This window comes from Thalassophryne amazonica, chromosome 9 (assembly GCF_902500255.1).
Source record: "Thalassophryne amazonica chromosome 9, fThaAma1.1, whole genome shotgun sequence".
In the NCBI taxonomy this organism is placed as follows: domain Eukaryota; kingdom Metazoa; phylum Chordata; class Actinopteri; order Batrachoidiformes; family Batrachoididae; genus Thalassophryne; species Thalassophryne amazonica.
In genome coordinates this window covers 111,605,754-111,749,932 of record NC_047111.1, presented here as the reverse complement: position 1 = coordinate 111,749,932, position 144,179 = coordinate 111,605,754, and the positions used below count along the sequence as shown (strand labels likewise).

Below are 144,179 nucleotides of genomic sequence, written 5' to 3'. Positions count from 1 at the left end.
TTGCACAAACCATAGAATCCTACTGATATGTACATTAAAGTAGTTTTTAGCATTGATTGTTAAGCTTTTAAGCCACTTCTCAAGATAAAAATGCCAAAGTTTGATTTGTTTTGGCTCTTCTAATGTGAGGATTTAACTCGTTTCTGTTTTATTTGTGACAAACCTCCTTTAAAGTGTCTTAAAATAACACTTTATAGGTGATTAATTGATTAATTATGAAATAATGATTTAAACCCACCAATAATTAAATAGCTTAGACCAGCAAGAGCATGAACATGAATAAACAATATAATTCTAGTATTATCTTCAAAGTATACATGTACTATAGGACATATTCCAAAACGTATTTGTAAACCATATGATCCTACATGTTTATCCTAAATCAAAACAACAACAACAACAATAACAAAACAGTTCATGAGTTAATAATATTGAAACAAAAAGAAAATACAAAAACTCAGCAACTCCTTTAAGATGTAAGATGATCCTACACTGACATCTAGTGGTCAAGCATATAGCGGGCCAAACATGAATTAAGACAAAATACATACATGTAGTCGAAGAAACCGAATAAATTTTAAAGTGATTTAATTGGGGGAGTGGTTAGAAGTTTAACGTTGGTTTACAGGAATGTCCCCCCCCCCCACACACACAATAAGCCAACCCATCAGGTTTTGTCTGGGGACATCTGTCACCCCATCATCACCCCCGTTTATGCGTCAGTGACCAGAGGTCAGCTAACTAACAGACTGACCTCAGTGGGACTGACATGGCTCAGGCCCAGCAGGATTCGAACCCAAGTCTGTCATGTCATAGCACGAGTTTTAGCCCACTGAGCCCAAGTTTTATCCACAGTCTGTCGCAGGATATTTATCCTTTCAGAAGCTGAAAGTCCACTGCTTCTTTTCCATTTATGTCTTGTGAGATTTTATGGACGTTCGTCTTTGCTTTTGATGATGAAAACGTCTCCTAAAAGCATGTTTTTTTGACTTCAAGTATAACGTAAAGAGGAAATGTTAACTTTCCTACAGGAACACCTTTCTTTTTCATACTGTATAATTTAAAATCTGGCAGTTCTTATCTGTGTGTTATAAACTATCAAACTGAAGTATGATGTCATACGGCACACGCGTGAGCCCTCTTTTCGTACTTTTTGTTTTTACCACTTTGCATGATATGGAAGATTTTCTTCTGAAACGCACCTGAACAAATGATTTTTTATTTGAAAAAATAAATAAATAAATACACGGACCACCCACCTCATACATTTATTTATCTTTCGGTGGACCAAACATGAATTAAGACTAAAATCAAAACAATAACTGTTTAAATACATGTATCAAAGTTTAAATAAATGGATAAACTACTACTACTACTACTAATAATAATAATAAATAACACTGCCATGGCCATGTACCATTTTTAATAAGCATATGAGGAAAATATTTTCAGCTCTGCTCCTATACATAGTCCTGAATGACTTCAAGTATAAGGTAAAGAGAAAACGTAAAATTTCTTACGAGTTATGTAAGCATAGTGTTTTTCATATCTATATGTATCATATAAAAGCTGGTAGTGACTGTACAGAATCAGACTTTTTTCTTGGCAGGCAGATTGTTTCTGAGAACAGGTATCCACTCTGTGGCCTGCTGACTTCTTTTTAACCTTCAGAACATATCCTGCGTCCTGAGAATGCAGAACATGTGACATGTGCCGGTGCAACAGTACACCCCCACCCCCCCCACCCCCCGGATATCTCCATCCATCCATCCAGTCATTTTCTTCTGCTTTATCCGGAGTCGGGTCACAGGGTGGAAAACACCAGTAGTATTTGAATGTTTTGGAAATATTCCAGTCTGAGTTGAAGACTGATTTGGGCTATCAGTAAAAAAAAAAAGCGTCATTTTTTTTTTTTTTTTGTCCATTTTAAAGCATTGGAGATCATTGTAGATGAACAGCCTATAATTTTTTGCACCTGCGTATGTTTTCCCCTCTCCAATCAACTTTTTAATTAAACTACGCTGTTCTTCTGAACAATGTCTTGAACGTCCTGTTGTGAAAGTGTAGGAACACGGACCCACAACAGGGGCGCAAATGAAAAAAAATTCAGAAATCACAATGTCTGATTTTTAAAAATAATTTATTTGTATGTTACTGCTGCAAATAGGTATTTGAACCCCTACCAACCAGCAAGAATTCTGGCTCACACAGACCTGTTAATTTTTCTTTAAGAAGCCCTCTTATTCTGCACTCTTTACCTGTATTAATTGCACCTGTTTGAACTTACCTGTATAAAAGACACTTGTACACACACTCAATCAATTACACTCCAACCTGTCCACCATAGCCAAGACCAAAGAGCTGTTTAAGGACACCAGGGACAAAACTGTAGACCTGCACAAGGCTGGGATGGACTACAGGACAACAGGCAAGCAGATTGGTAGAAGACAACTGTTATGATTATTTATTAGAAAGTGGAAAAAACACAAGATGACTGTCAATCTCCCTCAGTCTGGGATTCCATGCAAGATCTCACTTTGTGGGGTAAGGATGATTCTGAGAAAGCTCAGAACTACACAGGAGGACCTGGTCAATGACCTGAAGAGAGCTGGGACCACAGTCACAAAGATTACATTAGTAACACATGATGCTGTCATGGTTTAAAATCCTGCAGGGCAGCAAGGGCCCCCTGCTCAAGCCAGCACATGTCCAGGCCCATTTGAAGTTCACCAGTGACCATCTGTATGATCCAGAGGAGGCATGGGAGAAGGTCATGTGGTCAGATGAGACCAGAATAGAGCTTTCTGGTATCAACTCCACTTACCATGTTTAGAGGATGAGAACAACCCCAAGAAAACCATCCCAACCGTGAAGAATGGGGTGGAAACATCATACTCTGGGGTGCTCTTCTGCAAAAGGGACAGGACGACTGTATTGAAGGGAGGATGGATGGGGTCATGTATTGCAAGATTTTGGCAAACAACCTCCTTCCCTCAGTAAGACCATTGAAGATGGGTCATGGCTGGATCTTCCAGCATGACAATGACCCCAAACACACAGCCAGGGCAACTAAGGAGGGGCGCCGTAAGAAGCATTTCAAGGTCCTGGAGTGACCTGGCCAGTCTCCAGACCTGAACTCAATAGAAAATCTTTGGAGGGAGCTGAAACTCCAAACCTGAAAGATCTGGAGAAGATCTGTATGGTGGAGTGGACCAAAATCCCTGCTGCAGTGTGTGAAAACCTGGAGAAAAACTACAGGGAACGTTTGACCTCTGTAATTACAAACAAAGGCTACTGTACCAAATATTAACAATGATTTTCACAGGTGTTCAAATACTTATTTGCAGCAGTAACATACAAATAAATTATTAAAAAGTCATACATTGTGATTTCTGGATTTTTTTTTTTTTTTAGATTATGTCTCTCACAGTGGACATGCACCTAAGATGAAAATTTCAGACCCCTCCATGATTTCTAAGTGGGAGAACTTGCAAAATTGCAGGGTGTTCAAATACTTATTTTCCTCACTGTATATCATATACAACCCCTGGCAAAAATTATGGAATCACCGGCCTCGGAGGATGTTCATTCAGTTGTTTAATTTTGTAGAAAAAAAGCAGATCACAGACATGACACAAAACTAAAGTCATTTCAAATGGCAACTTTCTGGCTTTAAGAAACACTATAAGAAATCAAGAAAAAAAGATTGTGGCAGTCAGTAACGGTTACTTTTTTAGACCAAGCAGAGAAAAAAAATATGGAATCACTCAATTCTGAGGAAAAAATTATGGAATCACCCTGTAAATTTTCATCCCTGGATGATCCATGATCATCAAACTGACTCCTCCTCAGCTTCCTCAGACTTGTCAGCTGGACTCTGCTCTGAACTGCTCTTGACTGCCTCTACTGGTGGTTGGCTCTCACTGCGGTATTGTATCACTTCCTGTTCCGGAGCACAGCGGTGTTTTTCTGTATCTGTTAGCTGTTTAATCTGCGCAGTTAGATTGATCTAGTTATCTAGATTACGATTTGTTTCCCAGTGTAATCTTTCGGTGCCTTAACTAAAGCACTCCTTCTGCTGAATCACCTCTAAATTATTTACACATTATTCACTTTGCGTGTTTTTAGGAATCCGCTAGCTTAGCGTAGCTACTAGCTCTTAGCCGATTTAGCATGGCGGCTTCTCCTGTCTCTCCCGCACTTTTCTGCTCTGGGTGTGAAATGTTTAGTTATTCCTCGGCCTCCTTTAGCAGTAACGGTACTTGTAATAAGTGTAGCTTATTCGTAGCTTTGGAGGCCAGGCTGGGCGAATTGGAGACTCGGCTCCGCACCGTGGAAAATTCTACAGCTAGCCAGGCCCCTGTAGTCGGTGTGGACCAAGGTAGCTTAGCCGCCGTTAGTTTCCCTCTGGCAGATCCCGAGCAGCCGGGAAAGCAGGCCGACTGGGTGACTGTGAGGAGGAAGCGTAGCCCTAAACAGAAGCCCCGTGTACACCGCCAACCCGTTCACATTTCTAACCGTTTTTCCCCACTCGACGACACACCCGCCGAGGATCAAACTCTGGTTATTGGCGACTCTGTTTTGAGAAATGTGAAGTTAGCGACACCAGCAACCATAGTCAGTTGTCTTCCGGGGACCAGAGCAGGCGACATTGAAGGAAATTTGAAACTGCTGGCTAAGGCTAAGCGTAAATTTGGTTAGATTGTAATTCACGTCGGCAGTAATGACACCCGGTTACGCCAATCGGAGGTCACTAAAATTAACATTAAATCGGTGTGTAACTTTGCAAAAACAATGTCGGACTCTGTAGTTTTCTCTGGGCCCCTCCCCAATCAGACCGGGAGTGACATGTTTAGCCGCATGTTCTCCTTGAATTATATTTGTCTAATAGATTACAATTTGTTCATGTAAATGGGGAATCTTCTTCACAGACTAAAGTTAATTATGGAGTTCCACAAGGTTCTGTGCTAGGACCAATTTTATTCACTTTATACATGCTTCCCTTAGGTAGTATTATTAGACGGTATTGCTTAAATTTTCATTGTTACGCAGATGATACCCAGCTTTATCTATCCATGAAGCCAGAGGACACACACCAATTAGCTAAACTGCAGGATTGTCTTACAGACATAAAGACATGGATGACCTCTAATTTCCTGCTTTTAAACTCAGATAAAACTGAAGTTATTGTACTTGGCCCCACAAATCTTAGAAACATGGTGTCTAACCAGATCCTTACTCTGGATGGCATTACCCTGACCTCTAGTAATACTGTGAGAAATCTTGGAGTCATTTTTGATCAGGATATGTCATTCAAAGCGCATATTAAACAAATATGTAGGACTGCTTTTTGCATTTGCGCAATATCTCTAAAATTAGGTCTTGTCTCAGAGTGATGCTGAAAAACTAATTCATGCATTTATTTCCTCTAGGCTGGACTATTGTAATTCATTATTATCAGGTTGTCCTAAAAGTTCCCTGAAAAGCCTTCAGTTAATTCAAAATGCTGCAGCTAGAGTACTAACGGGGACTAGAAGGAGAGAGCATATCTCACCCATATTGGCCTCTCTTCATTGGCTTCCTGTTAATTCTAGAATAGAATTTACAATTCTTCTTCTTACTTATAAGGTTTTGAATAATCAGGTCCCATCTTATCTTAGGGACCTCGTAGTACCATATCACCCCAATAGAGCGCTTTGCTCTCAGACTGCAGGCTTACTTGTAGTTCCTAGGGTTTGTAAGAGTAGAATGGGAGGCAGAGCCTTCAGCTTTCAGGCTCCTCTCCTGTGGAACCAGCTCCCAATTCAGATCAGGGAGACAGACACCCTCTCTACTTTTAAGATTAGGCTTAAAACTTTCCTTTTTGCTAAAGCTTATAGTTAGGGCTGGATCAGGTGACCCTGAACCATCCCTTAGTTATGCTGCTATAGACATAGACTGCTGGGGGGTTCCCATGATGCACTGTTTCTTTCTCTTTTTGCTCTGTATGCACCACTCTACATTTAATCATTAGTGATCGATCTCTGCTCCCCTCCACAGCATGTCTTTTTCCTGGTTCTCTCCCTCAGCCCCAACCAGTCCCAGCAGAAGACTGCCCCTCCCTGAGCCTGGTTCTGCTGGAGGTTTCTTCCTGTTAAAAGGGAGTTTTTCCTTCCCACTGTAGCCAAGTGCTTGCTCACAGGGGGTCGTTTTGACCGTTGGGGTTTTACATAATTATTGTATGGCCTTGCCTTACAATATAAAGCGCCTTGGGGCAACTGTTTGTTGTGATTTGGCGCTATATAAAAAAATTGATTGATTGATTGATTGATCCCCCAAATTAACACCTGCATCAAATCAGATCTGCTCATTGACATTGACCCTATGCCATGACATTGACCCTATGTGTCTTTTTGCAAGGAATGTTTTTGCAGTTTTTGCTCTATGGCAAAATGCATTATCATCTTGAAAAATGATTTCATCATCCCCAAACATCCTTTCAACTGTCCAAAATATCAACATAAACCTGTGCATTTATTGATGATGTAATGACAGCCATCTCCCCAGTGCCTTTACCTGACATGCAGCCCCATATCATCAATGACTGTGGAAATTTACATGTTCTCTTCAGGCAGTCATCTTTATAAATCTCATTGGAAAGGCACCAAACAAAAGTTCCAGCATCATCACCTTGCCCAATGCAGATTCGAGATTCATCACTGAATATGACTTTCATCCAGTCATCCACAGTCCACGATTGCTTTTCCTTAGCCCATTGTAACCTTGTTTTTTTCTGTTTAGGTGTTAATGATGCCTTTCGTTTAGCTTTTCTGTATGTAAATCCCATTTCCTTTAGGCGGTTTCTTACAGTTCGGTCACAGACGTTGACTCCAGTTTCCTCCCATTCGTTCCTCATTTGTTTTGTTGTACATTTTTTGATTTTTGAGACATATTGCTTTAAGTTTTCTGTCTTGACGCTTTGATGTCTTCCTTGGTCTACCAGTATGTTTGCCTTTAATAACCTTCCCTTGTTGTTTGTATTTGGTCCAGAGTTTAGACACAGCTGACTGTGAACAACCAACATCTTTTGCAACATTGCGTGTTGATTTACTCTCTTTCAAGAGTTTGATAATCCTCTCCTTTGTTTCAATTGACATCTCTCGTGTTGGAGCCATGATTCATGTCAGTCCACTTGGTGCAACAGCTCTCCAAGGTGTGTTCACTCCTTTTAGATGCAGACTAACGAGCAGATCTGATATGATGCAGGTGTTAGTTTCGGGGATGAAAATTTACAGGGTGATTCCATCATTTTTTCCTCAGAATTGAGTGATTCCATATTTTTTTCCTCTGCTTGGTCTAAAAAAGTAACCGTTACTGACTGCCACAATCTTTTTTTCTTGATTTCTTATAGTGTTTCTTAAAGCCAGAAAGTTGCCATTTGAAATGACTTTAGTTTTGTGTCATGTCTGTGATCTGCTTTTTTTCTACAAAATTAAACAACTGAATGAACATCCTCCGAGGCCGGTGATTCCATAATTTTTGCCAGGGGTTGTAGAAGACAAACACAGTGATATTTGAGAAGTGAAATGAAGTTTATAGGATTTACAGAAAGTGTGCAATAATTCTTTAAACAAAATTAGGCAGGTGCATAATTTTGGGCACTCCAACAGAAAAAAATATACCAGTATTTAGTAGATCCCCCTTTTGCAGAAATACCAGCCTCTAAATGCTTCCTATAGCTTCCAGTGAGGATTCTGGTTGAAGGTATTTTGGACCATTCTTCTTTACAAAACATCTCCAGTTTGTTGGTTTTCGAGCATGCATCCATCTTAAAATCACACCACAGATTTTCAATAATATTCAGGTCTGGGGGCTAAGATGGCCATTCCAGAACGTTGTACTTGTTCCTCTGCATGAATGCCTTAGTAGATTTTGAGCAGTGTTTAGGGTTATTGTCTTGTTGAAAGATCCAGCCCCGGCACAACTTCAACTTTGTCACTGATTCATGAACATTGTTCTCAAGAATCTGCTGATATTGACTGGAATCCATGTGACCCTCAACTTTAACAAGATTCCCAGTACCCGCACTGGCCACACAGCCACACAGCATGATAGAACCAACTCCAAATATTACTGTAGGTAGCAAGTGTTTTTCTTGGAATGCTGTGTTCTTTTTCAGCCATGCATACCGCCCCTTGTTATGTCCAAATAACTCAATTTTAGTTTCATCAGTCCACAGCACCTTATTCCAAAATGAAGCTGGCTTGTCCAAATGTGCTTTAGCATACCTCAAGCGACTCTGTTTGTGACATGTATGCAGAAAAGGCTTCCTCTGCATTATAGCATGATACAGCATCTCCTTGTGCAAAGTGTGCTGTATAGTTGAACGATGCACAGAGACACTATCTGCAGGAAGATCATGTTGTAGGTCTTTGGAGCAGGTCTGTGGGTTGACTATGACTGTTCTCACCATCCTTCGCTTCAGCTTATCTGAATCTGAATTTCACACATTTTAATTTGTTTATGCCATTTTAAATACAAGAAATACAAAAAAAAACAAAAAATACAAAAAATAAAAAAAATTAAAAATAAAGAATAAAAATTTCTAAAATTATCTTCCTCAAACTCAAACTGAAAGCAAATGTGTAAAACTTGATAAAACCTGTAAATAATGATCAGTTTTATTGCCAGTTTTCTTTAGACAAGTCATGGGATAGAAACATGAACATTTCCAAGTCACTGAATATGTCTTGGACTTTATTTACATCAATTATGAAGAAATAAAAAAGTTTCTTTCACCAAAACATCAAATCTAGTCTTTCATCTCAATTGCACTTTCTGTCAAATTGTAGCTGAACTTTCAGGTCTTTTTAAGAAAATCCTCCTCTACACCACTTCATCAGGAAGCTGGATTTTAGATTTTTAATTAATTTATGTCAAGTTGTAGAGATTTGCTTTCAGTTTGAGTTAAAGAAGATAATTAAACTAATAAACCAACAGAGCATGAACCAGCTGCTGTCTGTTAGCTTAAACATGTGTATATAAAGCAAACCAGAATTGGAGAAATGCTGCTTTTAACAACCTGGACCTCATTTCTGGCATAAAATACGGTCGTTTACTCACCGACATAAGTTTGGTGTCATTACAAGTGTTGTGAAAGTGTAGGAACACGGACCCACAACAGGGGGCGCAAATGAACGGACAATGGAGGAAGTCAAATAACAACACTTTACTGTTGTGAATAAGCACAACAAACACAACGGATCACAACAATAGACAAAGAAGTCAATTCACAAGAATGTGTCACGTGGGCAGGCTCGAAGATAAGAGACGTCTGTCCAAAGCAGAACCGGAACCACACGATTTCCTCCGCCACCGAACCCCAGGAATACTGGAGCCGCCAAGTCCCGAACTCCCAGGTGGCCACTGCCTCCGCGTGTCGGATCTGGTACTGCTGGCGAGGAACAAAAACAGTTAAATGTGGGTGCGTTTTCACCCAGCAATCCGTATGGCGAGAAAACCACCTCCACCTCTCGTTGGAAGAATGTCTGCTATTTAACGCACAAAAGTAATAAAGGGTTACTGTCAAAAAGACAACACAGTCAGCTGAGTACGGTACCTTCTAGGTAGAGCGATATCTCGGCAAAGAGGTGGAGATGTCGTCCTGCTGATATACCACTGCTGATCAGATGATTGGTGACAGCTGTTGTAGGTGATAAGTGACAGCTGTCACCCGGCTGCTCCTGTGAGGCGGCTGCGCCCTCTGGTGCCTGGAGCCCGCACTCCAGACAGGGCGCCCTCTGGTGGTGGTGGGCCAGCAGTACCTCCTCTTCAGCAGCCCACACAACAAGAAGTCCATAGTTCAAACAATGTGTTCAGTTCAAATCTTGAGCAAACATTTTTCTTCCTCTACTAATGTGGATTAGAACTTTTTGTGGTACACAGCACAAACTACTGGACAGGAGGAACCTAGCAGTCAATGTGACTCACTGATTTGAAAATGCAGGTTTTTCAACCAGACGTGTGGTGCCGTGACATGTCAGTCATCTGTGTCCAATCAGATTTCAGGGGAGTCCAGTGAAACCCCGGCCTCCACTCTAGCTCCACCCATGCCAGGAAATGTTCAACATTGGACATTTGCTGTTTCACTGTGACTGAGAATTCGGCACTTCCTGTTTGAGTGTGAGCTTGCCACTGAGTTCCCACGAGTTTCCATGTGATCTTGTCTGTCAGTCCAGGGATTGTTTTACATTTGAACATTTCCTGTTTTGCTGTGGACTTGAATTTTGGCACTTCCTGTGTTGTGTGGGCCGCTGAAGAGGAGGTACTGCTGGCCCACCACCACCAGAGGGCGCTGCCGCCTCACGTGAGCAGCCAGGGTGACAGCTGTCACCCATCACTGGACACAGCTGTTCCACTCAGCACGGAGGTATATCAGCAGGACAGCGTCTCCACCTCGGTGCCGAGATATCGCCTTGAGATAGAGGTAACCTTCTCTGCAGCATATTCTGTGTTATCTGATAATACTTGTTAAACCTTTCAGGACAGCTGACTACCGAAAGCCGATTGCTTGGATAAGTACTCACCTTCCTGCTTTATTGTGACGAGAGGTGGAGGCGGCTTCTCCCCTCTCCGTGTTACTGGGTGCAGCCGCATCCACACCTGTGTGTTTGTTGCTCTCTCTTGCCAGCAGTACCGGATCCGACGAGCGGAGGCAGTGGCCACCTGGGAATTCGGGACTTGGCGGTTCCAGTACTTCCAGGGTTCGGTGGCAGAGGAGATCTGGGTGGTTCCGGTTCGACTTGGACGGACGTCTCCTACCTTCGAGCCTGCCCACACGACACCAGCAGAATTCGGCTTAACCCCAAATTGTTGATTGTTGTATCGGTTGTGCTCGTTTCACTACAGTAAAACTTGTTATTTACCTTCTCCATTGTCCGTTCATTTGCGCCCCCTGTTGTGGGTCCGTGTTCCTACACTTTCACAACAGGATATCTCGGCCTGCGTCATGGATCCCGAGGGGCGTCAACCGGCTGTTGAACGGCCAATGGAAGAACAGGGCGCGTCGGCGTCTTCGGGAGGGGTAATCGGTGAGTTGCAGCGGATCCTCACCGCTTTCACCACTCGGATGGATTTAATGACCGAGCAGAACGTTCTCCTAAACCGCAGGGTGGAGGCTCTCGCCGCACAAGTGGAAGCGCGCCCCCCGGGCGCCGCTGCGGCTCTCCCTCCCGAGGACCCTGCGCGTAATAGTGACGTTTCACTGGTCGTTCAACGGCCCCTCCCTCCGTCCCCAGAAGCATACATAAGCCCTCCGGGAACCGTACGGAGGCTGTGTGGAGACGTGCGCGGATTTCCTTATGCAGTGTTCGCTCGTCTTCGCACAGCGTCCCGTGATGTACGCGACTGACGCTAGCAAAGTAGCTTATGTAATAAACCTGCTTCGCGGGGAGGCACGCGCTTGGGCTACAGCGCTCTGGGAGCAGAACTCACGGCTCCTTCATACATACGATGGGTTTGTGCGGGAGCTCAGAATGGTGTTCGATCATCCCAATAGAGGAGAGACCGCTTCAACCGTGCTACTGTCTATGAGACAGGGGCGTCGGAGCGCAGCTGCCTATGCAGTCGCCTTCTGCATCGCGGCTGCGAGGTCCGGCTGGAATAGCACTGCCCTCCGCGCCGCCTTTGTAAACGGACTGTCACTGGTCCTAAAAGAGCACCTGGTGGCGAAGGACGAACCGCGGGATTTAGATGGGCTCATCGATCTAGTCATACGACTCGACAACCGGTTAGAAGAACGCCGTCGGGAACGAGGCGAAGGGCGTGGCCAGGCACGCGTCGTCCCTCTCCCTTCCGGTTCCGACCGAGCTCCGCCCTCCCCACGCTCCCCTGTTCCTGCGCTCCGTGCGGCTACGGCTCCCCCTGCTGACGAAGCTATGGACACGAGCAGGGCAACATTTAGGGCACCTGGAGCACAAAGGAGGCGGGCCCACGGAGCTTGTTTTGTTTGTGGCTCGATTGAGCATCTTGCAAACGACTGCCCCGAGCGGTTAAACTCCAACGCCCGCCCCTAGAGACTGGGCCTGGGGTGGGCCGAAACATTCACGTGGGACACACCCACATTGCCACACGACTCCCAGTCACGATCCTGTATGAGGATCAATCAATGGAGACCTACATCCGGGACTCATTAGCTGCCGGGTTGATCCGGAATTCCACCTCTCCGATGGGTGCTGGTTTCTTTTTTGTGGGTAAAAAAGATGGCGGGCTTCGTCCATGCATTGATTACAGGGGGTTGAACGAAATCACGGTTCGCAACCGATACCTGTTGCCCTTATTGGATTCAGTGTTCACCCCCTTGCATGGAGCCAGGATCTTCACCAAGCTTGATCTTAGGAATGCGTACCATCTGGTTCGGATCCGGAAGGGAGACGAGTGGAAGACGGCATTTAACACCCCGTTAGGTCACTTTGAGTACCTGGTCATGCCGTTCGGTCTCACTAATGCTCCCGCGACTTTCCAAGCGTTGGTAAACGATGTCTTGCGGGACTTCCTGCACCGGTTCGTCTTCGTGTATCTAGACGATATACTCATCTTTTCCCCGGATCCTGAGACTCATGTCCGGCATGTCCGTCAGGTCCTACAGCGGTTGTTGGAGAACCGCCTGTTTGTGAAGGGCGAGAAGTGTGAGTTCCACCGCACGTCTTTGTCCTTCTTGGGGTTCATCATCTCCCCGAACTCCGTCGCTCCTGATCCGGCCAAGGTGGCGGCGGTGAGAGACTGGTCCCAACCCACAAGCCGTAGGAAGCTGCAACAGTTCCTTGGCTTTGCTAATTTCTACAGGAGGTTCATTAAGGGCTACAGTCAGGTAGTTAGCCCCCTGACAGCCCTGACCTCACCAAAAGTCCCCTTCACCTGGTCGGATCGGTGCGATGCCGCGTTCAAGGAGTTGAAACGGCGCTTCTCGTCTGCACCCGTTCTGGTGCAGCCCGATCCTAGCCGCCAGTTAGTGGTTGAAGTGGATGCCTCGGACTCAGGGATAGGAGCGGTGCTCTCCCAGAGCGGGAAGACTGATAAGGTCCTTCACCCGTGTGCCTATTTTTCCCGCAGGTTCCTGTTTAGGACGTCCTGTACCATGAGTGAGCTTCAGGGAGTGGCAAGATGGCGACCTGAACGGTTGCACCTGTCGTTAGCTCTTGGTTAATTCTCTCCAAAACAGACTTTAATGCCTCATTATCATGAACTTTGAATATAAACCGTCTTCGGAAAGATTTTCCAATCACCTACCAAAATGTCAAGCCAGAAACAAAATGCTTCCGTGACGTCACTTTGGGTTTGGGGCGTCTTTCTGTGAAATAATTCTACTGTTATACACTGACATTAATAGTTTTGTTTTACTCCCTTTTGGTACCTGTAAATGTTTCCACATGAAAAGGGGCATCCGGCAGGGTTGCCCAGCATCACCTTTATTGCTTATTATGGTTGCTGAAATCTTAAGCATTATGGTAAAAAACTGTGAAGAGTTAAAAAAAAGGATGTAATGGGGAAGACACTAGCTATAAGTCAGCTTGCAGATGATACTACTCTTTTCCTTAAAAATGAAGCACAAATACCAATAGCTCTTCAGATACTAGCACGCTTTTCAAAAGCATCTGGTCTTTATTTAAACATAGATAAATGTGAATTAATGCCCATCCCTGACCTCTAGTAATACTGTGAGAAATCTTGGAGTCATTTTTGATCAGGATATGTCATTCAATGCGCATATTAAACAAATATGTAGGACTGCTTTTTTGCATTTGCGCAATATCTCTAAAATTAGAAAGGTCTTGTCTCAGAGTGATGCTGAAAAACTAATTCATGCATTTATTTCCTCTAGGCTGGACTATTGTAATTCATTATTATCAGGTTGTCCTAAAAGTTCCCTGAAAAGCCTTCAGTTAATTCAAAATGCTGCAGCTAGAGTACTAACGGGGACTAGAAGGAGAGAGCATATCTCACCCATATTGGTCTCTCTTCATTGGCTTCCTGTTAATTCTAGAATAGAATTTAAAATTCTTCTTCTTACTTATAAGGTTTTGAATAATCAGGTCCCATCTTATCACAGGGGGTCGTTTTGACCGTTGGGGTTTTTACGTAATTATTGTATGGCCTTGCCTTACAATATAAAGCGCCTTGGGGCAACTGTTTGTTGTTATTTGGCGCTATATAAATAAAAATTGATTGAAATTGATTGATTGATCCATGATTGCCCACAGACAATGCTATATAGCATACCAGTTAAAAATCAAATTAAATATTTAGGAATTAATATTTCCAAAAATCAAGAACAAAGAGTAAAAAATTTTGATAACACCATTAAAAAGAGTAAAGCTATTTTAAACACATGGCTACAGAGAGATCTCTCCATCTTCGGTAGACTGTTGCTCTCTAAAATGGAAAGCCTCTCTAGAATTATTTACCCTGCATACTCTCTAAATATTCCACAGTCTGTGATTAAACAAATCAATCAAAACTTTAAATTTCATCTGGAAAAATCAACATCATTATATACAGAAGAACGATATTGTGAAATCTCCCGAGGAAGGTGGGCTTAATGCGATTGATTTTGACCCTATGAATGGGGCCCTAAAATTAAGCTGGCTACAAAATTTCTTGACTCATATAGATTCTTTATGGTTTAATCTCCCATCCAAAATATTCTCAGATGTAATCAGCATCCAATTTCTTTTACAGTGCGATTTCGAATCATCCAAATTACCCATAAAACTGTCCAAATTTCATGAACAAGTTTTACAGTACTGGAAATTAATATATAAGCATAACTTCACCCTTCATGACACACCAATATGGAACAACAGATATATCCTTATTAAAAAAGAAATCATTCTATTTTAATGTTTGGTATGAAAAAGGGAATCTGGTCGATACTGCATTTAATGGCTGTGAGAGGGATCTTTCCCAACTTTGCAGAGTTTACCTATAAATGCAACATTGTTTGCACAGTTCAACAATTTAATTATGTTATTAATGCAACCTCACAAGCTCTTATCTGCACTTTGAGAGGTTCCCTTTTATATACACACATTGTCCCTTATTTGCACTCTCTTTTGGTCCAAATCTGCCCCCTCGTGGACACAAAAAATGTAATAAATTTCTTAGAACTTCCCTGACCAATGAATTTTTTCCCCCTATCTCTTAGAAGAAATAATTTATTAGAAGGATTCAGTAGTCAAGATGTTAGAAGCATTAGATGCAATTATGTTAAATTTCCGATTCCACCCAAGATCAAATAAGTTCACGTTTAGATTATTAACAACATTTATCCCTGTAAAGATTTTTTACTGTATTTTTACAAAAACTTTCTGGGACAGTTTTTGTTCATGGGCTAAACATTATAACTTGGGTATCCTGTCTTTGAATTATACAGACGTAAAAATTGCTGTTATATTACAAAACAAGAAAAAAAGAGTTTACAATTAATAACCTGCTTATCATGGCAAATTTCTTTTTACATAAATGTAAATTTGGAAATAACAAACCTGCCTTTAGTGTTTTTTGAAAGAAATGTCTTCCCTTAAAGACTCTTTAAAAATCTGTAAAAATATGAACCATTATGGCTTTATGACAACATGGTAGATTTGTCTTTTACCCCGGTGGCACCCTAATGTTGTTGGCTGTTTGTTTTTGCATTGTTTCTTTTTGTTTTTACAAATGGCTGCTCAGATTATTGTGAAACTGTTATAAGCCTGTAAGCTTTGTTTGTTGTTATTTAAAAAACAAAACAAAAACATGAGTGAGCTTCGATGCTTCATTTATATTATTATTTTTATAGCAGATCTGTTCATAAAAGTGTAAAACTGCAACACAGTCCTCGGCTTCTGTAATTTCTCTTGTTTCCAGTTCTTTGAACTCCCCCCCGTAACTTTCCTTTTGTAATTTCTCTACTTCTGTTTCCAATTTATTATTATTTCCACCAAGGACATAATAAAATCCTCGGCGTTTATTTGCACTTGAATGAGAAACATGATACTTGGTGCAAAGAACAGGAGCACACTGCTGAGTAAATGTGCCAAAATGATATGTTTTACCATAAGGTTAAATGGGTTGCGAACTTGCTATAAACTTGGATTGCAGAAGAAGAACAGCGCCACAAGGTAGATAGCGGCCAATACTGGTATGACGCCAACATCACTAACGGCCCTCTGATGATAAAAGTTACTAAATTCTACTCCTCATTTGATTCGTGTGTCAAACCGGACTGCTCTGTGCTATGAAAGAAAGAATTCAACTCGAAAAAAGAGTATGTGAATTAAATGATGCTGCAAATCACAAACGACCATATAGCAATGGTGTAAGCCCTGTTGTCTCATGGCTAATTTGCTACTCTGCTAACTTCATATAATACTACTAATAATAATAATAGCTTCATATCTCCTTATACAGATAATGATAGTGAGAATAATAGCTTTATGTTGTATGCTATGATTAGGGATGGGTATTGATAAGATTTTATCGACATCGATGCCATTATTGATTCCGCTTACACTGGTCAACAAAAAAAAAAACTTTTTGTCTGCTACCTGAAGAGAAATAACTGATTTTGACTAATTTGAATATGCTAATTTCAAATATGCAAACAGAATTTCTCTAGCACGTCAAGATTTTGAGTTATGTGACTATACCAATAAATACCAGTCGCCAAATTGTTCTCAATGATTTTATTAGAAATGAACACACAACTGGTGAAAAAAATTACAGATACCAAAATATCAATCATTATGAGGAAACTCAAATTAATACACTCCACAATTAGTCTTAACAGTTCAAAAGTGAGCCAAACACTTACTCTTGTGCTTGTGGGTCACAGACATTTCACGCTGTAGAAACCAGCAGTAGTCACCCATCATGTTTGCATTATAATGCCCCTGGTACCTGGTCTCCATTTCAGAGATTTCTTGGTGGAATCCTTCACCATGCTCATCACTCACATCACCCTAATTGGGTGGAAAGAACTCAAGATGAGAGTGCAGGAAGTGAATCTTAAGTGACATTCTGCAGCCCATGCGTTTGTATGATTTGAGCAAGTTGTCAACTAGTTCTTCATGGTTTCAATGGCATTTGTGGCTTTGTGGCTGCCCAAGAAATTCTGTACCACTTGCACAAATGATTCCCATGCTCTTAGTTCAAGGGGTCTGAGTTTAGATGGAAAGTCTTTGTCTCTAATAAGCTCATGTATTTGAGGTCCATCAAAAATCCCAGTTTTAAGCTTGGCATCACTTTGGACTGCCCCACATTTTTGCTTCAGGTATTTAAAGCCATCTGAGCTATGATCCATTGCCTTCACAATATAACTATATATATATATATATAAATAAAATTGATTTGATTTGATTTAGACTGATCAAAGCAATCATTATAAAAAAATTACAAATTTCTGGCAATGTTGGCCCTCAATATTGGCAGTTTATTGATTGAATTGTTTTACCATATTTGGATTCAGCAACCCAAAATCACCCAAATTAGTGCTAAATTCTGTTTTATTCTAAAATTAGAAAATTTTAACACAATCTACATTTGCATGAGAAGCGCCATAATAGCAATAGATTAGCTAAATATTGGCATGTGCATAACTCAAGAACCTGATGTGCTAGACAAATTCTGATTACAGATTTGGAATCAGCATACCTGAAATACCTTATATCAGCTAATATTCACCAGGTAGCAAAACCATTGTTGACCAGTGTTATCGATACCTCTTGTGAATTTTCTGTGTACTAAATTACAGGTTTTCTATGTCAACATTTTAAATTGGTCACTGGATCCTTGATCTCTGGACATAAATAAAAATAAATAAAATCTGTAGTTTTTCTCAAAACCATTTCATTTCAGACATTTTGGAATGAATGTCTCTCCGTACCGCTGAGCTGAACTCAGCCAGTTGCTGCACGTCAGTGCAGGACGTCTCATTTTGGGAGGATCAATTGAAGTTTGTTTGTATTACAATGTTTGGAAAGAGGTGTCACTTGATTTAAATGGCATTTTGATTTGAAGTTATTAATTCTGACTGGATTCTATTGTTCTAACTTGACTTGTCAGAGAGTCGCGCAGCGTTTGGAGCTGTGTGAACAGAACGGAGGACGATTCTCATTTCTTTCTCACAACAAGACAGGAGTTCAAGTTAGTGACTTTAAATCACACAAAAGTGACTCACGATTGACATATTCAGGGATGAAAGTTGTGAAAAACAAAAAAAGCTGAAACCCAAAATTACCCCCCAACACCACCTGCATGAAAACGTTTGAATTCTAGAAGCTCTGAAATGCAATCTGGGACTATTCCAGACAATAAACTGCAGTGAGTGCTGCATCTAATTTGGTGAGGAAAAAAAAAACAACTTTCTTTATTCAAATTCTTTCCAGTAGTATTCTGCTCTTACTAGGATGCAGCAGTTTTCTAGCTTGGCAGATAGTTCTGGAGAAAATCACTGAAGAAATTAACAAATTGAAAATATGGTTTGATCAAAACAAATTGTCATTAAACTTAAATAAAACAGGGATGAAGTGGAGGTGTAAGAGTCACTAGGTGATCACAGGAAACACTTATTTATTTCTATATTTTTCAATCTGCTCTGTGTCAGCCTGATCCCGTCAGATCTCAGAAGCTAAGCAGTGCGGGACCTGGTTAGTACTTGGATGGCAGACCTCTTTGGAACACCAGCGGCTGTGTGTGTTTCTCCATGTAACACTGGAGTTGTGTCAGGAAGGGCATCTGGCGTAAAACCTGTGCTAAATATCAATGCAGATCTGGTTGTATCTGCTGTGGTGACCCCGAACACAAAAAACGGGAGCAGCCGAATGGGCAACCAAACCGTTAGTTGGTTTTATCTTTTCTGTTGTGTTTTGTTTTATCAGGTTCTCTTTCTCTAAAATTGCATTGTAGCATTATTAGTTATTATTACTACTTGTTGCTATTATTATTATTATTATTATATAAATAAAATAAACTTAAAAAATTACAATTTTTAATGCATTTGACTCTTTTATGACAACAAACGCTGAGCCATTAATTATTATACAGAAAACAAATGCACACAAACGTGCTGAGATGCAAACACCTTAATGCTAACTTTAACAATGAAAATGCCATAGACATGCTAATGCATTAGCATCTGTCCTGTTTTTAAGTTATAAAATACATCTATCAACTGTTTCAGAAGACATAACAGGTCAGTTTAACATAAAAAAGGTAAATATTACTCACAGACATATGCTCTTTAGGGATTTAGTGGGAAAATTAAGATAATGCGAAATAAAACAAAGAACCAACAAAGCAGCAGATCGAAACATTGCGTCATTGGTTCAAGGTTCAAAGCAAAGCCGCGCTGCAGAAATGGTTGATTACAGACCCGCTGCAGGGTAAAGAAATGATCATTTTCCCAACAAACACCCCCCAAAACAATGGCCACTCTGAAGGACCGATAAGGGAATCGTTAAGCAAAAAGGCTATTGATGTTGATGGATCGAATCATTTCCTAACGATACTGGAAAAGAACCGGTTCTCAATACCCATCTCTAATTGGCACAGGAACGTGGTTCTGGCCCCTGTTCTGTGGGACACCTGTCTTGTCTGTGCCACACAGCTGACACACCAGCTCCACCTGTGTCATGGGCTGCACTTGCTTGATACTGTTGATCTCATGATGCAAGATGAATGTATTTGTGGTTGCAATGTCAAGGAAGTGCAGCAACGCTGTCCTGTATCAGCAGTTCCTGATGGGTGGAGTAGTACTGGATGAGCTGGTTAGATAGTTTGACTCCACCCATGTTTTTATCATAAGCCAACACTGGGGTAGGACAGGGAATATCTTTCACCATCTAGTGTCCATCCTTCCCATCCTTCACCCTTCTCCACACTGTCTCACCCGAAAATGCATGATGAATGGTGGAGCACACAGACACCTCCTGTGTGTCCATCCACTTTATTAACACCAAAGGCCCCTCTCTTATCCATCTTATAGATCCTCTTTCAGATTTTTTGTGAGAACATTTGCCCTCCCCCTGGGTCATCCTCGTCTGTTCTCCCTGTATGTGCCACATGCCCCAAACTTCATGTTAGTCAGGTCCATGAACAGTTTGGGACTTGTGTAAAAATTGTCCATGTAAATGTGGTACCCAGTACGAAGCAAGGATGGAAGGATCAGGTTCATAACCACATTGTAACCAGCCCGTGCTCACTTGTGGTCACAGTCTTGCAAGTGTAAATGATGAACTTGAGTGTGTAGCCATCACGTGAAACGGAGATCTGGATCTGGAAACAGAAGCGGGTGCTCCGACCCTCTGTTCAGATCTCCGTGCGCACGTTGGTGGATCCACCTGCTTTGGTTGCTCCTCCAGAACAAAAGAGGGATCATCTCTTTCATGACCAGAATCCTCACTATTTGTTTCAGACTCTGACAACACGCTGCATGCTCCGTCTTCCTCCAGTTCAAAAACTTAAGCGCTTGCTCCACATTCATAAAATGCCTCGTTTTTTACAAAAAAAAACCCCCAAAAAAACAAAACAAAAAAAACCACAACAACAAAACACTAACAACACATGCTTTCCACCTGTTATGTGCTGGGGTGTTTGGCTGGCTTGGTTTTTGTTTTCTGTTTCTCCCACCAGGTGGTACGCATTCAGGACTGAGTGGCTGAGCATTAGGACCTCACCCTGAACACCTGAGGCTTGTTTTCATGTGCAGGTCATCAGGGCTCACAGCTGTGGTGTATTCTGTCTTGATCAGAGATTGCTGCACTTAAACCTTGAATGCACAGTGTGTGATTGCCAGAGACTCGACCTTGTGAGCAGACGTGTGAGATCGGCGTCGGGAGAACAATCTCACCATTACGGATGCAGAGACCGCTCCAGGTTTGACGCCACAGTCTGTGAAGGAGGATTGGGTGAGGTCTCACGCTCTTCAGCACACTTCCTGAGGTAATTTGGTTTTGGTGACTTTTATGAAGTAATGACAGTGGATTTGGTGTCCCTCACACCTTGTGTTAGTGAGCTGTCACGTTATGCTAATTGTCTAATCAGCTTCTGCTGCAGTGGAGATTTGAACTGAGTTGTTCCGTGCCTGCAGGGTCAGAAGCTGATATATATTTAAGCCAGGAAGTGTTTGCTGATTGCGTGCACCTTTGAGTTGTGTCTCTCTGTGTGGAGTTGGACTCACCTCATGTTTTCTTTCTTCACAGACTCGGTTTGTCGCGGCCACCTGGGGGGTGTCGGCGGGGTCCCTGGGTCCGAACTGCTGTGGCTCCGGACCGTTTGCGCTGCTGAGAGCGCGCCGTGTTTTCACCTCACCAGACCGCGGACATTTTTGGTTGTTTATCACTAAACTCACTATGATTATTAAATTCTGTTATCTTTTGAACCGTGCTCTGCTTATTTTATGCTGGGTCCTGTCAAACGCTGGGTTGGTGCTCCGACCGCGTCCGACACATAACACCACCAGTAATAAAGAGAAAGTGACCACACAATCAGACCCACGTGGGGTGGGTGGGCTGTGATCAAACACACGTGGGATGAGTGACTTCTGATTGGTGAAAAATTCACGAGCCAGCCAACCAATGAGGAAGAAGTAGTCATATTTCTTCCCATCGCTGTCGCTGCTGCAGTAGAGAAGGAAATGATCCTTTTGGCTGCGTGTCTGTACATAAACATGGAGCGAAAAATGACAATAATATTCATGAAAACGCATGACGTAAAAAATACTCATAAGTCAAGTTATAAAGGTCTATTAACAACATTTCAAAAGTGCTATAAAGGTTGAAGTCTCCACATTCAAAACACATTTAAAGTGACCTTCAAAGTGCAGCAGATTGAGTGTTATGTCTGCTTAATTAGGGCCTATGACTTTTTATGTGAGAGCGTGTCATTCGACTCCAGAGGGTTAATGCCCTTGACTGATTTTGCAAGTTGGGCAGATCCTTCACAGTAATTCAGATTCATTGTATGCACTTGTCGCTCACTGTTTTTTGTGAATTGTATTAACCTGCATACTTTGTTTCATCAGGGACACGAACGGTCCTCCACCTTCTACGGTGTGATTGTGTGTACAGGTGGTTCTGACCACACATACTCCTGGCCACACGGACTCAGGAGAATTATTCAAGCAGGTATTGCTCGACCTGACTACAGCTATCATGCCTGGATTCATTGACTGATGCAATCTGTTATGCTGAAGAAGGTTTGCACAAAAACCTCTTTTGTACAGATGGCAATAAAAATAGACTTTATGATACAAGTCTTCATAAAACTACTGCAATAGGTTTAATGGCGTTGGACTACGGTTAGTGATAAGTGGCGTGCTGGTGAACCCCATCATAGTAAAGAACTACGAATTCTAGATAAGGGGACAGATCTTTGTTGTAAGTGGATATATGTAAAACAAAAAAGGGATGAAGGATAAAGGACAATAGTGGAGAAACACACATAATAAATCTTGAACTAAGATACAATAAAAATATTTTACCTTAAACAGTTTAAAATGAATCCAACACACTGAAGAGAGTTATTGAGGGCTGCCCCACTAACAAACTCTTTCAGAGATCGTTTCAGTGGGTACATTGGTACATTGCAACTGTGGAAAAACTTTATACCATTTACTTGCATCTCCTAAGATGATGGCAATACAATCAATATGGCTTTGGGCTTTATGGTTGTTAAATAGACGATTCCACCCACCATTATTGACATAGTCTGTCTCTAATGACTAGGCACTTTCCTTCAAAAAGAATGGCATTACCTGGTTACAGGTAATGCCATTGTTCACATTTGGTGACGGACCTCTCTTTCAAACTATAGGCCGGTTTCACAATGTCGATAGGGGCAGGGACTTGGAACAGTGTTTACATAAGATGTTATATAATTTCATGGCTGCACACCAAAATACTTTGTGGATGAGGCTTTGGTTTGATTCAAGTTTTCGCTTCAAGAAAGAGTGACAGGGCTTCTAATGGGGAATACGCCCAGGTTTTCAAGCAGTGATCTACCAGAACTTGATGGTGACACTGCACTTATCACTGATACAAAATTTCTTGTAGTTGCAGTTGGTGATAGATTAAGCTTTACAGCACTATGTTAAGACTATATCAGCTATGACGATGTAATATTGACTCCAGGACGTCCAACACCAATGACAATCCTGTGTAGAACCCTTAATTTCCTCTCTTATTGTTCACTAATCTCTTTATATTAACTTGGTCAGTTAATTTGTCAGGAGCCACACAAACTGTGGTCCCTGAAACCTGGAAGGTTCCATCAGTTATGCCAGATTTTAAATCTGGGCCAAAATCTGATACATCTAGCAATTATGTAGCATCTTGATAGCGATCATTCTGTCATAGATCCTATGCACTTTGATTTTTATACTCATCACTCCACTGAGATGGCTTCGTCTGTCCTTATGGATTACATTAAAGGCATGTTAGATAAGAATGCCTGTGTTGGGGCAGTTTTTACAGACCTCAAGAGGACATACGACATTGTAGCTCACCAAGTCCTATTATTTAGGCTGACTCAATGGTTAAGGTCATACTTGATTCTACCTTGGCCTTTAAGAACGTGGTCAAAGATGTGGTGAACGCTTTTATATTTTATATGTATAACTTTAAACATATCAGGCACAGCCTAATGACAAAAAATGTTCCTTACTATGCGTTGTTTACCAACCAAAATTGCCACTGACAAGTTTTACTTTGTTTCTATATATATATATATATATATATATATATATATATATATATATATATATATATATACACTCAACAAAAATATAAACGCAACACTTTTGGTTTTGCTCCCATTTTGTATGAGATGAACTCAAGGATCTAAAACTTTTTCCACATACACATTATCACCATTTCCCTCAAATATTGTTCACAAACCAGTCTAAATCTGTGATAGTGAGCACTTCTCCTTTGCTGAGATAATCCATCCCACCTCACAGGTGTGCCTTAGACTGCCCACAATAAAAGGCCACTCTGAAAGGTGCAGTTTTATCACACAGCACAATGCCACAGATGTCGCAAGATTTGAGGGAGCGTGCAATTGGCATGCTGACAGCAGGAATGTCAACCAGAGCTGTTGCTCGTGTATTGAATGTTCATTTCTCTACCATAAGCCGTCTCCAAAGGCGTTTCAGAGAATTTGGCAGTACATCCAACCAGCCTCACAACCGCAGACCACGTGTAACCACACCAGCCCAGGACCTCCACATCCAGCATGTTCACCTCCAAGATCGTCTGAGACCAGCCACTCGGACAGCTGCTGGAACAATCGGTTTGAATAACCAAAGAATTTCTGCACAAACTGTCAGAAACCGTCTCAGGGAAGCTCATCTGCATGCTCGTCGTCCTCATCAGGGTCTCGACCTGACTCCAGTTCGTCGTCGTAACCGACTTGAGTGGGCAAATGCTCACATTCGCTGGCATTTGGCACGTTGGAGAGAGGTTCTCTTCACGGATGAATCCCGGTTCACACTGTCCAGGGCAGATGGCAGACAGCGTGTGTGGCGTCGTGTGGGTGAGCGGTTTTCTGATGTCAATGTTGTGGATCGAGTGGCCCATGGTGGCGGTGGGGTTATGGTATGGGCAGGCGTCTGTTATGGACGAAGAACACAGGTGCATTTTATTGATGGCATTTTGAATACACAGAGATACCGTGACGAGATCCTGAGGCCCATTGTTGTGCCATACATCCAAGAACATCACCTCATGTGGCAGCAGGATAATGCACGGCCCCATGTTGCAAGGATCTGTACACAATTCTTGGAAGCTGAAAATGTCCCAGTTCTTGCATGGCCGGCATACTCACCGGACATGTCACCCATTGAGCATGTTTGGGATGCTCTGGACCGGCGTATACGACAGCATGTACCAGTTCCTGCCAATATCCAGCAACTTCGCACAGCCATTGAAGAGGAGTGGACCAACATTCCACAGGCCACAATTGACAACCTGATCAACTCTATGCGAAGGAGATGTGTTGCACTGCATGAGGCAAATGGTGGTCACACCAGATACTGACTGGTATCCCCCCCCAATAAAACAAAACTGCACCTTTCAGAGTGGCCTTTTATTGTGGGCAGTCTAAGTCACACCTGTGCACTAATCATGGTGTCTAATCAACATCTTGATATGGCACACCTGTGAGGTGGGATGGATTATCTCAGCAAAGGAGAAGTGCTCACTATCACAGATTTAGACTGGTTTGTGAACAATATTTGAGGGAAATGGTGATATTGTGTATGTGGAAAAAGTTTTAGATCTTTGAGTTCATCTCATACAAAATGGGAGCAAAACCAAAAGTGTTGCATTTATATTTTGTTGAGTGTGTATATTCTTATTTTTTTTTATAGTTATTAATAGCTTCTTCTAGGACATTCTGCATTGAGGTTTGGTGCAACGCATGTGACACAAACACTATTTCTGCCCTCTTATTGCAGAAGAAAGCCATAGGACTTGTCGGTAATGAGGTTTACCATAAACCATCCAACCTGCTATTTCTTCAATATTCTTAAATCCTTGCATTTTATTGCCATACCATTACCTTAATTGGACAGACACAGGTATCTACATGCTTCTGTTTCAAGATGTTTAACATCTGTTTTTAGAATGGAGGTCTCCGGTTTGGACTTGAGGGGAAGTTCATTGATTAGTGCACCAAAGACTGACCTACGATGCACCAAAGACTGACCTACGATGCACCAAAGACTGACCTACAATGTAATATCACTGTATCACTGTACAGGGGGTGCATATTTATAGTGACCCAAAAATGTTGTATTATGTTGTGTTCTGACTTCGACAGACCTACAACAAGTTGATGGCTTTGGACTGTGGGAGATTTTCAGTTTACTGTACCGGTTTTATTGTTTTCAAATTGTATGTATTGCTTCTCTTGGATGGATCGACTGAAGTTGTGCAACAGACGTTTCAGGTTCCTGGTGTTTCCATCCGACGTCCCTTTGACTATCTGCTCTCATGGTATTCCTGATGATGGATAAGGTTTCTTCGGGTGGGGCAAACAGGGGCTCATGTGTTGGAATCACATGGCAACAGGATTGAGTCAGCCATTTGTTGGGAGAGCACGGTACCCGAAACAAATAGGACAAGACAAAAACATAGTGATTGCAGTGAATGTAAGTGATTTTATTTGTATCTGTTTCCAGGTGTGCTGCTTGGATGATCTGACCGGATTATAACTGTACTACATAGACTAGATTAGAGACTACATTGACTACAAGGATTGCTTTTGGACTTTGTCATATCCAGAGGGTTTGATGTCACATGTTTGTTTGAAGAGTGCAGTGCATTAATTGTCTGCTTTTCTAACTATTTTGGCCAGGACTGGTAGCTTCAATTCTGATTTCTGCCTGTAGCAGTGCCTGTGCTGGTCTATTGTGTAAGTCATTTGTCTCTTGAATGCATCACTATTGTCAGTATCAAGGGGACAAGGGGCCTTTTGGGTGGACCTGATGTTTCTGTTCTGTACTAATCTGTTTTCTCATCCAAGTGATCTACAACATCTCCCGGATGTAAAAAGAAGTATGGACGCTGTGCACATCGGTGCTTGGCAGTGGACAAATTGTCCTGTGATGAACTGGCGCAGACGGATCTGAATGCAGATGGCCTGCCGGCCCTCTTGGATGAAGACCACTCCACCTTTCACTGAGTATAGGGTCAACGGTCAAATCTACATTTCATGGTCTCACCATGTTGCTAAGGATAATACATGTTCACGTGTTTGCAGGGACAGCTGAGGCTGGTATGGTTTATATTTAGGGTGGTATTTTGTGTTCCTTTTCACTGTTATTACACATGCTGTTAGTATTATCATATTCCATACTTTGCAATAAGCGGAGTAAAGTCCCACAAAATGTCTTCACATGCTACATTGCTTACCTAAGGGGAGCTTGGTTTAAATGGTTTTTCAAGTTCGGATGGTCTAGTTAAGTCCTGCTGGGGGGTGCAGCCGCCACTAACACCACGAGGAGCGAGGTACTCCTCTTAGGCCCACGCAGGCTCATGCTCTCTCATGTTTTTGTTGTTTTTAGCAGTTAGTTTTGATTTTTGGGTGTTTGTGTTGTGTTTGTTTTGTTTTCGCGCTTCATATTTTGTCTTAGGTGACGTGACTTAAGGTCACGTCAACAGGGGGAGTTGTTGGAGCAGTATGTCTCATTGCTAATTTGCTGCTTTGATAACTTCATATAATACTAATAACAATATATAATAATACTACTAATAACTTCATATCTCCTTATACAGATAATAATAATAATAATAGCTTTATGTTGTACGCCACGACACATACTGTCCTGTTTATCACGCTACACGGACAGTTTTACTTTTACACATACCGTTTAATACAACGCGTGCACTCACCGCAGATAAAGGTCTAAATCAACATCGTTCAACCATAAACACATAATTCACTTATCCACATTGAGGGGAAACGGCCCGCCCATCTGGGGGCGGGGCTGGAGTGCAGAGTAAAGCTGGGTGATACCGGGAATTTTGGTATTGATCCGTTACCAAGTAAATACAGGCCCAGTATCGCCGATATCAATACCGATACCGACACTTTTTCATATTTAAGCTTCATAGATCCAAAGGATCCAAAAGACCTAGGATAGAATTTCGCCAAACATTGTACGTGACAACAAAATACTTTATTATCACAATCAACATTTTTGTTTAAAAAAATATCACTCAACAAAATCTCCTGAGGTAGAGGGCTGACAAACCACAATACAAGGGTGCGCTGCTCCGGGTTGTGTGACACAGCACAGCGCTGCTCTTACAGACAGAGAGTAGACTTTGATGAATCTGCGTGCGGGAGATAAAAAAAGCTTGAGTATCGATCTTTTTACGCGAGGATTGTTCAATATCAATACCAGCGTTGGTATCGATATTATCTATATTAGGATCGATCCGCCCACCTGTAGTGCAGAGTGTGTGTGTGCTCAGTTTGCAGGCTGAGGTAGAGATAAGCTGTTGAGTGAAGGCATCTATATAATACAACATCTGAAGCTGAATTCCCTTTTCTGTCATTTTTGGAGTCGCTCTGGTCTACCTGGGAAAAATTGGAAAACTTAACGCTACACTTCACAGAGCTGGAGCATCCGCAGGCGAACTGTTGATCTACACACACACACACACACACACACACACACACACACACACACACACACACACACACACACACACACACACACACACACACACACACACACACACACACACATGCGAGATCAATGTTTAAAACACCAATGGAGTAACAAATAACAAGCTAAAAAAAAAGAGTTGTTCTTTAGAGACATGAAAATGTGTTTTTGTTTTAAAGTGTCACATCATTAATCTGTTGGGTTTTTTTGGGGGGGGGGGGGGGGTGCTCCAAGCTATAATATTAAAATTTTGCTTTTATTAATTTTTAATCATTAATTGTGCTTTAGCCTGCAGATGATGAAGTGGCTCTTAAGCTGTGTGTCACGTGAGGCCCCACGACTTCATGACACAGAGCGGAGCTAAGAGGTGGATTTCACGTGTGGACTTTGCTCTCTGTGCCTGTGTCGTAGTTAAAGGTGGAGCCCTGTTACTCACCTGCAGGAAGCCAGCGTTCCCACACTCACCACTTTGTTTCACTGAACATAGGATTCATTTAAAAGCTATTTGATCTGATACTTCAGACAAATGATCTTCTGTGTTTTGAAGTAGGATGGAAAACCTGTGAGAACACGTTTATGGATGATCTACTGTAAAACAGGTCAGTAATAGGAGCGAAAACAGTTTTTTGGCTGTGGCTGGTGTTTGAGACAAGATCTTGGTTTTAGAACGACAGTGCGTGTAGGATTTATGGGCATTTATTAGTATCAATTAAATATAGCATTCAAACCCAGCTGTTCATTAGTGTACAGGTATGGACAACAATACATCGATGTGTTTTCATGAACTGACAACAACATAATATTTGCAACCTCACCACTAGGTGGCAGTAAATCCTACACACTGGAGCTTTAAGTACATCTGTTGGACAGTCAGGAGAGACATTTATTTTGTTTAGTTTTTATTGCTAACAAGGGCGCAATTTATAACTACAAATTGGGGGGACAAAGTGTGAGGCCCGCAGGGCTGAAGCCCATAGGCCGGGGGTCTGGGGGTGGCTTTAGGCCCCCAGAAGCCAACAGTTTCTAGATGAGTTCAGATGCATTCTGAGCATCCAGAACAGTAATTTTAATGTTTTGAGAAGACCATAAAGTGGACACCATTTGACTTATGCAATTTGAAACTGTGGATATAAGAACTTTATTCTGAGAATAGCCAGCATTGATTTTATTAACATCCTGGTGTAAATAAGGTATCACCACATGTGTAGAACTCAAAAAGAATGATAGGTTGAGTTTTCATTAAAAAAACAACTGCAATGTGGTAAAATGTATTCATAAGTATGAAAGAACAGGCTCTTAATAATAATTATTAACTATCGCATACTGTATTTTTTTTTTTTCAAGATTGTTTTTGCACAAGTTTGAAAAAACAACAGATCATAAGTTTAGAATAAATTACTTATCATGAATTTAATTTTCGAAGTGGCACTAATGACAACACTCATACTGAACATAATTTCACTTGCATAGACTGATTTTGGAGATAAAGCAATAATTGCAGATGGGCTTTCTGAGGTCCCAGATAGACTTTCTGATTTCCTTTTCTAACTTTCAGAATTTAGTAAATTAGCATATGGTCCATTGATACTTACGTGTAGGAACTAGTCCCTAGAGGCATCTATTTTTGGTTTCAAATCTGGGCAAATGCAGTCCCAGAAAATTCCGAATGTGAGAAACAAGAAACAGGTGTTGGAAACAAGTCAATGCTGCTAAAAATACAAACTTGCAAAAACAAAGATACTAATCTGACATGGTTTTGCACATAAGACTGACATAGCATGTTTCAAGTACACACATATATGTCAGAAGGTGGGGGACATACCATATTCTGTCTCCCCTGGTTGAAAAGGTGGGGGGGGACATGTCCCCCCTATCCCCCACCAAATTGCGCCTATGATTGCTTAACATTCTTTATCATAATTATGTGACATTTAAAAGACTTTTTTTTGCTGTTTTTATTCATTCATTCATTTTCTAAACCCAGACTCAGTCAAATTAAAATTTCCATAGTCTTTATTTTATGCCTAATACTATTGTAAAGTAGCTACATCTCAAGTGCTTCTCTTTGTAACTCTTCCAGGAAAATGACTTCAGTGTGACCATCCTCTGGGAAATGGCTGATCTTTTCTTCTTCTGTCTGTTACTGTGCACGACTGGAGGTCAGCATTCTTTAATTATATGTATGTGTATAGAATGTCTTTGGTGTATCTACAGCAGAGTTGAACAGAGTAAATTCTTTCATTTGAAGGGTCATAAATTAATCTGGACAGAGGGCCGAGGCACAGAAATAGTAAAAATTCATATCCTCATACGCAAGAAATAATTCAGTTTTCAAGGTCATAGGTCAAAGGTCAAAGTCAGGAAAAATCTTGGAATACTGGAAAAATCCCTCTCTTTAACATTCAAAGAATTTTCAAAAATTCATAACTCTGCCAAAAAAGATCACAATTCTTTCATATTTCAAATCAAATCAAATCAATTTTATTTATATAGCGCCAAATCACAACAAACAGTTGCCCCAAGGCGCTTTATATTGTAAGGCAAGGCCATGCAATAATTATGGAAAAACCCCAACGGTCAAAACGACCCCCTGTGAGCAAGCACTTGGCGACAGTGGGAAGGAAAAACTCCCTTTTAACAGGAAGAAACCTCCAGCAGAACCAGGCTCAGGGAGGGGCAGTCTTCTGCTGGGACTGGTTGGGGCTGAGGGAGAGAACCAGGAAAAAGACATGCTGTGGAGGGGAGCAGAGATCAATCACTAATGATTAAATGCAGAGTGATGCAATCTTCTTCACAGACTAAGGTTAATTATGGAGTTCCACAAGGTTCTGTGCTAGGACCAATTTTATTCACATTATACATGCTTCCCTTAGGCAGTATTATTAGACGGCATTGCTTAAATTTTCATTGTTACGCAGATGATACCCAGGTTTATCTATCCATGAAGCCAGAGGACACACACCAATTAGCTAAACTGCAGGATTGTCTTACAGACATAAAGACATGGATGACCTCTAATTTCCTGCTTTTAAACTCAGATAAAACTGAAGTTATTGTACTTGGCCCCACAAATCTTAGAAACATGGTGTCTAACCAGATCCTTACTCTGGATGGCATTACCCTGACCTCTAGTAATACTGTGAGAAATCTTGGAGTCATTTTTGATCAGGATATGTCATTCAAAGCGCATATTAAACAAATATGTAGGACTGCTTTTTGCATTTGCGCAATATCTCTAAAATTAGGTCTTGTCTCAGAGTGATGCTGAAAAACTAATTCATGCATTTATTTCCTCTAGGCTGGACTATTATAATTCATTATTATCAGGTTGTCCTAAAAGTTCCCTGAAAAGCCTTCAGTTAATTCAAAATGCTGCAGCTAGAGTACTAACGGGGACTAGAAGGAGAGAGCATATCTCACCCATATTGGCCTCTCTTCATTGGCTTCCTGTTAATTCTAGAATAGAATTTACAATTCTTCTTCTTACTTATAAGGTTTTGAATAATCAGGTCCCATCTTATCTTAGGGACCTCGTAGTACCATATCACCCCAATAGAGCGCTTTGCTCTCAGACTGCAGGCTTACTTGTAGTTCCTAGGGTTTGTAAGAGTAGAATGGGAGGCAGAGCCTTCAGCTTTCAGGCTCCTCTCCTGTGGAACCAGCTCCCAATTCGGATCAGGGAGACAGACACCCTCTCTACTTTTAAGATTAGGCTTAAAACTTTCCTTTTTGCTAAAGCTTATAGTTAGGGCTGGATCAGGTGACCCTGAACCATCCCTTAGTTATGCTGCTATAGACTTAGACTGCTGGGAGGTTCCCATGATGCACTGAGTGTTTCTTTCTCTTTTTGCTCTGTATGCACCACTCTGCATTTAATCATTAGTGATTGATCTCTGCTCCCCTCCACAGCATGTCTTTTTCCTGGTTCTCTCCCTCAGCCCCAACCAGTCCCAGCAGAAGACTGCCCCTCCCTGAGCCAGGTTCTGCTGGAGGTTTCTTCCTGTTAAAAGGGAGTTTTTCCTTCCCACTGTCGCCAAGTGCTTGCTCACAGGGGGTCATTTTGACCGTTGGGGTTTTTACGTAATTATTGTATGGCCTTGCCTTACAATATAAAGTGCCTTGGGGCAACTGTTTGTTGTGATTTGGCGTATATAAATAAAATTGATTGATTGATTGATTGATGAGTAGTAAGATGTCCTAGCTTTACGGAGGGCTTTTTTATAGAGCAACAGACTCTTTTCCCAGGCTAAGTGAAGATCTTCTAAATTAGTGAGATGCCATTTCCTCTCCAACTTACGGGTTATCTGCTTTAAGCTGTGAGTTTGTGAGTTATACCACGGAGTCAGGCACTTCTGATTTAAAGCTCTCTTTTTCAGAGGAGCTACAGCATCCAAAGTTGTCTTCAATGAGGATGTAAAACTATTGACGAGATACTCTATCTCACTTACAGAGTTTAGGTAGCTACTCTGCACTGTGTTGGTATATGACATTAGAGAACATAAAGAAGGAATCATATCCTTAAACCTAGTTACAGCGCTTTCTGACAGACTTCTAGTGTAATGAAACTTATTCCCCACTGCTGGGTAGTCCATCAGAGTAAATGTAAATGTTATTAAGAAATGATCAGACAGAAGGGAGTTTTCAGGGAATACTGTTAAGTCTTCATTTTCCATACCATAAGTCAGAACAAGATCTAAGATATGATTAAAGTGTTGGGTGGAGTCATTTACATTTTGAGCAAAGCCAATCGAGTCTAACAATAGATTAAATGCAGTGTTGAGGCTGTCATTCTCAGCATCTGTGTGGATGTTAAAATCGCCCACTATAATTATCTTATCTGAGCTAAGCACTAAGTCAGACAAAAGGTCTGAAAATTCACAGAGAAACTCACAGTAACGACCAGGTGGACGATAGATAATAACAAATAAAACTGGTTTTTGGGACTTCCAATTTGGATGGACAAGACTAAGAGTCAAGCTTTCAAATGAATTAAAGCTCTGTCTGGGTTTTTGATTAATTAACAAGCTGGAGTGGAACATTGCTGCTAATCCTCCGCCTCGGCCCGTGCTACGAGCGTTCTGACAGTTAGTGTGACTCGGGGGTGTTGACTCATTTAAACTAACATATTCATCCTGCTGTAACCAGGTTTCTGTACAGAATAAATCAATATGTTATTATATCATTTACTAACAGGGACTTAGAAGAGAGAGACCTAATGTTTAATAGACCACATTTAACTGTTTTAGTCTGTGGTGCAGTTGAAGGTGCTATATTATTTTTTCTTTTGGAATTTTTATGCTTAAATAGATTTTTGCTGGTTATTGGTGGTCTGGGAGCAGGCACCGTCTCTACGGGGATGGGGTAATGAGGGGATGGCAGGGGGAGAGAAGCTGCAGAGAGGTGTGTAAGACTACAACATATTTGAGACCATTATATAGGATGGTATCTTTTATTGACTGACAAAGTCTGATCCAGATCTGATCCAGATTACAGATTTTGTGACCACTTAAATTTAACATTGAAAACCCCCTTAAATGTATATTTTACATTATATCTTAAACAAACATGCCCCAATAACACCATTCTTTAAGCTGCTTAATAGCATTTTCTAAATTTACAGTGAACTTGTCAGTTTACATGTTGAGGCCAAAACAAAGGTAGTGTGGACCAAATGTGGCCTGTGGGCCTCAAACTGAACAGCACTGATCTAAATGGTTAAATACTAAAAATCGCTGAGACATTTTATTAAAATCTGTTTTTGCTGTTGGGTTAGCGGCCGATAGGTGTGGTGTCCATCATAGTCGTTGCCGTCCGTTTATTGCGATATCTCAAAAACTGTCTGATAACTTTTTTCTAATTTGTCAAGGGCGTAATATGGGTCATTGACATTGTTCCGGTCTAGAAACCATATTTGTAGATTCGTTTGCTTGGGAATGGCGGCCATTTTTGTTCCGAAAATAGCGATTTTGAGCACTTAAAGGCAAATTTCTCAACAACTGTCTTTTTCTAATTTGTCATTGTGTAATATTGTTACTGTGTAAAAACTGTATTCGTAGATTCACTCGTCTGGAAAAGGAGGCCATTTTATGCCAAAAACAGCCATTTTGCCTTGGGCTTTAATTGAGCCGGTAACCAACAGGGCCCTTGGTGCTCTACTTCCTAAAGACATCTGATGGCCTATAATATCTTGCTCAAATGTTAGAATATGAACACCATTTTTTTTAAAAGTGACAAGCACTTTGTGAACTCTGCCTCAACTTTGATACTTGATGTGAAGGATCAGCACGGATTAACATTCTGTTTGAGTTTCAGCCTGTTCAGGAACTTTAAAAAGCAACATTTGTGTTTCCTGAGCAAATACAATCATGTCAGGGTCATTTTGAAGAAAACACCTTTGCATCAACCTGAAAGAAAACACTTGAGGCTCATTCAGGTTCAGGCCTGTGTTTGTTTTTATGACATTTCTCATTCTGATGTAATTTTTAATGAACCTGTAGTACTGTTGCAGTATTTATACTTTCCGCCACAGAATGAATATTTGGTAAAGCTTTATTACTAATTGTACCTTTACATTTTAATAAGAAGGTCCCCAGTTTGAGACCACATGGGCCCCAATTTCCTTATACGAGGGCTGTCCATAAAGTATAGGTCCTTTTTATTTTTTTCAAAAACTATATGGATTTCATTCATATGTTTTTACGTCAGACATGCTTGAACCCTCGTGCGCATGCGTGAGTTTTTCCACGCCTGTCGGTGACGTCATTCGCCTGTGAGCACTCCTTGTGGGAGGAGTCGTCCTGCCCCTCGTCGGAATTCCTTTGTCTGAGAAGTTGCTGAGAGACTGGCGCTTTGTTTGATCAAATTTTTTTCTAAACCTGTGAGACACATCGAAGTGGACATGGTTCGAAAAATTAAGCTGGTTTTCAGTGAAAATTTTAACGGCTGATGAGAGATTTTGAGGTGACACTGTCACTTTAAGGACTTCCCACGGTGCGAGACGTCGCGCTGCGCTCTCAGGCGGCGTCATCAGCCTGTTTCAAGCTGAAAACCTCCACATTTCAGGCTCTATTGATCCAGGACGTCGAGAACAGAGAAGTTTCAGAAGAAGTCGGTTTCAGCATTTTATCCGGATATTCCACTGTTAAAGGAGATTTTTTTAATGAAAGACGTGCGGACGGGTCCGCGTGTCGGGACGCAGCCGGCGCGGTGCGGCGGCACAGGAAAAACACCTCCGTGTTGATAACATTTGTAAAATCCAGGCGGCTTTTGATGGCTTTCAGTGGAGTGAGTATATGAGAAATTGTTTAACAGCTGGACATGTTCCAACTTGTCCTTAAGGCTTCCAACAGAGGTGTTTTTCCTGTGGCGGAGCATCGCGGCGGCTGCGAGCCGACGCTGCAATCCGCCCGCACGTCTTTCATTAAAAAAAATCTCCTTTAACAGTGGAATATCCGGATAAAATGCTGAAACCGACTTCTTCTGAAACTTCTCTGTTCTCCCACGACGTCCTGGATCAATAGAGCCTGAAATGTGGAGGTTTTCAGCTTGAAACAGGCTGACGACGGCACCTGGGAGCGCTGCACGACGTCTCGCACCGTGGGAAGTCCTTAAAGCGACAGTATCACTTCAAAATCTCTCATCAGCCGTTAAAATTTTCACTGAAAACCAGCTTAATTTTTCGAACCGTGTCCACTTCGATGTGTCTCACAGGTTTAGAAAAAATTTTGATCAAACAAAGCGCCAGTCTCTCAGCAACTTCTCAGACAAAGGAATTCCGACGAGGGGCTGGATGACTCCTCCCACAAGGAGTACTCACAGGCGAATGACGTCACCGACAGGCGTGGAAAAACTCACACATGCGCACGAGGGTTCAAGCATGTCTGACGTAAAAACATATGAATGAAATCCATATAGTTTTTGAAAAAAATAAAAAGGACCTATACTTTATGGACAGACCTCGTATACCCGGAGTTGCAACAGAAAGAACATCCAGTGTAAAAGTGGTGCAAACTTAACATGGATATCCAAAATCAGAATCAGAATCGCCTTTATTGTCATTGTAATTTGCATTACAACAAGATTTGAGTGCAACTCCAAAAAGGTGCTTTCTGTGGTGCAAGTAATTTTTAGCCAATATAAAAGATAGTGGGCACAGATAACCAAAAAATTAACTTCAATAACAGATAATAAGATAACTGAAAAGTTATCTTTGACAAAGATAAGCCGATAAACCACCCAAAAATGTATCGGAAGTTACAGATAATCGATAACCGATAAATTCCAGTGTTGTCTATGGGACATTTGCAGTTACTAAAGAGCTGGAATTGATTTTTCATACGATCGCTTTTTAAAGTATTAAAAGCAGTAACAAACCAAAAGAATAAGCAAAAATGTTTGACCATGCTGCCCCCTGCAGAAAGCAACACAAACAAATCCTGAGAGCACCCACAAAATTAACTCTTTACTAATTATAATCATTTTCTTTCAACTGAGGTTTTGTAACAAACACAGACCGCAAAGCATTCTGGGTAAAAGTGCTAAACAGTGATTGGTTCAGTAATCCATTATGTAAACCAACACGTTAATGTGACGTGTGTTGTGTGTTGGTTTAAAGATAAATGTGCTTTTGTAAAATATTCAATTTTTATTTGTAAAAACAGGCATTTTTACGGAGCCCTGGAAGTGTCATCGCAATTGCATGTTTTAAAAATTTTATGATGTTGTAAAACGTGCACTCAATATTAGTAAGTAAGTAAGTACATTTATTTATATAGTGCCTTTCACAGACATAAGGCCATGTACACACGTTGTCGGGTATTTGTAAAACCGAATATCTTACCCTTTCAGTTTGGGGAAAAAACTTCATCCACACTACATCGTTTAAAAAAAAAATCCATCCACATCGAATCATATAAATGTGTTGCAATTAGTCTGCCAAACCTTTGGGTGGCGGTACTGATTAAAATTCTATCCAATCAGGAGCCTTATTCTCTTGTCGTCACTTCCGCAAAAACTAAAAATATGGCGCCAACCTCGTTCGTGTGGACCGATAAGGAGTCGGAATTACTTCTAACCGTAGTTTTAGAATACAAAGTTAACAAATATATGCACACAAAAAGCGCCTGGACAATGGACAATACCAACACTTTGAGAGCAGCCATGTACCCAGACATTTAATACTGCCATGAACACTCCTGGCCAGTAGATGGCAGTAGCGGCCTTGAAAAAATGTCAAACAAAATTCCAGATAATCCGTGTCTGCTACATTTAAGATGCGTGGAATTTAACAAACGCAAATACACTAACATCTATAAACCCAGAGAATATATTCACGAGAGTTTTAGGCACTAGAGTTTAATGCTGTTATCTGTGGACCCTGAACAGAGTGTCTGAAATGCATTTGTCCTGTTGTGAACGTCTGAGATTACCTTATGCTACCCATAATGCATTGCTGCCTGGCACAGCATGTACTCGCAAAACCTTAAAAATTAGCACATTACTTTAAAACAAAAAAATATATCTGATATTTTTACTTTATAAACTTCAGACATGACAATAATTTTAAATAACTTGTCTAAAATGAGTAGTTAAAATTTGAACCATAAGTTAAACATGTATGCCTCTGGATGACTTGGTAACATTGCGGTTTTATTAGTATGGTGTTAAAGGAAATGATTTTTTTTAGTTATCAGTTCACCTTTGTTTATAGACGATAGAGTGGTTTCTGTTTGCAGAGGTTAGAACAACAAGCCTATTAGGAAACTTTTAACAGGTAAATCTCAACAGCTTTAACAGTTTGAAAAATGTTTGTTATTGTTCAGCTTAGTTTAGTACGTTATCGGTCTAAAAGTTATCGGACGGTAATTCATCAGAAGATAATTACTCTGATGATGGTTTTTAAATTTATCTAAAAAGATAATCCGATAATGAAAACATTATCTTTAATAATTATCGGATTATCGGAAGTGTGTACAACTAATATAAACATAAGGTAAAATAAAATGTGGACCAAGTAAAATGTAAAACGAGAATTATATACAACTGTGGAATCATATTGCACAGGAAAATTACACATGATTTACAGATATTGCACAAGAAACTTGAAAGGTGCTGATTAGAGTGATTTGTTATTGTTCAGTGCAGTGATCGCTCTGGGGAGAAAGCTGTCCCCAAAATGGATTAAAAATTAAAAATCTTCCCTATGGTGCCAAATTGTCGCCGACCGAATGGTCCCTACTAAAAATCGCCTTCAGTGTGCATGCATCATTTGGGACCACACCATCACGTCTGAGTCTGACTCTCTTCACCCAAAGCAACCAAAGGGAACAATATGGTTATTAACCATCAGACGACAAGCTCAAACCTCTTAAAATCACTCTAAAGTCAGTTTGAAGCAGAAAACGAGGCAGTAATCGCCTGATATCGGCGACATCAGCACTGCCTCCCTTTCTTGAGGTGCCTGACAGTTTGCCAGAATCACTTTGAGACTGACAAAAAGTAATTTTCTATGGCCTCTCCAAACTCTTCGCCTCAGCCACCATTGAGACTGTAGTCCTTCTGGCCGGCCAGAACTGATCCGCTGATTCCGGCAACCTCTGTGCTAACCAAACACAAAAGGCCTCCTTTACCCTGACGGCTGCCCTTACCACTGGCATCCACCAGTGGGCTCTTTGGTTGCCGCCACAACAAGCACCAACAACCTTCTGACCACAGCTCAAATCAGCTGCCCCAGCAATGGAGGCCTTGAACATGTCCCTGACCTCCCTTGGGATCTGGGAGAAGTTTCTTTGGAGGTGTGAGTTGAAGGACAGGCTCTTCCACCAAACGTTCCTAGAAATCCCTCACAATACATTGAGGTCTTCCAGACTGTCTTGGTGGCTTACCCACCATCTGAGCCTGCTCATCACCAGGTGGTGATCAGTTGACAGCTCCGCCCCTCTCTTCACCCAAGTGTCCAAGACGCACGGTCGCAGGTCTGATGACACGATTACAAAAATCGATCATCCACTTTTAATCTTCACACATTCTGATACCACGTGTACTTATGAACACCCTTGTGCTCAAACAAAGTGTTATGGACAATCCATAACCAGCACCGAAGTCCAACAACAAAACACCACTTGGATTCAGATCAGGGGGCCATTCCTCCCAAGTTTTCCATTTTTCTCCATTGTTGCCCACGTGAGCATTGAAGTCCCCCAGTAGAACTAAGGAATCTCCAGCAGGAACCTTTTCCAGGATCCCAATCAGAGTCTCCAAGATGTCCGAATACTCTGGACTGCTGTTTGGTCCATATGCACAAATAACAGTCAGATTCCTCTCTGCAACATGAGGTCCCACAGAGGAAGCACCCGTGTTCACCAAAGAAAACCCCCAAAAAACGGCACTCAGCCGGGGACTTGTAGCCCCACACCCACCCAGCACCTCTCACCCTGAACAACTCCAGAAAAAGAGAAAGTCCAGCCCCTCTCTGAGAGTATGGTTCCAGAGCCCACACAAGCTCAGGCTCCTACCCCGACCCCCAGAGGGGTACTGTTCCATGTTCTCAGAGTCAAGTTCCAGAACCGTGTCAGTCCGTGTGGGCATTTGCCCCTGTCCACTGGCATAAGAACAGCACACCAAACCCTCTACCAACTGCCTGTAGGTGGTGAGTCTACATGGAGAAGAAGTGTTGTGTATTTGGGCTGAGCAGGACCGAGTCACACGTTGGTACACCCAGCCACCAGGTTGTTGCCTTTGTCTGTGTCATCTCCTGGGACCAAAATGCCAACTACTTTGTGCAAATATTTGCACAAAAACAATAAAGTTTATCAGTTTGAACATTAAATATCTTGTCTTTGTGGTGTATTCAGTTGAATATAGATTGAAGATGATTTGCAAATCATTGTATTCTGTTTTTATTTACATTTTACACAACGTCCCAACTTCATTGGAATTGGGGTTGTACAAATTGTACGTAAGAGGATAGGATATTAATAATTAATTAAACAACTGCAAATTATAAAGAACCAAGGCTCATACGGCTGAGGGCATTTAAACATTGCATTATATTTAATTAAATACAAATCTTTGAAGTGAAAATGATTAAAGGTGAGGGCTGCATTTGTTTGGCTTTTATTTTGATAATCCTCTGTATTCCTAGATGTGTTGGGGCAGTTCCAGCTGGAGCCACTGAATACTGCGGCACTACAAGGTTCTGATGTCATCTTCAAAGCCACTGTCAGCGGACTATGGAAGGTCATGACCTGGAATGTCGGAGAACTTCTGATCCTGACGATCATGTGGAATGGTTCAGACATCCCGTTCTCAGAGCACTTTTCTGCCAAATTGTGTTCTGGAAATGACAGTGGCTGTGTGGAGTTCACCATTCATAATGTGACCCGCAATGATTCTGGTTTGGTCACCTGCACTGTGCAGGGCAATTACGGCTCGCGGTCGGCACAGCTCCTCGTACAAGGTAGGCTTGTCTTCCCTCAGCACTCACTGCTGTGTGGCTGACGTTTGACCTGAAGATGATGCTGTGTGCATTCTGTAGCTGCTCTTACTTTTTCTGACTCTTTTACTCAGAATCACACATGTAGTGACTGTGCTGTGCTGTGGAGGGCAGCAGAGAGCTCTCCTCTGTGCAGGACTAAAAACACCTACAGCAGTATAGCCAGAATGACGTGATGTGTGTCTGTTTGAATTCTTCTTGAATCCCTTTCGAAATAAATAATAAATAATATAAATTGCAGGTGATCCTGTCTGACCCCCTTTGAAAACCATTTGTAAAATCCAGGCGGCTTTTGATGGCTTTCAGTGGAGTGAGTATATGAGAAATTGTTTAACAGCTGGACATGTTCCAACTTGTCCTTAAGGCTTCCAACGGAGGTGTTTTTCCTGTGGCGGAGCGTCACAGCGGCTGCGAGCCGATTCTGCAATCCAGCCGCATGTCTTTCATTAAAAAAATCTCCTTTAACAGTGGAATATCTGGATAAAATGCTGAAACCGACTTCTTCTGAAACTTCTCTGTTCTCTCACGACGTCCTGGATCAATAGAGCCTGAAATGTGGAGGTTTTCAGCTTGAAACAGGCTGACGACGGCGCCTGAGAGCGCTGCGTGACGTCCCGCTCCGTGGGAAGTCCTTAAAGCGACAGTATCACCTCAAAATCTCTCATCAGCCGTTAAAATTTTCACCGAAAACCAGCTTAATTTTTCGAACCGTGTCCACTTCGATGTGCCTCACAGGTTTAGAAAAAATTTTGATCAAACAAAGCGCCAGTCTCTCAGCAACTTCTCAGACAAAGGAATTCCGACGAGGGGCTGGACGACTCCTCCCATAAGGAGTGCTCACAGGCGAATGACGTCACCGACAGGCGTGGAAAAACTCACGCATGCGCACGAGGGTTCAAGCATGTCTGACGTAAAAACATATGAATGAAATCCATATAGTTTTTGAAAAAAATAAAAAGGACCTATACTTTATTGACAGACCTCGTATGTTCATATTAGAGCCCGACCGATATGGATTTTTTGAGGCCGATGCCGATAATGATATTTGGATGAAGAAAATGCCGATAATCGATAAATCGGCTGATTTGCCAATAGCCGATAAATCAGCCGATATTATTATTATTTTTTTTTAATGAATAAAATGTTCCTTTTTGGACCCTTAAAAAAAGGTATGAGCTAAAAGCTGAAGCTTTGATCTCATATTGTTTAACTTTATAACAGAGAAGAATTTTCAAGTTAAAAAAAATGCAAAAATGTAATTGGAGCAGTTAGTGGGCTATTCAAATGGGCCAACTAGTAAAATATCACTCCTGAAAATGATCTTTGCCATATCACGTGAGGTAAATCTGCCCTACGATTGGATTTTGGAAAACCATGTGATGGAGAACCAATTCCGATTGGACACTCACATTGTGTACGTCATCACACATCTTCTATGAGAAATACCAAGATGGCCGGCGATGGATCGAAAGTCCGCAGAGTTAACTTTTCAGCAAAAAAAAAAAGTAAGTTTCTATCTCATATCATTAAAAATTAATTTACAATTTAGTAAAGATTGGTCCCAGCCGTTGTATACGATGGCGTCGGCCCCAGAGGGTTTATGGCGAATGTCAGTAATTCCCAGAACCCTTCCGGACGACCAGTGAATCTGAATGTTTCAACCTCTTAGCAGTAAACAAAAGTTTTTCATGCTAGAAATAAGATCTACACAACGTGGGCTTAATAAAAAGTGTGACCGATGCAATGAAGCACATTTGACACATTACTACATAAACTGAGTTAATCAAACTGAGTTGAACTGAAACGGGAGAAATGTGGGGTGAATGTAATTTTTTGTTGTTATTAGAAACAACATCCTTATAAACTTACTTGTATGCTTTTGTCAGCCGATCAGTGCAGTGTGACAGCGAACTATGGGGGCCGGTAATGAACACATTTAAGCAGGGATGTAAGCAGCTCTCAGTTGAATGGAATCAGAGCTCCATCTACTGGACAAACGGTGCAAGAACATTTTGTTCTGTTTATGAGAAATTATCGGCATTCTATCTGCAAAATTTCAGCCGATACTGAATACTTCGAAAAGGGCTTATATCGGCTGATAATATCGGTCGGCCGATATATCGGTCGGGCTCTAGTTCATATATAGTATGCAAAATCATGTCCCCAAAGTGCAAAGAGAAGCAGAGATTGATGCACTTTGTCGTTAAAAAAAGTCAAGAAATGTGTATTTGTTGCAAAAGAAAATGTTACATCAAAAGATGCACGCATGAAAAGATAGTTAAATAACTTCAAAAAATTCATAATCTAATCATAAAAAGCATTATTATTTAATATATAAATCATTGTTTCAACAAGGCATCCAGATGACTGCAGTGCCACCTACAGCTAATTTTTCCTCCATCTGAATATGCAAATGTATTCAAATAGTTTGGTTGTGTCGTGCTGATGGTACCATAAGTGTGGAGTGTTGTGTGTTTGATGACACCCGCCATCATCGCTGTTCTGTGTAAAAAGGAAAGAACTTTAGAGACAATGTGCCAAAACAAGGAAAGCTGTGGTTAGATCACTGTTCTCTCAGCTCTCTGTCATGTAAAACAGAAATTAAATAAGTAAGTTTGTGTGTGCAAATGCTGAACTGAGCTGCGCGCACATACTGAAGTAAAAAGATATTAGGTGCATGGCGGCTGACAGTATGTGACATCAACATACACGCTTTTATTTACAAATACTGAACACAGTCGGGGGCTTGTTAAGATGTTCATCTCTAGTTCCACCATCAAGATAAAGAAAATATATTACTAATAAAAATAAAAAATAAACATTTGAATGTGCACATGCCCAAATGTGTCCAAACTGGTTTTTGTTAGGAACAATTACATGGATAAATTATTTAACCACCAAGCAACCCCCCCCCCCCCCCCCCACATCGCGCACCACGCCTCCAGCCTGACATCCATTTGTGCATCACATATGATTTGAACATTGATGGAATGAAAATGTTTCCTACACAAACTCATCATGTGATGGCGCCTTCATATATGTGTGCAGTTAACAGCTCCCATTACATTCGGGAAACTGGCTCTCGCTGCAAAATGCGCTGTAATGTTGGAATGTACCTGGATAAGATTCGGACGGTTGCATTCCACAATGCTGGCATTGCTTGGCGCAAGGTTGACTGGCACACTCCTGACCGATCAGCCAACTCATGCTGAAATGCCCCTGATGCCAGGATGCCCAACATGGTCAGCACCTGTGTGGGCACAGACAACCCCTGGCTCCTCACCGTATTGCGCTCTGGGCCAGCCGCTCTGTGTGCCATTCCAGTAACAGTGGCCTTGGTAATTGAAAACAGTTTATGAGCCATTTATCGTCATTTGCAAGTAAATCCTCGTGTTCCCTGAATACATGCTCACGTCAGATTGCACCATTTGCAAGGTCCTCTAACAACGCTACCACAGCCACTGTTAATGCCATTTTACGTATCACTTAGCTTGTGCTTTTATATCCACACATATAATTGCAAACACGTGGGTGTGTTAAATGTTCATCAGTGTGCCTCTGATGTGCACATCACTCTGATGACTTCTTGTTTTCACACTATTAACGGTTCCCAGCATCACCTTTACATGTCCACAGTGGAACAATAGCTGTAGAAACGTGCATACGCCAGTCTGGATTTTTGCGTGACGCACCTCACATTTCCATGCTCACGTCACAGTCACTTTTGATACATTTGCACATGGATGTGGAGACGGGTGTATGCCAGGTTTTTGTGCATACACACGCTTTGAGGCCCCTGGAGAGCAGAAATCGATGCAGAAAACCATATTCCAATATCTCTTCTATTCCCTGAGCTGTGGTCATTGATGTATTTTAGGCAGTGTCCTCTGATTTGATCATGACCTCCGACCTATGACCTTAACATGAGCTGTGTTGTGAGAGGAGGGTTCACTGAGTGTGTTTTACCAAGTTTTACTGAAGCTACGCCATGTGTTTTGAAGATTTCACAACAGACAGTAGAGAGTAGAGTATGACCTCTAAATTGACCATGACCTTTGACCTATGAGTTTGACTTGACCTGTGTTGTGAGAGGAAGGTCTGCTGAGTGTAGCCACCAGGTCTGATTGAAATTTGACTTTGTATTTTGAAGATATCACTGCACACAGTAGACACTGACCTTTGATTGGACCTCTGACCTGTGGTTGGATGTGACCTGTGTTATGAGAAAGCTGTCCACTGAGTTTATCCACCAAGTTTCATGAAAACTGTTCTTTGCAATTTGAAGATATCACTGCAAACAGACAAATGTGACCATCACTGTGTCTTGAATTTAAATAAAGAAAAAAAAAATGCATCTTTATTTTTTTTTACCTAAATGTTTCACACTAAACTGCTCATATTAAATTTGCCTGTCATGCATGGCTGAAAGCACAATGTGAAATTTGCATCTCGTGACCTTTGCCTTTGAATAAAAGCTCATTATCTCCCATCAGCTTCCAGTGAGAGACAGGATGCAATGCTGTGTTCAGGTCATTTTCTCTCCCACACTGCAGTGGAAGTTCTTAAAAATCTTTAATGAGGCCCTCAGTACAGCGTGTGTGTGTGTGTGTGTGTGTGTGTGTGTGTGTGTGTGTGTGTGTGTGTGTGTGTGTGTGTGTGTGTGTGTGTGTGTGTGTGTGTGTGTGTGTGTGTGTGTGTGTGTGTGTGTGTGTGGACAAAACCTCCAGACTGATGTCTATCTAATCACTGGGATGGATGTAAACTGTAATTGCTTTTGCAGTAGGAGGATTTGTTTTGCCAGAAGACCATATAAAGGTGTTTACAGCCGCTACAAATGAAATAAGAGATAATTACTCAGGCGGCCTGAGAGAGGACAGGACAGCGGTAGTGTGGGCTTTAATGGGTATGAATCAACACTTATGTGAGGGTTTAGTAAGTTGATGCAATGTAAGCAGCAGAACTGAAGTACTCCTGAAGTACTCATATGCTTTGCTTTCGCTTACTGAATATCTGTCTTAATTATTTTTTAAAAAGAAGAGTGAGTTTTTTCTTTCACATGTGAAGATGTGCTGTGTTTTTCTGGTTTCTGGCAAAACATGACGTCATTGTGGTAATACAAGGACGTCATGTTTTCATTGATGTCTGTCTATCTTCCTGTTCTGTCTGTCTGTCTGGTAGTCTGTCTGGCAATTTGTTGATATCTCATAAGGACATGAAACAGATTTCAGAGTCATTTTGTGGAGAGACAAGCCTTGAGTCAAAGAATTTATTACATTTTTGTGTGAATCTGGATGAATGGGCTAATCTTGTCTTTGCTCCAAATGCTATCTGTGAGCTTGTATTCTAGTCCCTTTGATCCTGATCCTGTCTGGGATGAAAAATCTGGAATTGCTGATTGCTATGATCAAAATGGGCTATTTTTTTTGCTACTTGTGCTTTGCCCTTTGAACTTGATTCCTTTGATCCAGATCCCGTGTTTGACCTTTGATCCTGTATACAGATTAATTTAATCCTGATCCTGTCTTTGATATGTATTTTGCATTTTTTAATCTAAATCAAGAGGCGTATCATTGCTCTTTGATCCTGATTCATTTTATCCCACCCTGTCTTTGATGTTTGATTCTGGGTCCTGCCTGGTTCCTTTGATACTGATCCTATCTATGACCTTTGATGGTTTTCTCTTGATCAAAACCCCTTTTCTAACACCAACCCTGTTTTTGGTCTTTAATCTGTAATTACTTTGATTGTGATCAAGGGTTGTAGCCTTGCTCTTTGAGGTTAATCTCTTTGATCAAGATTCTTTTGATCCTGATATTGCATTTTGTCTTTGATCTGAGATTACTTTGACAGGATTCAGGAGGTGCATGTTTACTATTTGAACACATTTTCTTTGATCCTTATTACAGGTTCAAAGCATCTTAGAACTTTTTAATCAAAAACTAAAAAACTCCATGTCTTGATAAAAGTGTTTGTTGTGTCACCGTCTGTCCAGATTTGTGTGACTTCTTACCTTTGGCGGATGTGAAAGTTGAGGGTAACTGTGGATGTTTCCTCCCACCTTTCTTTATTCTTCTTGCCTCTGCTTCACATAATGTTTCTCAGAAAGTGGTTCAGTACACATCATGGGTGGCAATGTGACTGCGACGCAGGACCAGCAGGTGGAGTTCCAGTGTGTCACAGCTGCATGGTTCCCCGTCCCGACAATCAGCTGGAGCCTGGACGGTCAGAATGCGAACAGCAGCCTGAACGACACCATCATTGTGGCTCACGGCGACACGTTCAACTCTACCGCGGCGCTGAAGTTCCAAGCAGTCAGAAACACCAGAGTGGAGTGTTTGGCAACCGTATCTGCACTGACAAGTCCACAGTCCAGTGCGGTGTACCTGGTGGTAGGTAAGAGTATCACTTATTATTTGTTCCTCTTGGCGTACGTGGAACAGGAGCTTCAGTTTTGTGGTAATTTTTCAGCAAAAATGTTCAGTTACCTCCAATAACACCTGATGATTTTATTACCAAAGTCTGCTGTTTAGCTTCAGTGGTTGCTGAGATTTTAGTATGGGTGATTTAGTATTTGTTTATTTTTATTTATTTTTTGGGGGTGGCGGGGGTGTTAATTATCATGAATTCATGAGATATGGCATAATCACCAGCAAAGCTCACAAATCTAGAGCATAAACATTTTACAGTGTTAAATTAAAACTGTTGGCCCTGCGACAGACTGGCGTCCTGTCCAGGGTGTACCCCACCTTGCGCTCTGTGACTGCTGGGATAGGCTCCAGCTCCCCACGACCCTTAATTAGACTAAGCGGTTGAAGATGAGTGTGTGAGAAATTAAAACTGCAGTGAATACATATTGCCCCATTCAAAATTATGTAAAATGGACTCTCTTGTCATGTTAAATCAACTTTATTCGAGCATTAAAACAAATTGATCAACACTAATAGGATTAAATTACTCAATGACAGAGCTAATGTAATCACTCAGCCACATGGGGTGTGCAGCCAGTACATTCTGAGTGCTGGTCCCAAGCCCGGATAAATGAGGAGGGTTGCGTCAGGAAGGGCATCCGGCGTAAAACAAGCCAACCCAACTATGCAGACTAAGAATCGAATTCCCATACCGGATCGGTCGCAGCCCGGGTTAACAACGTCCGCCACCGGTGCTATTGCCCAACAGGGTGCTGGTGGAAATTGGGCTACTGCTGGGCAAAGACAACGAAGAAGAGGAGAAGAACGTTTCCACAAACAGCGGGAGAAGAAGAAAACTCGAAGGGTGGAAATGAGAGTGGGGACTTTGAATGTTGGTAGTATGACTGGTAAAGGGAGAGAGCTGGCTGATATGATGGAGAGGAGAAAGGTAGACATATTGTGTGTGCAAGAGACCAAGTGGAAGGGAAGTAAGAGCAGGAGCATCGGCGGTGGGTACAAGTTGTTGTACCATGGTGAGGACAGGAAGAGAAATGGTGTTGGGGTCATTTTAAAGGAAGAGTATGTTAAAAGTGTGTTGGAGGTTAAGCGAGTGTCTGACAGGGTGATGAGTGTGAAGTTGGAAATTGAAGAGGTGATGATGAATATCATCAGTGCATATGCCCCACAGGTAGGTTGTGAGATGAAGGAGAAAGAAGATTTCTGGAGTGTGTTAGATGAGGTGGTGGAGAGTGTGCCCAAGCATGAAAGAGTGGTGATAGGAGCAGACTTCAATGGGCATGTTGGTGAAGGGAACAGAGGTGATGAGGAAGTAATGGGTAGATATGGTATCAAGGATAGGAATGGGGAAGGACAGATGGTACTTGATTTTGCAAAAAGGATGGAAATGGCTGTGGGGAATACCTACTTTAAGAAAAGGGAGGAGCACAGGGTAACATATAAGAGTGGAGGAAGGTGCACACAGGTGGACTACATTCTTTATAGGAATTGCAAGCTAAAAGAAATCAGAGACTGTAAGGTGGTGGCAGGAGAGAGTGTCACTAGACAGCATAGGATGGTTGTTTGTAGGATGACTTTAGAGGAAAAGGAGAAGAGAGTGAGAGCTCAACAAAGGATCAGATGGTGGAAGCTGAAGGAGGAAGACTGTTGTGTGAAATTTAGCGAGAAGGTGAGAGAAGCACTGGTTGGACGGGAAGCAATTTTGGACAACTGGAAAAGTACTGCAGATGTGGTGAGGGAGACAGCTAGGACAGTACTGGGTATGACATCTGGACAGTGGAAGGAAGACAAGGAGACTTGGTGGTGGAATGAAGAGGTCCAGGAAAGCATAAGGAGAAAGAGGTTGGCGAAAAGGTTTTGGGATAGTCGGAGAGATGAAGAAAGTAGACAGGAGTATAAGGAGATGCGGTGTAAGGCGAAAAGAGAAGTGGCAAAAGTGAAGGAAAAGGCATATTGCGAGCTTTACAAGAAGTTGAATAGTAAGGAAGGAGAAAAGGACCAATTGGCCAGACAAAGGGACAGAGCTGGAAAGGATGTGCAACAGGTTAGGGTGGTAAAAGATGCACATGGTAATGTGCTGACAAGTGAGGAGTGTGTGCTGAGAATGTGGAGGGAATATTTTGAGAGCTGATGAATAAAGAAAATGAGCGAGAGAAAAGGCTGGATGATGTGGTGAGAGTAAATCACGAAGTACAAGAGATTAGTAAGGAAGAAGTGAGGGCTGCTATGAAGAGGATGAAGAGTGGAAAGGCAGTTGGTCCAGATGACATTCCAGTGGAGGCATGGAAATGTCTAGGAGAGATGGCAGTAGAGTTTCTAACCAGATTGTTTAATAAAATCTTGGAAAGTGAGAGAATGCCTGAGGACTGGTGACAAAGTGTGCTGGTTCCTATTTTCAAGAACAAGGGTGATGTGCAGAGCTGCAGTAACTACAGAGGCATAAAGCTGATCAGCCACAGTATGAAGTTATGGGAAAGAGTAGTAGAAGCTAGGCTGTGGTATTGTATGAGGACGTCTGGAATGGCACAGAAGTATGTTAGGGTAGTGCAGGACATGTACAAGAATAGTGTGACAGCGGTGAGATACGCAGTCGGAATGACAGACTCATTCAAGGTGGAGGTGGGATTACACCAAGGATCAGCTCTGAGTCCTTTCTTGTTTGCAGTGGTGATGGACAGGTTGATGGATGAGATTAGACAGGAGTCCCCATGGACTATGATGTTTGCAGATGACATTGTGATCTGTAGTGAGAGTAGAGCGCAAGTTGAGTCTAGTCTGGAGAAGTGGAGATATGCTTTGGAGAGAAGGGGAATGAAAGTCAGGTGAAGCAAGACTGAGTACATGTGTGTGAATGAGAGGGAGCCCAGTGGAATAGTGCAGGTACAAGGAGTAGAAGTGGTGAAAGTAGATGAGTTTAAATATTTGGGGTCAACTGTTCAAAGTAATGGAGAGTGTGGTAGAGAGGTGAAGAAGAGAGTGCAGGCAGGGTGGAGTGGATGGAGAAAGGTGGCAGGAGTGATTTGTGACCGAAGAATATCAGCAAGAGTGAAGGGGAAAGTTTACAAGACAGTAGTGAGACCAGCTATGGCTTAGAGACGGTGGCACTAACAAAAAGACAGGAGGCGGAGCTGGAGGTGGCAGAGCTGAAGATGTTGAGATTCTCTTTGGGAGTGACAAGAATGGACAAGATTAGGAATGAACATATCAGAGGGACAGCTCAGGTGGGACAGTTTGGAGACAAAGTCAGAGAGGCGAGATTGAGATGGTTTGGACATGTGCAGAGGAGGGAACCAGGGTATATAGGGAGAAGGATGCTGAGGATGGAGCCACCAGGCAGGAGGAGAAGAGGGAGACCAAACAGGAGGTTCATGGATGTGCTGAGAGAGGACATGCAGGTGGTTGGTGTGACAGAGGAAGATACAGAGGACAGGGTGAGATGGAAACGATTGATCTGCTGTGGCGACCCCTAACGGGAACAGCCGAAAGACGAAGAAGAAGAACACAGAGCTAACATAATACTATACTGAATGCACCCATCTGTGTTAGTGTACAGAGTAAATTTTTGAGTGTTAAACTATGTGGATTTAAAAAAAGTGTTTTTTTTTTTATTAATTCTTCATCATTTTTGCCGATATATGAGGATCATACAATTTGTTAAAAATCTTTTTTGTCACCCAGCAAAATAATTTTACTCCCTCAGATTAAAATTAAGTTTGGACTATGAGTGTTTTATATAACAAAGTTCTAATGATCCAGTTTTACATTGGATGGTCAGCACTAGAACACACCTCCTAAATGTGGAGTCATTTCACAATGTAACGTGCAAGCTAATTTTTATTTTCATCTCTGAAATTGAAAACATGGTGTTGTGGTTCCTGCTCTGTGTTCCTGGGACAGTTCCAAAGCCGACTGACTGGACTGTGTTGATTGCCGTGGTTGTGTCCATCGGATCCTTTGCTCTGGTGGTTTTGCTGATCATTGGAATCGTCTTCTGCTGCAAACGCAGGAAAGATAAGAGTAAGAATCTTGATGTGTTATTTCTAAAGCTGTTTATTAATACAGCAGCCAGGATCCATTCAAATGACCAGTTTAAAAAACTGATCACAATGCTGAACTTTTGTTCCCTGACAGGTTTAATGATCATGGGTGCACGTTCTGCACTAACGCACGGTGCCCTGGGCAAACCTTGATAAGCTCACCACTGACAAGTGACTCTTTTCTGCAGAAGGCTTTTACCAAGTACATGTCATAATTTTGACCTTTGACCCCCAAATCAGTAGTCTTCTTGGGGTCACCATGCCTAACTCACATACCATGTGCCGAGACAATCAGGAAAGAAATTACTGCGCTCACAAGATTTTTGCAAAGTACGCTCCAGTGACCTTGACTTTTGGCCTTTTACAACTCAAACCAGTAAGATTTTTGGGATTGCGATGCATAATGCATGTACCAGGTTTGGGGACAATCAGGCCAGTACAACTGGAGTGATCTTGCTCACAAGTGAAATGTGACATGACTGGCTGACTGACCTCACATACTGATGTGTAGCTCACGAGCTGCACTGTGGTTCCTCTGGACAAGATCCGGCACACAGGTGCCTCAGTGTCGAGGACCCCAGCAAGTGGAGACCACCAAGGACACGCCCTTATTTTACCAGGCTGCAGCAGACACACGGTTAATTTCCAGAGGTTTCATGGACTGGATGTCTGCCTGGGTGGTTGCTATCCAACACCCAGGGCAGTTCCACAGTGTGGCAGATTCAGACATTCAGAGACACCAGCAGCTCTGAACCTGACCTCAGTGCTGCAAAATTGCGATTAGCTTCATTATGTTTGTCTCTTTGTTGTTTTTTTTGTGGACTGATTTTCATGGTGGCATCATAAGACTTAATTCTTCTCGTCTTCTGATCTGTTCCAGAACTCAGTTACCAAGACGAAATGAGGTAAGACCTAAATCATGCTTTGTGTGTCTGTGTGTGTGTGTGTGTGTGTGTGTGTGTGTGTGTGTGTGTGTGTGTGTGTGTGTGTGTGTGTGTGTGTGTGTGTGCGTGCGTGCGTGCTTTCCTTCCCCAGAACAATGTTTTCTTTCTTTTTTTTTTTCACCTGAAATCATGTTCGTGTGTCTGATGTATTTTTGTGAAACAGGAGAGTGAGGACACAAAGTCAGACGAGTGGTGTCCGTCCAGCTGGACAGAAACAAGGTCGAGTTAACGTCGGCTATGAGGTGGACGGACAAAACAGTACGTTATACAAACACTCAGGATTCTGAGGACATCATATACAGTGTCTTGCAAAAAATATTGGGCCTCTTGTTATTTCACACATTTTAATATATTTATGAAATTTCAAATACAAAAAGGCAATCAGGCTTCACAATATTAAAAATTCTAAAATGATCTTCCTTAAATTCAAACTGAAAGCAAATCTCTACAAGCTGATATAAATTAATTCAAAATATAAAAGCCAAGATGATGGGTTGCATAAGTCATCAGCCCCTTTGATATAATACCTGTAAATAATCAGTTTCAGTGCCAGTTTTCTTTAGACAAGTCAGGGGATGGATACCTGAACATTTCCAAGTCACTGAATATGTCTTGAACTTTATTTAAATCAGTTATAATGTATAGCAAGGGGCCCCTTACTTATGCAACCCACCATCTTGGGTTTTATATTGTTTTTTAAAAATTGATTTTATATTTTATATTAATTCATTTATACTCAACAAAAATATAAACGCAACACTTTTGGTTTTGCTCCCATTTTGTATGAGATGAACTCAAAGATCTAAAACTTTTTCCACATACATAATATCACCATTTCCCTCAAATATTGTTCACAAACCAGTCGAAATCTGTGATAGTGAGCACTTCTTCTTTGCTGAGATAATCCATCCCACCTCACAGGTGTGGCATACCAAAATGGTGATTAGACACCATGATTAGTGCACAGGTGTGCCTTAGACTGCCCACAATAAAAGGCCACTCTGAAAGGTGCAGTTTTGTTTTATTGGGGGGGGATACCAGTCAGTATCTGGTGTGACCACCATTTGCCTCATGCAGTGCAACACATCTCCTTCGCATCATCCGTGAAGAGAACACCTCTCCAATGTGCCAAATGCCAGCGAATGTGAGCATTTGCCCACTCAAGTCGGTTACGACGACGAACTGGAGTCAGGTCGAGACCCTGATGAGGACGACGAGCATGCAGATGAGCTTCCCTGAGACGGTTTCTGACAGTTTGTGCAGAAATTCTTTGGTTATGCAAACCGATTGTTTCAGCAGCTGTCCGAGTGGCTGGTCTCAGACGATCTTGGAGGTGAACATGCTGGATGTGGAGGTCCTGGGCTGGTGTGGTTACACGTGGTCTGCGGTTGTGAGGCTGGTTGGATGTACTGCCAAATTCTCTGAAACGACTTTGGAGACGGCTTATGGTTGAGACATGAACATTCAATACACGAGCAACAGCTCTGGTTGACATTCCTGCTGTCAGCATGCCAACTGCACGCTCCCTCAAATCTTGCGACATCTGTGGCATTGTGCTGTGTGATAAAACTGCACCTTTCAGAGTGGCCTTTTATTGTGGGCAGTCTAAGGCACACCTGTGCACTAATCATGGTGTCTAATCAGCATCTTGGTATGGCACACCTGTGAGGTGGGATGGATTATCTCAGCAAAGGAGAAGTGCTCACTATCACAGATTTAGACTGGTTTGTGAACAATATTTGAGAGAAATGGTGATATTCTGTATGTGGAAAAAGTTTTAGATCTTTGAGTTCATCTCATACAAAATGGGAGCAAAACCAAAAGTGTTGCATTTATATTTTTGTTGAGTGTATATCAAGTTGTAGAAATTTGCTTTGAGTTTGAGTTTAAGGAAGATAATTTTAGACATTTTTATATTGAGAAGCCTGGTTTATTTTTGTATTTGAAATTGCATAAAATAAATTTGTGTGAAATACCAAGAGGCCCAATACTTTTGCAGGGCACTGTATGAGCAATGTCACACAGAAGTGAAGCAGCTAATAGATTCTAATGAAGTGGTCATAAAAATCATTGGCACCTTCTTCAGTTATTAATGAACTAATTTATGGAATAAACGGCCTTAATACACTTTTGGCAGTTAAAAAAAAAAAAAAAACTTCTATGTGTAAAGAAGATCATTTGGAGAGTTTATTCCAATTTGGACCAAACCCAGTGGAATGTCTGACTCTAGGAAAAAATTGTTTAATTTGACGAGAAATTGGTTAAAAATCAAGGTCACAAGCAAAGGTTAAAGTTTTGCCCCTGTGGTTACATACAGGCAATATTCTACTATTTTGAGGAATGGGTTAAAGATACAGCTACGGTCATTACTAAACACTAATTTTGAAGTGATCTTTCTACGGGTCACATGACCTTTGTCCTTGGGTGAAGATATGTCAAAATCATTTAGAATGACTTCTGTGAGGAATAAGCATATTGTTACTGTGAAGCATGAACATATTTGACCTTTCTATTGGTCACATGAAGTTTGGCATTGGGTGGCCTTGAAAGGTCAAACCCAAGGTCATAGTAGTTTAACCCAAACAGTTTGGAGCCGATATGGATTAAACATAGTGGAAAGGTTGTTGTTTTGGACTGTAACACACACAGAAACACATTGCATGAACTGATGAAGAGAATGAATTTACATACTTATGTTGAATGAATGAATGAATGAAAACTGTTTATTTCGAACATTTGATACAACATACAGTGGCTTGTAAAAGTATTCAGCCCCTTGGTATTTCACTCATTTTAATTTGTTCATGGCGTTTCAAATACAAAAAGTAAAACAGGCTTCTCAATATAAAAATTTCTAAAATTATCTTCCTTAGACTCAAACTGAAAGTAAATCTCTTCAACTTGATATAAATTAATTAAAAATATAAAAACCAAGATGATGAGTTGCATAAGTAATCAGCCCCTTTGATATAATACCTGTAAATCAATCAATCAATCAATTTTTTTTTATATAGCGCCAAATCACAACAAACAGTTGCCCCAAGGCGCTCCATATTGTAAGGCAAGGCCATACAACAATTATGTAAAACCCCAACGGTCAAAACGACCCCCTGTGAGCAAGCACTTGGCTACAGTGGGAAGGAAAAACTCCCTTTTAACAGGAAGAAACCTCCAGCAGAACCAGGCTCAGGGAGGGGCAGTCTTCTGCTGGGACTGGTTGGGGCTGAGGGAGAGAACCAGGAAAAAGACATGCTGTGGAGGGGAGCAGAGATCAATCACTAATGATTAAATGCAGAGTGGTGCATACAGAGCAAAAAGAGAAAGAAACAGTGCATCATGGGAACCCCCCAGCAGTCTATGTCTATAGCAGCATAACTAAGGGATGGTTTAGGGTCACCTGATCCAGCCCTAACTATAAGCTTTAGCAAAAAGGAAAGTTTTAAGCCTAATCTTAAAAGTAGAGAGGGTGTCTGTCTCCCTGATCTGAATTGGGAGCTGGTTCCACAGGAGAGGAGCCTGAAAGCTGAAGGCTCTGCCTCCCATTCTACTCTTACAAACCCTAGGAACTACAAGTAAGCCTGCAGTCTGAGAGCGAAGCGCTCTATTGGGGTGATATGGTACTACGAGGTCCCTAAGATAAGATGGGACCTGATTATTCAAAACCTTATAAGTAAGAAGAAGAATTTTAAATTCTATTCTAGAATTAACAGGAAGCCAATGAAGAGAGGCCAATATGGGTGAGATATGCTCTCTCCTTCTAGTCCCCGTCAGTACTCTAGCTGCAGCATTTTGAATTAACTGAAGGCTTTTTAGGGAACTTTTAGGACAACCTGATAATAATGAATTACAATAGTCCAGCCTAGAGGAAATAAATGCATGAATTAGTTTTTCAGCATCACTCTGAGACAAGACCTTTCTGATTTTAGAGATATTGCGTAAATGCAAAAAAGCAGTCCTACATATTTGTTTAATATGCGCTTTGAATGACATATCCTGATCAAAAATGACTCCAAGATTTCTCACAGTATTACTAGAGGTCAGGGTAATGCCATCCAGAGTAAGGATCTGGTTAGACACCATGTTTCTAAGATTTGTGGGGCCAAGTACAATAACTTCAGATTTATCTGAGTTTAAAAGCAGGAAATTAGAGGTCATCCATGTCTTTATGTCTGTAAGACAATCCTGCAGTTTAGCTAATTGATGTGTGTCCTCTGGCTTCATGGATAGATAAAGCTGGGTATCATCTGCGTAACAATGAAAATTTAAGCAATACCGTCTAATAATACTGCCTAAGGGAAGCATGTATAAAGTAAATAAAATTGGTCCTAGCACAGAACCTTGTGGAACTCCATAATTAACTTTAGTCTGTGAAGAAGATTCCCCATTTACATGAACAAATTGTAATCTATTAAACAAATATGATTCAAACCACCGCAGCGCAGTGCCTTTAATACCTATGGCATGCTCTAATCTCTGTAATAAAATTTTATGGTCAACAGTATCAAAAGCAGCACTGAGGTCTAACAGAACAAGCACAGAGATGAGGCCATAAGAAGATCATTTGTAACCTTCACTAATGCTGTTTCTGTACTATGATGAATTCTAAAACCTGACTGAAACTCTTCAAATAGACCATTCCTCTGCAGATGATCAGTTAGCTGTTTTCCTGCTTCCTTGAGCAGCCTGGTAGGAATGGGGTCTAATAAACATGTTGATAGTTTGGATGAAGTAACTAATGAAAATAACTCAGACAGAACAATCGGAGAGAAAGAGTCTAACCAAATATCGGCATCACTGAAAGCAGCCAAAGATAACGATACGTCTTTGGGATGGTTATGAGTAATTTTTTTCTCTAATAGTTAAAATTTTGTTAGCAAAGAAAGTCATGAAGTCATTACTAGTTAAAGTTAATGGAATATTCAGCTCAATAGAGCTCTGACTCTTTGTCAGCCTGGCTACAGTGCTGAAAAGAAACCTGGGGTTGTTCTTATTTTCTTCAATTAGTGATGAGTAGAAAGATGTCCTAGCTTTACGGAGGGCTTTTTTTATAGAGCAACAGACTCTTTTTCCAGGCTAAGTGAAGATCTTCTAAATTAGTGAGACGCCATTTCCTCTCCAACTTACGGGTTATCTGCTTTAAGCTACGAGTTTGTGAGTTATACCACGGAGTCAGACACTTCTGATTTAAAGCTCTCTTTTTCAGAGGAGCTACAGCATCCAAAGTTGTCTTCAATGAGGATGTAAAACTATTGACGAGATACTCTATCTCCCTTACAGAGTTTAGGTAGCTACTCTGCACTGTGTTGGTATATGGCATTAGAGAACATAAAGAAGGAATCATATCCTTAAACCTAGTTACAGCGCTTTCTGAAAGACTTCTAGTGTAATGAAACTTATTCCCCACTGCTGGGTAGTCCATCAGAGTAAATGTAAATGTTATTAAGAAATGATCAGACAGAAGGGAGTTTTCAGGGAATACTGTTAAGTCTTCTATTTCCATACCATAAGTCAGAACAAGATCTAAGATATGATTAAAGTGGTGGGTGGACTCATTTACTTTTTGAGCAAAGCCAATAGAGTCTAATAATAGATTAAATGCAGTGTTGAGGCTGTCATTCTCAGCATCTGAGTGGATGTTAAAATCGCCCACTATAATTATCTTATCTGAGCTAAGCACTAAGTCAGACAAAAGGTCTGAAAATTCACAGAGAAACTCACAGTAACGACCAGGTGGACGATAGATAATAACAAATAAAACTGGTTTTTGGGATTTCCAATTTGGATGGACAAGACTAAGAGACAAGCTTTCAAATGAATTAAAGCTCTGTCTGGGTTTTTGATTAATTAACAAGCTGGAATGGAAGATTGCTGCTAATCCTCCGCCCCGGCCCGTGCTACGAGCATTCTGACAGTTAGTGTGACTCAGGGGTATTGACTCATTTAAACTAACATATTCATCCTGCTGTAACCAGGTTTCTGTTAGGCAGAATAAATCAATATGTTGATCAATTATTATATCATTTACCAACAGGGACTTAGAAGAGAGAGACCTAATGTTTAATAGACCACATTTAACTGTTTTAGTCTGTGGTGCAGTTGAAGGTGCTATATTATTTTTTTCTTTTTGAATTTTTATGCTTAAATAGATTTTTGCTGGTTATTGGTGGTCTGGGAGCAGGCACCGTCTCTACGGGGATGGGGTAATGAGGGGATGGCAGGGGGAGAGAAGCTGCAGAGAGGTGTGTAAGACTACAACTCTGCTTCCTGGTCCCAACCCTGGATAGTCACAGTTTGGAGGATTTAAGAAAATTGGCCAGATTTCTAGAAATGAGAGCTGCTCCATCCAAAGTGGGATGGATGCCGTCTCTCCTAACAAGACCAGGTTTTCCCCAGAAGCTTTGCCAATTATCTATGAAGCCCACCTCATTTTTTGGACACCACTCAGACAGCCAGCAATTCAAGGATAACATGCGGCTAAACATGTCACTCCCGGTCCGATTGGGGCCCAGAGAAAACTACAGAGTCCGACATTGTTTTTGCAAAGTTACACACCGATTTAATGTTAATTTTAGTGACCTCCGATTGGCGTAACCGAGTGTCATTACTGCCGACGTGAATTACAATCTTACCAAATTTACGCTTAGCCTTAGCCAGCAGTTTCAAATTTCCTTCAATGTCGCCTGCTCTGGCCCCCGGAAGACAATTGACTATGGTTGCTGGTGTCACTAACTTCACATTTCTCAAAACAGAGTCGCCAATAACCAGAGTTTGATCCTCGGCGGGTGTATCGTCGAGTGGGGAAAAACGGTTAGAGATGTGAACGGGTTGACGGTGTACACGGGGCTTCTGTTTAGGGCTACGCTTCCTCCTCACAGTCACCCAGTCGGCCTGCTTTCCCGACTGCTCGGGATCTGCCAGGGGGGAACTAACGGCGGCTAATCTACCTTGGTCCGCACCGACTACAGGGGCCTGGCTAGCTGTAGAATTTTCCACGGTACGGAGCCGAGTCTCCAATTCGCCCAGCCTGGCCTCCAAAGCTACGAATAAGCAAGTACCATTACTACTAAAGGAGGCCGAGGAATAACTAAACATTTCACACCCAGAGCAGAAAAGTGCGGGAGAGACAGGAGAAGCCGCCATGCTAAATCGGCTAAGAGCTAGTAGATACGCTAACCTAGCGGATTCCTAAAAACACGCAAAGTGAATAATGTGTAAATAATTTAGAGGTGATTCAGCAGAAGGAGTGCTTTAGTTAAGGCACCAGACAGGCCATGAGGCAGCACAGGTAACGCACGGCAACAGTGCTAAAAAATAAAATAAAATAAAAATCCACCAGACAGGCTGTGGAGCAGCACAGGTAACGCACGGCAACAGTGCTAAAAAATAAAATAAAAATCCACCAGACAGGCTGTATAATCAGTTTAATTGTCAATGTTCATGTATCCATCCCCTGAATTGTCTGAAGAAAACTGGCAATAAAACAGTTTATTTACCGCAGTTGATCTGCGTCAGCCTGATCCCGTCAGATCTCAGAAGCTAAGCAATGTGGGATCTGGATAGTACTTGGATGGGAGACCTCTTTGGAACACCAGCAGCTGTGTGTGTTTCTCCGGGTTACACTGGAGTTGCATCAGGAAAGGCATCCAGCGTAAAACTTGTGCCAAATACAAGTGCGGATCGGGCAGTAATGACCCCAAACAAAAATTTACAGGTATTATACCAAAGGGGATGATTACTTATGCAACCCATCATCTTGGCTTTTATATTTTTTATTAATTTATATCAAGTTGTAGAGATTTACTTTCAGTTTGAGTCTAAACCAAGATAATTTTAGAAATTTTTATGAGAAGCCTGATTTGTAGGACTGCTTTTTTGCATTTGCGCAATATCTCTAAAATTAGAAAGGTCTTGTCTCAGAGTGATGCTGAAAAACTAATTCATGCATTTATTTCTTCTAAGCTGGACTATTGTAATTCATTATTATCAGGTTGTCCTAAAAGGTCCCTGAAAAGCCTCCAGTTATTTCAAAATGCTGCAGCTAGAGTACTGACGGGGACTAGAAGGAGAGAGCATATTTCACCCATATTGGCCTCTCTTCATTGGCTTCCTGTTAATTCTAGAATAGAATTTAAAATTCTTCTTCTTACTTATAAGGTTTTGAATAATCAGGTCCCATCTTATCTTAGGGACCTCATAGTACCATATTACCCCAATAGAGCGCTTCGCTCTCAGACTGCAGGCTTACTTGTAGTTCCTAGGGTTTGTAAGAGTAGAATGGGAGGCAGAGCCTTCAGCTTTCAGGCTCCTCTCCTGTGGAACCAGCTCCCAATTCAGATCAGGGAGACAGACACCCTCTCTACTTTTAAGATTAGGCTTAAAACTTTCCTTTTTGAAAAAGCTTATAGTTAGGGCTGGATCAGGTGACCCTGAACCATCCCTTAGTTATGCTGTTATAGACTTAGACTGCTGGGGGGTTCCCATGATGCACTGAGTGTTTCTTTCTCTTTTTGCTCTGTATGCACCACTCTGCAATTAATCATTAGTGATCGATCTCTGCTCCCCTCCACAGCATGTCTTTTTCCTGATTCTCTCCCTCAGCCCCAACCAGTCCCAGCAGAAGACTGCCCCTCCCTGAGCCTGGTTCTGCTGTAGGTTTTTTCCTGTTAAAAGGGAGTTTTTCCTTCCCACTGTCGCCAAGTGCTTGCTCATAGGGGGTCGTTTTGACCGTTGAGGTTTTTCTGTAATTATTGTATGGCTTTTGCCTTACAATATAAAGCTCCGTGGGGCAACTGTTTGTTGTGATTTGGCGCTATATAAATAAAATTGATTTGATTTGATTTGATTTACATTTTGTATTAGAAATGCCATAAACAAAATAAAATGTGTGAAATACCAAGGGGCTGAATACTTTTGCAAGCCACTGTCTGAGGTCTGAATGGTATGCTTTCTTCTTGTTTGGGTTTTTTAAGATCATGCTTCTTGCTGACAACAAGCCACTTTATTTAGGATGGCTGTGTTCTTTAATCTGCTTTGGTGTTCTGGATAAACCTGTATGTTTTCACGTCTGTCTTTCCCCCTCAGGCTCAAACCCCCACCCTTAACCACAATACTGCCGAGTTGTTAAATCATTGTCTTCATGAATACATTTGTTTTTAAAATTGAACATCTTTGGATGTCGGAGTGTTGATAAGAAAGACAAAACTATTTGAAGACCTCTGTTTGGAATGTAGGGAAATTTAATCATTTTTCATCCTTCTGCCCATTTTCCATTACAAGCGACCATGACAACAGGCCAGTAAAGACCCAGACATCCTTCTGAAAAGCTACATTTGTTGTTGGCAAGACCACAATATCCTCAAACTCTTGTCTTTGATTAATAGGAATGAAAAAATGAAACATTAAATTAAATTTCATTTTCACCTGATCTGTAACATCCAGTGTCAGAGTTCAATTTGAAACTTGTTTCTTCTGTTATTTGAAGGCATCACTCCCAGTGAAGTCAGCGACAGCAGCTTTAGTCGGACAGGCGGATCACAGATTTTTACGGTATGTTTGTGTTGTTGAAAATTTTTGAAAATACCTTTAAACAATGTGGAGAGAAAACAGCCCCTTCCTCAAAAAAGTTTGGTAACTATACAGAAATAACATGACAAGGGAACAAACAAGATAATTATGTCTGAAATGACTAATGCGCCCGCCACACATAGCAAGAATTTCAAAGAACCATGCCCGACACGGCAAATATTGCCACAATCTGACACAGTCAGGAAGAAAAGAGGTGTGGTCAGCAGTGTCGGCGCACAGACAGACTGCCTCATCCACACCTGTCAGATCGCATCCAGAGAGTATGTAGACGACACAGACTGATGGCCAAAAAAGGCGATGCAGACTGCCCGATCTCCAAATGTCTGGATGGCAAACACGGGACCGGAGCCCTGTGTTCCTCCCATTGCACAGGACCTGTACTGGACATCAAAGAACAACCAACATATGGACTTATGCCATATGTGTCCATCCGTGCGATCACCCACTCCCATTCAATCACTCATTTGCTCATCCTCTTTTTTCCAGGCTCACTGACCTCACGTGCGCGTGTGTGTGTGTAAAAGTGCTGACATGAGGAAATGACTGCTCAGTGTGCATGTGTGTATTTTCATAATAAGGCACTACGTGTGTGCGCACGTACACACATGTGCTCAGCTGTCACTGGACAGTTTTATTGTCAGCAAAGGGCTATTCGTCAGATGCAGCCCTTCCACCAAACTTTAATTTCTTTTTTTTCCCCACAATGCAACTCTACATCGTGATTTCTGGTTGGATTATCACATGGGATTTATTCATGCCGTCATTGTTTCCAGTATTCCACCACAGTCCTGGCGCACTGTGCTGCGAAATGCTCCTGGAGGTGAGATTCATGTTTCGTATTTTGTCATGTCGAAACAGTTCCACGTCATATGTCCGACAGAATTAAATGTGATCAAGCAATAATTTGTTCATTACAGTGGTAAGATCTGTTCAGCTCTGAGCATCTGACATGAGGTGTGACATTTTGTGCACCTGCCCGCCAGCCGCTGTGGTGTCGCAGATCTGATGGGCACAATATTTCATTTATGTCGCCCATGGGGACGAATGTTATCTGCACTGAAAGGTCTATTATGGATATAACAGCCTGTCCAGATCTGCTGTGCCATGCGCTGTGCCACACATTGACCGCCAGTGGACACGGTGTTGTTGGTTTGTTTGCACTGTGTGCCACATACATATAATGATCAACGATTCCTTTGTGCTCCGGGGGGGTGTCATACTGCAGGCTTTGCCATGCCCGATCCATCTCGACGTGCCCTCATACATGCTCAAATTGTTTCAGATCCTGTTTATGCCGCCTTCAGAATATGTAAATTGCAGTCAGATGGCGCTCAGACTGCCATCGGATAGGTGTCCCATCTTGACTGCACCCGGAGGGTTTTGAACATGTGCAACACACTCGGGGCCGCTGGCCGATTTTGACCATCTGTGCAGATGGCTGTTGGAATGTTTTGGAACTGAAATCCGACACTTTTTGGATGTGCGCTGATTCATAATTCTGACGCCACTCTGCATGTGTCGCGGGTATAAGAGTGTCTCCTGTTGATGATTTGTAATGCCCAACTGTCTACCTTACTATTTCAAAAAATAACTAGATACCCAATTGCAGCCTGATGTCAGGTGTAAGCAGTGATAAACATAGACTTGTAGAATATCTTGAACAATCTTTTATAAATCAGTATATTGAAAGGGGAATTTTTAAACATGTTTTTAAAAAAATTCCTGAGGTTGGGATGAATCGTTATCCAAAACAGTGAATGATCGGATGTAATTTGCACAGAGTGGGCCTCATGTATCAACGTTGCATACAGCGATATTTGAGCGTATATGGGGTGTACGCCAAAACGGCTGCGCTACTTGGCATTTATCATTGTGGTCGTTGGTGTATGCTACGCTGAAAATATACACCAGGTCGAGAGGTGGCGTAAATTATACACCAAAATGAACCAGCGCTGGAATCCACAGAAAAATGTAAATGATCAACATGATAAACAGTGCCATTATACAAATCAATGCATATGTTACATAAATAACACTTTCCTGATTACACTACATAATAATCAATACAAATCCCGCCTTTGCGGGATTGTTATGGAGCATGATCCGTGGCTACAGCGCTGACTGCAAAGAAAGTGCTGCTCGCCTTTTTCTCCAGACTTCGAGCCTGGAGCCAGAGCAGCGCTGAGCTTAACTTTATGTGGTGTGATCGTTTTAGACTATGAAATTGATAATAACTGTAGTTTCGTCATTCCCTTAATTCACCCGTGCTGCAACCAGGTTTTGTCGTCTCCATTCAGTTGTCACAATAAAATAAATGCAGAAATACATTTAAAAAATAAAGAAATCTCACAGATTACGCGTTTCTTATTAATTGAGCGAGCAAATATCCACATGTCAAGAATTATTGACATGTGAAAAGAGAATACAGTGGTCCCTCGCTATAACGCCGTTCACCTGTCGTGGCCTCGGAGTCTCGTGGAGTATTTAGTCCAATTTTGCATGCCTTTTTTTTTTTACAGTGTTCTGTGTTCTGCGTATCTGTTTCTAAGAATCTTGTTGCCCAGAAGAAAAAAGAGCGCCAACAACTACTCATAACTGTGTTTGTCACACGGAAACAAACACCTGCAGCAGCCAGGTGTGAGTGGGAAAAGGCGCGGCGTCAGGACGCAGAGGAGCGATGTGTGAAATACTGGTCAGTCACTATTAATCATTTCTTATGTGTCCGACCTCGTTCGTTGATCGTTAAAATTAATTCATTAGTTCTAAATGCCATCATAATTATTTATAGGAAAACGTTCTATTTTTATTTCTCAAACAAATGTTTGGGCCTGAAAACAGTTTGGTATTATTTTCCTACTAAGGTTTCAACTTTGACAGTGTTTACACACGAGAGAAAAGTGAGAAAATGTTCATGTCTGATTGAGAAAGTGTATAAACTGTGTAGTGAGGGGTTTTACAGCTTTGAAATGTCTATAATAATTGTAAAAACTAACGCTGACTACGTCGCGGTTTCGCGTATTACGGCTATTTTTTATTACGTAACTCCAGCGATTAATGAGGGACCACTGTAACACTTTATTGATTATATACTACAAAACAATTGATACGACAGCCACTTTTGACGCTCTATTGGCACGCATCGTGATTGGTGGAGTTCTTTTTCATTGCCGTCTTTCCGGCTTCCATGTCGTAAAATGAGGGTGTGTCTGAAGCGGAGTCTGAATATTTATGGGCGTGTTTATTATAATTACGATCGTTTCCACCCACCGCATTTATCAAGATCACGTCAGGCGTACGCCAGAAATGGGCAGGTGCACACTGCTTGATACATGTCACGGCGACTTTGGTGTATTTCAAGTTTACGCCATAAATTTACACCACAAGTGCGCAATATTGATACATGAGGCCCAGTGGGTGTAATATTTTGCAAAAGTAGGTTACAGTGGACATCCTGGTACAGCATATCACATTCTTCAGGACCTACTGCTGCCGGTGCATGTAACTATTCTGATGGGACTCACGCTTGTATCTGGAACTTGTACTGTGCATTTGGAAAGTATTCACAGCGCTTCACTTTTTCAGTTCCAAAATTGAGTGAATTAATGAGTGAAATTTTTGCAAATTTATTGAAAATAATAAACTAAGAAATCACACGTATGTAAGTATTCACACCCTTTGTTCAATACTTTGTTGATGCACCTTTTGGCAGCAATTACAGCCTCAGGTCTTCGTGAACATGATGCCACAAACTTGGTGCACCTATCTTTGGGCAGTATTGCAGCACCTCTCAAACTCCATCGAGGTTGGATGGGGAGCGCTGGTGCACAGCCATTTTCAGATCTCTCCAGACATGTTCAGTCAGATTCAGGTCTGGGGCACTCAAGGACATTCCTTTGATATCTTGGCTGTGTGCTTTGGGTCATTGTGCTGCTGAAAGATGAACCGTCACCCCAGTCTGAGGTTAAGAGCGCTCTGGAGCAGGTTTGCATCCAGGATGTCTCTGTACATTGCTGCATTCATCTTTCCCTCAATCCTGACTAGTCTCCCAGTTCCTGCCACTGAAAAACATCTCCACAGCATGATGCTGCCACCACCATGCTTCACTGTAGGGATGGTGCCTGGTTTCCTCCAAACACGACACCGAGCATTCACACCAAAGAATTCAATCTTTGTCTCATCAGACCAGAGAATTTCCGAGATTTCTCATGGTCTGAGAGTCCTTCAAGTGCCTTTTTGGCAAACTCCAGGACGGCTGTCATATGCCTTTTACTAAGGAGTGGCTTCTGTCTGACCACTCTACCAAACAGGCCTGATTGGTGGATTGGTCTATGTACCTTATATTGTATGTAGACAGGTGTGTGTCTTTCCAAATCATGTCCAAACAACTGACTTTACCTCAGATGGACTCCAGTTAAGCTGTAGAAACATCTCAAGGATGATCAGCGGAAACAGGATGCACCTGACCTCAAATTGAGCTTCATGGCAAAAGCTGTGAATTGTTATGTACGAGGTCTGTCCGTAAAGTATCGTACCTTTTTATTTTTTTCAAAAACTATATGGATTTCATTCATATGTTTTTACGTCAGACATGCTTGAACCCTCGTGCGCATGCGTGAGTTTTTCCACGCCTGTCGGTGACGTCATTCGCCTGTGAGCACGCCTTGTGGAAGGAGTGATCGGATTTTCATTGTCTGGAAATGGCGGAATGAAAAGGACTTTTTTCCATCAGAATTTTTTCAGAAGCTGTTAGAGACTGGCACCTGGAAACCATTCGAAAAATTTATCTGGCTTTCAGTGAAAATTTTACGGGCTTCACAGAGGATAAGGACTTTAACTACAGGTTTAAGGACCCCTTTAAAGGACGGTCGGTGCGCCGCGCTGCGAGCTGCGACGATGCGGCACAAACCACTGGATCATTTCTAAGCTGATGGCTCTGTGGATATGAGACCGTCGTGTGCTCTTTCTCTGGTTATCACAAGACCTGGACATCAGCCATTTTCCGGCAGATTTCACTTTTAACAAGAGATTTTGTCATGGAAAGCCGCGCGGAGGCTTCACGCGTCACGACCGATTCGCTGATGAAGCGAGACAAAGGAACACCTCCGTTTCGGAGTGTTAGAGGACAAGTTGGGACATGTCCAGCTCTCCACAAGTTCTTTTATACTCACTCGACTGGTAAGCACTGAAAGCCGAGATAGACATGTCCCAACTTGTCCTCTAATACTCCGAAACGGAGGTGTTCCTTTGTCTCGCTTCATCAGCGAATCGGTCGTGACGCGCGAAGCCTCCGCGCGGCTTTCCATGACAAAATCTCTTGTTAAAAGTGAAATCTGCCGGAAAATGGCTGATGTCCAGCTCTTGTGATAACCAGAGAAAGAGCACACGACGGTCTCATATCCACAGAGCCATCAGCTTAGAAATGATCCAGTGGTTTGTGCCGCATCGTCGCAGCTCGCAGCGCGGCGCACCGACCGTCCTTTAAAGGGGTCCTTAAACCTGTAGTTAAAGTCCTTATTCTCTGTGAAGCCTGTAAAATTTTCACTGAAAGCCAGATACATTTTTCGAATGGTTTCCAGGTGCCAGTCTCTAACAGCTTCTGAAAAAATTCTGATGGAAAAAAAGTCCTTTTCATTCCGCCATTTCCAGACAATGAAAATCCGATGAGGGGGCGGGACCACTCCTTCCACAAGGCGTGCTCACAGGCGAATGACGTCACCGACAGGCGTGGAAAAACTCACGCATGCGCACGAGGGTTCAAGCATGTCTGATGTAAAAACATATGAATGAAATCCATATAGTTTTTGAAAAAAATAAAAAGGTACGATACTTTACGGACAGACCTCGTACATGTAATTTCTTAGCTTGTTTTTTTTTTAAATTTTTAATAAATTTGCAATAATCTCTAAAATTATGGGGTATTGTGTGTAGAATTTTGAGGAAAAAACTAATTTCATTCATTTTGGAACAAGGCTGTAAAATAAAATGTGGAAAAAGTGAAGTGCTGTGAATACTTTCCAGATGCACATCATATACTCATGTGTAGTCAGCAGTGACTGGCAATCCTTGCCAATAATTTGTTGTTCTTGTTGGGGGGGGGGGGGGGGGGGGGTGTGTGATACATTGATTTCCATTGGTGATTGTAAGCCACGTCTGGTCTGAGATACCTGTGCTATAGTGATATAGAGATGATAAATGTTATATATATTTTGTTTTTCTTTGCTTAGATTCCTGATGTTATCGACAGTAACCAGCAAACTAACGGCTACAGCGGTGCCTCCAGACCCATGAAACACAGACACCTCACCTTCGTGTAAAGGCACATTTCTCAGACTCTGAAAATGTAAAATAATATTGGATCTCACATTGACAGCAGGATGAGACTTTGCTGTGCAGGCTGGATATTGTCATCAAACCCGGTGCTGTACAGTCAGCTGACAGCAGACGATGGTGTCATTTTTGTTCCAGCCGCTCAGAAGTTAGACCAAAGTCTGATGCTGGCAGAAGACCCCACATAGATTTGTTTTCTACACTGAGACAATTTTAAATTCTTTTTTTTTTAATCAATGAATTTTGGCTCTTCTGCATCAAGCTGGAATGCTGCTACAAGTTGAAAGGCAGGAATGAAGAAAGATTGACTGCAGGTGACTGAACCCAGAGGGACAACGACACAAGTGGAACAGGACAAACCAAACCACAAAGGGCTCTTTAAAGACAAAATGGAAGGAGGGTTGAGATGGATCACATAAACAGGCATCTTCTTCCTTGATGAGCAGAAATATGGCCAGTGGGTTCTAGTAAAATGTTGATGCTGATGTTTTCAGACAGATTTTCATGTCTTTTAATGTAATTCATACCTTTAAGAAACTGTGCTCCATCTGGCACATAAGAACAGCTAAGTACACATGATTGATGACTGACTGGCTTGGGCACAGGTATGCACTCTGTTGCCTATGGATTGTAAATGCAATTATCCCATGAGCAATGGCACCTCCAAGGTGTGGCAAATGATCCCTTGCTACCCCTGTTACAAACTTCAGTGTGACTGTCACTTACCAAACTTTATTTCCAGTGTGGAAAAACCATGCTGCACCATGAGGCTGTTGACTATGCAGGTCAAGTCCTTCTTGGAGATACCAGTGGCAGTTCTCACCCTTCTTTGATGGTGCCAGTTCAGAAAGAATATTCAACTACCAGAATTTATTGTGAATCACTGCACTGAGCATTTGCTTCCACAGAGTGTACATCTGTTTTTAGCCTCACATTAAATGTTATCTTGATTACACCACTGCTTGAAAACCATGAAATGCATTTATACTGTTATCATTCATTTCCGTGGGACGAAGTTAAATGTGGTCTATTAAACATTAGGTCTCTCTCTTCTAAGTCCCTGTTGGTAAATGATATAATAATTGATCAACATATTGATTTATTCTGCCTAACAGAAACCTGGTTACAGCAGGATGAATATGTTAGTTTAAATGAGTCAACACCCCCGAGTCACACTAACTCAGAATGCTCGTAACACGGGCCGAGGAGGAGGATTAGCAGCAATCTTCCATTCCAGCTTATTAATTAATCAAAAACCCAGACAGAGCTTTAATTCATTTGAAAGCTTGTCTCTTAGTCTTGTCCATCCAAATTGGAAGTCCCAAAAACCAGTTTTATTTGTTATTATCTATCATCCACCTGGTCGTTACTGTGAGTTTCTCTGTGAATTTTCAGACCTTTTGTCTGACTTAGTGCTTAGCTCAGATAAGATAATTATAGTGGGCGATTTTAACATCCACACAGATGCTGAGAATGACAGCCTCAACACTGCATTTAATCTATTATTAGACTCTATTGGCTTTGCTCAAAAAGTAAATGAGTCCACCCACCACTTTAATCATATCTTAGATCTTGTTCTGACTTATGGTATGGAAATAGAAGACTTAACAGTATTCCCTGAAAACTCCCTTCTGTCTGATCATTTCTTAATAACATTTACATTTACTCTGATGGACTACCCAGCAGTGGGGAATAAGTTTCATTACACTAGAAGTCTTTCAGAAAGCGCTGTAACTAGGTTTAAGGATATGATTCCTTCTTTATGTTCTCTAATGCCATATACCAACACAGTGCAGAGTAGCTACCTAAACTCTGTAAGGGAGATAGAGTATCTCGTCAATAGTTTTACATCCTCATTGAAGACAACTTTGGATGCTGTAGCTCCTCTGAAAAAGAGAGCTTTAAATCAGAAGTGCCTGACTCCGTGGTATAACTCACAAACTCGCAGCTTAAAGCAGATAACCCGTAAGTTGGAGAGGAAATGGCGTCTCACTAATTTAGAAGATCTTCACTTAGCCTGGAAAAAGAGTCTGTTGCTCTATAAAAAAGCCCTCCGTAAAGCTAGGACATCTTTCTACTCATCACTAATTGAAGAAAATAAGAACAACCCCAGGTTTCTTTTCAGCACTGTAGCCAGGCTGACAAAGAGTCAGAGCTCTATTGAGCTGAGTATTCCATTAACTTTAACTAGTAATGACTTCATGACTTTCTTTGCTAACAAAATTTTAACTATTAGAGAAAAAATTACTCATAACCATCCCAAAGACGTATCGTTATCTTTGGCTGCTTTCAGTGATGCCGGTATTTGGTTAGACTCTTTCTCTCCGATTGTTCTGTGTGAGTTATTTTCATTAGTTACTTCATCCAAACCATCAACATGTTTATTAGACCCCATTCCTACCAGGCTGCTCAAGGAAGCCCTACCATTATTTAATGCTTCGATCTTAAATATGATCAATCTATCTTTGTTAGTTGGCTATGTACCACAGGCTTTTAAGGTGGCAGTAATTAAACCATTACTTAAAAAGCCATCACTTGACCCATCTATCTTAGCTAATTATAGGCCAATCTCCAACCTTCCTTTTCTCTCAAAAATTCTTGAAAGGGTAGTTGTAAAACAGCTAACTGATCATCTGCAGAGGAATGGTCTATTTGAAGAGTTTCAGTCAGGTTTTAGAATTCATCATAGTACAGAAACAGCATTAGTGAAGGTTACAAATGATCTTCTTATGGCCTCGGACAGTGGACTTGTCTCTGTGCTTGTTCTGTTGGACCTCAGTGCTGGCTTTGATACTGTTGACCATAAAATTTTATTACAGAGATTAGAGCATGCCATAGGTATTAAAGGCACTGCGCTGCGGTGGTTTGAATCATATTTGTCTAATAGATTACAATTTGTTCATGTAAATGGGGAATCTTCTTCACAGACTAAAGTTAATTATGGAGTTCCACAAGGTTCTGTGCTAGGACCAATTTTATTCACTTTATACATGCTTCCCTTAGGCAGTATTATTAGACGGTATTGCTTAAATTTTCATTGTTACGCAGATGATACCCAGCTTTATCTATCCATGAAGCCAGAGGACACACACCAATTAGCTAAACTGCAGGATTGTCTTACAGACATAAAGACATGGATGACCTCTAATTTCCTGCTTTTAAACTCAGATAAAACTGAAGTTATTGTACTTGGCCCCACAAATCTTAGAAACATGGTGTCTAACCAGATCGTTACTCTGGATGGCATTACCCTGACCTCTAGTAATACTGTGAGAAATCTTGGAGTCATTTTTGATCAGGATATGTCATTCAAAGCGCATATTAAACAAATATGTAGGACTGCTTTTTTGCATTTACGCAATATCTCTAAAATCAGAAAGGTCTTGTCTCAGAGTAATGCTGAAAAACTAATTCATGCATTTATTTCCTCTAGGCTGGACTATTGTAATTCATTATTATCAGGTGACCCTGAACCATCCCTTAGTTATGCTGCTATAGACGTAGACTGCTGGGGGGTTCCCATGATGCACTGTTTCTTTCTCTTTTTGCTCTGTATGCACCACTCTGCATTTAATCATTAGTGATCGATCTCTGCTCCCCTCCACAGCATGTCTTTTTCCTGGTTCTCTCCCTCAGCCCCAACCAGTCCCAGCAGAAGACTGCCCCTCCCTGAGCCTGGTTCTGCTGGAGGTTTCTTCCTGTTAAAAGGGAGTTTTTCCTTCCCACTGTAGCCAAGTGCTTGCTCACAGGGGGTCGTTTTGACCGTTGGGGTTTTACATAATTATTGTATGGCCTTGCCTTACAATATAAAGCGCCTTGGGGCAACTGTTTGTTGTGATTTGGCGCTATATAAAAAAATTGATTGATTGATTGATTGACGAGCTCCTTCTGACCAGTAAGCAGCTGAATAACATCACTGAGGCAGATCTGAAATTCTTTCTTTAAAAATAAACCAAAATATCCACTTTAGAAATGTTGAAATATAAGTACTGAAATGCATGATTATTGGGTGGAGTAATTGAGCAGCAGACTGATATCTGTGTACAAATGTATTGTGTTATTTCTTACATATGAACTTAGGTAGTAAAAAGTGAAAATAAGGCAGGTCCAAGAACGGATCCTTGTGGGACTCCTCTATGAATGCTCATAGGTTAGACTGAGGATGTGCATCAACAGCTTCTCATCTTTCTCATTTTTCCACTTATATTTTTATGCCAAATGAATGGTGACATTTTCATAGAGTTGAAGCAACGGGTGGATAAAAGTTACACATAAGTATCTGTATTTTTAATTGTGTTTTATGCCTTAGGGCTGAAATGATTAAGTGAGTTCTTTTATTCTCAAGGCTTCATTTTATGATGTGATACATATGCCAGGCCTGTAGGAGCCGATGTAACGCTCCCACAACAATAGAAATCACGGAAATGACCCCAGTCTCACATGTGAGGGTTCTAATGGAAATACATTGTGATTGGACACAACATTTTATCCGATGTGAGCGAAAATCTGTCGTACAAAATCCGTTATATAAGATGTTTATTACCTGGAAAGCAATACAAAAACTTTGGGGCTTTTTTGTGCAGTGACTGCGAATATCTGATATGATGTTTTAGGTGGGTTTTACTGTACATGGGATTAAACAATAAATTCACCTCTCAAAGCTTTGACGATGAAGTCACTTCCATGCCACGTGGCTGATTTTAATTTCCAAAATTTTCTTCTGTTCAAATCTGAAAGGAATCTGTACATTTTGAAGCCCTTGCTGTGTCTATTTGTGCCTCCAAATGCAAAGCAACCCGGCATTTTCAGAAAATAAATAAATAAAATAGCTGGATTTACATGCAGACACATTAACCACAAATGCTATTTTGAAACCAAGATGGCACCACGAGTCACGTGACTGGTTTTGTTTTGTTTTTTCAACTCGTCATGTCGCCACTCTCTCAATTAAGGCACACTAGTCATGCCTTAACAGTTCTCTGGAGTCCGGGAAAAGTGACAGGCGATAGCTTTGTTGGTGAAGATGAAGTTCAGTCTTTGAATCAAACTCGCTCTGGGGCTGGTAATCAGCTAGTTTGAAGTAATATGGCTTACTGTGGGCAGCATGGTGGCTTAGTGGTTAGCACTGTTGCCTCACAGCAACAAGGTCACACACCAAACTAGGGTTGCGTGTCGAGATAGATTAACAACTAATGCTATTTTTGCCCCAAGATGGCACCATGAGTCACGTGACTGATTTTTTTCGACTCGTCATGTCGCCACACTCTCTATCAAGATGGTAGTAAGGGCTAATCAGTGTAACAGCTGATGCTACCCCCCTTTACGAATCCCCACATTGACTAGAATTTAAGAGAAAAAAGTGTCCAAGCTGGTCATCTGAAACAGGCTATTTGCGCATTTAAACTGAAGTAGTATGAGAAGAAAAAAATAAAAGGAAAATAGAAAAAAAAAAAGAAAGAAAAATGCGCATTCACACAGCAAGTTCTGTACTAAAGCCATGTACCCTATAAGATGCAAATGAAATGTAAATGTAACAGAGTTAGAAATGACCCTCGGTTACATACAGTAGTGTTCACAATAATAGTAGCATCTGCTGTTGACGCTACAAACTCAAAACTATTATGTTCAAACTGCTTTTTTAGCAATCCTGTGAATCACTAAACTAGTATTTAGTTGTATAACCACAGTTTTTCGTGATTTCTTCACATCTGCAAGGCATTAATTTTGTTGGTTTGGAACCAAGATTTTGCTGGTTTACTAGTGTGTTTGGGGTCATTGTCTTGTTGAAACACCCATTTCAAGGGCATGTCCTCTTCAGCATAAGGCAACATGACCTCTTCAAGTATTTTGACATATCCAAACTGATCCATGATACCTGATATGCGATATATAGGCCCAACACCATAGTAGGAGAAACATGCCCATATCATGATGCTTGCACCACCATGCTTCACTGTCTTCACTGTGAACTGTGGCTTGAATTCATAGTTTGGGGGTCGTCTCACAAACTATCTGCGGCCCTTGGACCCATAAAAAACAATTTTACTCTCATCAGTCCACAAAATATTCCTCCATTTCTCTTTAGGCCAGTTGATGTGTTCTTTGGCAAATTGTAACCTCTTCTGCATGTCTTTGATTTAACAGAGGGAGTTTGCGGGGGATTCTTGCAAATAAATTAGCTTCACACAGGCGTCTTCTAACTGTCCCAGCACTTACAGATAACTCCAGACTGTCTTTGATCATCCTGGAGCTGATCAATGGGTGAGCCTTTGCCATTCTGGTTATTCTTCTATCCATTTTGATGGTTGTTTTCCATTTTCTTCCACGCGTCTCTGTTTTTTTGTCCATTTTAAAGCATTGGAGATCATTGTAGATGAACAGCGTATAATTTTTTGCACCTGCGTATAAGTTTCCCCTCTCCAATCAACTTTTTAATCAAACTGCGCTGTTCTTCTGAACAATGTCTTGAACGTCCCATTTTCCTCAGGCTTTCAAAGAGAAAAGCATGTTCAACAGGTGCTGGCTTCATCCTTAAATAGGGGACACCTGATTCACACCTGTTTGTTCCACAAAATTGACGAACTCACTGACTGAATGTCATACTACTATTATTGTGAACACCCCCTTTTCTACTTTTTTTTTTACTAATGGCCCAATTTCATAGCCTTAAGAGTGTGCATATCATGAATGCTTGGTCTTGTTGGATTTGTGAGAATCTACTGAATCTACTGGTACCTTGTTTCCCATGTAACAATAAGAAATATACTCAAAACCTGGATTAATCTTTTTAGTCACATAGCACTACTATTTTTCTGAACACTACTGTAAAGTAATGAATTTGTCAGGTTTCAGCCCAGGGGTGGTGTCAGGTCTCTTATTTCCCACTTCCACAGTTCAATATTCTAGTAATTAGTTTCATTCTGAGTTCATAATTTATTTTCTGTTCTGTATTCTGTAGTCTCTGGTTTTGTTTTCTGTTTCTTTTTGTATTTTCTGTTTTTCATATTTTCGTCATGTGGTTTATTCATTCAGTCATTGTTTCTGTCCAGTTATTGTTGTTTCCATTGTGTTATGCATTCTCCTGATTCATAATATACTGTAGTCTTTAGTTGTTTCAGTCCTCTTTTGTTCTTCACGTAGCTTATGTGGTTATCTTGTGTTTTGTTTTCTGTTTTACAGTTCAGTCGGTAATCTATAGGTTCTTTGCTATGTTTATTATTGTTTAGACTTTGGTCACAGTTTGTATTTCCTTCATGTACTCTCTTGCACCTGTTTGTTTCTTCTTTGTTCCCCCTATGTGTTAACTTACACTCTTGCATGTGCTTGTTTCATCTTTGTCTGCTTCTCCCTGTGTATTCACTTATTCTCTTGCACTTCTCTGTTTCATCTTTGTCACAGTCTGCCTGAATCACTCCCTCAGTCTCTTGCATCTCTTCCCTCCTCTTGGATTCACCCGACCACACCTCCCTTCTAGAACTTTCACCCACACATGCACCTTGTTAACCTAATTACCTCTCCTTTGTATTTAAGCGCTTCACTTTCTCTACTCCCCTGCTAGTTTGTTGTGATCTATGTATCCATGTTCCAGCCTCTTGATTCTGTCTTGTTTTTGCCTCAGTGTGTTATGGCCTTGCTTTGTTTACCAGACCTTGTTTTTGCCGCTGCCTTTGATACAGTATCTCAGTGTTTTTGAACACAGCCTGTCTTTCGACCACATTTTTGCCTAACACTTATCTGTACCTCTGCTTCACTGCCAGCCTTCCCGTGTACCGTACCCCTGCTTGACAATACAATAGAGATTATCTTTTTACTTATAACACCTGGCCTTCAAGTCTGCATTTTGTGCCCTCCCACATTTTTGGCCCATGCGTCCTTGAGTCGTGGCAGAATTCTTCTTATTCAGTTGTTAGAATAATAACTCAAAAACTACAAAAACTGTTGTCTTCTTACTGGCCATATCAAATGATCATATAACTGGGATAAAAACATTAAAATAAGGCTAACTTTCCCGCACCAGATTAGTGGAAAAACCCAGTTTGCTTTGCTTATTTTAATATACAGTAAGCAGCTGTGATTTTGGGGACTGAGAGGGAGTCATGTTCTCATCCTAAAACAAATGTTTCCCAATTGTGAGTGTTAGGTTCTTTTATCACTGTAAGTGATCTCCAAAAAGAATTGGACAGGAAACGGACTTCAAAGTTTAGATGTTCTGTTGTAAGGAGTTGTTACACTGATACAAAAAAATCATCTCAACGCTGGAATCTTCTCACCAGATCACATGCAACACCTGGGACAAAGAATCCCAACTTCCTTTGTTTTCTAACTTTTATTCCGGTGCTTAAGCTGGCCCCATGTGGGTGGGCGATGCTTAGCCTGTCATGAATCAGTGGCTATGCGATTGGCTGCAAAAGTGAACTAGGCGAGCGTCTGTTCGCGTTGCATTTATGGTTGTTATGTAAAAATATTATAGTGTGTGTTTGTCTGTAATGTACTGTCACGCAATAAAAACAGTGAGTGAGTGTTCCATCATGCTGATTGGTTTTATCAATTAAACATCTATAAAAACAACACATGGTTTTATTAATTAGACAGCTGTAAAAAGATCAGATAGTTTTACCAAATACAAGGGCATTTTGGATGTACATCAGCCATTTTGTATTATGCATCATGGAACACTCTTTCAGTGAGTTTGGCGTGTTTTTGTGTTATGAAATATTTTATCAAAGATGTGTGAAGCATTTCTGAGTCTCTGTTGAATTTGTGACATAAACATTGAAACTTTGTGTCCAAAAGCTCATCTCAGACTGGGAGCAGAGGACGGATCTCGACGCTGTTGGGGGAGACGCTGTGAGAAGTTTCAAATTTTCATTTGCAGGATCAATGACCTCCACTCACCAGAAACTGAAAGAAAGACGCAACTTATTAAATATTTACACTTTAAAAACGTCATGATCTGATTTTTTTTTTTTTCTTACCGTGTAACATGAGTGCCTCCCCGCGGCATTCTGTTGACGGTTCAATACACCTCCGCCGGCTATAACACATCAACTTCGCAATATTAACCCGTATTTTTAATGTAAATGAAATTTCAGCGGGTTTACTTACATCTCTGCGGTGAAGCTGGGTGTTATGGTGCTTCCTTGTGCGTTCTCCCTTCATTAACCCTCTGCGGTCCAAGGGCATTTTTTGGACAGTTCACTCGCCTGGCATAAATGTTTTGGAGTGTTCTGTGCTGCTCCTGGCAGCTTTCATTCACACTTTGGCCCACATTGGCTCCTTACAGTCTGATGAGTAGCCATCCCCCTCACTCCATTGATATGGTAAACAGTGCTTTATGCCGAGAAAGCAACAGAGTTATCCAGTAACATTCACATGCAAACTCGTGGAGCAATCCGGATAGTTACACACTCTTTGTTTGAGCACGTGAGATTGCCATCAGAGGCTCTCCGTCTGCTCCATCTGCTTTCACTGATCGCTGTGCGTAATGGCGCAGGGCACATTGGAGCACCCAGGGGGCTGTTCAAACGGGCCAACTAGTAATATATCACTCCTGAAAACAATCTTTGGCTTTTCACGTGAGGTAAATCTGCCCTACGATTGGACACTCACATTGCGCATGTCATCACACAGCTTCTATGAGGAGTGCAAAGATGGCCAATGGCTGGCTCGAAAGTCCGCGGCGTTAACTTTACAGCCAAAAAAAAAAAGTAAGTTTCTATCTCATATCATTAAAAAGTTATTTATAATTTAGTAAAGCTTGGTCTTAGCCGTCGTATACGACGGCGTCTGTCCCAGAGGGTTAATGTCTTCTGGGTCCATCTTAATTTCTAAAATTAAAAAACAAATTAGTAGACAAAAAAAAAAAAAAAAAAAAAAAAACGCACTGGTGCCTGAAAAAATATTCTGTATTAATTCAAATATATATTACCGGCAGTGGCGCAGAAAGCACTCTGTCTTGTCTGTGTAGCTCTGTCTAACAAAAACATCATTTAAAAATGTTTACCCGTGAGAATCTTTTTAAAAAAACAGAAGCATTTTATAAAAAGATGTGACTCTCACTCTCTGCTCAAGGACAAGTTTTACTATATAGCGATGAGGAAATTTACTGGGAGTTAATGAAATATACCCATCATACAATCTGAACGTGTGCTACCATCAGCGACCGGCGAGTTACTGAAACGCTCCAGAAGAACTGCAGCAGGGGCGGATATGTAGTCTATTGTTGAGTCTTCAAAGAAGCTCAGTTCCCAGCGGTATCTGGCTTTATGGCGGACACCATAATCATTGATCAGGAAATTTAGCGTGACACCTCCGTCAGCAGATGCATTCCTCCCCAACGAATCCAAGGGGGCAGCTGAACACATATATTTTCTCAACGAAATTGTCCCTCATAAAAATATTGCTTCAAACGATGACCTCTCTGTAATACCTAAGATCTGTGACGCTCACCTGGTTTGTCAAAAACATTGTACTGTGTACTTTTGCCCTAAACAGAGGCACCTTGACTAAGGCTGACTAATGTTGATTTGCCAGCAGTAAGAGAGTCAACATCCACCCCCCTGCTGTGACACACACACACACACACACACACACACACACACACACACACACACACACACACACACACACACACACACACACACACACACACATCCGCCTAAAGCAAATTATAAAAACACCTGCAGGCTCTCATCAGGCAGGTAAAACCTCATACCCTTTTGCGCTAAACACGCGCACACACACACACACACACGTGGTGTATTCAAATATATTACATGATGTCATTACGTTGCTGGAGGGGCGGAGGTAGAAAAAAAGGAGAAAAAAAATAAAATGGTGCTTGCTATCAGCACACAGTTTTCCCCGCTTCTTATTTTAGTATTTTGAGAATACGACATGGTGTCAGAAGTGCTGTGTAGCTGAATGAAGTCATTGAAAGGTCCGTCAAGTTTGTGAAAGAGGGAAAGGTGAAAAAAAATGTCTAGCAACGAAGGAAACGACTCACCGAGGGCAGGAGTTAGCGCCGTGGCTAGCACTCCCAGCGCAACTTTTAGCATCCAGCCACCTGAGCCCTTTGATTTTTCCAAACCTCATGAATGGATAAAGTGGGTTCGTCGCTTCGAGAGATTCCGTCAGGCAAATAATCTGTCTGCAAGCTCGGAGGAGAATCAAGTCAACACTCTAATATATTGTATGGGGGATGAAGCAGATGACGTCCTGAGCCAGGCAGACCAGCGGGACTACACCAAAGTGTGTGATGGCTTCCACAACTTATTCATAGTAAAGAAAAATGTAGTCTACAAACGCGCACGGTTCAATATCAATCAATCAATCAACTTTTTTCTTGTATAGCGCCAAATCACAACAAACAGTTGCCCCAAGGCGCTCCACATTGCAAGGCAAGGCCATACAATAATTATGAAACACAGTCTACGTCTAAAGCAACATAACCAAGGGATGGTCCAGGGTCACCCGATCCAGCCCTAACTATAAGCCTTAGCGAAAAGGAAAGTTTTAAGCCTAATCTTAAAAGTAGAGAGGGTATCTGTCTCCCTGATCTGAATTGGGAGCTGGTTCCACAGGAGAGGAGCCTGAAAGCTGAAGGCTCTGCCTCCCATTCTACTCTTACAAACCCTAGGAACTACAAGTAAGCCCGCAGTCTGAGAGCGAAGCGCTCTAATGGGGTAATATGGTACTACGAGGTCCCTAAGATAAGATGGGACCTGATTATTCAAAACCTTATAAGTAAGAAGAAGAATTTTAAATTCTATTCTAGCATTAACAGGAAGCCAATGAAGGGAGACCAACACGGGTGAGATATGCTCTCTCCTGCTAGTCCCCGTCAGTACTCTAGCTGCAGCATTCTGAACCAACTGAAGGCTTTTTAGGGAACTTTTAGGACAACCTGATAATAATGAATTACAATAGTCCAGCCTAGAGGAAATAAATGCATGAATTAGTTTTTCAGCATCACTCTGAGACAAGACCTTTCTGATTTTAGAGATATTGCGTAAATGCAAAAAGGCAGTCCTACATATTTGTTTAATATGCGCTTTGAATGACATATCCTGATCAAAAATAACTCCAAGATTTCTCACAGTATTACTAGAGATCAGGGAAATGCCATCCAGAGTAACGATCTGGTTAGACACCATGCTTCTAAGATTTGTGGGGCCAAGTACAATAACTTCAGTTTTATCTGAGTTTAAAAGCAGGAAATTAGAGGTCATCCATGTCTTTATGTCTGTAAGACAATCCTGCAGTTTAGCTAATTGGTGCGTATCCTCTGGCTTCATGGATAGATAAAGCTGGGTATCATCTGCGTAACAATGAAAATTTAAGCAATACCGTCTAATAATACTGCCCAAGGGAAGCATGTATAAAGTGAATAAAATTGGTCCTAGCACAGAACCTTGTGGAACTCCATAATTAACTTTAGTCTGTGAAGAAGATTCCCCATTTACATGAACAAACTGTAATCTATTAGACAAATATGATTCAAACCACCGCAGCGCAATGCCTTTAATACCTATGACATGCTCTAATCTCTGTAATAAAATTTTATGGTCAACAGTATCAAAAGCAGCACTGAGGTCCAACAGAACAAGCACAGAGATAAGTCCACTGTCCGAAGCCATAAGAAGATCATTTGTAACCTTCACTAATGCTGTTTCTGTACTATGATGAATTCTAAAACCTGACTGAAACTCTTCAAATAGACCATTCCTCTGCAGGTGATCAGTTAGCTGTTTTACAACTACCCTCTCAAGAATCTTTGAGAGAAAAGGAAGGTTGGAGATTGGCCTATAATTAGCTAAGATAGCTGGGTCAAGTGATGGCTTTTTAAGTAATGGTTTAATTACTGCCACCTTAAAGGCCTGTGGTACATAACCAACTAACAAAGATAGATTGATCATATTTAAGACTGAAGCATTAAATAATGGTAGGACTTCCTTGAGCAGCCTGGCAGGAATGGGGTCTAATAAGCATGTTGATGGTTTGGATGAAGTAACTAATGAAAATAACTCAGACAGAACAATCGGAGAGAAAGAGTCTAACCAAATACCGGCATCACTGAAAGCAGCCAAAGATAACGATACATCTTTGGGATGGTTATGAGTAATTTTTTCTCTAATAGTCAAAATTTTGTTAGCAAAGAAAGTCATGAAGTCATTACTAGTTAAAGTTAATGGAATACTCAGCTCAATAGAGCTCTGACTCTTTGTCAGCCTGGCTACAGTGCTGAAAAGAAACCTGGGGTTGTTCTTATTTTCTTCAATTAGTGATGAGTAGAAAGATGTCCTAGCTTCACGAAGGGCTTTCTTATAGAGCAACAAACTCTTTTTCCAGGCTAAGTGAAGATCTTCTAAATTAGTGAGACGCCATTTCCTCTCCAACTTACGGGTTATCTGCTTTAAGCTACGAGTTTGTGAGTTATACCACGGAGTCAGACACTTCTGATTTAAAGCTCTCTTTTCAGAGGAGCTACAGCATCCAAAGTTGTCTTCAATGAGGATGTAAAACTATTGACAAGATACTCTAACTCCCTTACAGAGTTTAGGTAGCTACTCTGCTCTGTGTTGGTATATGACATTAGAGAACATAAAGAAGGAATCATATCCTTAAACCTAGTTACAGCGCTTTCTGAAAGACTTCTAGTGTAATGAAACTTATTCCCCACTGCAGGGTAGTCCATCAGGGTAAATGTAAATGTTATTAAAAAATGATCAGACAAAAGGGAGTTTTCAGGGAATACTGTTAAGTCTTCTATTTCCATACCATAAGTCAGAACAAGATCTAAAATATGATTAAAGTGGTGGGTGGACTCATTTACTTTTTGAGCAAAGCCGATAGAGTCTAATAATAGATTAAATGCAGTGTTGAGGCTGTCATTCTCAGCATCTGTGTGGATGTTAAAATCGCCCACTATAATTATCTTATCTGAGCTAAGCACTAAGTCAGACAAAAGGTCTGAAAATTCACAGAGAAACTCACAGTAACGACCAGGTGGACGATAGATAATAACAAATAAAACTGGTTTTTGGGACTTCCAATTTGGATGGACAAGACTAAGAGACAAGCTTTCAAATGAATTAAAGCTCTGTCTAGGTTTTTGATTAATTAATAAGCTGGAATGGAAGATTGCTGCTAATCCTCCGCCCCGGCCCGTGCTACGAGCATTCTGACAGTTAGTGTGACTCGGGGGTGTTGACTCATTTAAACTAACATATTCATCCTGCTGTAACCAAGTTTCTGTTAGGCAGAATAAATCAATACGTTGATCAATTATTATATCATTTACCAACAGGGACTTAGAAGAAAGAGACCTAATGTTTAATAGACCACATTTAACTGTTTTAGTCTGTGGTGCAATTGAAGGTGCTATATTATTTTTTCTTTTTGAATTTTTATGCTTAAATAGATTTTTGCTAGTTATTGGTGGTCTGGGAGCAGGCACCGTCTCTACGGGGATGGGGTAATAGGGGGATGGCAGGGGGAGAGAAGCTGCAGAGAGGTGTATAAGACCACAGCTCTGCCTCCTGGTCCCAACGCTAGACAGTCACAGTTTAGCGTTGCACAGACAAGAGCCAAACGAGACTGTTGATGCATTTGTTACAGCCCTGCATGCATTAGCAGAGCACTGCAACTATGGGACGCTCCATGATGAGCTAATAAGAGACAGAATAGTCATGGGCTTGGCCGATACGAGGCTATCTGAGCGCATGCAGATGGAAAAGGACTTGGACTTGGAAAAAGCTGTGAATTTGGCCAGACAATCAGAAGAAATCAAAAAGCAGCAGTCAGCTTTGAGGAGTGAAACAAACGTGATGCAAATAAATGCAAGCTCGGTGGACAGAGTGGTCAAAACGAAACAACAGTTTAACAAAACAAAGTCTAACAAGTTCAAACCAAAAAATGTAAAAGCACACCAACAACAGTACACCAAAAATCAGAGTAACAAGTGCTATAAGTGTGGTGGTGCTTCACACCCAAAACCTGAATGCCCTGCCAATGATGCAAAATGCCATTTCTGTGGGAAGAAAGGTCACTACCAGCGGGTCTGCAGGCAAAGTAAGGCGGTGCAAAGTATTGAGGAGGAGGAAGAAGAGCAAGGGTTTTTCCTTGAATCAGTGTACACCAACAGCCAAGCATGGACAGCCAACATACAGGTGGGACACATTGAAATGACTTTCAAACTCGATACTGGAGCAGATGTGACAGCAATAGCCGATACAGACTTGAACAAAATATTTGGAAAAGAAAAACCGGTTGTCCAGCATCCAGAAAAGCCACTGTCAGGGCCAGGAAAGACACAACTGGATGTTGCAGGATTCACAAAGCTACAGCTCAACTACAGGGGAAAGCAGACAACAGAGAAGGTCTATGTTGTTAAAAATCTCAGTTCTCCACTGCTAGGCCCTCCTGCCATTACAGCTCTTGGCCTGCTAGTGAGAGTTGACAATGTAACAATGGACACTCTGAAAACAACTTACCCCAAACTTTGTGATGGTCTTGGAGAAGTGCAGCAGACTTATCACATAAAGCTCAAACCAAATGCTGTTCCATTCTCTCTCAAAACTCCACGGAGGATCCCTTTGCCTTTGTTGGGAAAAGTAAAGGAGGAACTACAGAGAGTGGAGGAGCTTGGTGTGATTACACGTGTTGAGGAACCAACAGACTGGTGCGACGGCATGGTCGTTGTCCCAAAGAAGAATAGCCCCAGATTGCGGCTATGTGTGGACTTTACAGGACTGAATGAGTACGTGTGCAGAGAAAAATATGTGCTGCCATCAGTCGAACAGAGTCTCGGAATGCTTGCAGGAGCCAAAGTGTTTAGCAAGTTAGACGCTAACATGGGCTTCTGGCAGATCCCTTTGTCAGAGGAATCAGCTAAATTGACCACCTTCATCACACCCTTTGGGCGGTTTCATGAACACTTTCAGCACACTATGACTGTATAAAACCCCCTGTGACTGGACTAGTTGGGTTGTTCCGCCCACCCTCCAGGTTATGGTAAAATGGTACATCCCACTTTGCCTCTGACTTGTCCAGACCTTTTGTGCCTTGTTGAACCTGCAAATTGATTGTTTGTTGCTCCGAACGTGTGCCGTGTGTGCGTGAATATTAACGTGAGTATCCTGTATATTATTGTCATTACATGTGCTATGTTTAATACTGCACTGCATAATGTAGTTGTTAAGTTTGCGTGGTGTTAGTTTGGTTATGGTGTTTATTTGGCCGTGGGGTGTTCGACCATAATGGCGGCGCCCATACAGTCTTCAACCAGAATGAGCCCTCAGTAAAGATGTCTACATTCCTTTGTTAGTAGGGTAGTACATTTTTTTTGTCCAGAAGAGGGCGGTATTCTACCACTTATGAGTGGCCTGAATTTGAGTGTGTTTTTCATGCTGGTTTGACATGTAGATTTAGATTGTATTATGATTATTCATTCAATTGTAATTTTTTTTCCTTTTTATTGTTTTACAGAAACCACACACACAAACACTTGTTACTTGCATGTCCTAATAAAGTCCTGGAACCCAAAGGCTGTGGATAAGACTTCATCTCAAGTCTCCTGTACCTTCTGACAGAGGATAGGAATATCCAGCTGTAACTAGCCAGTCAATACACACGCACAACGTTCACAACAAGTGGTCCTTCAAGCCGGATCTAGTTCAGCTTTCCTAATGGCGACATCCAGATATGAAGAAGAGCAAAGTGTCCGTCCGAGGAGGGTTCACCGGATCCCAGGACATCTGGATGACTTTCTCCTGACTTACCCATCACAATGGCCAAATCCAGTATACACTGAGGTTGCCAGGACCTTTCCCATGCATCAAACATCTACTCCAATGCATCCAGCAGGTGGCATTGACGGGTCATCAGAGACTGAGAGATGGCGGAGGATGGAACATTGTGTAACTCAGGCTCAGAATCAAGTGAGGGAGTTACAGAGTGCACTGCAAGTATCGCTGAACCTCAACAGAGCGCCATCAAAAATGCAGCACTTCCCTCAGACCCAGAGTACCAGTTTACCTCTGCTCAATGACAGTTCAACTCTGCTCAACGAAGACAGTAATCATCCCATAAGGGACCCAGCTATGGGCAGTTTGGAGGTCATCGCTCCTTTATCTCCATTGCCACCGGACTATAACATGAGTACTGTACAGCCAACCTCTCCTCACACAGTACAGTCTATGGCTATCCCCTCAACTTTACAGCCAACAGTACCCACTTCTACTATAGCAGGAGTGACGGCAGCACTGCCTGTTTATGTCTTCTCTTCTGTGGCTTCTACAGTTACATCTCCATCAGCACCAGTAGTATCCATTTCTACGTTTATAGCTGCAAATCCACATCCCTCCTGGCAACAACAAAGAGACTTTAACTGGCCTGCATCACTCCCTGCATGGTCTACACAACCGAGTGTTGCCCAGTACGGCTTCTCTGGCACGATGCAGTATCCTTCTGCAGCCCTGCCCTCTGCCAACTCCACTCAAGGCCCTTTATCCTGCGTATCAGGCTCATATCCGACTCAGTCAAACGTTGTAGTCCAGCCTCCAGTTGTGGGTTTGCCTAATGCGTGTCGCAACCCCATTCCAGCCCCACAGTCTCCTGTTAGCATGCAGTATGGTGCACCTCAAAGACCAAACTTGATGGAAATGGCTATATCTTCCTCCTATGGCATCCCCAAACCCAAGCTGATCAGTTTCACTACAGGAAAGGAGAGTGATTTTCTCTTGTTAAAGAAAGGACTAGATGGAGTGCTGGGACCACACACACATCTGTCTGAGGATTATAAATTCCAAGTACTGCTGGACCATCTGAAATTCCCTGCTGCATTTTAAATAGCAAAAAGGTATATTTATGACCCTATGCCTTTCACTAGAGCAATGCAGGCTCTACAGCAACGTTATGGGCAGCCACGGCAGTTAGTCCAAGGTGAAATTAACAACATTCTGAGGGCCCCTACAGTGAAAGCTGGAGATACACAGGGGTTTGAGGACTTTGCACTCTCAGTTAGTAGCCTAGTGGGATTGCTAAACTCTATGGAAGGAGCAGCTAGGAGTGAACTCGACTGTGGTTCTCATGTGGACAGGCTTCTGAGTAAACTTCCCCTCTCATATCAGGACAGTTTTGCTGAATATTGCCTCGCAAAGGGTATTCTGCAAAGTGACTCTGTTACAACATATACTCTCCCTGACTTTGCACAATGGTTAGAGAGGAAGTCACAGGCTATTCAAATATCCAGAAGAGCAACTGAGAGCTATATACCTGAAAAGCTACGCCCAGACCACAGGGATAAACCATTTAAACAACACAAACCTCCATCATCCATTTACTATGGCACCGATAAGGCTACATCGCTTCCTCTCAACGGCGCCTCCGTCTCTACAAAGAATAAAGATGGATCTAAATGCAAGAAAAGAGAGAAATCTAAGCCCTATTGCCCCTTCTGCAGTAGTACAGAGCACTATTTGTTGTGTGGGCCGCCAGAAGAGGAGGTACTGCTGGCCCACCACCAGAGGGCGCCCTGCCTGAAGTGCGGGCTTCAGGCACGAGAGGGCGCTGCCGCCATGGACACAGCCGGGGTTGACAGCTGTCACTCAACTCATGACAGCTGTCACCCATCTCCACTTCATCAATCCACTCCATAAAAGCCGGACGTCATCTCCACCTCGCTGCCGAGATATCATCTACCTGTGAAGGTAATTTCTCTGCTGACTTAAACTTAAATAATAGTCTGAACTCTTTTGCAGCCATTTTCCTGTGGTGTGCCTTATCAGCTGGATTGGCGTTTGGTGTGAACAGCGACGGCTACGCTTCACACCCAATCCAGATAAGTGGTTTAACAGGAGCTGCACGAGTGTGTGATTAGAGGTGGAGGTGACTTTCCACCTTCTGACTGTTTTTGTTACTGGGTGTGCACACACCCACATCTCACTGTTTGTGCTCCTCGCCAGCAGTACCAGATCCGACAGTCGGGGACGGTGATCACCTGGGAATTCAGGACTTGGTGGCTCCAGTATTCACCGGGTTCTGTGGCGGTGGAAATCGTGTGGTTCCGGCTCTTCTCAGGACAGACGTCTTCTATCCTCGAGCCTGCCCACACGACACCTTTGTGTATTGACTGCTATCAGATTCTGTGATTGTCTGTATAATCGTTGTGCACATTCACAACATTAAATTGTTACCTTTTGGCTCATCTATTGACCGTTCATTTGCGCCCCCTGTTGTGGGTCCGTATCACTACACTTTCCCCAACACTATTTGAGTTCCTGCCCAGATTTCAGTAAACTAGGCACTGCCCAAATCGCTACCTGGATTAACGACAACAAGAAATGCTGGCGATGTGGACGGGGGCATCAGCCTGACTGCTGTAATCTGAAAAAACCATGTGGTACCTGTGGAGAGCAACACCTGCAGATTCTCCATGAAGCAGCCTCCAGCGCCAATAGGAGTGTCCTAACATTGAGTACAACATCCAGTATGGTGTATTTGTATCAGTCTACACACTCAGGGTGTGTCATGCTCAAAGTAGTACCGGTTACCCTACACAGCAATGGCCAATCTCTGTCTACACACGCAATTCTAGATGACGGATCGGAAAGGACTATAGTACTATCCGCTGCAGTTCACTATCTGAAATTAAACACCACAAAGGATTCCCTCAAACTGCGCACCATAAGGCAGGAAGTATCCCAGGTACGGGGAGCAGTTGTTTCCTTTGATGTGAGTGCATCCGAATCTCCCCAAACCAAATATCATATTTGCAACGCATTCACTGCAAAGGAGCTTGACCTGGCTAAACAATCCTGCCCAATGGATATACTCCGTCAGAAATACTCACACCTGACAGACATTCCCTTTGAAGCATTTAAAGATGTGCAGCTTATGCTCCTTATAGGCTCAGACAATGCACAGCTCATCACACCTCTGTCACCGGTGAGAGCTGGTCCTATAGGCAGCCCTGTGGCTGTGCACACAAAGCTTGGCTGGGCTATCCAGGGGCCTGCGACCTTCTTGCATCAGCCTACTGACACATCATGTCTGCATTCATCCCTAATTCCATCTCCTTCTCAAGTTTTAAGGCACAATGTAGAGAAGCTGTGGCAGTTGGATGTGATTCCCTTTCGGTCTGAAAAGGAGGCAACTCAGTCCAAGCAGGATAAAGAGGCACTAGAGTTACTGCAGAGCGCTACTGAACGAGTACAGATTGATGGAGTATCCCACTACGCAACCCCTCTACTCCGGCGTAAAACTGCTTCCAAACTACAGGCTGGCCCTGAAGCAGTTATGGCTCTCCTGCGGTCTACAGAGAGGCGTCTGGCTAAAGACTGTGATTTAGCTGCTGTGTACAATGCAGAAATACGAAAACTAGAAAAGGAAGGATATACAAGGAAAATCACTCCTGAAGAGGCAAACAGCACAGATGAATCCTGGTTCATTCCCCATCATATTGTACATCACAATAACAAGCCCAGGATAGTTTTCAACTGTTCATTCCACTACAAAAATGACTGCCTTAACAACCAGCTGTTACCAGGCCCAACACTTGGTCCCTCACTCATAGGTGTCCTGTTGAGATTTAGAGAACACCCCTTTGCTGTGAGCGGGGACATACGTAGTATGTTCCACCAGGTGTGGCTCCTGCCCCAGGACAGACCACTGCTCAGATTTGTATGGAGAGAGAGCGTAGCCCCGACATTTATGAGTGGTGTGTTCTGCCTTTTGGGACCACATGCAGCCCATGCTGTGCCAGATATGCTCTTCAGCGTCATGTACAGGACTACAAGGAAGGGAACGAACAAGTTCTAGATTCAGTTCTGCACTCATTTTATGTCGATAACTGTCTGCAGTCTCTGCTTTCTTCCTCACAGGCACGGCCACTGGTTGATAACACCAGGGAGCTCTTATCTACAGGTGGTTTTGAGATCAGACGGTGGGCCAGTAACTATCCAGAGGCCATAGCTCATCTCCCCACAGCAGCAAGATCACCTACTTGTGAACTGTGGTTAACCGCACATCAACCAGACCCACAAGAACCAACACTAGGCCTAGCCTGGCATTGTTCCACGGACCAGATCAGCTACAGATGTCGACCAGTATCTCCTCATGAACCAACTATGAGAAACATCTACAGTATACTCGCTTCACAGTATGACCCGCTGGGCTTCATTATCCCCTTTACTACAAGGGCTAAACTTATTGTGCAGCTGTTGTGGCAGAGAAAGAGACAATGGGACGAGCCTATTGAAGGTGAGCTGCTCCAGCAATGGCAAGCATGGGTGAGTGAACTGCAGTATTTGCCTACTATTTGCATGCCGCGCTGTTACACCATTCCACAGATACGAGATGGAACTGTCCAGTTGCACATTTTCTGTGATGCATCAGAGCGAGTGTATGGAGCAGTGGCATACCTGAGATATGAGTCCCCACAACACGAGGTACATACTGTTTTTGCCATGGCTAGATCACGTGTAGCTCCCCAAAAACAACTGTCAATTCCTCGTTTAGAGCTATGTGCTGCATTGGCCGGAGCACAGCTGTCTAAACTCCTCCTCAGTGAGCTCACATAACCTGTCAGTGACACTACCTTGTGGACAGACTCCACCACTGTGCTAAACTGGATCCAGTCTGAGTCCTGCCACTACAAAGTATTTGTAGGCACCCGTATTGCTGAACTGCAGGAGCTCACAGAGTCTGCTAACTGGAGATATGTACCCTCTGCCCTCAACCCCGCTGATGACATCACCCGGGGGAAACGACTGCAAGAGTTATCTGCACAAAGCCAGTGGATGAATGGGCCTGTCTTTTTGAGACAAACATCAGAGCACTGGCCTATGCCGCCTACTGTGAGTATGGACCCTGTGGATAACAAGGAGCTGAAAAGATCTGTATTCTGTGCTCATGTCACTGCTGGTCCTGTACAGCCTAATCCTGTAGAGTACAACTCCTGGGCTGACTTAGTGCAGGCCACCTACCTCTCCTGTCACGGAGCGGCTGCTTCCCCCATGTCCGCAGCCCAGCGCCTGGAGACAGAAATTCAGCTCCTCAAACAGGCACAACTCGACAGCTTTCCTGCTGAGGTCCATGCACTGAAGTCAGGAAAGGAAGTGCGCACAGACAGCAGACTTAACAACCTGTCACCTGAATATGACTCTCAGCTTGACCTCATTCGGGTAGGTGGTCGTCTCCGACATGCAGAAAACATAGATATTGATACCCTACATCCTATTGTGCTGTCACCGAACCATCCTACTACTCAGCTCATCATTAAAGATTATGACTCCCGGCTTCTACATCCTGGCCCTGAACGTGTCTATGCTGAATTGCGGCGTACATACTGGATTATAAGAGGAAGACAGGCTGTGAGGAAGCACCAACACACCTGTTTGGAATGTAAAAAGTGGAGCGCTAATCCTGTATCAACTAGAATGTCTGACCTTCCTATCTCCAGGCTGCGCCTTCATCAACCTCCCTTCTGGTCCACTTGGGTCGACTGCTTTGGTCCTTTTACCATAAAGATAGGTAGGAGACAGGAAAAACGTTGGGGCATTATTTTCAAATGTCTCACCATCCGCTGCATCCACTTTGATCTACTTACTGGTATGGACACCGACTCTTTTCTCATGGCCCTGCGCCGATACATCGCTCAGAGAGGAAAACCCTTTGAAATAATGAGTGACCAGGGCACTAACTTCAGAGGAGGTGACCACGTGCTGCAAGAAACATTTAAAGCTATGGAGCCACAGTTACAGGAGAAACTCAGTGAACAGAGCATCACCTTTCACTTCAATCCCCCACATGCGCCACATTTTGGTGGAGCCTGGGAGCGGGAGATCCACTCAGTGAAATCTGCACTTCAGGTGATACTCAAAGGACAATCCGTTTCAGAAGACCTGCTGCTCACCGTTCTTATTGAAGTGGAAGGCATGCTCAATTCCAAACCACTGGGATATGTGTCATCTGACCTTGCGGATGTAGACCCTGTTACCCCAAATATGCTGCTTATGGGGCGGCGAGATGCTTCTCTGCCACAGGCAGTGTACGGCACAAGAGAACAACTTGGACGGCGCAAGTGGCGCCACAGCCAGGTCATAGCTGACCATTTCTGGTCTCAGTTCACTCGGCGGTACCTACCTGGACTTCAACACCGTCATAAATGGACTCAAATTACACCCGCTCTGACAGTAGGACAAGCTGTTATGGTGGTGGACCCACAGCTGCCGCGGGCGTCTTGGCCTGTGGGGAAGGTAACACAGGTGTTTCCCAACCCGGACGGACAGGTCCGAGTAGCGGAAGTGACCATTGGTTCGCACACTTACCAACGCCCAGTATCCAAACTTATTGCATTACCTGCAATGTCTGATGACAGTTCATAGTGTTCACAAGGGTTTTAGTGTTTACTACTATGCTACACATATTAGGGGGCGGCTGTATAAAACCCCCTGTGACTGGACTAGTTGGGTTGTTCCGCCCACCCTCCAGGTTATGGTAAAATGGTACATCCCACTTTGCCTCTGACTTGTCCAGACCTTTTGTGCCTTGTTGAACATGCAAATTGATTGATAGTTTGTTGCTCCGAACGTGTGCCGTGTGTGCGTGAATATTAACATGAGTATCCTGTATATTATTGTCATTACATGTGCTATGTTTAATACTGCACTGCATAATGTAGTTGTTAAGTTTGCGCGGTGTTAGTTTGGTTATGGTGTTTATTTGGCTGTGGGGCGTTCGACCATAATGGCGGCACCCATACAGTCTTCAACCAGAATAAGGGGCCCTCAGTAAAGATGTCTACATTCCTTTGTTAGTAGGGTAGTACTTTTTTTGTCCAGAAGAGGGCGGTATTCTACCACTTATGAGTGGCCTGAATTTGAGTGTGTTTTTCATGCTGGTTTGACATGTAGATTTAGATTGTATTATGATTATTCATTCAATTGTAATTATTTTTTCCTTTTATTGTTTTACAGAAACCACACACACAAACACTTGTTACTTGCATGTCCTAATAAAGTCCTGGAACCCAAAGGCTGTGGATAAGACTTCATCTCAAGTCTCCTGTACCTTCTGACAGAGGATAGGAATATCCAGCTGTAACTAGCCAGTCAATACACACGCACAACGTTCACAACAATGACAGAGGTCATTGAGGGACTGGAAGGGGTGGTGTGTCACACTGACGATGTGCTGGTGTGGGGACACACTCAAGAGGAGCATGACACCCGTCTCCATGCCACACTGCAGAGACTTGAAAAAGCAGGTATAACAATGAACATTGAAAAGTGTGAACTTTCTCAAAACAAAGTGGTCTTCTTGGGGCACATCATTGCAGACATATGTATCAGCCCAGACCCAAAGAAAACAGTCAGTCACAGAAATGAAAGAGCCAATTAACGTGTCAGAGTTGCTGAGTTTTCTGGGCATGGTAAACCAGGTGGGCAAGTTCATCCCCCATTTGGCCGAAAAAGACAAAGCTCTGCGAGATCTTTTGTCCAAAAAGAATGCTTGGTACTGGGGAGTAGACCAAGAAAAAGCTTTCATAGTGCTAAAAGATGCACTGACCTCACCCCCAGTGCTAGCAAAATACGATCTGAACCGAGACACCAAAGTATCGGCGGATGCTTCATCCTATGGTTTGGGAGGTGTTCTTCTGCAGCTGTGGGAGGACGGATGGTGACCAGTGGCTTATGCATTAAGGTCGCTGTCTCCTACAGAACAGCGTTACGCACAAGTGGAAAAAGAGGCCTTAGCTTCTACATGGGCATGTGAACGTTTTCGTGATTTCCTGATCGGCAAACACTTTTGTCTTGAAACTGACCATAAACCTCTTCTTTCATTACTGGGAGGACAAGCACTGGATCTCCTACCACCCAGAATCCAGCATTTCAGAATGAGACTCGTGCGTTACTCCTATGACGTATAGTACACTCCTGGGAAATCACTGTTGACAGCAGATACACTGTCACGCTCACCACTGAAAATGCAAATGACACAGTCAGACAAAGAATTCATGGAAAACACAGACATACGAGGTCTGTCAGAAAAGTATCGGACCTTTTTTTTATTTTTTTCAAAGACCATATGGATTTGAATCACGTGTGATTGCATCAGCCAAGCTTGAACCTTCGTGCGCATGCGTGAGTTTTTCACACCTGTCAGTTGCGTCATTCGCCTGTGAGCAGGCTTTGTGTGAGCAGTGATCCACCCCTCTCGTCAGATTTTTATTGCGAATAAATGAACGATTTGGAGCTTTGCTGCATCAAATTTTTCCAGAAACTGTGAGAGACCTCCAGGTGGTAACCATTCGGAAAATTCTGTTGGCTTTCAGGGACGATTTTATGGGGATTACACAGATTAAGGAGTGCTCCAGCCGGTTTAAAGACCGCCCACAGCTGCTGAGAGCGCAGCGCGCTCCGAGTGCCAATCGACAGGCTGAAACAACCAGATCATTTCCAACGTGAAGGCTTTGTTGATCCGGGACGTCGTCTGACTTCCACAAAAAAAGGCAGAAGGCGTGGACATCAGCACTTTTTCGGCACATTCCACTGTTAAAGGAGTTTTTTTCATGGAAAGAAAAGCAGATGGATGCGCCACCGTGCTGTTCATGGCGCGGGACAAAACCACCTCCGTGTTGGTCTCACAGGACGGCTTTCAGACGGCTGTCGGTGGGTTTTCAGTCGTGTGACTAACCGAGAAATTGTGGATGAGCCTGGACATGCCAGAACATGTCCTGTGAAGCTTTATCACGGCGTTGCTTTGCGCCATGCGGCTCCACCACGACACACGTAATTCCTCCGCTCCTCTTTCCATGACAAATCTCCTGTAACAGTGGAATGTGCCATTCATTTTCAAACTGGATGCTGTGTTTTATCCGAGACGTCCTCTGACTAGCACAGGAATTGTGAAAAGACATGGACATCAGCACTTTTTCGGCACATTGAGACAGACGTGCAAAGGAATTCCGCGCATCGTGGTGGAGCCGCATGGCGCAAAGCAACGCCGTGATGAAGCCTCACAGGAGGCTCACATGAAGCGAGACAAAGGAACACCTCCGTTTCGGAGTGTTAGAGGACAAGTTGGGACATGCCTATCTCGACTTTCAGTGCTTACCAGTCAAGTGAGTATAAGAGAAATTGTGGAGAGCTGGACATGTCCCAACTTGTCCTCTAACACTCCGAAATGGAGGTGTTCCTTTGTCTCGCTTCATCAGCGAATCGGTCGTGACGCGCGAAGCCTCCGCGCGGCTTTCCATGACAAAATCTCTTGTTAAAAGTGAAATCTGCCGGAAAATGGCTGATGTCCAGCTCTTGTGATAACCAGAGAAAGAGCACACGACAGTCTCGTATCCACAGAGCCATCCGTTTAGAAATGATCCAGTGGTTTGTGCCTCGTCGTCGCAGCTCGGAGCGCGGCGCACCGACCATCCTTAAAGCTGTCCTTAAAGCTGTAGTAAAAGTCCTTATTCTCTGTGAAGCCCGTAAAATTTTCACCGAAAGCCAGATAAATTTTTCGAATGGTTTCCAGGTGCCAGTCTCTAACAGCTTCTGAAAAAATTCTGATGGAAAAAAGTCCTTTTCATTCCGCCATTTCCAGACAATGAAAATCCGATGAGGGGGCGGGACCACTCCTTCCCAAGGCGTGCTCACAGGTGAATGACGTCACCGACAGGCGTGGAAAAACACACGCATGCGCACGAGGGTTCAAGCATGTCTGACGTAAAAACATATGAATGAAATCCATATAGTTTTTGAAGTAAATAAAAAGGTACGATACTTTTATTGACAGACCTCGTAATTACAAACATGCCTATCAGTCCCACATATATGCAAACACTCAAGGAACAACTCAAAATGGACAGTGTATGTGCTCGTGTCGTGGATATGTGCACACTAGGTTGGCCAGATCATGCAAAACAAGAGCCATTGCTGAAAAACTACTGGCCTGAGCGAGCCACACTCACTGTAAAAGATGGCTTGTTGTTAAAAGATACACGACTGGTCATTCCTTCAGCAATGCGCAATGATGTGCTTTCAAAACTACACGAAGGACATCAAGGTGTTGTAAAATGTAAGGCTCGAACTCGCCAAACAGTATGGTGGCCCGGCCTGAGTCAACAAATAACCGAGATGGTGCTAAAATGTAGAACATGCATCAAAGAGAGACTCATCCACAATGAGCCACTTATGCCAACCGAATGTCCTGATCGCCCATGGCAAAGAGTGGGCACAGATTTGTTTGAGCTAGAAGGGGAAACTTACCTTCTTGCTGTGGACCATCTATCCAGGTTTGTTGAGATTGCCCTGCTAAACAAAACCAAATCCAATGATGTCATAACTCATCTGAAATCTTTCTTTGCTCGTCACGGAATTCCTGAGGTCCTCATGTCAGACAATGGACCACAGTTTTCCTGTCAGACTTTTGCAGACTTTGCCACATCATACGGCTTTAAACACATCACAAGCAGCCCCAGATTCCCCCAAAGCAATGGAGAGGCAGAATGTGCTGTACAAACTGTGAAAAACCTTCTGAAAAAAGCTGCAGATCCGTACCTAGCTCTTCTCACCTATAAGGCCACACCTCTGCATAATGGATTCAGCCCTGCAGAACTCCTAATGGGATGATATCTGAGGACAACACTGCCAACCCTTCCATCGCAGTTGGATCCTATGCTGCCGGACGGTGCGACGCTCGCTCAAAAGGAAAGGGAGAAGAGGATGGTGGACATTGCTAACTACAACAGGCATCACCCTGCAATACCTTTGTGCAACTTGTCACCAGGAGACCAAGTGTGGGTGACTGACGCCAAAACTCCAGGCACTGTGATCCAAAGTCACGCAACACCAAGATCGTACACAGTAGACATACCACAGGGGACAGTGAGACACAATCGCATGCATTTGATTCCTCTGTGTCCACCTGCTGTGCATGAGAAATTTGATTTGTCTTTGGATCAGAAACCTCAAATGCCTACTGAACATCCTGTTACAGCTGTGAACACTGATGTGGTAAAAACTAGATCTGGAAGAGTAATAGTCAAACCTAAAAAGCTAGACTTGTAACTCCAAAGATCTGCTAACGCAAATGTTCTATGTAATAAGAAAATGTTTGATTATTAGAAAGCACAAGGTTTAGTGCTGTGAAGAGAGAGAGAGAGAGAGAAAAAAAAAGTAAAAAAAATATATGAGAAAAAAATGCACATTGTTTTGGTGCATACTGTATTTGTTTAAGGGGCTACTAAAGAAAGCTAATGTTAAAAAGAAACAAAGGAAAACAAAAATGTTCTTTTTTTGTTTTATTTAAAAGGGGAGATGTGGTGTATTCAAATATATTACACACTTATACATGCATTGTTACGCATGACGTCATTACGTTGCTGGAGGGGCAGAGGTAGAAAAAAAGGAGAAAAAATTTAAAATGGTACTTGTTATCAGCACAGTTTTTCCTGCTTCTTATTTTAGTATTTTGAGAATATGACAACACACACGCACACACTTTTAAGATGCAAATATCCCCAACTACGCTTGCTCCTGTTTCACATACAGAGTTCTGTTAACACAGGAAAAGAGTCAACAACGTTACTTTACAAAGAAACTCAAGACTACTTCTTTAATTACTTCAAGAAAGACTTTTATTTTAACAACAATTATAATTACTTCATAAATATTCATGTTTAATTATAAATCACTATTTCATTAACCATTAGCGGGACACTCTGTAACTCAGCCACATGGGGTGTGCAGCCAGTACATTCTGAGTGCTGGTCCCAAGCCCGGATAAATGAGGGTTGCGTCAGGAAGGGCATCCGGCGTAAAACAAGCCAACCCAACTATGCAGACTCAGAATCAAATTCCCATACCGGATCGGTCGCGGCCCGGGTTAACAACGTCCGCCAACGGTGCTATTGCCCAACAGGGTGCCGGTGGAAATTGGGCTACTGCTGGGCGAAGATGACGAAGAAGAGGAGGAAAACGTTGCCACAAACAGTGGGAGAAGAAGAAAACTAGAAGGGTGGAAATGAGAGTGGGGACTTTGAATGTTGGTAATATGACTGGTAAAGGGAGAGAGCTGGCTGATATGATAGAGAGGAGAAAGGTAGACATATTGTGTGTGAAAGAGACCAAGTGGAAGGGAAGTAAGAGCAGGAGCATCAGCGGTGGGTACAAGTTGTTGTACCATGGTGAGGACAGGAAGAGAAATGGTGTTGGAGTCATTTTAAAGGAAGAGTATGTTAAAAGTGTGTTGGAGGTTAAGCGAGTGTCTGACAGGGTGATGAGTGTGAAGTTGGAAATTGAAGGGGTGATGATGGATATCATCAGTGCATATGCCCCACAGGTAGGTTGTGAGATGAAGGAGAAAGAAGATTTCTGGAGTGTGTTAGATGAGGTGGTGGAGAGTGTGCCCAAGCATGAAAGAGTGGTGATAGGAGCAGACTTCAATGGGCATGTTGGTGAAGGGAACAGAGGTGACGAGGAAGTAATGGGTAGATATGGTATCAAGGATAGGAATGGGGAAGGACAGATGGTAGTTGATTTTTCAAAAAGGATGGAAATGGCTGTGGTGAACACCTGCTTTAAGAAAAGGGAGGAGCACAGGATAACATATAAGAGTGGAGGAAGGTGCACACAGGTGGACTACATTCTTTATAGGAGTTGCAAGCTAAAAGAAATCAGACTAAGGTAGTAGCAGGAGAGAGTGTCACTAAACAGCATAGAATGGTTGTTTGTAGGATGACTTTAGAGGTAAAGAAGTAGAAGAGAGTGAGAGCTCAACAAAGGATCAGATGGTGGAAGCTGAAGGAGGAAGACTGTTGTGTGAAATTTAGCGAGCAGGTGAGAGAAGCACTAGTTGGAGGGGAAGCAGTTTTGGACAACTGGAAAAGTACTGCAGATGTGGTGAGGGAGACAGCTAGGGCAGTACTGGGTATGACATCTGGACAGTGGAAGGAAGACAAGGAGACTTGGTGGTGGAATGAAGAGGTCCAGGAAAGCATAAGGAGAAAGAGGTTGGCGAAAATGTTTTGGGATAGTCGGAGAGATGAAGAAAGTAGACAGGAGTACAAGGAGATGTGGCGTAAGGCGAGAAGAGAAGTGGCAAAAGCAAAGGAAAAGGCATATTGCGAGCTGTACAAGAAGTTGAATAGTAAGGAAGGAGAAAAGGACTTGTACCGATTGGCCAGACAAAGGGACAGAGCTGGAAAGGATGTGCAGCAGGTTAGGGTGGTAAAAGATGTACATGGTAATGTGCTGACAAGTGAAGAGTGTGTGCTGAGAAGGTGGAGGGAATATTTTGAAGAGTTGATGAATAAAGAAAATGAGTGAGAGAAAAGGCTGGATGATGTGGTGAGAGTAAATAAGGAAGTAAAAGAGATTAGCAAGGAAGAAGTGAGGGCTGCTATGAAGAGGATGAAGAGTGGAAAGGCAGTTGGTCCAGATGACATTCCAATGGAGGCATGGAAATGTCTAGGAGAGATGGCAGTAGAGTTTCTAACCAGATTGTTTAATAAAATCTTGGAAAGTGAGAGGATGCCTGAGGAGTGGAGATGAAGTGTGCTGGTTCCTATTTTCAAGAACAAGGGTGATGTGCAGAGCTGCAGTAACTACAGAGGCATAAAGCTGATCAGCCACAGCATGAAGTTATGGGAAAGAGTAGTAGAAGCTAGGCTTAGAAAACAGGTGAAGATCTGTGAGCAGCAATATGGTTTCATGCCGAGAAAGAGCACTACAGATGCAATGTTTGCTCTGAGAATACTGTTGGGAAAGTACAAAGAAGGCCAGAAAGAGTTACATTGTGTGTTTGTGGACTTAGAAAAAGCTTATGATAGGGTGCCAAGAGAAGAGCTGTGGTATTGTATGAGGACGTCTGGAGTGGCAGAGAAGTATGTTAGGGTAGTGCAGGACATGTACAAGAATAGTGTGACAGCGGTGAGATACGCAGTCGGAATGACAGACTCATTCAAGGTGGAGGTGGGATTACACCAAGGATCAGCTCTGAGTCCTTTCTTGTTTGCAGTGGTGATGGACAGGTTGACAGATGAGATCAGACAGGAGTCCCCATGGACTATGATGTTTGCAGATGACATTGTGATCTGTAGTAAGAGTAGAGAGCAAGTTGAGTCTAGTCTGGAGAAGTGGAGATATGCTTTGGAGAGAAGGGGAATGAAAGTCAGTAGAAGCAAGACTGAGTACATGTGTGTAAATGAGAGGGAGCCCAGTGGAATAGTGCAGTTACAAGGAGTACAAGTGGTGAAAGTAGATGAGTTTAAATATTTGGGGTAAACTGTTCAAAGTAATGGAGAGTGTGGTAGAGAGGTGAAGAAGAGAGTGCAGGCAGGGTGGAGTGGGTGGAGAAAGGTGGCAGGAGTGATTTGTGACTGAAGAATATCAGCAAGAGTGAAGGGGAAAGTTTACAAGACAGTAGTGAGACCAGCTATGGCTTAGAGGCGGTGGCACTAACAAAAAGACAGGAGGCAGAGCTGAAGATGTTGAGATTCTCTTTGGGAGTGACAAGAATGGACAAGATTAGGAATGAACATATCAGAGGGACAGCTCAGGTGGGACGGTTTGGAGACAAAGTCAGAGAGGTGAGATTGAGATGGTTTGGACATGTGCAGAGGAGGGACCCAGGGTATATAGGGAGAAGGATGCTGAGGATGGAGCCACCAGGCAGGAGGAGAAGAGGGAGACCAAACAGGAGGTTCATGGATGTGCTGAGAGAGGACATGCAGGTGGTTGGTGTGACAGAGGAAGATACAGAGGACAGGGTGAGATGGAAACGATTGATCTGCTGTGGCGACCCCTAACAGGAAGACAAAGAAGAAGAATTAGCGGGACACTCTGTGTGCAGCTGAAAGGCATCCAGCCTTCAGAGGCACTCGGTTGTGCTGCAAAGAAGCAACATTAACCCTCCTTACTACATTAAAGAAATCCTCCCATAATTACATTAAAGATACGGTTATTTTTTAATTGTTCTTTAATCAGGAATTAAAAAATATAAAAGTGTATTAAAATATTAGACGCTGGTGACTCAGTTTTAGATATTCATGTTTAATTATATCATAATTCAATATTTCTTTAATTACTACATTAAAGAAATCCTCCCATAATTACATTAAAGATACAGTTATTTTTTAATTGTTCTTTAATTCAGGAATTAAAAAATAAAAAGGTATTAAAATATTAGACGATGGTGACTCAGTTGTAGATATTCACATTAAATTATATCATAATTCAATATTTCTTTAATTACTACATTAAAGAAATCCTCCCATAATTACATTAAAGATACATTTTTTTTAATTGTTCTTTAATTCAGGAATTAAAAAATAAAAAGGTATTAAAATATTAGACGATGGTGACTCAGTTGTAGATATTCACATTAAATTATATCATAATTCAATATTTCTTTAATTACTACATTAAAGAAATCCTCCCATAATTACATTAAAGATACATTTTTTTTTTAATTGTTCTTTAATTCAGGAATTAAAAAAATATAAAAGGATATTAAAATATTAGATGCAGGGGAGGTGGGGCTTGGGAGGGGAGGGGGAGAGAGGGGTGGGGGAGGAAGGGTGGTCATAAATCATGACGTTTTTATGGTTTTATGGCATTATTTATGGTTATTGCCGTTTTGACAACTTGCGTCCTACCTACAAACACACCATTGTGATAACCATTTGTTTGTGACTTTTTATGACCCCATTCGAGCTTCTGCAGGTTTAACCATGTTGTGACATTCATTCCCATCAGTCTGGTGTATAAATTTATCTTTTAACTAATTTTTTTTATTCTTGAGCTTTTGCTTCCATGTATGAAGGGATTGAGTTTAATGGTAATGGCATCTGCGGCATCTGCATCAGATGCTCAAAGCGCTTTACAATTATGCCTCACATTCACCCCGATGTGTTGCCATACAAGGTGCTCACTACACACCGGGAGCAATGGGGATTAAATAGGCCTTGCCCAAGGGCCCTTAGTGATTTTCCAGTCAGGCGGGGATTTGAACCCATGATCTTCTGGACTCAAGCCCAACACCTTAACCTCTAGAGCATCACCTCCCCTAAAACTTTAGGGGAGGTGATGCTCTAGTTTAGTCTTCCAGGATGAAAGAGAGTGTTTGTTTTCACTGATATCTGCCTGGATCAGCCTGAAAAAAAAATCCTTTTTTTTTTATTGACTTATGTATGACTTTTTTGACTTATTGTGATTGAAATATGTCTTTGTGTTGTCATGTACCATGCACTTACAAAGGAATCAATCACACAAATAAATTATAATTTATATGAGATTTATGAATATTTCATTTCTTAAATAAAGACTAAAAAAATCTTATATTTTGTTTTGCTGGAAAAAGAAAGTTTGGATATAAAAAAAATAAGATTACAGAGTTTGCAAAAGCAACTTTTTAACACACTGCCATCTCCTCAACTCAACTCAAAGCTTTATTGTCATATGCACAGTAAAGAAACATGTTTCCCTGCACAATGAAATTCCTGTCAGTCCTGCCAAGTCTTCTTTATTTCTCCCAAAAGTTATTTTACATATCTGTATAATCATTTGCACAATTTGTGCATATATTTTTTTAGATTCACAATTTCGTGTTCTAAAGTCTGCCATTGTCATCACTGTGCTGTTAATACGAGGTTTAGTCTCCCTCATTGTCATCTAAATAAGGCTCAAAATGATGAGGCTGTATCCCACACACATTCTTGAGAATCACCTTCAGAATGGACTTCACACAAAGCTCCACACTGGAAAAAGAATTGTATGAAAAATGTGTTTCCAATTGATTTGTCGCTTGAATCAACTGGTCCTGTTCTCCCAATGATGTCACAACAATATGGCTGCCGCTGAGGGCTGAAATAGAGTGCAGGCTTCAGACACCTGTTGTTTATCCTTCACCTGTGCACTTATCATTGACTTTAATTGTTCAGGATTTTTTAAAATATCAAATTTCATTATTTTTAATGGTTATTTGTGCACATTTTTTGGTGTTACCTACTCTTTAAGTGAAAAGTCTGACTCATCTTTGGACTACTGCTGTTTTGATCAGGGTCACCACCCATCCAACACCATCAGATGTCTATGGCAATTTGGGGACAAGTGACCTTGAACTGAGTTCCTTTATGACACCACCATGCCTTCCTGAACCTATCATAAAATACTGTGAAAGTCACAGTTTTCATTTATAGCACAGCAGAGCTCTTTTTAACCAACCATGCTGCTAGCTGTTTACTTGAATGATTTTTGTTTTTTTACGGTAAAAGTTTAACATTGTGGCACGTTTACACAGTGAGTCAGGGACGGGGACAGCCGACAGTGTAGCGGGATGAAGGTCCCGTGTCCTGATTGAAAAGATGTTCCCGCTAGATTGGCTAATGGGGAATTCCCCTTTGGCTGACCTGGTAGAGGAATGGTCTTTTGTGTGAGCCGTCCGGGTTCAATCCCACCACCGTCCCGGCCACAAACGTCCTGCGGTCACAACAGAATGTCCCAGACAGCACCTGTTTGTCTCTCTGTGGTTATCAGCCTGCTGTCCTGTTCCCAAATAAGGAAGAAGCTGAGTGGGCCCACACCAGTTGAACAAGCACATCTTCTCGGAAAAGACCATGTTATAAGTTTCCTCATACCTCATGTGACCATAAACCTCCCGAGGCTCAACCTGCACTGAGGGCAGGGCATAAAACTTTTTTCCTGTTCACACATTAAGGAAGAAGCTGAGTGGGCCCAAACCGGTTGAACAAGCACATCTTCTCGGAAAAGACCATGTTGTAAATTTCCTCATACCTCATGTGAACATGAACCTCCCAAGGATCAGCCTGCATGTGGACAGGGCCATAAAACTCGTGCTGAGGTACTTTCAGTGTTAATTCGACGGACGTCAGCTATGAAGTCAGACCTGCTGCATGCAGTACTCTTGAGGGTAAGCTCTGACACAGAGATGCTTATTTATTTCATGTTTGGAACTGATGTGTTATCAGCAGATTTTCATTTCAGTGTTTCACATCTGAAAAATGAATCCTCTCCCTTTCCGCCGCACACAGCCCCAAAAGTGCTCTAAAATATGGTACCAACAGAACGATTAAAGACATTTTAAAATATGGTACAGAACAGAGATATTAAAGACGATTTACAATATGTTACTGAACAGAAATATTAAAGGTGTTTTAAAATATGTTGCAGAACAGCGATATTAAGGACGTTTTAAAATATGTTGTAGAACAGAGATATTAAACACGTTTTAAAATATGTTGTAGAACAGAGATATTAAGGATGTTTAAAATATGTTACCAAACAGAAATATTAAAGATGTTTTTAAAATATGTTGCAGAAGAGAGATATTAAGGACGTTTTAAAATATGTTGTAGAACAGCGATATTAAGGACGTTTTAAAATATGTTGTAGAACAGAGATATTAAACACGTTTTAAAATATGTTGTAGAACAGAGATATTAAGGATGTTTTAAAATATGTTACCAAACAGAAATATTAAAGATGTTTTTAAAATATGTTGCAGAACAGAGATATTAAGGACTTTTTAAAATATGTTGCAGAACAGAGATATTAAGGACGTTTTAAAATATGTTGCAGAACAGAGATATTAAAGATGGTTTACAATATGTTACCAAACAGAGATATTAAAAACAGTTTACATTATGTTACCGAACAGAGATATTAAACACGTTTTAAGATATGTGACCGAACAGAAATATTAAAGACGTTTTAAAATATGTGACCGAACAGAAATATTAAAGATGTTTTTAAAATATGTTGCAGAACAGAGATATTAAGGACGTTTTAAAATATGTTACTGAACAGAGATATTAAACACGTTTTAAAATATGTTACTGAACAGAGATATTAAACACGTTTTAAAATATGTTGCAGAACAGAGATATTAAACACGTTTTAAAATATGTTACAGAACTAGCATCGTAATGTAACAAAGTAGAAATACTTCGTTTCTGTACTTAAATAGAATTTTGACGTATCTATACTTCGTTCTTTACATTTCTGGCGACTTTCACTTTTACTCCACTACATTTCCTCAGTAAAAAGTATAGTTGTTTTTTTTTTTTTAACTCCGATACATTTCTCTAAAACATTTTCGTTACTCGTTACTACAAGTAGAAGGAATTAGGATTAGGCAATTTTGCAGAAGTGCAAGTATAAGCCGGAGCGCAGCGCCTTTCACCCCTGCAGCAAGAAGTGCCGCGTTTGACATAAAGCCCGTTTAAAAGACAAAATTAATAAATATAATAAAATATGACAGGCTGAATCTGTGTCCCCGCTGAGGAACAGGAGGCTGGTGAAAACCATTTGCGCTTTGGACACCAAATGCGCGCGCGCACACACACACACACACACACACACACACACACACACACACACACACACACACACACACACACACACACACACACACACACACACACACTGGAGTGCAGCGCACGATCGGGGAAAACTACAAAACAAAGCCGGCGTGTATGTTTCATTTAATCATAAATGTTGGCGAAGAAGCGCTGCGTAAAAGCGCTGCCGCGTTTTGGATTCGAGAACGCAAAGAGCGCTGCGTTGGTTGCTTTGCAGTGGTGATGCTTGGAAAGTTGTTGTTTTTTTTTTTTAACTTTTCCTTAAATTTGGCACCACTATGTAACTATAAATAACTGTTCTGTTTCACAAGAGCCTGGCTGTTGTGCTTAAGAGAAAAGTGTGTGTGAGTCTTCAGAAAAAGAATGGCACTCATCCCGACACCAACTGCTCCACCAGAGACGGCTCCAGAATTTTACAGGGGCTGAGGCCACCTCCTGGTTTCTTCAGACTCCACACTGGCTTTCTATCGCTGTTTCACTCTCCACTGGATTTTACATTTATTTAGAACTTTGTCTTAAAGTACATTTTATATGAGAAATTTATTTTTGATACTTAAATAGATTAGATTAGATTAGATGAAACTTTATTGTCCACCTCAGTGGAAACTTGTCTTTGGTTCACCACAAAAAAGTTTAGACAATCACAAAACATGACAGTTAATATACAATAGATAAAATGTGTTCATAAAATTTCATTCAATTTCATGTGCTGCATAACTTCTGCATAACTTCACTAGCACCTTTTCAGTAGACTGACTGCATTAGGCACAAATGACCCCCTATAAGTATAAGTACAGTAAATGTCAGATACTTTAAAACTTTTACTCAAGTAATATTTTTAAAAGAGACTTCAACTTTTACCAAAGTAATTATATGGTAAGATACTTGTACTTTCACTCAAGTATCACTTTGAGGTACTGAACAGAACAGTGCACCAAACACAGATATTTAGGACACTTTAATATATGGTACCAAACAGAAATATTAAAGATGTTTTAAAATATGTGACACAGCAGAGATATTGAAGACACTTTAAAATATGGCAATGAACAGAGATATTAAAGGTGTTTTGAAATATGGCACCAAACTGTTATAGGGTTATCAGTTCATGGGGTTTTATTGTTTTTGTGTCATGTCTGTCCTCTGTGAGTCTGCTCTGAGTCCTTTTTGCATATATTCACCTGTCGTGTCTGTCTCCCATCACCTGTGTGGGTGTTGGTGTGGGTGTGGGCACACCCCTCAGTATGCATCTGTTTCAGTTGTCTTCATATATGTGTGTTCAAGTTCACCTGTGTGTGTGTGTGTGTGTGTGTGTGTGTGTGTGCACCTGTTTCCCCGTTCCTGTCATATCTTTGTTGCCTCCGCGCATCCTCCGTGTGTGTCTGATGTCTGCTTTGCGTCTGAGTACTGTGTGAGTCTCGTGCATGTGTGTGTGTGTGTGTGTGTGTGTGTGTGTGTGTGTGTGTGTGTGTGTGTGTGTGGTTTGGATCTCCAGCATCTGTCATTCATGTGTGTGTCATTCCAGTGTGTGTGTGTGTGTACTCTGGGTGTGGCTCTCTGTGTTTTCTAGTGTTTTTTTTTATGTTGGTTACTTGCATTTGTCTTTTTGTTCATTGGTTTTTCAGTATCGTGAGTGATCAGTTATGTTGTGTTTGCTTTTTATTACTTGAGGCGTATTTTATTTATGTGTCATAAGTACGAGGGCTGTCAATAAAGTATAGCTCCTTTTAATTTTTTTTCAAAAACTATATGGATTTCATTCATATGTTTTTACATCAGACATGCTTGAACCCTCGTGCGCATGCGTGAGTTTTTCCATGCCTGTCGGTGACGTCATTCGTCTGTGAGCACTCCTTGTGGGAGGAGTCGTCCAGCCCCTCGTCGGAATTCCTTTGTTGAAGTTGCTGAGAGACTGGCGCTTTGTTTGATCAAAATTTTTTCTAAACCTGTGAGACACATCGAAGTGGACACGGTTCGAAAAATTAAGCTGGTTTTCGGTGAAATTTTTAACGGCTGATGAGAGATTTTGAGGTGATACTGTCGCTTTAAGGACTTCCCACGGAGCGAGACGTTGCGCAGCGCTCTCAGGCGCCGTCGTCAGCCTGTTTCAAGCTGAAAACCTCCACATTTCAGGCTCTATTGATCCAGAACGTCGTGAGAGAACAGAGAAGTTTCAGAAGAAGTCGGTTTCAGCATTTTATCCGGATATTCCACTGTTAAAGGAGATTTTTTTAATGAAAGACGTGCGGACGGGTCCGCGTGTCGGGACGCAGCCGACGCGGTAAAACACCTCCATGTTGATAACCATTTGTAAAATCCAGGCGGCTTTTGATGGCTTTCAGTGGAGTGAGTATATGAGAAATTGTTTAACAGCTGGACATGTTCCAACTTGTCCTTAAGGCTTCCAACGGAGGTGTTTTTCCTGTGGCAGAGCGTCGCAGCGGCTGCGAGCCGACGCTGCAATCCGCCCGCACATCTTTCATTAAAAAAATCTCCTTTAACAGTGGAATATCCGGATAAAATGCTGAAACCGACTTCTTCTGAAACTTCTCTGTTCTCTCACGACGTCCTGGATCAATAGAGCCTGAAATGTGGAGGTTTTCAGCTTGAAACAGGCTGACGACGGCGCCTGAGAGTGCTGCACGACGTCTCGCTCCGTGGGAAGTCCTTAAAGCGACAGTATCACCTCAAAATCTCTCATCAGCTGTTAAAATGTTCACAGAAAACCAGTTTAATTTTTTAATTTTTTTAATTTTTCGAACCGTGTCCACTTCGATGTGTCTCACAGGTTTAGAAAAAATTTTGATCAAACTTCTCAGACAAAGGAATTCCGACGAGGGGCTGGACGACTCCTCCCACAAGGAGTGCACACAGGCGAATGACGTCACCGACAGGCGTGGAAAAACTCACGCATGCGCACGATTGTTCAAGCATGTCTGACGTAAGAACATATGAATGAAATCCATATAGTTTTTGAAAAAAATAAAAAGGACCTATACTTTATTGACAGACCTCGTATGTTCTTCAGTTGCTTGTAGATGTATTTGTTTGCTGCCCCCTTGTGTGTCCTTTAGTTAGCACAAGTTCCTGCCACCTTGATAATTTGCACCTGCTGATCATTTAGTCTGTTTACTTAAACCACTGCCGTCTTTGTCTTCCCGTTGCAGGTCCATTGTCGTGTGTTATGTGTCTCCTGATTTACCTGATACGTCATGCCGTTGTGAGTATCCTGTTTTGTATGTACACTCCTTTTTGTCAGGAGTTCTTTGAGTTTTCTCCTCACCGTCTCACCTCCACCCTGAGTTCGGGTTTGTAGCTGTATTTTTCTTGTCCTCTCCACACCCGCCTGTGTTGTTTTTGCATCACTTGCAAATATTAAAGGATTAAACACAATGGGGTTATAGACGCTTTAAGATATTTTTCCAAACAGAATTATTAAAGACACTTTAAAATATGTAACCTGTTATGTTTTGGCCCTGATCAGGGCTTTGGTTCTGTTGTTCCCTCTTTCTTTTGCCTATCGTCTGCCCCAGCTTTGCTTTATTAGTTGTTTATTTTCATCATGTGTTTATTCTATGTTCTATTTTGCTTTTCCACTTTGTTTCTTTGTTACTTTTATACTTTGGCCATAGTTCAGTGCCATTCTAGTTTTGTTCTGTCAGTTGTGTTTTCATTTATTGTTCATTAGTTTCTCACTTTTTTTATTTTGCTGTTCTCATTTGTGTTATCAGTTATGCTTAAGTATCAGGGTTTGTTTTCTGTTAATTATTAGTCTTTCTTTGTTTTGTCATCTGTTGGTATACTTCAGTCATTTGTCAGGCCCAGTCTTGTTTTGTCTTTTGTTTATTTTGTTATTATTCTCTGATTAACTCTCATGTTCATGCTCTGGTCTAGTTCCTGTTCATTGTAGTATTGTATTCTGTTTTAGCTTTCTTCTCAGTTTGTCCTCATTCCCTTTTGATTAGGTTCACTCCACACCCTGCACCTGCCGTTATGTCTTTGTCCCTCTCGCATCTGTTTGTGTTGTCACGTCATTGTTCTCACATGCACTAAATTAACACCTGTCTTATTTAATCTCCTTCCAACCGCCACACCTCTGCCAGTTTGTTGTCGCTTCTTGCACACATTCCAGCTTTTTGTTCTCAGTCCTGTTTTTGCTTAGCCGTGTATCAACTATTGCTCTGTTCTCTTTGAACACGCCCCTTTCTAGATTGTTCTCACATGCACTAAATTAACACCTGTCTTATTTAATCTCCTTCCAACTGCCACACCTCTGCCAGTTTGTTGTCGCTTCTTGCACACATTCCAGCCTTTTGTTCTCAGTCCTGTTTTTGCTTAGCCATGTACCGATTATTGCTCTGTTCTCTTCGACCACACCTTTTGCCTCATCTTTGATTACTGTGTTTGCTCGTGCCTTGACCCCTGCTTGATCATGACTGCATTTTCGTCTGACCCCAGTTGTACCTCTGCTCCACTGCTTGACCACCTGTGCACCAAAACTTTCCTAAGGCTGGAATAAAGACCATGCTTTTTTCCTACACCTACTCCAAGTCTGGGAATCTGCTTTGCGGGTCCAGTCGCTACGATTGCCAGTCAGCCGCCCGTCCTGACATAACTGAACAGAACTATTATAGATACTTTAAAATAAGTTACTGAATAGAGATATTAAAAATGCTTTAAAATATGGTACTTAATAGAGATATTAAAATATGGTACTGAACAGAACTATTATAGACACTTTAAAATATGGTACTGAATAGAGATATATTAGACGCTTTAAAATATGGCAGTGAACAGAACTATGAAAGACGCTTTACAATATGGTACCGAACAGAGATATTAAAGACTCTTCAAAATATGGTACCGAACAGAACTATTAAAGACACTTTAAAATCTGGTACAGAACAGAGATATTTAAGATGCTTCAAAATATGATACTGAACAGAACTATGAAAGACACTTTAAAATCATAACTATGAAAGACACTTTAAAATCTGGTACAGAACAGAGATATTTAAGATGCTTCAAAATATGGTACCGAACAGAACTATGAAAGACACTTTAAAATATGGCACAGAAGAGTTCATATATTTACCTTTTGATGTTAATCTGACCTGTTATGTTCTTCTGAAACAGTTGATAGATGTATTTTATAACTTAAAAACAGGACCGATGCTAACACGTTAGCATGTCTATGGCGTTTTCAATGTTAAAGTTAGCATTAAGCTGTTGCAGCTGTCAGCACGTTTGGGTGCATTTGTTTTCTGTATAGTAATTCATGGCTCAGCGTTTGTTGTCGTAAAAGGGTCAAATGTATTACAAATTGTAATATTTATTTATTTATTTATTATTTATATATTAGTAATAATAGCAACAACAATAATAGTAATAATAACCAGTAATGCTACAATACAATTTTAGAGAAAGAAACAAAAGAATCCGATTAAACACAACAGAAAAGATAAATCCAACTAACAATGAACATAAATAAATAAATCTAGAAATAAATAACTGTTTCCTGTGAACACCTAGTGACTCTTACACCTCCACTTCATCCTTGTTTTATTTAAGTTTAATGACTTTGTTGTTTAATCAATTTGTTTTGGTCAAACCACATCTAAGCTGTGTTTTTACATAAGAAAAAATAAAATGCAGTTAACTGTACATTTGTGTCTTTTTTCATGAAAATATGTTTTCAAAGATGACATATTACACTTTAGTCAGGCCTTTAAAATAGTTTTGTGGACTCTTGCTGTAATATGTTGTCAGTGGTTGAGATAGTTGCTGTAGGCATCTAAAAATGCTCATAATCGGGTGAAACCTGATAAAAATCTCTTTATGGTGTGTCAGTAATGTATGTATGTGCAAAATAAAACAAAACACTACTCCAGGTATGATTTTGATGAGAATATAACATCATAACTTTGTTACGAGGTCAAATGTTGATGTTGCGTGATAAAGGCCTTTTAATAATAACTCACTTAAAGAAATAATGGCAAAACTCACATGTAAGTAAAAAAACAAAATGATTAATCGAAAAAATAATCGACCGATGAATTGATTACTAAAATAATTGTTAGTTGCAGCCCTGGTGTTTAGGCTGAAATAAAATGTCTTTCCTAAAAAAATCTAAGTCCGGATTTCAAAAAAGAAGATGAAAAAAAAGGACAGGGAAAGAAAACTAAATGAGGGAAAGCAGCTGCTAACCAAATTCTTTGAAAAAACAGGTGAGCTTGAAAGCTAGCTATATTGAGTTGGTGGGTCTAGGGGACCAAATTGCACCATTTTTCTAGAAAATGGTGCAGTTTGGTCCCCCAGACCCACCAACTCAATATTGCTCCTTCAACTTTAAAAAGGGTTCTGACTCCCAGGTGTGATCTAAGGTATACATGATTTAGACCTGGTTTGACTACGCATTAGAAACTTGATGTTTGCGTTAATAAAAAAGAAAATAACAGTGTGTGTGTGTGTGGGGGGGGGGGGGGGTGTCTTCAATATGGCTAGTACCTAGGGCCCAGAATTTGGTGCTACGCCCCTGATAATAAACATCTCTACTTATGTCTCTTTTTTGGGGGGGTTGAAATGCAGTTATGAATTTCAACAGATTCTAACAGAATGTGACTTTTTACTGTCTTAAAATACAGTATGTCAAACTTAGCCATCTTCAAACTTATCCAAGGTCTTTGTCCCAAGAATGTTCCCTGTGAATTTGAGTGCACCACTGACTGTGGCAGTAATAGAACTGAACTTATGCTGTACACAGATGGACGGATGTCAGGTTTTCGTAATACCCGATTGGCCATATGTTGGCCTCGGATAATGACAAATTTAGAATTTGATTTTACATGCTGAACGTAAAATATCACAGAAAAGCATGTTGCTGTTGTCCATTCGGCTCCTCCCGTTTTGTTTTGTTTTTTGTTTTTTTTTGCGGTCACCACAGTGGATACAGCCAGATATGCATCGGTATTTGGCACAAGTTTTACGCCGGATGCCGGATGCCAGATGCCCTTTTTGATGTAACTCCAGTGTCACCTGGAGAAACACAAACAGCCGCTGGTGTTCCAAAGAGGTCTCCTATCCAAGTACTAACCAGTCCCCGCACCGCTTAGCTTGTGAGATCTGACGAGATCAGGCTGACACAGAGCAGATCAGCTGCTATCACATAAAAAGCATGTAACTGTCATAAATACTCTATTTTTGAAATAGGCTTTTTTGTTCCACATGAAAACACAAATTATAATGTAATGACAGCCACTCTACTTTGACAAGCACTCAATTCCATAAGTATCTGGACATCCCTCGTCCCAGTCTGCTTTGATATTCACTCAGGCCCACTTCTACTCCTTGTAACCGCAGTATTCCACTGACCTCCCTCTCATTCACACACATGTACTCAGTCTTGCACCTACTGACTTTCATTCACCTGCTTTCCAAAGCATATCTCCACCTTTCCACGCTTGACCCAACCTCGTCTCTACTCTCACTACAGATCACAAAGTCATCTGCAAACATCATAGTCCTTGGAGACTCCTGTCTGATCTCACCTATCAGCCTGTCCATCACCATTGCAACCAAGAAAGGACTTCATCTCTCAGACTATCCCAGCTATTTTTTGCCAACCTCTTTCTCCTTATGCTTTGCTGGACATCTTCATTCCACCACCAAGTCTCTTTGTCTTCCTTCTGCTGTCCAGATGTCACACGCAGTACTTTCCTAGCTGTCTCCCTCACCACATCTACAATAGAGTTTCAGTTGTCCAAAATTGCTTCCCCTCCATCCAGTGCCTCTCTCACCTGCCCACTGAATTTGACACAAGTCTTTTTCTTTCAGTTTCCACCATCTGATTAACCTCCAACACACTCTTAACATACTCTTCCTTTAAAATGACCCCAACACCATTTCTCTTCCTATCCTCTTGATACAGCAAGTTGAACCCACTGCGTATGCTCCTGCTCTTACTTCCTTTCCACTTGGTCTGCTGCACACACAATAGGTCTACCTTTTTCCTCTTCATCATATCAGCCAACTCTCTCCCTTTATCAGTCATACCGCCAACATTCAAAGTTCCAACTCTCACATTCACCCTTCTAGTTTTCCTCTTCTCCAGCTGTCTGTGGACACATTTTCCTTGTCTTCTTATTTTTCACCCAGCAGTAGCCCAATTTCCGCTGGCACCCTGTTAAGCAACAGCACTGGTGGTGGTCGTTGTTAAACTGTGCCTCAGTTGATCTGGTATGGAAATTAGATTTGTACACTGCATATTTAATTTTTTTTTTATTATTATTAACATGTTTTTCACTGGATAGCCTTCCTGACACAACCCTCCTCATTTATCTGTGCTTGGGACCGCCACTCAGAATGTGCTGGCTGCAGGTGAACCAGGCAGCCGGGCATTTTTTTCATGAGACATCAAAGGCGGCATGAGCGCTTCCAAAAAAATATTTTTTTTCCACCTCGGTGGACAATAAAGAAATATTCTATTCAATCTGTGTGTATACTGAGTTGATTTATTTATTTGCTGAAAATGCCGGGTTGTTCTGCATTCGGATGCACAACTAGACCTAATAAGGGGTTCAAGATGCACAGATTCTCTTCAGATCCAAACAGACAAAAGATTTGGGAAAATAAAGACAGCTGTGTGGGATGGAAGCCGACTTCATCTTCAGAGCTGATCAAAAATAAATAAATAAATAAATGAAAAATGTTGAAAGCAGAAAAGATGTGTGTGTCTTGATGTGTAATGTTTGTATGTCCGCGAACCACGGCTAATAACGCATGCACAGTGAAGGCAGGGCGGACCGATTTTTAGGGGGACCTTTTGGCCGCCAGGACACGCTCTCATGACAGAACCATTTGCGTTCGTCGCACACACACTCACAGGTGCAGGATGCACACATGACACAGATCCACATGAGCAGAAAACAAGAACAGATGAAAAACCCCACAATGAAACACGGCCAAACGGGCCGACTGGCAGAACCCCAACAAACATAAGTGTATTTTTAAAGCCCCTCCTCTCCAGTTAATCAATGCAGTTAAATAATTTTAAGTTTAAGCCTTATATACATGCATAGTTATAGTGCACTGTGCAAGTGTCGCTTCAGTGGTTCTGCACAATTGGCCCCAAAATGGTGCTGTATTCTCAGTTGACACTACTCTCTGTATAAAGGGACTCAACTTTTATCTCACACTGTCACTCATGCTCCGCCCCTTTATGCATAAATAATTTCATCCTGTTGCTATTGTGAACTTGGCATTGCCCAGATTTGAGCTTCATTTTAGCTGTTCTAAGTCTTGATTAAAAAAAAAAACCTACAGGTGAAGTCATGCAGGCTTTGTCCAGTCTACAGTGCAACCCCACTAACTACCCTTTTGATTTCCTTTTTTTAGTTGCTCAGAGCTGCAGGTGGCGCTGTGCCTTCCCTGGTTTGAGTGACTCTCAGTGTGCGTGTGGAGGCCACCTGTGATTGAGGTGATTCTATTAGTTCTTCTGGGATCCCATCACTGTGTATCTTCACTATCGGTAAGTCTTAGCCTCCACTACTTAGTGCAGCGGATAACTGAAAAAATGCTTCAAATGGTGATGCAAGCACCAAATTTGGCACATGTACTCCTTAGACATTACTCTTTTAAAAATGCTGAGTGGCCACATGAACTTTCATTATTCAGCCAAGTAGCGGTCAACTGAAGAATTACACAGGGGTCAAAATGAAAAGATGCTGCAATCATATTGAAAGGTATTCCATATTATTTGTCTGATCATAAAGATTCCAAAAAGGTATAGTTTGGACTATCTGTGAACGAATGTTCTGAAGTTATGGGTAGAAACAGCAAGAATGGTGATAAAGGTCAATTTCAATATGTACAGGAGTCAAAAGTTAAAGTTGCTCCAATTTTGGTAAAAAGTACTGCAAATTATTAGTTGAATGAATATGGTTTTAAAAAGAAATAGTTTGCATCAGAGGCGATTTTAGACTTCCAGTTTTAGGGGTGCTTAGCACATTTTTAAAAATTTTAAAATTTAGATGTCCAGAAATACAATTTCCCATGATTTCAGAGTGAAAACATTGCTTGTAAAAGCTGCACTCATTGTCAAAATTATATAAAAAAAAAAAGCATATTAGCAATGGATAACAGCCCACACATAAAATTCCTGCATTCTGGTGCAGTTTATAGAACAAATAATTTAATCTCCTGATGTGGTGAGGGCAAATAGTAATTGTAATTTAGGAAATATTCAGAGGCTGAGTAAAGTATATTATCCTTGTTTTTATATTAGTCTTATGAGCCTATAGTTATTGAAGATTTTTTATTTCATTTTAACAGATTATTATGTCATAGTACTTAGTACAGAACACTCACCCTGGTATCACTTTTCAATTACATGTAGATAGTTTTAGGCATTACTTAGATTGTGTTTTAGTTTGGGCTATTCATTTATTTATTCTACAAACTGACTGATGTCTCGGTTTTTCTGGCAGCACACACATTCACGTCGTAAGTCAGAAAAATACAGTAGTTGCAGTTGTTATGATCAGTGAGGTTTAGTGCAGGAGGACCTGGTTTAGCACGGCTACAACCAGGGGCGTCGGACTGGGGGTGGGGGGGTGTAAAGGGTACTATGTACCCAGGGTCCAGAGCATGGGGGGGTGGCACAAAAACCTGCCATTAAATATGTTTTTGTGTTGCATGTTATTAATGTCCATACAATTCATGTTGTAAGAGAATACAATTTGAATGAATGTATAAATGTTGCAAAACAAAATTCTGCTCCCCCCCCCCCCCCCCCCCACACACACACACACAACAGGAGGTGTTTAGTAGAGCTGAAACAACTAAATCGATTTAATCGATTATTAAAATAGTTGTCAACTAATTTAGTCAGATTAGTTGTTAAATAACTTTGTTTTACCGCAAATGTTTTGTTTCTTCCATATAAATCAACCATTTCTACAGCGCGGCTTTGCTTTGAACCTTGAACCAATCGAAGCAGTGATTCGCAGATCGAAGAAGTGCTTTGTTGATTCGTTGTTTTGCTTTATCTTAATTTTTCCACATTAAAACCCCAAAAAGCATATGTCTGTGAGTAATATTTACCTTTTTATGTTAATCTGACCTGTTATGGTCTTCTGAAATAGTTGATAGATGTATTTTATAAATTAAAAACAGGACCGATGCTAACGCGTTAGCATGTCTATAGCATTTTCAATGTTAAAGTTAGCATTAAGCTGTTGCAGCTGTCAGAACATTTGTTTTCTGTATAATAATTCATGGCTCAGCGTTTGTTGTCGTAAAAGAGTCAAATGTATTACAAATTGTAATATTTTTTAATTTATATATTAGTAATAGCAACAACAATAATAGTAATAATAACCAGTAACGCTACAATACAATTTTAGAGAAAGAAACAAAAGAACCTGATTAAACACAACAGAAAAGATAAATCCAACTAACAATGAACATAAATAAATAAATATAGAAATAAATAACTGTTTTCTGTGAACACCTAGTGACTCTTAAACCTCCACTTCACCCCTGTTTTATTTAAGTTTAATGACATGATTTGTTTTGGTCAAACCACATCTAAGCTGTGTTTTTACACAAGAAAAAATAAAATGCAGTTAACTGCACATTTGTGTCTTTTTTCATGAAAATATGTTTTCAAAGATGACATATTACACTTTAGTCAGGCCTTTAAAATAGTTTTGTGGACTCTTGCTGTAATATGTTGTCAGTGGTTGAGATAGTTGCTGTAGGCATCTAAAAATGCTCATAATCAGGTGAAACCTGATAGAAATCTCTGTGGTGCGTCGGTGATATATGTGCAAAATAAAACAAAACACTACTCCAGGTATGTTTTTGACAAGAATTTAACATAACTTTGTTACAAGCTCAAACGTTGATGTTGAGTGATAAAGGCCTTTTAATAATAACTCATATGCAAGTAAAAAAAAAAAACGATTAATCGAAAAAAATAATTGACCGATGAATTGATTACTAAAATAATCGCTAGTTGCAGCCCTAGTGTTTAGGCTGCAATAAAATGTCTTTCCTAAAAAAAAAAAATATCAAAGTACAGAAAAAAAAGACAGGGAAAGAAAACTAAATGAGGGAAAGCAGCTGCTAACCAAATTCTTTGAAAAGAGAGGTGAGCTTGAAAGCTAGCTATATTGAGTTGGGGGGTCTGGGGGACCATATTGCACCATTTTCAAATTGCACCATTTTCAAATTGCACCATTTTCTAGAAAATGGTGCAATTTGGTCCCCCAGACCCACCAACTCAATATTGCTCCCCCAACTTTAAAAAGGGCTCTGACTCCCAGGTGTGATGTAAGGTATACATGATTTAGACCTGGTTTGACTATGCATTAGAAATTTGGTGTTTGTGTTAATAAAAAAAAAGAACATAACAGTGTGTGTGTGTGTGTGTGTGTGGGGTGGGGGGTCCTTCAATATGGCTAGTACCTAGGGCACAGAATTTGGTTCTCTGCCCCTGGCTACAGCAGCACTCCACTACGAGGTCTATTAGATAATAAACCGACCCTTTTATTTATTTTTTTAACTATATGGATTTGAATGACGTGCGATTACACCAATCATGCTTGAACCCTCGTGCGCATGCGTGAGTTTTTTCACGCGTGTCGGTGACGTCATTTCCCTGTGGGCAGGCCTTGAGTGAGATGTGGTCCCGCCCTCTCGGCTGAATTCCTTTGTTTCACACGCTGCTCGAGACGGCGCGCGTTGCTTTATCAAAATTTTTTCTGGACCTGTGAGGAATATCCAAGTGGATACTATTCGAGAAATTAAGCTGGTTTTCAGTGAAAAGTTTAACGGCTGATGAGAGATTATGGGGTGTTTCTGTCGGTGTAAGGACTTCCCACAGAGCGGGATGTCGCGCAGCGCTTCCAGGCGCCGTCGTCGGCAAATTCGCAAATTCGCAGAGTCGTCACGACTCGGCGAATTTGCGCGCACGTCTTTCATTACAAAATATCCTTAAACAGTGGAATGTCCGCATAAAGTCCTCATGCCGGCTTCTTCTGAATCTTCTCTGTTCTCTCACGACGTCCTGGGTGAATTAAGCCTTAAATTAGGATGTTTTCAGCTCGAAACAGGCCGACGACGGTGCCTGGAAGCGCTGCGCGACATCCCGCTCTGTGGGAAGTCCTTACACCGACAGAAACACCCCATAATCTCTCATCAGCCGTTAAACTTTTCACTGAAAACCAGCTTAATTTCTCGAATAGTATCCACTTGGATATTCCTCACAGGTCCAGAAAAAATTTTGATAAAGCAACGCGCGCCGTCTCGAGCAGCGTGTGAAACAAAGGAATTCAGCCGAGAGGGCGGGACCACATCTCACTCAAGGCCTGCCCACAGGGAAATGACGTCACCGACACGCGTGAAAAAACTCTTGCACATGCCCACGAGGGTTCAAGCATGTCTGATGTAATCACATGTGATTCAAATCCATATGGTTTTTGAAAAAAATAATAAGGTCGGATACTTTTCTAATAGAATAAGACTGTATAAGGCTGGATGGAGAACACAGATGGTATACTGCACATAAATGGGTTCAGGATAAGAAATATATGAATATGAATTACTGGCTACTTATTACTATTATTACTGGCTACATATTACTATATGAAAAACTGGCGCCTCAGCTTACATGGCCATGGATGAAATTGGTCTTTTATTGTCTTTTTTTGTTTTGTTTTGTATGTTTCTCTGTGTTACTATGGACCATGTGTCTGAAATAAAGTTTGATGATGATGATGATGATTTATTGAACTAACAGCAAAGCATAGAAAGGACAGACAAGATCGAATGAAGTCCTTAAAAGTAAGAAAAATAAAAATGTGTGACTTAAAAGTCAGAATTCATAACAAAACACCAGTAACACAAGTAAGACACCTCCACAGTCTGATACACATATTCAATTTACCCTTAGCTTTACTTTCCATCCTTTGCTTTTCTCAATGTCCATATCTACTATAACATAAGGTCTATAGAGTGCACAAACCTCACCTGAAGCTTTTGAAAAAACAAATGCTCTGATATCCATCACTGCACTGCAGGCTTGGTTTGCCACTTACTGCCAACAAATAAAAATACAAAATAAGTTTTATGATTTATGACTTTTTAGCAGGAATTTAAATTATTCACTTATTATCATGCTGTGCATTAAACTTTGTGGTAAAGTTTACTGTCTTAATTCTGAAATGCTTAGTTAAGGACCTTAACTAAGCATTTAAGGTCAGATCTGTGTACATGGGATTTGATGTAGGAGAGGCAGCGCTGGACTGACAGTATTGCACACCGGGCATTTGCCCGCTGGCCTGATGGCCTACTGGCCTGCGGATTTTTATTTATTTATTTATTTTATTTTACGAAGTAAAGCGAGCTGTGAGCTTTTCATCCGCTTCTTTTTTGCAGCAGCAGCAGCAGCAGCTACGACTCGTTGTCACCTCTTAAAGCACGGTGATAACAGCACACCTGCACTGACCTTTACAAAGACATTTTTATGCTTTTTTCCTCGTTTATTTAGAGCTGAGCTGAGCCGTTCCGTATCGTCTCGTTAAAACAGCTGATCCTCCGCAACGCGTCAACAACTAACACTATTTTCCACTCAAATGCACCTAAACTCTCTTTCTGAGGACCACATGATGTGAAAACACAATAACACTTTCTGACCTGTAAATCTGGTCATGTTTTCTGCATAAATAAATGTTATCCATTCTTTGTGCTCAAACGCCAAAACAGGGGCAAATCCAAATGGAATGGGGGCGTGGGGGAGGGATGTGCCCCCCCACAACACCCCTAGATTAAAGGTCCAGATTTTAAGCCTTTTTTTACTACAACTACTAATACTACATAAAATAACAATAATTTTGACAAGTAAAATGTTTAGAGAAAATTTAAATGTTAGAAAAATGTTAGAAAAAATGTAATAGTTACATTTATTAACAATGTAGGTTAGAAATTACAAGTTTTACTGTTACAGTGCTGTCAACAGTTAAATATGAGGTCAAGAAAGAGGTCTTTATTTTACTTTTTATAAAACAAGTATATATTTTCATTGAAGTCAAGAAAGGGTGACTATAAAGTGAGGCGGGGACCACTACAGCCATGACGGTAAGTGAAGGTTAACTTCAGCTATTAATTGATGAACAGCATCCTAACTTGTTCATAAATCAGACATCTGTGTGTGAGAGAGACATTCTGATCTTCTGGTCCGAAGTAAAGTGCTGTCTAACTGGGTCACTCAGATATGAATTAAGGTTGGATATTATTTCTGTTCGTGCTAACTCTGCCAGTCACGTAACCTAGCCTAGCAATGTAACCTGTGCAAATGGTGTGCATGGCTAGCTACCATGCTGTCGCCGCCAGGTTGTTTCTTTATTCTTTATTCTATTTGTGTGACGGTCGTGCGTCGGTCATACGAAGTATGCTGTTTTGCACAGTCTGCGGTGCGGTGGCGTGGTATAACGGCGTCCCTGTCTAAAATGTATTTTCCCAAGTCCTGACATAATTTCACATACCTAACATTTTACTTTAAATTGAGAGTCATTCTCTAAGTTGATTAGCAACACAAATTGGTAATAAAAGAAATCCTTAATGTTACTTGTAGCTTGTAGTGAGATAGACAACTGTCTCCATCTTGTGGCCTTTTTGTGTATTGCAGTTTCAAAAGTTCAACCTTTGTATCCAGTCATTGGTCCAGTCATCCAGTCATTTCTTGCTTTATATGATGAATTGTATCACACAAGTAATGATATATTATTTCTAGTATAGCCTACAGTATTTCTATAACAAATGTTTTTAAATCATTTCTATTTCTAAATTTAAGTAACAAGGCTGAATGAAATGACGGCTTATTATGTCTAAAAAGTAATGTGACCTACTGTCAATAGATCGTACTTTTGATAAGCCTATGATAACTGTATTTCGGGAGAACTTTTCATAATGCTTCTTATAGTGTTAAAATGTATGTGTCTCCTGATGCACATTGATCGGTTAAGGGACCAAAAAATAAAACACACACTGTCACAGCAGGCTTAATTTTTTTCCCCTTCGATACCTGGTGGTGGCCTGGTCTTGGTTAAAAATGCCCGGCCTGAAAAACTTCCCCAGTCAAGCCCTGAGGAGAGGGATTTGTTCATGGAAGCTACACAGATTGAAGGTCCAGCACCATTTAGTAGCTGACAAGAGGATTTAGTTGAAAAAAAAAGACAACACTGAATCAATCTGACATTTGACCACACGCGCACTAATTTGTAGAGCAATATACTGTGTTTTGCGATAGGTAGTTAGGTGAGTAAAATAAGCACTTTTCAGAAAGTTGCACTTGCTCTTCACATTCAGAGACATAAACTGTGAATAAATACCTCGCAAAAATCACTTGACAGCGCGGCTGGGCGAGGTTACCACCAGCGCTCACAGGACAGCGCCTCTGATAAATGAGCGCCACCCGCAGCAGCACCACGCGACACAAACACATACCAGAGCAGAGAGTTGAATGTAGGCGCGCTTCGTGGATTGAACCATTTGCCCAAGAAGGGGAGATGATCAAATTACTGTGTTCTTGTAATACATATTTTGGCATAATGCTTGAAATAGGTTGTTTAAAAAAATAGTAGTATAGAAGCATACATATAAATATTTTTAGGGGTGCTTGAGCACCCCTAAAAATAGGCTAACTCTGCCCCCGGTTTGCATCATGTATCATGCTTAGTTATCATGTTACAGGGTAGCATATGTCACATGTCATAGAATCCAATGGATGCCGACATTGTAAAATGGTAAATGGACTGCATTTATATAGCACTTTTCCATCTGCATCAGACGCTCAAAGCGCTTTACAATTATGCCTCACATTCACCCCAATGTCAGGGTGCTGCCATACAAGGCGCTCACTACACACCGGGATCAATAGGGGATTAAAGGCCTTGCCCAAGGGCCCTTAGTGATTTTCCAGTCAGGCAGGGATTTGAACCCATGATCTTCTGGACTCAAGCCCAACACCTTAACCACTAGACCAGGGGTGCTCAAGTTCAGTCCTCGAGAGCTACCTTCCTGATACTCATAGTTGTCTCCCTGCTCCAACACACCTGAATCCAATGAAAGACTCATTAGCAGGCTTTTAATGAGCCTTTCATTGAACAAAGCAGTGCTTCGACCTGCTGCTTCGGAAGTTGTTTAAAAAATGAAAAACTTGACAAGCCTTAAAAAGAGTTATCAGGCTGGCAAATTGTTACCAAACGTCCTGAAACAAAGAATGAACAAAGAGCCATGTGGTAGTTTTTAGCTAAGTGGGCCTGTCTCGGTGACCAGAGAAAAAAACATACAAGCAGAAGTGCGTAAGAGAAGAGTGTGAACAAGAAGAAGAAGCTGAGCTGAAGGGCAGAGAGCCTTTAAAGTGGCCTTTACATCACTAAGCTACGCCCACTTGGTGTGTGGTTTCGCTAAGTCAGGGACTTTAGCTGGAGAATGTTAGAGGAATTTCAAATACTTAAAGACATTAAATATATTGTCATATATTTTGTTCTCAAGGTTGTCAACTGAATATAAGATTAATAAAGTTCCCCAACTAAAATATAAACAAACCATTCATTAAAAGAAAAAACATTTCATCATAAAAACATGAACAATTCAATAATTTCCTTTTACATACCAAGTTATAACAGGAACACAGGTTAAATTGAGTATATGCAAGCAAACATTAGAACTTTCATACGTGGATAAAAGAATGTTCTTTGCACTGAGACCTGTAGGAGAAACTGGTTGTCAAGACTCTGAGTTTATGGAGCCGTTATCTTCAGGAGATATCCTGGCTGGTCTGGGAAGCTTCTCATTTTGCCAATTAAAAATGTGTGATAACTTATATGGGCTGGGATGGTCCCAGGGACACCTTTGAAGAAAGGCTCGCCCCTCCACATGTGGAAAAAAAGAAAAACCAGCTGATACCTGTGGAACCACATTGTGCCGCTTATGTGGTATAAACAAAAGAAAAAAAAAAAAGAAAACCAGACAGTACCTGTGCAACCATACCGTGCCGCTTATGTGGCATAAATAATAATAATAAAAAAACAGAAAACCAGCCAGTACCTGTTGAACCACATTGGTCATCTGAGGAAGGGCAGTCTGTCCGAAACGTCATATCTTTATTATTATTAAAGCTTTTTTTGCATGGGAACGCTGTGGTGGTATGGATCATTCTATTTCTATTTCTGGTATAATTTCTTTTGATCCAGCATGCCTTTCATGTTTTTTGGATGTGCGTGTTCTCTCTGCATCACTTGTGTTGTGAAAGTGTCGTGACACGGACCCACAACAGGGGGCGTTAATGAACGGAAAATGGATAAGCCAAAAGTAACAATTTAATGTTGTGAATCGCACAACGACGTACAGACAATAACAATATAGTGACTATCAATCATACACCGGGTGACGTGTGGGCAGGCTCGACGATAGAAGACGCCTGGCGAGAGAAGAGCCGGATCCCACACAGCTTCCACCACCAACGGAGCTGAAGAACACCGGAGCCGCCAAGCCCTGCGCCCCAGGTGGCCGCTGTCTTCAGCAGCCAGACCCGGTACTGCTGGCAGAGAACAGAGACAGTCCTGATGAGTGTGAGGTCGCACACTCAGTAATCCCACAGTCTGTATACAGTTAGGAGGGAAAACCTCCACCTCCAATCACACACTCGTGCAGCTCCTGTCTAACCACTTATCTGGTTGGGGTGTGAAGCGAAGCCATCGCTGATCACACCAAACGCCAATCCCACAGATAAGGACACACCACAGGAAAACGGCTGCAAAGAAGTTCAGATTATTACTTAGTATAAGTCAGCAGAGAAGTTACCTGAATGGTAGCTGATTTCTCGGCGGGGAGGTGGAGTTGCAGTCCGGCCTTTATGGTGGTGGTGATGAGTAGTGGATGAGTGACAGCTGGTACGGATGATGAGTGACAGCTGTCACTCCTGGTCGCTCCGACGCCCTCTCGTGCTTGAAGCCCGCACTTCAAGCAGGGCGCCATCTTGTGGTGGTGGGCCAGCAGTACCTCCTCTTCAGCGGCCCACACAACAACTTGTCTGTCAATTAAAACCATAACTAATCTGTTGTTGTTGTTTCAGGTGAGATAATTTCTTGATTACATGATAATGACCCTTGGACATTTATTTTTGAAGTAATTAAATAGTTACTCTTTAAAGAGTCTTTGTTTTATTTATAAGTGTAGCAGCAGGTGTGAGTTTTCAGAGATGACAGGTAAGCTGGATTCTCAGGGGACCTAAGCATCCCCGAACCCCCGGATTTTTAAGGTGTTTTTTCCATCCCATTACGCTGAGAAAAAAATTCTGCTGAGAACCTCGTGAACTGCAACTGCATAAACAAAATGCTGTTGTCATGTGTTTGCAGAACAAACGTTATGACACTTTCGTTCATATGGCAGAACATTTAAAATGCATTCATTTTTGATTTTGCATATAATAATGTGATTAATTGTGGAAATTATGCAATTAATCACGGTTAAAAATTTGAATTGCTGCCCAGCTAGTAAACACACAAAAACGCACAGTTCTCACATGCCTGATTTATTGACAGACTGTTATTTTGCAAATTCACTTTCCCCCATGCTACATGAAGTAGAAATAATTTTGGGAATATTTTTCTTTGCAGGTGAAGGTGTGCTGGCAGCTGATACTGTACATGCCAACTGATTTTAGAAAATGGACAGAAGTGGAAACCCAGAGGACGGGATGTCTAACACGACTGGAGAATTAGCAGATTTTCTGGAGTCTAAAGGACTTGACCCAAAAAAATGGGTCCACATTCTGCAGTCCAAACTTGGTATTTCAAGAAAAAATGCTCTTCGTTTCATCCAAAAGGATGAAATAGGTAAACTCAAAGAACATGCAAATCATGAGTGGGAAAAAAAGGCTCTGACAGAAGCTATCCAAGCACTTAAAAATGAAGCGAATGCAGATAGACACGGCACCATGAGAACAAACGTCACACAAGTCGAAGAACTGTATGACGAAACACAGGAAGCTGTGAGGCTTAACTTAGAAGGCAAAACAGATGGAAATCTTAAACCTGAATTCAGACTCATCCAAACTCCGTTGGAAAGCACAATAGCAAAGAGACTTGATGGTGAAAGTAAGGTGGTGCTACAGAGATCCGCGTGGACTGCACAGGAAGTACTTTTAAAAGCCTCGGGGGGTTCGGCGTGCTGTGGAATCTATGTGACCAAGAAGGAAAGCAGCTTACTAGGACGACGTCGACAAGTCATTACTGTAAATAATGATTTGGAATTCAGTGGATCAGACCTTGCAGAACAAGCAGTCACCCAGGAATTTCATGAACAAGCTTCCATGCAAACTTTCCTGAATAAGATGGAAAACCATGGAAAGACATTTGCTGTTGCAGCGAATGTTAATACTTTGTTTTTCCAAGCAGAAGGCAGTGCATCGTGGGGCAGAGACACGGAAAATGAGTCAACACAGGACACCAGATCGCATTCAAATTATGCTTTGGCTATAAAATATTTGAAAGTACCTATCAAAAGTATTTATTTGAACACTACTTCAGTTAAACTCAACAGAGAAGTTCTTGATGTATTAGTCAGCATTGAAACAAAGCTGGCAAATAAAAACCAAAACAGGGAGGGAATTTTTCAAAACTTCTTTGAAACGTATGGGTCCCATGTTTGTGTTGGACTAGTGGAGTTTGGTGGCATTATGTATGGGAAAGCAGAGAGTACACACATGAAAAGCAGCCAGAAAGAGAGTACCAAGAACTTGGTAAAGGAAGCTGTTAATGCTTCATTTTCTTTAGGAGGTTCTGTTGGTTCGATTAGTGGAGGACTCAAAACCGGGTACAGTGCTCATGATCTTAAAGGGTCTCTGTCAGGGAGATACACTGAAGATGAGCTCAAGTCTGTCAGCGTGTCTTTGACACGCATCGGTGGACCTCCAGAAGTTAGTGAAACAGAAGCCTGGAAAAAAGGATTAGTGGAACACAATTCCACCTGGAGACTTATAGACAAAGGTTCTGATTTAAAAGCAATCTGGGAACTTATTCTGTTTCACAAGGATCACTTCAGCGATGGCCTGAATCTAGCACTCAGTATGCAGAGTGCATGGGTCGCAATCACAGGCATCAACCAAAGGAAGTTAGACAAATCTAAATTAAGAGCAGAGCATTTACAAGAGACAGTGTCCAAATGGTTGGAAAAAGCCTCTGACGATGACATCGTGTCCAATTTGCAGCTCATGTCACAGAGCAGAATGTCTGCAGGCATTTCACAGGATGACTGGAACCATTTTATTGTAATGAACGGAATCGCTCAAAAGTATTTGATCCATGCTGCTGAAATGATTCACACCAGTGATCTTCAGTCCCAAGTGGAAATCAAAAGCCACATCAAACACATTTTGGAACCAATCGATCAAATCAGTAAAATAAACTTCCCAGAGATTCAGAAGGTTCGAGAAATCATGAAGTCAGAGACGAGCAATACCATTCAGCCGTACGTGCTAGAAAACCTGGAAGACCTAATGAATCTACTGCTTAAATATAACAGTACGGTGCAGTTTGCAGACACAATTAGGAAAGAAACTATCTTTCAAACGTTTTTAAAACGTCTTCAGCTGACAGCCACAAATCTTTGGCAAATCAAACTCACAAGTTCAAGACAAGATGAAGTGTATGAATACTTATTAATGACAGCTGTGATCCAAACTTTAGGTTACAATCCACAAACACAGGTCTTCTGTGAGCCCCACAAACTGTCAGATATTCAAGCTGCAATACACAAGCTTGCACATATCCAAGACAGAATACTCGCAAACCGAAGCGTTTCACAACCACAGTGGTTCCAAGCATTTGTCATAGAACAAGCCATTAGTGCCACTAATCCTACCGACGCATGGTCTATGTATTCATTTGTTTGCTCTACCATGGAAAAACATATTCCAAATGGACTAAATCAGCATTTGAGAAAGACCCTGCAAGTCTACAAACATCACACTGATATTGACATAATTCGCTGGAACATGGAAAACATTTTGAAAGGTTCAAACCAGCCCAGTTGTGATGGTGTTGGACTGAAAAATTTGGAAAGTGAACTTTCTGAGTTACTGACTCACAGAGACAGACTTACTGATGATCATCAACAGACAGTTAGCAGTGACACAGCTACGTCTCAGCTCCTTGAACAGCTGAACCTAAAAGAGTACTTTCCCCAGAAGTTAACTCTGCAGAAGGTCTTAAGCCTCTCGATGGATGTTATCAGCTGTAAGCAGCCAGCAGACATCCAAGAACTACCCTGGTACTTCTTACGGAACATCATGCTTGGAAACAGTGATACCAGGGAAATGTCTGCTAGGGTTCCAGAGGTAGAATCAAAATCCAGTGATGCTGAAGACTCAAACCTTGGGTGGGGTGCCATTGATGGGACACAATTTAGTCATACAGACAATCAAACATCTTCTCTGACTATTGAAATTCCACCACTGGATCTCATCACAGCTATTTTTATGTGCGCTGACAACTTTTTAAGACAAGTTCTTGTCAGTAAGATGTCAATGTGCCAGTATGCAGTGCCATTCATTCTTCCAAACAGTGCACATGTCCATGATGGTGCAAAGGACATGCTGCTGCTCTGGTCACTGAAAAATGTTAGTAAAGAATGGAAAGAAGTAGAAAAGGTTCATAAATCCACACTGACAGAAGCAAACCACCCCATTGTTTCATTCATATGCTATGGAGAAGAGGACAGACTGAAGTCGAAGCTTCTGAACCTCGTTATCAGTTCAAGTGGACAGCACAGAAATTATTTTTGGCACCATGAACTTTCTGGAGGTCACCTCAAAAGCAGAGTTGCAAGTGGTCTTGTTGAAGTACTCTGGTACTTGCCAGATGGTGAAGAAGGAACAAAATTACCATTTCCAGTGACTTTTGCAAACCTCCGTGGTAATGGCCTGTCTCTAACAGCTACCTCAACTTTTCTAAGTGAAATCTCAGCTGCAACCTGCATTTTTATAGAGGAGGTAACAACAGATGTTATCCAGGAAGTGCAAAAATTAAGACATGACAATATGCTGCTTGTAGTACTTGATCACAACAGAAATGCAACCATAGAACAGTTAAAAACACTCCGTTGTAGACCTGCTTTGGTCTTGCATTCTTTTCAAGAAGCTGTCAAACACTGTGATGTTGTTGTGAAGGAACTCAGGACTACAATCATGAAAAAAATGAAGAAAACAGACCACAAATCTCTCTCACAAGTTGCCATATTTGCAAAACATTGTCATGGGCATCACTTCGTCACTGACGTTGGTGAAGATAAATATGGCACCATGGAGGTGATCAAAGAACTTGAAGAAAAAGGCGCAGAAGCAAAAGTACAAACTCTGCCGCGTCAAGGAGCAATCCTGAAAAAAATCTCTCAGCTGGACAAAGAGCAATACAGAAAGAAAAAGAATTACTCGTGTTCTCCTGAGGTTTACGCCCTGCAGTTAGGTCAAGAGAAGAAGTCTCTGCGCCAGCAACAGTTGGACATGCCATTATCGAATGTATTGAAATGGTTTCTGAAGCACATCAGCTCCTCGAACCGTCAAAACAAGAAGTTCTTCGTAAGAAATCTCAAACTGATGTTAGATTCACACTCAAGAAAAGTGCTCTCTCCTTTACAGATTAAATACAACAGTGTAAGAGCTGATAGCAAACTGACAGATGGAGAGAAAAAAACGTATCTTGCAAATATTGATGGAGAATTTTCAAACGCATCCTTGGGATTAGAACATCTTTTCCGTGAGTTTAGTCAAATATATGAGGCTGCATATTTGTGCGAGGAAAACCAAAGCAGTTTTTCATTAAAAAGGTGCTGTGTGACGTTGGCTGAAATCGTGGCAGAAACGCTGATTGATGGACACCCACTGGAGCTCATGGACGGAGACTCATCATATGTTCCAGTTCCCTGGTTAACAACTGTATTCCAGAGCCTTGAGAAAAAGCTTGGTGGTGTGAAGATATTTGTTTTATCTGTCCTTGGAGTGTAGAGCTCTGGAAAGTCCACCTTACTGAATACGTTGTTTGGCCTGCAGTTTTCTGTGAGTAGTGGGAGGTGCACACGGGGTGCGTACCTGCAGCTGATCGAACTGGCTGAAGATGCTAGGAGCACCTATGGCTTTGACTTTCTGGCAGTGATTGACAGTGAAGGGCTGAAGTCACCTCAGCATTCCTCTCTGGAAGATGCTCATTTACATGACAATGAACTAGCTACATTCATCATCGGTATATCTGACATCACACTTGTCAACATTGCCATGGAGTCTACCAAAGAAATGGAGGACACTTTGCAGATTGCAGTACATTCATTTCTACAAATGAATACTGTCGGTGAGAAGCAAGGATGTCAGTTTGTGCATCAGAATGTTGGAGCCGTTGGTGCAAAAATTGCCAATGCCCATGGCACTGATATATTTTTGGCAGATTTAAACAGAATGACTTTATCTGCAGCTAAGCTGGCAAAACGTGAGGAAGCATTCAAAGAATTCAGGGACGTTCTGCTCTATGATCCAGTTGATCATATCATCTACATCGACGGATTGTGGCAAGGAAGTCCACCAATGGCTCCTATAAACCCCGGGTATTCCCGAAAAGTTCAGCAGCTTCGACAGTCAATCTTCAAACAAATCAAACTCTTACAAGAAGTACACAAGAAAAAACTCTACACACTCAGCGCATTTACCAAAAGAATAAGTGACATCTGGGAAGCCATTAAATGTGAAAACTTTATTTTCAGTTTCCAGAATTGTCTGTCCATCGAAACATTTAATGATGCCAGAACATTTTTGATCAAGTGCATGATGGAAGTTAAGCAGAAAATCAGAGAAGAGACGGAACGGCAAAAGATCTGCCTGAAGGGATTCTCAGGGAAAGAACTGCAAAAAAAGTCTGAAGAGTCCAAACAAGAGCTGGAATCACACATCGACCATGAGGCTGTGGAACTAGAAAAACAGCTGAATGAATACTCAGAAAGCTGCAAGTACCCACACTTACTGGAGAAGTACTTATCAGATCTTCAGCAGGAAATATCTCACATGAAAAAAAGTCTGGAAGCTGAAACACAAAACTCAATTCAACTTTGCGTCGATATGCAGAAAACAGAATCCCGTTCTCAAGATTTGATGAGAAATGGAAGAAAACTGGTGGAGGAAAGAGTCCTGAAGGCTGCAACGTCTGAAGTAATGACATCAAAAACAAAGTCTGAGACTGAGACTGAATTCGAGAAGCTGTGGAATGATGTTACAGGAGAAGTGTCCAATTTAAACCCAGAGGATAACTGCCTGGACATAGACTATGAAATGAGAAAGATCATCCTAAATTCACCTTCTATCAATGCATCCATCAGGGAGAAAAGGTTAGGAAGCAAAAAACTGAAGCAGTATCCAACAAAATCATTTACAGTAACAAGGAAACATTTGGACAGAAAGCTCACCCGTGACCCACGAACGTGGCTTCAATATTTTGCGTCTCATGTGGAGCGATTCAATCTGAAAGTCAAAGAAATCACTGAATCAGCAAAAGACCGCCTGCAGGACATCATACTGAAGAAAAACATTGGCACAGATGTTGAGCCATGTGCAATATTTGAAAATAAATTTGCTGAGAATTTTTTTGACTTCGTATTTTACAAAATATCAAGCATTGAAGATGAGTATTGTACCATAACTCCAAGGTTTCACGTAGAGCTTGTACTATACCTTGGAGCAAAAGCTGTAAAATTCTTCCAAAAGAAGCACAATCTAGCGATACAGAAGTATCACCCAAAAGCTCAATTGCAGGAGTTAAAAAGTCACTATTTCACCATTTTCAAGCTCTATCAAAGTGGAGCAGACATAGCCCAGGCATTCACAGAGGACTTCCTTTTTGATGAAGTTGTTCAGAATGTCAAGGCGCACTTTAATGCTTGCAATTTGGCACATTTGGCTCAAACTAAACTTGGTACAAAGCTAAACGATCACCAAAATGTGCAGCTGCATATGATGGGTGAGCTTGCAAAAAAGAATTTGTTTTCCGAGTATAAATGGTACATCATGCAGTACGATCACAGCACAAAGGTCTGGATCAAAGATCAGTGTGAAACCGTGTTACTGCAGCAGACAGGTGGCACGTCCTTTGTCCTCCAACAAGCTCTGAACAAACTCCACAGTCTTCTTCTCAACCTAACAGACGCAATGATGGAAGCCGATAAGCGTCAGTGTGAAACACGGGCGCAGCTCCTCAGGATGTTTGCACAGATTGTCCAGCAGGAGAAAAAACTCATGGAGATTAAAAAAGAAAAACTGGAAAGTTTCATCAAGCTGACTGAAAAAGAGAAATGGGAAAATTCCAAAGAGAGCGATGAAACACATGAGAAAGACAGAGTCAAACACTTTGGGCTTGTAGTTTATACGTTACTCAGTTCGGACACCACCAAAAAAACACTCGACAAAGAGATTGCTTCATGGGACGTACGCAAACACATAGAAAAAATCAGGGTGGAGGATTTCATCTTCAAAGAGGTCAAAAGTTGCGAAAGTGCATGTCCATTTTGTTGTGCACCTTGTGAGACGCACAGTAGTGGAATGACGACAGGAGAACATGAGGTAACTCTGCACAGACCACAAGGCATCAGTGGTTACAGATGGCTTGACTCTGGAAAGCTCGTGATTGACCTCTGTCCCACTCTTGTGGTGCCGTCAGCAAACTTTCAATTTAAAAACAAAGACACTGATGACAAACTGCACCCATACAAGGACTACAAGAAAATCTACAAAGACTGGACCATTCGACCAAATCCAAACCCACAGTCTCTGAGATACTGGAAATGGGTCTTTGCTAAATTTAAAAAAGAATTTGTATCATTTTATGGGGCAGATTCAGTCAATATTCCAGATGAGTGGAAAAACTATTCATGGAAGGATGTGAAGGAAGACATGGAAGGAATTTTTAACATCCAGCTTAGCTCTTAAAAAGCAAACAAGATTGAGAAACTAAAAGTAGAAATGATAATATCATAGGAGACAATATTTTTATATATATATATACACACACACACACACACTTTGTATTTTGAGTATACCTTCAGTTTTTTTTTTTTTCACATGAATAATAGCTTTACATCTTACAATATATGTAAAACCCAGGCGGCTTCATTTTTTTCGGGTACTACCACAAAATGTTGGAACCAATTTTATTTTAGCTCAACACTGAAATGGTCTTTTTGATTTTATATTTCTATGTGACAGTTGAATCAAATGTAACTTCACTCTATTATCTCTAGACATATTTGTAAAGGTGATTGTGAAAAGTATCCAGAAAGTATCAGTGTGTGTGACATCTTTACCATACAGGACGTCAATGTGTTTTGCTGTTTTTAATAATTATGTTTACTTCTAGCAAGTTAATATTTTCATCATCTGTAATGAGCCGACATTGAGCTTCTTGAAAGAAAGAAATTGACAGGACAAAACCTATGAAAATATATTGTGTAATTTTGTGAACAAATATTGATTCATGGTATTTGCTATTGCTCTACATAAATGTTGATAACATTATATTAACATGTAGAAATGATGACTTTCTATTGACATTTATCGATATATTGATCTGGTGCAGTATGCAAGAAAATGCCAACATACTCAATGATATTTCAGTCAATTTCTTGAATGAGACACACTGCTGATCCTTTTTTTCTTATTATTTTTATATATGTAGATCAGTTATAATTTTTTTGTTACTTATACTTCAATTTACATGGAACATGGTAAAGCTAATCATGCTCATAGAGACATTGGAGAGGTGTAGTTTTGGCTGCACAGCCAACCACTGGTGACGTTTTATTCAGAGCTGTTACAGCAATAATACGCTGTTGACAAAACTGAAGTCTGATCAAATAAACATCTGTAGATTAAATTTGGCCTGAAATCTGTTTTTATGACTTCCTCTGAAATGTATATCTTTGTTTTTCTGAATGATACTTATTCTATAATGTGTTGTTGGCAAGAAATAAACAGAAGCATGATGGGAAACAGAATGCACGTCTGCAGCATTTTTTCTGCTCAAAGAGCTTCACATTCATGTCTGTGTGCTACCATGCAAAGGGTTCAAGTGCACACCAGAACTTCCTTTACAGAAAGACCTTGCCCAAGGACCTTCAGGATTATCCACTTACACAGGGACTTGAACCAACGATCCTCTGGACTCAAGCCAACCATTTTAATCTGTGGAGCTTCATCTTCCAGATGTATCAAGTGCATTTCTAAACAGCTAAACGGCTTATTGTTTTTATTGTCCCTTACAGTCATTTACATTTAAACACTGAAAAAAGAAATCATGATATCATCTGTTATTGTGAAAAAAAAAATTATTAAGACATCTGTAAGGGCACTGTCACACTAGAGCACAAATGCTGTACAAATCACACGAACTGGAAAAACAAACGATTACCCAGAATTTTCCCTCTCTGTCTCTCTCACTCACTGCTGCACTCTCTCTCCATCTCTGGAAATCAGCTGTTCATGGGGAGGCGTGGCAGACCAAGTGCTGTCATCAGCCCTGCGCTCTCGCTGAATGTTGGACTGTCACCACCTGCACTCGCGAAACACTGAGAATTTATGCACATTACATTACATTAATAGATTCACATTCATGTTGTGTCTCCGCCCGTCTTGTGGGAGAAAACACGTCACCTAGGCTATTAATAACGTGGTTCCTGTGGTTGAATGTTCTGATTCCCTGGCCTGTATGTCTTTCAATGCACTGGTCAGGAATAGCGACATTTGGTTTCTGTCAATTAGTTTAAAGACAGACAGTCTCATGTTCAGCATGTAGTGTCACCTGTCACAAGACCGTGAATGGAGCACATCTCTACGCTGATGATGCGCACATATGCATGGGCAGCTGAGCGATCATTCCCGCTGGCCACATGTATGCACAGTGTTTCTTTTCTTTTTTTCTAGAAAACAAATAATGATATACAAAAAAATACAAACAGTCAGGTGGGCATGTTTGTGCGTCTCAGAGGTGCGCAGTACCTTAGATGACTCTGAGATGCACAGACACGCCCACCTTAACAGCCTGATTTGTCTTTTCTTCAAAAAAACAAATAAGGATATATAAATATAAAAAGTCAGGCGGGCACATCTGTGCATTTCAGAGGCTTGCAGCACCTTGCACGGCTCTGACACACACAGACATGCCCATCTGACCGGCCTGTTTTCTCCTTTCATCTTTTTTTGTTTCTAAAAACAAATAATAAGGATATATAAAAATAAAAACAGTCAGGTGAGTGAGTCTGTGCATCTCAGAGATGTGCGGCACCTTGCACGGCCACAAGACGCACTGACTGTGATGCAGGGCCTGTGATCGTGGTATAACATCCCAAATGAGCATGTAATCACACATCCATTGATAGTCCATCTCATGTGTCACAGGAATCATCTGAATTATCATGTCATCATGGCTGTTAGATCCCTTCCACATGGCCACAGTGCGTGCCAACGTGTCACGGAGACATACTGAGGCACAGCTCTTGTGATCACAGAAGAACGTACAGATTGAGCATGTAATCACGCACCCTTTGACAGTCCACCTCATGTGTCAGAGGATTTCTCTCAATTATCATGTCATCATGGCTGTTAGACCCCATCCACATGGCTACAGTGTGCGTCAATGCATCATAGAGTCGCGCTGACTCGCTGTGACACAAGGTGCATTCGTTGTGTTTGTGCAATGTTCACGTTTCATGCACAAAATGATTGACAGACTTTGCACATTACAATATTTCCTTTGTGCACCAAACAGGAAGCAGGGGGGTGGGGATGGGGGTTCAGTTTATCTGTGGCACAATCAGGATGTGCCTACATCATCGGACTGCTCCGAATGCTGGTGGGTTGCCATTTCAGATGCCAGTTCATATGCCATTTGAGGTAGCACTCACACAGCAGTACGGCCGCCGTACAAATATTCCCCAGTTCAAATGCAGCACGACAGTAGTGTGCCTGTTCTCTACATTTGTGCATGCCTGCAAATTTAGCGTATTTCTCTAAGTGCCACACGAATGCTGTCTTAGGAATTCGAATGCAGCTCGACTGCTACACGACTTGTCCGAATGTCATTCAAACATCAATTTGTACAGCATTCATGCAATTCGTGCTGCAGGTCAAATGCAGTTCAACTGCAGGTCAAATTGCATGAATGCGGCATGAATCCTATGGCAGTACGACTGACTCCATCGGCATCCGGATGTCTTCCAGCACGAGCAACACACTAATGAGCCAACTGCTGTAGGAATGCTGTATGAGGAGTTCGAGTGCAGTTCGAATGCAGCATGAATTACACAAATGTTGTTTGAATGTCACTTCGTACAGCATTTGTGTAATTCGTGCTGTAGTGTGACTGGGGTATAAAGACGAACTGATGTATATATGGAAGATGATCACCCATTACACCACTGGTTTACATACTTCCTATAAAGAGGACTAAAATTCTCGAGTAAGACCTGGGACAGTTTTCACAGTGCTTCACATTTTCCACATTTTGTTATGTTACACCATTATTCCAAAATGGAGTCAATTCATTTTTCCCTTTAAATTCTACACACAACACCCCAAATTGACAACATGAGTTATCTTTAATTTTTGCAAATTTATTAAAAATAAAAAAACGTAGACTTCACTTAAGTACATACGTTCACACCATTTGTTCAATACTTTGCTGATGCACCTTTGGCAGCAATTACAGCCTCAAGTCTTCTTGAATATGATGCCAGTAGCTTGGTGCATCTATCTTTGGGCACTTTTGCCCATTCCTCTTTGCAGCACCTTTGAAGCTCCATCAGGTTGGATGAGGACTGTTGGTGCACAGTAATTTTCAGACTTCTCCAGAGATGTTCAGTTGGATTCAGGTCTGGGCTCTGGCTGGGCCACTCAAGGACATTCACAGAGTTGTCCTGAAGCCACTCCTTTGATATCTTGGCTGTGTGTTTTGGGTCATTGTCCTGCTGAAAGATGAACCGTCACCCCAGTCTGAGTTCAAGAGCGCTCTGGAGCAGGTTTTCATCCAGGATGTCTCTGTACATTTGCTGCATTCATCTTTCCCTCAATCCTGACTATTCTCCCAGTTCCTGCCACTGAAAAACATCCCCACAAGCATGATGCTGCCACCACCATGCTTCACTGTAGGGATGGTGCCTGGTTTCCTCCAAACATGACACCTACCATTCACACCAAAGAGTTCAATCTTTGTCTCATCACACAAGAGAATTTTGTTTTTCGTGGTCTGAGAGTCTTTCAGGTGACTTTTGGCAAACTCCAGGTGGGCTGCCATGTGCCTTTTACTAAGGAGTGGCTTCTGTCTGGCCACTCTACCATACAGGCCTGATTGGTGGATTGCTGCAGAGATGGTTGCCCATCTGGAAAGTTCTCCTCTCTCCACAGAGGAATGCTGGAGCTCTGACAGAGTGATCATCAGGTTCTTGGTCACCTCCATGACTAAGGTCCTTCTCCCTGATCACTCAGTTTAGACAGGTGACCAGCTCTCGGAAGAGTCCTGGTGGATCTGAACTTCTTCTATTTAAGGATAATGGAGGCCACTGTGCCGACTGGGACCTTCAAAAGCAACAGAAATGTTTCTGTACCCTGCCCCAAATTTGGACGTCCACATACAATTCCTTGGACCTCTTGCTTGGTTTTTGTTCTGGTATGCTCAGTCAACTGTGGGACCTTATATGTAGACAGGTGTGTGTCTTTCCAAATCATGTCCATTCAACTGAATTTACCCCAAGTGGACTCCATTTAAGCTATAGAAACATCTCAAGGATGATCAGTAGAAATGGGATTCACCTGAGCTCAATTCTGTGAATCCTTATATACAAGTGATTTTTTTTTAAATTAATGTGCAATAATATCAAAAAACTTTCTTCACATTCTCATTATGGGGTATTATGTAAAGAATTTTGAGGGAAATAATGAATTTCATCCATTTTGGAATAAGGCTGTAACATAAAATGTGGAAAAAGTGAAGCATTGTGAATACATTCTGGATGCACGGTAGTAGGAGCCTCAGCCCCATAGTATCATCACAACAGCTAATCAACAGCTGAAGGAACTGAGGAAGATGAAGCAGAGTCAACTCATTCAATATACCACCAAAGAAGAAAGGGGGGGGGGGGGGGAGGATATTATTGCCCAATCAGTGTTAAGTTGTGATCTGTGAAGCAACACTTATTCAGTGCAATTTTAGCTGAGCTGGCATTCATGTGAAGGGCATCACTGACAGATACTAGCAGCAGTAACAGTAACATCAGTAACAGTCATGGGTGTACGTAACACACGGGCACATGTTACGACATCAGTAACAGCTGGAGCACTCATTATGACATCAGTAACAGACACAGGTGTACGTAACACACGGGCACATGTTACGACATCAGTAACAGCTGGAGCACTCATTATGACATCAGTAACAGACACAGGTGTACGTAACACACGGGCATATGTTACGACATCAGTAACAGTCGTGGGTGTACGTAACACAATGGCACGTTACAACATCAGTAACAGCTGGAGCACTCATTATGACATCAGTAACAGACACAGGTGTACGTAACACACGGGCATATGTTACGACATCAGTAACAGTCGTGGGTGTACGTAACACAATGGCACATGTTACAACATCAGTAACAGCTGGAGCACTCATTATGACATCAGTAACAGACACAGGTGTACGTAACACACAGGCATATGTTACGACATCAGTAACAGACACAGGCATATGTAACACAGAAATACAGTATGTTATATGTGTATGGGTGTATGCCCACCCCTGTCTAATCAATTAATCAATCAATCAATTTTATTTATATAGTGCCAAATCACAACAAACAGTTGCCCCAAGGCGCTTTATATTGTAAGGCAAGGCCATACAATAATTACGTAAAAACCCCAATGGTCAAAACGACCCCCTGTGAGCAAGCACTTGGCGACAGTGGGAAGGAAAAACTCCCTTTTAACAGGAAGAAACCTCCAGCAGAACCAGGCTCAGGGAGGGGCAGTCTTCTGCTGGGACTGGTTGGGGCTGAGGGAGAGAACCAGGAAAAAGACATGCTGTGGAGGGGAGCAGAGATCAATCACTAATGATTAAATGCAGAGTGGTGCATACAGAGCAAAAAGAGAAAGAAACACTCAGTGCATCATGGGAACCCCCCAGCAGTCTAAGTCTATAGCAGCATAACTGTTGTGGTTGGGGTGCCTGGCTGGCTTTTGTTTCTGTCTTCTGTTTTCTGTCTTTTGTTTTTCCTTCCAGGTGGCATGCGTTCAGGACTGAGTGGCTGTGTGGCTGAGTTATCAGGACCTCACCCTGATCACCTGAGGCTGGTCATGTGCAGCTCGTCAGGACTCACAGTTGTGGTGCATCTATATGGATTGGGGCATGGTTGCATTTAAGTCTGGAGTACACAGTGTGTATTTGCCAGAGACTCGACCTTGTGACCAGACGGGTGAGATCGACGTTTAGAGAACCATCTCATCATCATGGACGCAGAGACCGCACCAGGTTTGATGCCATGGTCTGTGAAAGAGGAGGGGGTGAGGTCTCACGCTCGTCAGCACACTTCCTGAGGTACTTTAGGTTTTGTGACTAACATGAGTACAGTCAGTAAATGTGGTGTCCCTCACACCTTATTATATTGAGCTGTTATGTTAGTCGTTTAATCAGCTTCCACTGCAGTGGAGAATTGAACTGGGTGTTCCATGCCTGCAGGGTGGGAAGCTGATTGGTGATTAAGCCAGGAAGTGTTTGCTTTTTATGTACACCTTTGAGTGGTCTCTCTGTGTGTGGAGTGGTGGACTCACATGATGGTTTCTTCTTTCACAGACTCGGTTGGTCGCGGCCACCTGGGGGGTGTCGGCGGGGTCCTTGGGTCCGAACAGTTCTGGCTCCGGACCGTTTGTACTGCTGGGAGCGCACCGTTCTTCCACCTCGCCAGACCGCGCACTTATTTGTTTTAATTAAGCACTCACTGTTATGTCATTAAATTCTGTTATCCTTTGAACCGTGCTTTGTTTCCTTTATGCTGGGTCCTACTTCAAACGCTGGCCGGTATTCCGACTGCGTCCGACACATAACAATAACTAAGGGATGGTTCAGGGTCACCCGATCCAGCCCTAACTATAAGCTTTAGCAAAAAGGAAAGTTTTAAGCCTAATCTTAAAAGTAGAGAGGGTGTCTGTCTCCCTGATCCGAATTGGGAGCTGGTTCCACAGGAGAGGAGCCTGAAAGCTGAAGGCTCTGCCTCCCATTCTACTCTTACAAACCCTAGGAACTACAAGTAAGCCTGCAGTCTGAGAGCGAAGCGCTCTATTGGGGTGATATGGTACTATGAGGTCCCTAAGATAAGATGGGACCTGATTATTCAAAACCTTATAAGTAAGAAGAAGAATTTTAAATTCTATTCTAGAATTAACAGGAAACCAAAGAAGAGAGGCCAATATGGGTGAGATATGCTCTCTCCTTCTAGTCCCCGTCAGTACTCTAGCTGCAGCATTTTGAATTAACTGAAGGCTTTTCAGGGAACTTTTAGGACAACCTGATAATAATGAATTACAATAGTCCAGCCTAGAGGAAATAAATGCAGGAATTAGTTTTTCAGCATCACTCTGAGACAAGACCTTTCTAATTTTAGAGATATTGCGTAAATGCAAAAAAGCAGTCTTACATATTTGTTTAATATGCGCTTTGAATGACATATCCTGATCAAAAATGACTCCAAGATTTCTCACAGTATTACTAGAGGTCAGGGTAATGCCATCCAGAGTAAGGATCTGGTTAGACACCATGTTTCTAAGATTTGTGGGGCCAAGTACAATAACTTCAGTTTTATCTGAGTTTAAAAGCAGGAAATTAGAGGTCATCCATGTCTTTATGTCTGTAATACAATCCTGCAGTTTAGCTAATTGGTGTGTGTCCTCTGGCTTCATGGATAGATAAAGCTGGGTATCATCTGCGTAACAATGAAAATTTAAGCAATGCCGTCTAATAATACTGCCTAACAGAAGCATGTATAAAGTGAATAAAATTGGTCCTAGCACAGAACTTTGTGGAACTCCATAATTAACCTTAGTCTGTGAAGAAGATTCCCCATTTACATGAACAAATTGTAATCTATTAGATAAATATGATTCAAACCACCACAGCGCAGTGCCTTTAATACCTATGGCATGCTCTAATCTCTGTAATAAAATTTTATGGTCAACAGTATCAAAAGCAGCACTGAGGTCTAACAGAACAAGCACAGAGATGAGTCCACTGTCTGAGGCCATAAGAAGATCATTTGTAACCTTCACTAATGCTGTTTCTGTACTATGATGAATTCTAAAACCTGACTAAAACTCTTCAAATAGACCATTCCTCTGCAGATGATCAGTTAGCTGTTTTACAACTACCCTTTCAAGGATTTTTGAGAGAAAAGGAAGGTTGGAGATTGGCCTATAATTAGCTAAGATAGCTGGGTCAAGTGATGGCTTTTTAAGTAATGGTTTAATTACTGCCACCTTAAAAGCCTGTGGCACATAGCCAACTAATAAAGATAGATTGATCATATTTAAGATCGAAGCATTAAATAATGGTAGGGCTTCCTTGAGCAGCCTGGTAGGAATGGGGTCTAATAGACATGTTGATGGTTTGGATGAAGTAACTAATGAAAATAACTCAGACAGAACAATCTGAGAGAAAGAGTCTAACCAAATACCGGCATCACTGAAAGCAGCCAAAGATAACGATACGTCTTTGGGATGGTTATGAGTAATTTTTTCTCTAATAGTTAAAATTTTATTAGCAAAGAAAGTCATGAAGTCATTACTAGTTAAAGTTAAAGGAATACTCGGCTCAATAGAGCTCTGACTCTTTGTCAGCCTGGCTACAGTGCTGAAAAGAAACCTGGGGTTGTTCTTATTTTCTTCAATTAGTGATGAGTAGTAAGATGTCCTAGCTTTACGGAGGGCTTTTTTATAGAGCAACAGACTCTTTTTCCAGGCTAAGTGAAGATCTTCTAAATTAGTGAGACGCCATTTCCTCTCCAACTTACGGGTTATCTGCTTTAAGCTGCGAGTTTGTGAGTTATACCACGGAGTCAGGCACTTCTGATTTAAAGCTCTCTTTTTCAGAGGAGCTACAGCATCCAAAGTTGTCTTCAATGAGGATGTAAAACTATTGACGAGATACTCTATCTCACTTACAGAGTTTAGGTAGCTACTCTGCACTGTGTTGGTATATGGCATTAGAGAACATAAAGAAGGAATCATATCCTTAAACCTAGTTACAGCACTTTCTGAAAGACTTCTAGTGTAATGAAACTTATTCCCCACTGCTGGGTAGTCCATCAGAGTAAATGTAAATGTTATTAAGAAATGATCAGACAGAAGGGAGTTTTCAGGGAATACTGTTAAGTCTTCAATTTCCATACCATAAGTCAGAACAAGATCTAGGATATGATTAAAGTGGTGGGTGGACTCATTTACATTTTGACCAAAGCCAATTGAGTCTAATAATAGATTAAATGCAGTGTTGAGGCTGTCATTCTCAGCATCTGTGTGGATGTTAACATCGCCCACTATAATTATCTTATCTGAGCTAAGCACTAAGTCAGACAAAAGTTCTGAAAATTCACAGGGAAACTCACAGTAACAACCAGCAGGACGATAGATAACAACAAATAAAACTGGTTTTTGGGACTTCCAATTTGGATGGACAAGACTAAGAGTCAAGCTTTCAAATGAATTAAAGCTCTGTCTGGGTTTTTGATTAATTAATAAGCTGGAATGGAAGATTGCTGCTAATCCTCCGCCTTGGCCCGTGCTACGAGCCGTCTGGCAGTTAGTGTGATTCGGGGGTGTTGACTCATTTAAACTAACATATTCATCCTGCTGTAACCAGGTTTCTGTAAGGCAGAATAAATCAATATGTTGATCAATTATTATATCATTTACTAACAGGGACTTAGAAGAGGGAGACCTAATGTTTAATAGACCACATTTAACTGTTTTAGTCTGTGGTGCAGTTGAAGGTGCTATATTATTTTTTCTTTTTGAATTTTTATGCTTAAATAGATTTTTGCTGGTTATTGGTGGTCTGGGAGCAGGCACCGTCTCTACGGGGATGGGGTAATGAGGGGATGGCAGGGGGAGAGAAGCTGCAGAGAGGTGTGTAAGAATAGACATCTTGCCACACCTTGCGTACCCAGCTCGGCCCAGGCGAATAGACTTGCCAGTGTGCATGTGTGGATGGGTGCAGTAGGTTAGCAGCAGAATCTTAAATTCTGATCTCACTGGGACAGGAAGCCAGTGAAGCGATGCAAAAATGGGTGTAATGTGGTCAAACTTTCTGCTTCATGTCAAAAATCTGGCAGCAGCACTTTGAACCAATTGGAGAGCCCTAATGCTGGAGTGCGGTAAACCAGAAATAAAACATTGCAGTAGTCCAAAGTAGAAGAGACAAACACATGAAACGGGGTCTCAGCATCAGCCATAGACAGGATGGGACAAAGCTTCGCTATATTTCGCTGGTGGAAGAAAGCAGTCCTCGTAATATCTCTAATATGGAGGTCAAAGGACAACGTAGGATCAAAAATTACACCAACGTTCCTCACCAAGCAAAATAATTTAACTCCCCCAGAGTTAAAATGAACACTGAACTGTGAGTGTTTTATATAACAAAGTTCTAATGATCCAGTATTCATCTAGCGGAGTAGCAGACAGCCAAAAAGGGCTCTATTTTTTGAGATACCCCTCCCAGAGTTATAACAAGATGTATTTGGTATCAAAATTTCCGGTAGAACCGCTACTGTTGGGAAAGTGTAATGACACGGACCCACAACAGGGGGCGTAAATGAACGGACAATAGATGAGTCAAAAATACAACACTTTACTGTTGTGAAATGTGCACAACGAAATACAGACAAAAGCGGAATTTGGTTCACCATCAAAATATACAAAGTGACGTGTGGGTAGGCTTGAGGATAGGAGACGTCCGTCCCGAGTAGAACCAGATCCCACACGATTTCCACTGCCACCAAACCCGAAGGATACTGGAGCCACCAAGTCCTGAGTCCCCAGGTGGTCACCGTCTCCGACTGTCGGATCTGGTACTGCTGGCAGGAAGCAGAAGACAGAAGTAATGAGTGTGTGAAAAAACACACCCAGTAAACAGTCAGCAAGTTCTTCTTGTATTAGTCAGGTGGGAAAGACACCTCCACTTCAAGTACACAGTTTATGCAGAGTCTGTATTCCTACTTATTGAAGTTTGGAGTGAGGAGTGAAGTGCATCACTCCTCCACCATCCGCGAACCCAGCCTCCAGCTGAAAGTAGCGATCAAGACACCTGCAAACAGTTCAACACACACAAAAACAAGTAACGTGCGTCAACACAACAACGGCTGAGAATTTACCGTGAAGGTACATGATATCTCGGCGACGAGGTGAAGATGTCGTCCGGCTTTTGTGTGTGTGGGTGATGACCAGGTGATTGGTGACAGCTGTCATAGTTGATGAGTGACAGCTGTCACCCCGGCTGTTCCTGTGAGGTGGCAGCGCCCTCTCGTGCCCGAAGCCCACACTTCAGGCAGGGCGCCCTTTGGTAGTGGGCCAGCAGTACCTCCTCTTCAGCGGCCCACACAACAGGACCCCCCCTCAACGACCAGGCTTGTCCGGGTGTCGCTGGTAGAAATCGGCCAGGAGGGCTGGATCCAGGATGAAGCTCCTCTTCACCCAAGAGCGTTCTTTGGGTCCGTAACCTTCCCAGTCCACCAAGTACTGGAAACCCCGGCCCTTCCGGCGGACGTCCAGGAGCCGACGCACAGTCCAAGCCAGCTCCCCATTGATGATCCGGGCAGGAGGCAGCGCCGGTCCGGGAGCACAGAGGGGTGAGGTGTGGTGTGGCTTGATCCTGGAAACATGAAAAACCGGGTGGACCCGCAGTGAAGCTGGGAGCTGGAGCTTCACTGCAGCCAGACTGAGGACTTTGAGGATCTTGAATGGACCGATGTACCTGTCCTTTAGTTTGGGTGAGTCCACTTGGAGTGGGATGTCCTTCGTAGAAAGCCACACCTCCTGCCCAGGCTGGTATGCAGGGGCCGGGGAACGCCGGCAGTCTGCATGGGCCTTAGCCCTCGTCCGGGCCTTCAACAAGGCAGAACGGGCGGTGCGCCACACCCGACGGTACCTCTACAGGTGGGCCTGGACCGAGGGCACACCAACCTCTCCCTCCACCACAGGAAACAATGGGGGCTGGTACCCCAGACACACCTCAAACAGGGAGAGGCTGGTGGCAGAGGACACCTGGCTGTTATGCGCATACTCGATCCAGGCCAGATGTTCACACCAGGCCGTCAGGTGCGCAGACATCACACAGCGCAGGGCTTGCTCCAGTTCCTGGTTGGCCCGTTCTGCCTGTCCGTTGGTCTGTGGGTGATACCCGGATGAGAGGCTCACGGTGGCCCCCAGTTCTCGGCAGAAACTCCTCCAGACTTGAGAGGAGACCTGGGGACCTCGATCCGAGATGATGTCCATGAGTATCCCATGCAGACGCACGACATGGTGGACCAGGAGGTCTGCTATCTCCTGGGCTGTAGGGAGCTTCGGGAGGGCCATGAAGTGGGCCGCCTTGGAGAATTGGTCCACTATCATGAGGATGGTAGTCATGCCCCGGGATGGCGGGAGGCCCATGACGAAGTCCAGGCTGATGTGGGAC

General features: G+C 41.8%; 2 protein-coding genes across 5 annotated transcripts; both read left to right on the top strand.

Moving 5' to 3' along the window:
- Window positions 1-30,275: 30,275 nt before the first annotated feature.
- igsf5a (immunoglobulin superfamily, member 5a) lies at window positions 30,276-68,200 on the top strand. Its single transcript, XM_034178968.1, has 8 exons — window positions 30,276-30,348; window positions 40,332-40,646; window positions 46,785-47,075; window positions 51,005-51,124; window positions 52,025-52,049; window positions 52,252-52,346; window positions 61,570-61,634; window positions 67,898-68,200. Exons 1-8 carry the CDS (start codon window positions 30,303-30,305, stop codon window positions 67,985-67,987), a joined length of 1,047 nt encoding a protein of 348 aa, XP_034034859.1. The 5' UTR covers window positions 30,276-30,302; the 3' UTR covers window positions 67,988-68,200.
- Window positions 68,201-102,831: 34,631 nt separating this feature from the next.
- Window positions 102,832-132,468, top strand: LOC117517833 (interferon-induced very large GTPase 1-like). 4 transcript variants are annotated; one of them, XM_034178964.1, is made up of 4 exons: window positions 102,832-102,929; window positions 107,547-107,599; window positions 113,773-113,905; window positions 124,062-128,717. In XM_034178964.1, exon 4 carries the CDS (start codon window positions 124,112-124,114, stop codon window positions 128,444-128,446), a length of 4,335 nt encoding a protein of 1,444 aa, XP_034034855.1. In that variant the 5' UTR covers window positions 102,832-102,929; window positions 107,547-107,599; window positions 113,773-113,905; window positions 124,062-124,111; the 3' UTR covers window positions 128,447-128,717. The 4 variants fall into 4 exon arrangements, with proteins under 4 accessions (XP_034034855.1, XP_034034858.1, XP_034034856.1 ...); XM_034178967.1 differs by having other exon boundaries at window positions 102,842-102,929; window positions 124,062-132,468; XM_034178965.1 differs by lacking the exon at window positions 107,547-107,599 and having other exon boundaries at window positions 102,870-102,929.
- The last annotated feature ends 11,711 nt before the right edge of the window (window positions 132,469-144,179 follow it).

Coding starts and splice junctions, on each gene's coding strand:
- igsf5a (XM_034178968.1), top strand. CDS start 30,303: ATGGCTGATCTTTTCTTCTTCTGTCTGTTACTGTGCACGACTGGAG. Junction 30,349..40,331: donor GTTACTGTGCACGACTGGAG/GTCAGCATTCTT, acceptor CTGTATTCCTAG/ATGTGTTGGGGCAGTTCCAG. Junction 47,076..51,004: donor TGCGGTGTACCTGGTGGTAG/GTAAGAGTATCA, acceptor TTCCTGGGACAG/TTCCAAAGCCGACTGACTGG.
- LOC117517833 (XM_034178964.1), top strand. CDS start 124,112: ATGGACAGAAGTGGAAACCCAGAGGACGGGATGTCTAACACGACTGGA.